At 18.7% G+C, this 118,080-nt stretch overlaps 14 protein-coding genes and 8 pseudogenes across 22 annotated transcripts; 4 read left to right on the top strand and 18 right to left on the bottom strand.

The window, feature by feature from the left end:
• Positions 1-8,691: 8,691 nt before the first annotated feature.
• PmUG01_00022100 (fam-l protein) lies at positions 8,692-9,727 on the bottom strand (the record flags this gene model as incomplete). The annotated part of the gene is made up of 2 exons (XM_029006911.1): positions 8,692-9,513; positions 9,641-9,727. The coding sequence occupies 2 exons, from the start codon at positions 9,725-9,727 to the stop codon at positions 8,692-8,694; spliced, it is 909 nt and encodes a 302-aa protein (XP_028859290.1).
• Positions 9,728-12,261: 2,534 nt separating this feature from the next.
• PmUG01_00022000 (fam-m protein) lies at positions 12,262-13,158 on the bottom strand (the record flags this gene model as incomplete). Its single annotated transcript, XM_029006899.1, has 2 exons — positions 12,262-12,948; positions 13,069-13,158. 2 exons carry the CDS (start codon positions 13,156-13,158, stop codon positions 12,262-12,264), a joined length of 777 nt encoding a protein of 258 aa, XP_028859289.1.
• A 6,347-nt stretch (positions 13,159-19,505) lies between these two features.
• On the top strand, positions 19,506-21,859 carry PmUG01_00021900 (STP1 protein; the record flags this gene model as incomplete). Its single annotated transcript, XM_029006888.1, has 3 exons — positions 19,506-20,490; positions 20,569-20,651; positions 20,744-21,859. The coding sequence occupies 3 exons, from the start codon at positions 19,506-19,508 to the stop codon at positions 21,857-21,859; spliced, it is 2,184 nt and encodes a 727-aa protein (XP_028859288.1).
• Positions 21,860-27,183: 5,324 nt separating this feature from the next.
• On the bottom strand, positions 27,184-28,071 carry PmUG01_00021800 (fam-m protein; the record flags this gene model as incomplete). The annotated part of the gene is made up of 2 exons (XM_029006877.1): positions 27,184-27,858; positions 27,985-28,071. 2 exons carry the CDS (start codon positions 28,069-28,071, stop codon positions 27,184-27,186), a joined length of 762 nt encoding a protein of 253 aa, XP_028859287.1.
• A 2,688-nt stretch (positions 28,072-30,759) lies between these two features.
• PmUG01_00021700 (fam-l protein) lies at positions 30,760-31,720 on the bottom strand (the record flags this gene model as incomplete). The annotated part of the gene is made up of 2 exons (XM_029006866.1): positions 30,760-31,509; positions 31,634-31,720. The coding sequence occupies 2 exons, from the start codon at positions 31,718-31,720 to the stop codon at positions 30,760-30,762; spliced, it is 837 nt and encodes a 278-aa protein (XP_028859286.1).
• Positions 31,721-41,186: 9,466 nt separating this feature from the next.
• PmUG01_00021600 (fam-l protein) lies at positions 41,187-42,219 on the bottom strand (the record flags this gene model as incomplete). The annotated part of the gene is made up of 2 exons (XM_029006855.1): positions 41,187-41,963; positions 42,091-42,219. 2 exons carry the CDS (start codon positions 42,217-42,219, stop codon positions 41,187-41,189), a joined length of 906 nt encoding a protein of 301 aa, XP_028859285.1.
• A 4,333-nt stretch (positions 42,220-46,552) lies between these two features.
• PmUG01_00021500 (fam-m protein) lies at positions 46,553-47,448 on the bottom strand (the record flags this gene model as incomplete). The annotated part of the gene is made up of 2 exons (XM_029006844.1): positions 46,553-47,230; positions 47,359-47,448. 2 exons carry the CDS (start codon positions 47,446-47,448, stop codon positions 46,553-46,555), a joined length of 768 nt encoding a protein of 255 aa, XP_028859284.1.
• A 1,870-nt stretch (positions 47,449-49,318) lies between these two features.
• On the bottom strand, positions 49,319-50,138 carry PmUG01_00021400 (annotated as a pseudogene). Its single transcript is given in 4 exon segments — positions 49,319-49,657; positions 49,672-49,715; positions 49,730-49,967; positions 50,094-50,138. Coding segments are annotated over 4 exon segments (666 nt in total).
• Positions 50,139-56,451: 6,313 nt separating this feature from the next.
• Positions 56,452-59,020, top strand: PmUG01_00021300 (annotated as a pseudogene). Its single transcript has 4 exons — positions 56,452-56,472; positions 56,581-57,607; positions 57,727-57,806; positions 57,896-59,020. Coding segments are annotated over exons 1-4 (2,253 nt in total).
• A 4,217-nt stretch (positions 59,021-63,237) lies between these two features.
• PmUG01_00021200 lies at positions 63,238-64,119 on the top strand (annotated as a pseudogene). The gene is given in 3 exon segments: positions 63,238-63,390; positions 63,404-63,745; positions 63,760-64,119. Coding segments are annotated over 3 exon segments (855 nt in total).
• Positions 64,120-66,810: 2,691 nt separating this feature from the next.
• On the bottom strand, positions 66,811-67,766 carry PmUG01_00021100 (fam-l protein; the record flags this gene model as incomplete). Its single annotated transcript, XM_029006833.1, has 2 exons — positions 66,811-67,551; positions 67,680-67,766. The coding sequence occupies 2 exons, from the start codon at positions 67,764-67,766 to the stop codon at positions 66,811-66,813; spliced, it is 828 nt and encodes a 275-aa protein (XP_028859283.1).
• A 1,758-nt stretch (positions 67,767-69,524) lies between these two features.
• PmUG01_00021000 lies at positions 69,525-70,481 on the top strand (annotated as a pseudogene). Its single transcript is given in 6 exon segments — positions 69,525-69,557; positions 69,572-69,595; positions 69,610-69,669; positions 69,684-69,773; positions 69,787-69,876; positions 69,891-70,481. Coding segments are annotated over 6 exon segments (888 nt in total).
• A 2,785-nt stretch (positions 70,482-73,266) lies between these two features.
• On the bottom strand, positions 73,267-74,150 carry PmUG01_00020900 (Plasmodium exported protein, unknown function; the record flags this gene model as incomplete). Its single annotated transcript, XM_029006822.1, has 2 exons — positions 73,267-73,941; positions 74,064-74,150. The coding sequence occupies 2 exons, from the start codon at positions 74,148-74,150 to the stop codon at positions 73,267-73,269; spliced, it is 762 nt and encodes a 253-aa protein (XP_028859282.1).
• A 3,566-nt stretch (positions 74,151-77,716) lies between these two features.
• Positions 77,717-79,583, bottom strand: PmUG01_00020800 (PIR protein; the record flags this gene model as incomplete). Its single annotated transcript, XM_029006811.1, has 3 exons — positions 77,717-77,881; positions 78,012-79,415; positions 79,554-79,583. The coding sequence occupies 3 exons, from the start codon at positions 79,581-79,583 to the stop codon at positions 77,717-77,719; spliced, it is 1,599 nt and encodes a 532-aa protein (XP_028859281.1).
• A 5,124-nt stretch (positions 79,584-84,707) lies between these two features.
• Positions 84,708-85,435, bottom strand: PmUG01_00020700 (annotated as a pseudogene). The gene is given in 2 exon segments: positions 84,708-85,250; positions 85,265-85,435. Coding segments are annotated over 2 exon segments (714 nt in total).
• Positions 85,436-87,671: 2,236 nt separating this feature from the next.
• On the bottom strand, positions 87,672-88,475 carry PmUG01_00020600 (annotated as a pseudogene). The gene is given in 4 exon segments: positions 87,672-88,262; positions 88,277-88,321; positions 88,336-88,377; positions 88,392-88,475. Coding segments are annotated over 4 exon segments (762 nt in total).
• Positions 88,476-92,306: 3,831 nt separating this feature from the next.
• Positions 92,307-93,547, bottom strand: PmUG01_00020500 (PIR protein; the record flags this gene model as incomplete). The annotated part of the gene is made up of 3 exons (XM_029006800.1): positions 92,307-92,471; positions 92,607-93,383; positions 93,530-93,547. 3 exons carry the CDS (start codon positions 93,545-93,547, stop codon positions 92,307-92,309), a joined length of 960 nt encoding a protein of 319 aa, XP_028859280.1.
• Positions 93,548-97,315: 3,768 nt separating this feature from the next.
• Positions 97,316-98,436, bottom strand: PmUG01_00020450 (annotated as a pseudogene). The gene is given in 7 exon segments: positions 97,316-97,405; positions 97,535-97,624; positions 97,639-98,079; positions 98,093-98,140; positions 98,155-98,223; positions 98,238-98,246; positions 98,260-98,436. Coding segments are annotated over 7 exon segments (924 nt in total).
• Positions 98,437-103,195: 4,759 nt separating this feature from the next.
• On the bottom strand, positions 103,196-104,146 carry PmUG01_00020400 (fam-l protein; the record flags this gene model as incomplete). Its single annotated transcript, XM_029006788.1, has 2 exons — positions 103,196-103,933; positions 104,060-104,146. The coding sequence occupies 2 exons, from the start codon at positions 104,144-104,146 to the stop codon at positions 103,196-103,198; spliced, it is 825 nt and encodes a 274-aa protein (XP_028859279.1).
• A 3,304-nt stretch (positions 104,147-107,450) lies between these two features.
• On the bottom strand, positions 107,451-108,331 carry PmUG01_00020300 (Plasmodium exported protein, unknown function; the record flags this gene model as incomplete). Its single annotated transcript, XM_029006777.1, has 2 exons — positions 107,451-108,119; positions 108,245-108,331. 2 exons carry the CDS (start codon positions 108,329-108,331, stop codon positions 107,451-107,453), a joined length of 756 nt encoding a protein of 251 aa, XP_028859278.1.
• A 2,901-nt stretch (positions 108,332-111,232) lies between these two features.
• PmUG01_00020200 (fam-m protein) lies at positions 111,233-112,128 on the bottom strand (the record flags this gene model as incomplete). Its single annotated transcript, XM_029006766.1, has 2 exons — positions 111,233-111,910; positions 112,042-112,128. 2 exons carry the CDS (start codon positions 112,126-112,128, stop codon positions 111,233-111,235), a joined length of 765 nt encoding a protein of 254 aa, XP_028859277.1.
• A 2,700-nt stretch (positions 112,129-114,828) lies between these two features.
• Positions 114,829-115,782, bottom strand: PmUG01_00020100 (annotated as a pseudogene). Its single transcript is given in 3 exon segments — positions 114,829-115,245; positions 115,259-115,567; positions 115,696-115,782. Coding segments are annotated over 3 exon segments (813 nt in total).
• Positions 115,783-118,080: the final 2,298 nt, after the last annotated feature.

Here is a 118,080-nt window from a genome sequence, read left to right as displayed (position 1 = left end):
AACATATCTTTGTATAATACATATTCTGTATAAGGAAAATATTTAATGAAGAACAATATTTTTTAAGCATAGCTTCATTAAGTATATTGAAAATGTTTCTTAAATAAATGAAAAAATTGTATATGATTACGAAATATTAATTATAACTGGATTTTGATATTATTTTCTTCTATTTCTTTAGCTTATTTTGAGATATTTATCACTATATAAGTAATAAATAAAATACATAATTAAATAACTTACCATAATGAAGTTGCATTTCCCACTTCAGAATTTAACAATAGTCTTAGTATTCATTACATATATTATAGTAAATTTCGTATTGTAATAAGAAGTAAAAAGAGTAATGTAAATACTCTTAAAGGAAGTACTCCTACGGACTAATTGCTGAAGTAGCACTCGTAAATATGTAATACGTTAGAATTTTTTTAGGAAGTATCAGTACATTAATTTTACGCATCCACATAATTGAGATTCATATAGAACAGTTTTTTTAAAAAAAACTAAATATATTTATCACATAAAATGGTTTATATATCACAAATGTCCATTTCCTAATCAATTTTTTGATTACAGTTTTTGAATTATATTTATCTTTAGACTTAAAATTTCCATCGTATATTCAATATTGTAATCCTCACTGTCTTATGTATCATGTCCATTTTCAAATAATATATCACTAATCCTATATTATATGTTTCCTTATTATTTCTGACAACAATATAACGAATCTTGCATCTAATATCCCATGCGCACAATGTTAACTAACTATAGATTCATTAAAAGTCCATTACAATGAAAAAAAAATGTTTTTATTATTTAAATATATATTAAGTGTACTTACTCATAAGTAATTTCCACATAACTACCTTCACATATTTATATAGCATGAAGCAGTAAAAAATATAAGGCAAATTTTCTACTATTTTATTTCAACGTATCAGTGAATTAAGCGCATATCTATATAAAAGGACAAATATAAATGCTTTAACTAAAATAAAAGAATTAATTTTTTCATTTGTACTAGAATTAATGAATTTTATATTACATATAAAAGTAACTAAAAAAGTTATTGTTTATTCATAAGGTAGTAACATAAGGGTATTATTATTTGCAGTGCTATTTTATTCTTCAAAAAAGTATTAATTAGTATAAATAAAATAAAAATATAAATTATAAAAAATAAAAGATACTTTTAATAGTAATTTAGTAAATACTTTTAATAAAGTTATATATCAAAAACGCAAAATCAAAAGAATTTATTTTAATACAAATTATTTCAATAAACCCTCAACATATATATATATATATAGTAGTATATAACAGAACAATTCTAAATTTTAGTTATGAATGCTTTTAAGAAAAATAATAAAACAAGTACATTTTTCTTTTTTATAAAAATATTATTTGACAATCAGAACAAAAACAATATATATGTGAAGAGAACAGGTACATAAACATATATGACTAATATAGTTAATGATTTTTTTGTCAGTTTCCTAATAATAAGCTTAGTTATTTGTACATGCTAAACTTTTAAATACTATTTTATAATAGAAAAACATAAATAATTGTATAGCATATTATATTATTCACATGATGAAAAAAAAAGAAAAACTAAAAAAGACATTTTTTTTTATAACACAAAATATAAATGTTACATATGCCGCACACCTACGACATGTATAACTTCTATTTAAGAATAATTTGAAAAATACATTCCAGGAATTATTTTATGTACATAATATTTATATTTTAAAATGTACTATAGAATTTAACTCTCTCATATATTTCCATTACATTTTTTAGTATGCAATACTTCATATAAGTTAATATAATTCATTACGTGTAATATGAATAAAAAAAAATAATTTTAATTTAAGAATTGAATAATTTATATCTTATATATTTTTTTTCTTTTGATTGTTAAAAAAAATATATATTTGCAAGATTTATAAAAATTATGATATTAAAAAAAAGAAAAAAATCTAAAAGTATATGAAATGGTAAAAATACTTTTAATAATTATTCAACTAAAAATAAAATTACAGCAAAAACATAATATCTTTAGGAAATACAGTATGATTATATATAACGTAACAAGCAAAAAAAATTAGAAAATTCATTAATGTATTATTTTTCTTATTAACGTTTCTATTTAGGATATAACTGTTTATATTTGTTATTGATTTATAAGTAAATAATACCAAAATCATGTTTTAATTTACAGCTTATATACAACTTAATCAAATGATTATATATATTATTAATATACCAAAAAAAAAAATAGAAATATTTATATTACAAATTTCTATTAAACAGAGTGAATAAAAATGAATAAGAAAATATAATATATTAACACTTTAATAAAGAATTGATACTAATACATGTAAAAAAAATACTTATCTAAAAAATAATTAATTAAAAAAAAATTTATATAGCCTTTAAAATTTTAAAGTGTTATATGATGCATATTACCTTACAGCTTACTACAAAAATAAGATAATCACTTTTTTATATTATTTTTTCATGTGTATATATATTTATATAATTATATATATATATATATATAAACGCATTTAAAATATTCTTTGTTCTGGATACTTAAATTATTCTTTCATTTGGATATACTTAATTCTTCTAAAAATTATAAATTCTTTCTTATATAAAAAAGAAAAATATAGTATCTTAATTAACATTTCTATCTGTTTTGAATATTATATAATGATAATTACATAAATTTATAAACATCATTTTTGTAGTTATTTCCTAAATATTCATGTAACTAATACAGTTGATAATTTTTAAGACTATTGTTTTTTCCTAAAATCTTTTATGCATGTTTGAACTATTAATAATATTCACGTCAATTTAAATTAAATAGTTATTCATATTTATCAAAATGAATAAACATTAAATATATAATTGTCATTTCTTTTGAAATATATTAATTCCTAAGTGAACTTATACGACATGGAGGATAATTAATAAATAAATATTTTTATTTCCTATATGTATATTTATTAATTCATACATATTTATATTAATACGTTAATATTGTTTAAATTATTGTACATAATGTGTCAGTTTTAATAGTCATGTATCAAATATATAGTGTTTGATATAATAGATTAGATTTATCTTAATTTATCTTGTTATTAATATTATAATAATGAGACATATGGCATTTTATTTTAATATTTTGTTTAAAAATTAATTTATGTGAGCTATACATAATTTCAGTTAAATTATAATTTTCAAATAATTTCATTAGGTAATATACTTGCCATAACATACATAATATAACTATTATATCTTATCAACAATACTAATTCACTATGATTTATATTGAAGCAAGTCCACACAAACATATATGTATTAAAATTATCAATAAATAAAAACCATTATGAGTTTCATTTATATGTGTTTTATATTACTCTATAATTTTACAGATATTTATTTTTTCTAATAAATTTATTTTTTTCAAAACATATTTAATACTTTCTTACTACAAATTTGTTTCCATGTATATATCTAATGTAATTCTTACCAAAATAAAAAAATTAATGTAAAATTTATTCCTTTTTCCCTCTTCCATATGATTTAATTCATTACATTCAAATTTACATACGTAATTTACTTGTGCATATTTTTTACTATTACATGTGTAAACTTCGTTAGATACTTGTTTATCTATAGTGAAAATTATTAACATATACATCAGCATGTAATTACAGTTCATGTATATGTACACTTATTTACTTATATTATGTTTTCTAACTTCCTACGAAGAACTAATAACATTCGGTTTTTTCTTATACCTTTACTCCTTATGTTTTTGTAATTTCTATATTATTATTTTTTGTTTTTTCCATGCTTACGTTGAACCCGTTAATTAATCTCCTTATAAATATATTTAATAGAAATAATCAAATGAACGTTAACAGTTTTGACGCAATAAAAAATGGTCTACAGTTAAACTAATTTCTTTTTCAAATTATTAATTTGTACATATCTCTGTTCAAATGACTTATAATTTATATATATATATTTTTTTTTCCTTTTTCTTTATTAACATCCATAAGAGAAATTAGTGTTTCAACGAACTTTATATATTGTTGTTATTCTTATTTGTCATTTATTTGAATTTTATCATCCGTTACATTCTCTCTTATGTACATTAACTTATTCTATATTTTTCACAACTACAACGGATTAACATATCTTGGTAATGTTAGTAATTTCATTTATATAAATTTCCAATATTCAAAGTTTGCATACATATGCATGTGCGCATGTTTTTCTCTTTATGCATTTTCAATATAAATGATTTAACACATACAAAGAAAGAGAATATAACAAAATATATATATGCGTGAGAGTCGTACACATAGATAAGCATATAACCGTGAATAATGCTGTCCTATTAATGAACATAGTTATTAACTCATTTGTGTCCTCAAATTGTTTAAGTTATTGACATAACATTGTATTCCTGAGATAAATTACTTATTCTATTTATTTTACTTTAAACGGATTAAATTAGTATTAGTGTCTGTATAAATGCACACTTCCTATGAGTTTCTTTATTGATGTCTTGAATGATGGGTGCAATAACATAAAAAAAAATTTTCATATATATGTATGAAGCTAAGCCATGATAAGTCAATGTTGTAATAATCTCATAAGATGAAATGGATAAACCAGTCTGTAAATATATATTGTATGTCTTTTATTTGTTACTATTATATTTATGTTCACTCCGTTTAGTTAGTAAAACATGATTACATCATCCCTGTTACTATTATAGTCAAATAATTATACGTATTTTCTCAAGTTTAAAAATAAAGATACGTTTTTTGAAATATAGGTAGGTACATGCATTGAAATATGTAAATGGATATATTACATTAAGAATACATATGTACACTCTCCTATAATTATTTACATATATACATACACGCATGTATGCACGTTCATGTGCAAATGTACACACACACATATGTATGCACATATAAATGCACACGTATAGCAACATTATTGACACATATAAATATGTTGATAACAATTGTTTTTAAGTCTTATATCCCCATTTCTAAAGAAACTACATAGTTAAAGGCTTATTTTTTTACTTCTTCATTCATACAAAGTAAAGAAAAAATAAATTAGAGAAATATTCTAAACAGATATATAACTATATTTTTCTGTATCTTTTACGTAAAACAATTACATATATATCCATCTTCCTATTCAGAAAAACTTCTTTTTAATTGCTATAAGATCCTAAAACAGAAAAAAAAAATTATCTTAAAATTTCCAATTATATAGATACATTTTGTATCAATATTAATCACTTTTTATGTTATTTAATTTTTTTTTATTTTCTTGAAGTCACTTTTGCATAATCTTGTTGGATAATATATTACTTCTTCTGCATTTACTCCTTTTTCAGCGCAACTCACTTTCTGGATAAATAAGTCATCTGCATACAGATACAAGTAACAAATAAAAAGAAAGCCTTTTGTTTATGTCCATAATATTGATAAATGTCACATGTATACAATGTTAATTTACGAAATTCTAATGTTTTTTATTTATTGAAATGTGTGCATTTACACTCTATAAATACTTATAGGTACAATAAAAATTGATACCCTAAGTAGATAAAATAAATTAGTTTTTATAATTTTAACTATAAATATTACAAGAATTATTGTATTAATTCAATATTATGTGTTAAATTCATTTATTTTGCTACCACTGTAAATTTCAAATATTACTTTTACTTATTCTTAAAAACTAGTATACGATGTATTTCTATTGGAATTTAATATTGTCTTAATTTTCGATTTTAATATTTCAAATATTAATTACAAAAATAGAAAACTAAAAAACTAAGATAAAAGAGAGAATAAACGAAGTCAGATAAGAGGGACATGTAAATATGTGAACTAAGGATCTCTCATGGAATATACATACCCACGTAATGTATGTTCGTTACATATATATATATTAATAATTAAAAACAATGAAAAAAAAGGATAAAACAAATTATATATATTAAAGTTCAATATTATCATAGAAAAATTAAAATCTTAATATTCAGAAAATTCCCAAAAAGTATTTTTATTTTTTTTGAATTAAGTATCTAACTTTTTTACGGTTTTAATGTTATACATGCTCAAAATATTTAACTTTTTCTTAAGTGGCTTCTAGTAAAGAAGAATTTTGTTGTCATGTATTTTACTTTAGTAATACAATAAATATACAAATAAATGAAAAGCTAATAGTATTAAAGAAAAAGAATAAATACACGAAAACAAGTTTTTATAATTCTATACAAATTTTATTATCATCATTACTTTTTTATTCATATAGATATTTTTATAAATATTGTTTTTATGCCTTATACAAAAGAGCATTTTCGTAATATTTTTTTCTTTTTAACTATAGGAACGTTCTTACTTACATTTGATTATATTTTGTAATTCTATATAATATATGCATTTTTCTTATTAATATTATTGAATAATTTCCTACAAATAAAAAATATAGGACTACATAATTTTAATATAATTTTTTTCAATAATATGATATGATTAATTATTTATAAATTCTTATAAAAAAAAAAAAAAAATTAAAATATGATAACCTTTTAAATATTTAGAGTACCCATTGTTTAATACGGTTTAATATAAATCTAATGATATGAAGTATTCAATAATATGCTTTTAAGTATAACAAAAATATTACTTAATTTAGTTTTCTTATATATCTTAATATGTAATAATAGGACCTAATTAAATTTACTATTTTTCTATTTTTATTATTCATTTCTTTCCAATACGCTAGAAATATAACTAAATAGAAATACAATTTTAGTGTCCCATTATTCACCAAAAAAAAAAAAAAAATTTTCGTTATACAATAATTTTATATATATATATATATATTATATACATCGAAGAAAATATTTTAGTAAAATACAGTAATAGTTAATATTAACAATAATACAAATATTTACATTTTATAAAAATTTTCATTATCATTTCTTCCATTCTCCCAATTTGGAAAAGTTCATATGTAATATATTCATTTTCTTTAGTTTCTAAGTATACTCTTACAAGTAATAATATATACACGCGTTTTGGGACTAACGAATAACTTTTTAAACTTATTTAAGAGAAATAATTAAAAATATTATTAATATTATATTATAAATTTAATATAAATATATAAAAAATAAAATTTAATAAAAAGATATTATTTTCAACAGCTTATATGGTAAACTTAACTATTAAACTTATTTAATAACACACAGTAAAAAAATTAAATAAAGTAACTTTTTCAATATATAATATTTTAAATTATATGATAAAAATAATAATACGTAATTACAAACTCTCTATAAAATTTTTTTTTTTTTCAGCTTTATTTTATATGAAAAATTATCATTATTAATATGAAGAAATTATTAATAGTTGATATAAACTACATATATTATTATAAACCATTAAAATAATATTAGCTCATTCCTTAATGTATATACAAATATATATAATACGAAATACATGTAAAACAATGTATATACGGTATTATTTAAATGTATGATTTATTTATTTTGTTTTATGCCTACTGTTAATTTTACATTTTAGAGATATAATCATATTTTTAAAAATTACAATATTAAGAAAAAGAAAAAAAAAGAAATTATATATATAATTCATTCATATATGATTACATTTAATTCATTAGTTCAATTTCTTAGTAATACAAAAAATGAAATAAATTTTCAGTATGTTTATTTATAAATTGTTTCTATAATATATATATATATATATATATACAATTCTGTTACTGCAAAATTAATTAAATACCTCAAATAAACACAATAATAAAATAATTAATGTTTTTAACTCTTCATTAAGTTGTAAATATATAAAAATTATATAAGTTTTTAAACTACAACAGATAATAAAAATTTTAAAAAAATATATTTTAAATATATTTTTATATCTTCAAAGATATATCATGCAAAGTAAAATAAATATATATTAAAAAACTTTTTACAACAATTACGTTCTACAAAATAATTTTCATACACCTATTTTATAAAAGAAATATTAGCTCTTTCCAAGGTTAAAAAAGTATATATATATATAAAAGAAACGACATATATTCACTTTTATTATATACAAAACAAAATAAATTAATTGCTAATACAAAAGTAATTATAATTTTTCTTAATAACATAAAAAAATAACACTTTTAGATTATAACAAAATAAAAAACATAAAAGGAGTACTTTTAAATAAAATAGAAATTAAAATATTTCAGTAAAATTATATAAATTCGGTTATTATATATTAAATTTGACTCACATATGTAGTATATATAATCATTTTTAATGACAATCTATATAAATGCATACTTGGATATAGGAAATCATGTAAATTAATCATTCTCATACATTAACTTATAATCGAATTGAAGGATGTTAGAAATTCAAATTTAAAAAAAAATAAAATCTTTTGTTATATATTTGTAAAAAAAAAAGGCGACTTGTGTGTATATACATTTATAAAATATAATTATATGGAAGTTCAATAAACACTTGTGTAAAGGCATTAGAGTTAGTAAATCATATTAAAGGCTTCTTTGTAGAATGAAACATTTTTCGTATTATTAGTTTTATCTTTTCCTTAATTTAATATTTTGATATTTTTTAACTTTTTTATGGTAATAAATAATCCATGATATAAATGTGACACCTAATATAATGAACGGTACGAAATAGAATATATATCCAAATAACTGTCCTAATATGCATGTTTCACTGATCTTAATACTACCTGATACAGTTTTACACAAATTACATGCAGTAAACTGCTCCCCCATACCATAATGGCGCCAAAATCCTGATGTATTTTTTTCCAACCATTTTAATACAGTCATTAACCATCCATCCTCACCACTAGTCAACTCTTTTAAATGAGGCCATAGTCCTAAAAAACTTCTTTCCCATGAAACGTTAGTTTTAGAAAAACCTAGTGAGAAATCTACTATGAATACTATCAAGAAAAACAAGAACAATAATACAGGTATAGCTAGTTTTAAACCATATTTTTTATGGATTATTTTTTTGTAAGTCTTGTCGCTAATTGTCCTGTTGTTTTGAAGAAAATTTACATAATCAAGTTCTTTGAATATTTTTTTTTCCATATTGGAATATTTTTTTGTTTCAAATGTACAATATTTATTTCTCATAGCTTTTACATCTACACCTCCATTCCTGGATGTATATTTACATGATAATTTCTTTTGTCCTGTTTTCTCCTTTTCCTTATAAGTTAGATCTTTACTTTCATGAACTTCATTATTTAATATCTCCTCCTTTAACCCCGTAATAATTGAGTCTTTATTTTTTTTATAATTTGCTAGTAATCGATCATTTCTTGTATCTATTTTTCTATGAAATTTGTATATCTTATCTAGAGATTTGTTAAACTTCATCTGAAAACATAAATTAAATATTTATGATTTAAAAAAATTAAAAATAAAACACTAAAAACAGTATAAATAAGAATAAAATACAGAAAAATATAAATAATAAAAATATCCTTAAATAATTTGAGCATACGATATCATCGTTAAGATCGGATATCCAAGTTACAAGAACAAACACAGAAATTTTAATAAATAAGATTGACTTAAGATATTGTTTCATGATATACGTTTTTAGATCTCTAATGTATAAAATGACAAATAAATTTACATTAATATTGTATACTTCTAATCATATATGATGCTACATTTATATTTCTAATTTTTTTTTTTATATATTTTCATAAAAACCTAATAACATATATGTAACTACAAAGTATTTTTATACAGACATATAAAATGAAAACTCTAAATATATATTAAAAAATTATTAATTATATTTTTAAATAAATAATTATAATAAAAATAACAAAATTTGAATTTATTCAAGAATATTTAAAATATATAATTTATTTATTATATGTGGGAGTTTAATCAAATTGTTTTTTTACTAATAATTAAAGTATAAGTTTAATTAATATTTCTAAATACTGAATATATCTAGTTTATGGAATCTATAGAATATAGTATGTATAGAATATAGGAAATATGTTGTCCTCTATTTGGAGATGATAATATGTAATTATGACAATATTTTTCTATTAATAATTCTAATTTTATTAACATCGTATTTTGGAAAGACGTTTTATTAGTGTTAAGTAATATTATTATTATTTAATAAAAAATAGAAAAAATGATAAACAAAAAAAACCATATTATGTACCACATTTTATGACGTGTTAAATGTAAAGCTTTCGTTTTTCAAAGGAATACAATTCAATTAAAATATAGACGTAAAAATTACAATCAAATCTATGAAATAATATATACATATAAGGTAAATAAATTAAATTTTTTATTTTTGTATTATAATTTCTGAATATTATAATTTTTACTTAACTTTAATTCTTACCATTTTCGTTAAAAATTTACTTTTAAGTTCATTTACCAGAATTTTTTTTCTTTTTTTTTTTTTTTTTTATTTAAATTAACATATTTAGAAGAAATATAATGAAAAAAAAAAAAAAAAAATTAAATTATGACATTATTCTTTCAGGAAATTATTTAGTTCCAGAGTATCCTTACTTAAATAATATATTCATTTTATTCTGCCAGTAATAGTAATTTATAACATTTTTCGTTATCACGTATTTATATTAAAACCATCGAAGTAATATTTTTAAAAATAGATATGAATTAAAATTATTTATATGGATTAATAAAATATTAAATATATGTATCCTCTTATTAATAGAAATATCGTAGGAACACACAAAATATTTAATTCCTTAAATAGAGTTTATACTAAAACAAAAGTTAAATAATAAAATTTGAATATATGTTAGTAATAATCTGTACATTAAACATCTATTTATAAATTAATCGTAAAAAAATAAAATGTTTTTTTTTACTGTTATTTTATTTAAAAAATTATCGTTATAAAAATGAAAAAATTAGTAATGATAAATATAAACGATTTATATAATTTGATGCACTTAAATAATATTAAACATTTACTTAATATATGTATAGATACCATACGAAGTAAGACAAATATATAAATAAATAATTACACATAATAAAAAATAGTAAGAATATATATTTTTCCTAATTACATATAAATATATATTTATAGGCATATAAAGCATTATTAGATATTTAAAATTTTAAGGAGTAAATAAGGTATATTTGAATATTTTACCCATTAACTGTTGATTCAATTTAATATATTAAAAATTTAACGAGATGAAAAATAAGAATCATACTTAATATAATTTTCTATAATTTTCAATAATTTTTCAAAACAACTTGTATGTAAATAATTTATTCGGAATCGAAATAACTGCGCCAATAAGAAATATAATAATGATATTATAAATGGATTTAACTCCTTTTAATTGTAATTATTTCGAATTTCCAAATTAGTATTGAATTATAAATAATTAATAATTAACAAGAATATAATACTATTATATATTTATAATTACATAAATATAAAATGAAAAAAATATAAACGACTATTAAAAAGGTCTTTTAAAATTAATATATTTTATTACATATATCACGTAAAACAGTATTTATAGAAATAAAATTAAATATTTTTCCATGTATAAATAATATACATATACATATTAATTTAACAAATATATATTCACTTACTTTCATTAAATATAAAACAAAATATACTTATTGTAAATTTAAAGATAATAATACTTTTATTTAATAACTTTAAAACATAATCATTTTTCATTAGAACAAGATAAAAAAGATAACAAAACAATTTTCATATCAAATATAAATTATAGCACACTAATAAGAATATATGAGTTTTGCTGCTTTATATTCATTTATAAGAAAAAGCATATATTTTTCATAAAATTCCATTTAGATACACAAATATATATATTAAGAAAATAATTGAGTTGAAATAATTATTTTGATAGACAAATTTGAAATCATCAAATATTCAAATTTACAAAAAAACGAAGAACATTATATTCCATTGATCTGCATCGAAAAGACAAAGCATATACTAGAGAATCTATAAAATATAATTAATTATGAGTAAGTTTAATAAGAACATAATTAAAGATATTACAAATATTAGTTCTTACTAAATGATTTTTCACATAATATTGTAAATTTTTTATATTTATTTTAATTAGTCATCAGTTTAGTCTTATTATATTTTTCATTATTTCTTAAAATCCTAGTTAAGACTATTATAACTACAATAGCTAATAAAACGAAAAATATAGACAATGATACTAAATATATATTATATTTGTTTAAACCAATTCCATTGATGCATCCTTCTATAAATTCCCAAATCTGATGCATTAATGAGTCTTTGTACATTCCAATTTCTATAATATTTAAAAAACTTAATATATTTAGTGTAGGTAATCCTAATCCGAATAAGAAAAAAATAAAAAGTATAGCAACTACAAATCCGTAATTTTTAAATTTTATTTTTTTTAAAGTTATATCACGAATTCTTCTTTTTTTCTCAAGAAAATCATCATAATATTTTTTTTTTATCCATTTTTTTTGAAAATGGAAATGTTTTCCATCAAACATTCCATTATTATAATCTATAATCTCTGTGTAGTACTGTGCCTTATTTAGTAAACTTCCATTTGGTAGTTTGTTTCTAACTTTAGATTCTTCTTCATTATTAAATATTTCTTTATTTTCGAATTCTTTGTATATTGATTTTCTTTCTTTTACTCTTGCAATATTTGACTTTTTTTCCAGCTTATTTTTTGTCAGTGATCGATAATTTCTTGTATCTAACATTTTATTATTATTGCAGAATTTATCCAAATAATAATTAGGTACATTCTAAAAAAACAAGGTACATATTTAAAAAAAAATAATAATTTCATAATAAAGTATATAATTAAAAAAAATAAAACATTATGAATATAAACAAACAATTTCACTTAAATAATACAATCGCACCAGATCACTGATAAAAGGGTATATCCAAGTTAAAATGAGAAACTCCCAGATTTTTATAATTATATGTAAGTTCATTCTTTGTTTCATCATGTACATATTTAACATATGCAAAGAGGAAAAAAATAATAGTAATTTATTTTTAAAGATACAGTAAGCTAAATTTTTTTTTAAAAACTTTTTTTATTTTTTCTTCAAAAATACTTAATAATATATATACAAATATAATATGCTTTACTATATATATAGTAAAATAACTTTAAAAATAATATAATTGTTACCATATAATATAGAATAAATGAAATAAACTTAAAAAAAATAAAATAATTGGAAATAATTCATAAATATTAGAAAGATATAATTATTTATTTAATGTAACGAACTAACTGAATATTTTCCTTACTAATATTGTCATTAATAAAATACGAAAAAAATACTCTATTTCTTGTTATGGGGAAATGTTAAATTTATCCATTATACGGAATGTAGAGAATATATATATAGAATATCCCTCTATATATTAAGAAAAAAATTACTAATTTTACGGATGATATACTGTTAATATTTCTAATTTTATAAAAATTTACTTTTGAAAAACAATTTTTAATAATATAGTAAATATTATAATAATATAGTAATACTAATAATAAATGGAGAAGTCAATATTCTGTGTTATTTATGATACATTTTTATGGTTATTCCTTGAGTACATACAATCCACAATATTCTATCATATCTTTAAAAAATCAAATTAATATATTATTACGTTAAATGATCTAACAATAAATATATATTTAAAAGTAAATGAAAATTAATTTTATGTTTTCTTATTATAATTTTTGATAATTATAATTTTTTATTAAGTTTAACTTACACCATTATTTCTGAGTGAACGTCTCTACATTCATCTATAAAATTTTTTTTTTTTTTTTTAACTAAATATATGTAATTACCATAAATAATAATATAATAAAACATTAGATTAAATGTAAGATAGTTTTAGAAATATTTCACACAATTTCATTAATTTAATAATATATCAATTTAATATACATACAATAAATTATAGGATATCGTAATTACATAAAACATAAGAACGGTTAACGCTTTGATCGTCAAAAACATATATGATTAAACAATTATTTACTTTATAATGAATATATTTATTTTTATTTATTCTTTTAAAAATACATAATTCTAGAAACGTGATTTACAGGTTAACCTAATAAGTTGAAATAAATATATGAATAATTAATATTTTGTTAAAAATACTTTTAGAAACATAAACGTATTGTACCTACGTATTTCCATAACGTTTGAAAAGCAATACGGATGAATGTAATTATACAAATATTATATATACAAACAATTATTGTAATCATCGGATATTCAACTTAATATAATAATTCATAAGAAATATTATTCTTATCAAAAATTAATTAAAAAAAAGTTTATAGATATTAGCATTATCATATTTTTAATGTTTTAATATATATATACTATTTCCGTTATAAGATTTATAAGCAATCTTATATATTATTTACTATTTTTTCAAAGTACTGGATTATTTCAATTTCTTACTCTCAGATAAGGATTCCATATATAATGCACTATAAACCATTTAAAAATTTTGATAATAATTTATATACATAAACTGTAAAATAAATTATTAGAAGTACGTTATATAATGAAATCCTTCTAAATATTTACTTATATATAAAACGTTGCAGGAATAGAAACATTCATAAGTTCTAATCGTTTTCTTTTTGAAATGTTTTTTTAAAAAATAAATTAATATTTTTCTCAATTATTTAATTTTGTAAATAAATTAAAAAATAATATACACATGTTTTAACTTTTTTATTAAATGCTTTATATATCTATATTAAATATATTATATTCTTACATATGCACAAATATATCAATAAATTGAATATTTTTTCATATTATATCATTTTTATACCAAATATACATTATATACAAATAAGACAAAATAAATGTAAATTATTATTAAATTTTAATGTCCAATATATGATTTTATAATTTAAATAACTATATATTTCAAAATCCACACAAAATAATAGATTTATTTAAATGTTCAGTTTTTATTGAATTTATTGCATTATATATATGGTTTCAAGTATTATTATTTTAAATAAACTTTTCTTCCATTTTTTATAAAGATAAATTGTTTGAAACTTTCCCATTTTTTACATGTTTGATACCAATTGTTTGCTTTCTACTTCTATAAAATTCCTAAGTTTCAGTTAATTCATATAGTATTATTATCTATTTAAAAGTCATAACTTAATATGTCACCATATAAAGAGATGTATTTTATAAAATTGTAATATATTTTGTATTCAGAGTAAAACACTAAGAAAAATATGACTCAGTTTTAAAGTGTAACTACCTTAAAACATGTTAATGAACCGAATAAAACCACTAAATGTCAATGATATTCGTTTTCGTTAAAAATACTCATTTGAGGGTCTCCAGTTACCAGTAAAAGAACCTTCTGATTCTAGTACATATTAATATGCATCATTATTTTCAGTAATTATATTAACATTTATTTCAATATATTTCATGCAGTTTTTCTCTAAAGCTATCAATTATTCTACTTAAAAATTTGAATATTCTACTTTGAAACCTATTATATATTAAGACAATGCATTGCTGTCATAATAAATTTTAATTTACAATTAAGTATTATTTTTTAATACTATTACATATTTTTTAACTTTTCCGCTATATTCAAAAAATATTATATATAATTTGAAATGTATATTTGAGAACAATGACCAAGTAACAGTCATGGCTCTGGAAATGCTTACCTTATTTACGTGACAGTAGATATTATACAATATATACTGTAAATAATTTGAATGTATAGATGTTCTATAATAATAATTTTGTTGAATATAAAAAAATTTCGTGAACAAGATAATTCAAGTGTACTGTTAAAAATACAAAAAAAAAAAGGATTAGAATAATTTTTTTTAATATTTAAATTCCATATATAATAATACATAACAGATGGTAATTCTAAAAGTATAATAAAAACAAAGTGAGAACTAATTTCCTAATGTAAATGAAAAACAAGAAATTAAAATACAAATATTTTAAGCAAAATTATATATCATAATCATTAACATATAAGATTTGAAAAAGCTATAATTTTAATTATATTCCTATTATCGATATAATTGTTCATCATGAGTATTGTTAGTATAAAGGGTTTTTTGTAAAAACAATAAATATATATAAAATATACAAATTGATATGTAAATAGAAGGGCATATTAATAATTATATAATAATATCGAGAAAAGTAACTGCAACGGATAGACATAATTATCATTAAATTAACTAAAAATTTGTAATAATAAGAATATTTTTTGTTATAGTGCATGATTAAACATACGTAATAACACACATACAGTTATAATTAAATAATGTGAGCGTAATAGATTATAGATCGTTATATATGAAATATTGGTGCTATAATCTCAAAATTTGAAATAGAACAAATTATATATATAATAATAATATTTTATCCCTAAGGGTTAAACAACACAAAAACCTAATAACATTATTTCATATTTAATTTTATGATAATGTGTATAAATGCAACTTATCCCATTTTTAGTAAAAGCACATAAAATATAAAATTCCTTTTATGGCATATTGTGAGTCTGCCTCTATATACATAAATAAAAGAATATACATAATATTGCATTATATTTATCTTAATATAAATTTTTATATTATTGTTTAAAAAGCAATTCGGTATTGTAATACGTCGATAATTATAAATTCCACAATAAAATAATATGAACTATAATTTTAAATTCGTTATGACATTTTATAATAATATACATTACAGCTACTTCATTGTATATATATATATATTAAATAAGAAAAAATGATAATATATTATTTAAAGTTACTAAAATATATTAACTAGCTTTACTTTTACGTTTATTTTCATCTATATTCTTTGCTATCTATATATATATAACGTTCTATTTCATTAGAGTTATTGATTTGAAATATTTACATATATAAAATAATTATTTCAATGATAAATATTATTTTTTTAAATATATTAATAAAATAATTATAGTTATATAAAAAAATATTCAAGAATTTTTACGAATAATTATTAATTTTTTATTATATTAAATTAAATGTCATGATATAAATGCATTGATCTGCTATAAATTTGATCGAATGTTCAAACAAAATAATAAGATATATAGTAACAAAAAAAAAATATTTTTGTAAATATATAAATAAGAAAGGGAGAAAAAAAAAAAATATTGCATATATATATTTGAAAACAATTATTAAAAAGTTCTTCCAAAATTCTTTTAGATATTTCAGAAAATCATATATTCTTTTATTTTTCCACAAAATAATCCTCCGTTACAAATTAATTTTGTATTATTTCTATCACATACTCAATATATTCAAATACAAAAATAAATATATAATATATTAAATAAAAGAAAAATTGTTTTTATATTATATCCTCATATCTTTTAATTAATCAAAATAATTTAAAAAGAAATATTATAGATTGTAAGAGATTAAGATAAAAAAAACAAACATAGAACAAAAATTTTGTATAACTCCAAAATAAAAATTTAAATAAATATGGAAAATTTTTTTTTTTATTTATTTTGATTTTATCAAGTTAACTACAATAAACTAAATGTTTATGTGAACTAACAATACACAAAAAATTATTATCAATTATATATGCATATATTTTTTTTAATTTTCTTACCATTCTACATCCATTATGGAGTTGTTTCAAATAAAGAATTAAATTTATAAAAAATATATTCACATAATAGTAGAATAACCTATGTTATTTCGAATAATTTTGTATTGTTGCATAATGTAATTTGCAAACTCAAATCATAAAAAAAATAATAAAATAATATATGAGCTTTTTTATTTTGCATACTAAATAAATATATATCAGTAGTGTTAAAATGATATTTACATACCGTTATTAAATTCACTAAAAAACAAAAAACAAATTAAATATTTACAATATATTTATTATAACATATATATTACTATTTACAGAAATATTATTATGATATTTCAATGCTCATATTATTATTTAACGTAATATATTATTCAATTTACATGTAATTGTAATATTATATTTTTATAGCGTAAGACTTCAGTTTAATTCACATAATTTTAAGTATATTGTAATATTTTTTTACTATAACTCTATCTAAAAATTTCTTATATTTAGAGTAAGTAGACAAACTTATTTTCATTAATTAATATGACTAATTATATAATTCATTAAATGAATTTTTGTATAGATGGAATCGTTCATATCCAAAAGTCATAATAGTCATATATATAAGAAAATAAATATATAATATATTATAATTTTTTGAAACTATAAAATAGCTTAATGTAAACCATAAATAAAAAAACTTTTATGTACTTGATATATATATATATATATAATAATAAGTTTCATAATTGCAGCTCAATGGTATACACCCTCTACAGATATAACGAAAAATTAGAATAATATGTATATTATTAATTCTCATATATAGGCTCAATATAGTAAATTAAAAGCAATTTTAACCTTATAATTATAGTATTATAATGTTTAACATAAAAAATAAATAACAAAATAAAACAAAAAAAAGGAAAACTACTATAAATACTAGTAATAATTTGGTTTATAGATTATTTATTTTCGGAATAACAGAATAAAAGTAACCGTTTACATTAATACAGGTTATAATATTTATATATATGTATGTATTTATTAATAAAAAAAAGTAAAAAACAGTCATACATAAATTAACTGTATATTTACACAGTAATTTTTATATTACATTTTAATGCAACTTATATGTAATTGTTTATGTTTATATTGCTTTTACTTTATAATGGAAATGAGAATATAATATACGAATAATTACATGACTGTGATTTTATATCAAAATAAAATTACAACATATTCTCCGTTGTGATATATTTAAGATAAAAGAAGATAAGGAACTCATAAAATAAATAATAATGTATTCGAGTAATTTTTAGTTTATACATAAATTCTCGTGTGAACGATAATTTCATAATTCATTTTTATTGATATATATTAATTTTAACTTATGCAGTTCATACATAAAAATATGTAAATTTGTATTTTCCTTCAAGAGTTTTATATACAACAAACTAGATTATTCATATAAAGTCATCATGGATAATTGTTTTTCGTCGGTAATATTTATAGCTTCTTAGTGTTCATATGTTTACACATAAACTATTTATTTATTATAAAAAAAATTATCATGCAACTAACGTAGAAATTAAACCTTAATTAATATTTAATGGTTATTTTGGAACTAGGAATGGAGAATTCTAGGTAGTCATGTTTGGAGTTACTATATGAAACCAGAGTTTAAGGATATTGGAATATATATACAAGAGAATACTCGTTTATTAAACAATGAGGATAATAAAGAAAAATTTAGAAATAAATGCAAAGAAATGGCTCATTATCTAATTCAGAATAAGAAAGCACCACAATTTGTAGAACAAAGTAAGTGGGAGGAAACACTAATATATAGATATCAACAGCACTATAAAGAACTAAATAAAAAATTTGGAGGTTGTTTTATGATTTTAGATAATAATAAAAAAAAACTTTTAGAATTAAAATATGAAGCAGAAGATTTTTGCGAACAAAATAAAAATTATAATGAATATCTAACAAAATTTAAAGTAGCAGGTAATACATATAATTGTAAGGGTGATGCACAATGTATGAAAATATGTAATATATATAATGAATGGATTACAGAAAGGCAGAAACATTTTAAGGATGAAAAAAGTTTTATTGAACAGAATTGTAAAACGTCAAAAAAAAATTTAACATTTCCAACAAAAAAATGCAACCTAATGAGATCTCAAACATTTGGAGGAATTTCTAAGTGCTTAAACATTGATAAAAAAACAGATGTAGAAAGTGTATCTAAAGAAACAAGCAAAGGAACACAAGAAAAAGAAGGTGAAAGTATAACTCAGGTTTTATCTGTTCCTAAAATGCAAGCGTCACCTCAAGAAGAGATTTCTCCCAGAGAAGATCCTTTACATTCAGAATTACTTCCATCTCAAAGGGTGATAGAGAATCCAGGTGATTCCGAAAAAAATAAAGAAACTGAAACCAAAAAACTTCCAGAGTCTGAAACATTTAAACATCCTTTAATTCCTGAATCTCAACTTATGGAAATAAAAGAAACATCTGTACCATTAACTCCAGTTACTGAAAACTCCAAAGCTCCATTTAATCCTGCAACTGAATCATCTTCCTTCGAAAAACCAATTATTGCGTCTCATCGTCGTCCTTCTACTAAACTCCCTGAAATTTCAGGTACCATGAATACGATATATTTTTCTATATTAGAAATAAATACCCTAAAAAACGTATATATTTAAAAATTTATTACAGATCCAGCAGAAAATTCACGTAATACATATTTAACATATATTTTAATAAGCTTTATAGTTATTTTGTTTTCCTTTTTTATTAAAGTAAAATAAAACTTAAGTAATCAGTATGTTATAAAAATTTGATTATTGTAATAATTCATTCTATAAATTTGTTTTTCTTTTTTGTATTGTAGTATTCATTATTAGGGATGTTTAAAAAGAAAGAGGAGGTAAAAAGAAAACATATGAAATTTCTGAGAATAATAATACCTTCATTTTCTAACATAAAGAGTATGCTAAGTTATGATCGTTTGGAACAACCAATATATAATGAGGATGAAATTATAAAAAAAATAGAAATACATGAACATAACATGAGAAAAGATATAAATATGTCAAAACAAAAAAAAGACATATCAAAAACTATAATTGAAGTACATATGGAAGTACTACAAGAATTCATGAATATAGAATGGGAAAACAAAAAGGTAAAATTTTTAGAAATATGCTTAGAAGATTTAACAGAAGAAGAATATAAGGCCTATCAAAAATTAACAAATGATGAATTAATAATAGATAACTTTAAAAGCACAAATGATATGAAAAAAAAAATTATTCTATGCAATGAATGGCTAGAAAGACATAGAAATATTTATGAGAAATTAAAAAGAGTAGAATGGTTTAATAATTTGAAAAATGAATGGAAGATAGAAAAAGATTATATAAAAGAAATGGAGGAATTGAATGAGACAAATTCAAATGAATATAACAAAGTTCCATTTCCAGAAAGAGAAAAAGAAACATGGAGACAGTGGATATCAAAAAAGAGTAAGGTCGTAAAACAATATTTGGAACAAGAATGGACTAAAGGATTTTCACAGGAATTAGAGAATATTTCATATAAATATGAAAATAAAGGAACTAAGGAAGATGCACCATTAATAAATGTAGGAGAATTGGAGAACAAAGATGATTATGAAGAATTATATAAATATATAAAAAATAAATCACTGGCAAAACTGTGTATACTAGTACTTATGATGATATTAGAAGAGTGCGAAAAAGAGAATTTTATAGGAAATAGGGAATCATATTTTGATGGTTTAATAAATGAATTGAAGACAGATGTAAATTTAGGGATAAAAACAGAAATTTCAGAAAACATAACTGGAATTAACGGAAATGTTTTGGAAAATAAGGAAAATATTGTTTATATGGAGGAAAACAATTATAGAAGGGACATGAATGAATGGGTAACAGAAGATACTAAGTACTTGAATTTTATAGATAGTGATAATAATCTAGACTAATAAGAATGAATTATAGAAACATGCATTATATAAATATATATTATACATCCAAAATATATTCGGACGTTAATTAAGTGTAATCATGGGACTCCTATGAAACATACGCTATAAATTTTTTTATAATACAAATTAAAAAGAAATAGAAAAATGTAAAATAGTGAATAATATATATGAGAAAAGAACATATGAAATATAAAAAATCAAATTCAGGTACGTAAAATATATTTTAATTATATATTATTTTTTTATTTGCGTAAAAATATCTGTAATAATCTTATATTAATTTTTAATATAAGAAAAGTAGAAAAATAGTAATACATATATATATAAAAATAAAAAATTAATATTTTACGAAAATATAAAAATTGTAAGAACAAATAAATATTTTGAAAAATTGAAAAAGAAAAAACAATAATTTTGAAATACTATTTTTGAAATAATATAATATTATTTCATAAATTTATATATTTTTATTTTATTCCATTTCTGCTTAGTATATAGTTTTTTCTACATTTAGAAAGCTACTTATTTGCATCTTTCATAATCCCCATTATTATAACGTTTAAAGTTATAATTAATATAAAAAATATGTTAAAAAGAGAAATTAAAATACATTAAAACATATGAAAATACATAAATAACTTATATAATCACATATATTATGAAAAAAATATAATATACAATTAATGAATTTCTTCTAGCCTATTATATTTTAATAGATATTTGCAGATTAATAGAGTACATCTAATACAATTTTGTAATCATTTATCTGTTATATATAACAGTATTTTTTTTTTGAATTATAAATATATTCGAAAAATAAAAAAACCGTATTTATAAATTCTATCTCTTAATAAAGCATTTAATTTTTTTTTAATAAAAAATATTTTATCTTATATGGAACAGCTTCACATATAATTATATATTTTAATAAGATTAAAGAATTTTTTTTTTTTGACTTATATAACTTTTATTAAAATACAAATAAAAAATCAATGAAATTAGTAAAAATAATAAAATATGATAACAATGATGTTATGTTAAATGTATATATTTTTACGTTAGCGCTTATATAATACTGGATTTTGTAAGAGGATATATACAAACAAATATAAAAATAATACTGCCATTTTTTAAAATTTTTTTTATAGTACATTATATTTTATTAATATTTTTATGAAATTAAAGACATATATATTGTTATATATGAAAATGTATATATTCTAAATAATACTAAATTTATTCCCTTCCAAATTTTTATAAAAATAAATGAGAAACAAAAATGAATATAATTATATTATTGAAATTTTAAAATATATCATATATGTTTATTTGATTTCTCTAAATAAAATCTTTAAAATCATTGTTATTATGTAATATTAATAAAAAAATTTTTAGCGACTTTCTCTTTACATTTTCACGAGAATTTACAAATTTTAATTTTCAGCTTTTTCTTTATTCTTTTTCTCTCTTGTAATTACAAAAAAATATTTTCCTCTTTTCTACTTCGTTAATAAGATTATTATTTATTAGTTGTTCTTTACTATTTTTTAAATCATCCGTATATATATTTATAAAGTAAATTAATACTTGACCTATGTGTTAAACTATAAAATTCCTCTTAATATGTAATAATTTTCCATTTGCATCTTATCGACAAAAATATATATGTTATAGATTTTTATTTATTTACATGAATTAAAAACTATATTAACAACATTATGCTTGATTTTTAAAAAATATCAATAATTTAGTAATATTATTAGTAACAAATATTAAATATATATTTTTCTGATATAACTATAAGTATTGCAAGGAAAAAATCAATACTGACCGAAATATAAATTCATTTTTGTATTATAACTTATAATACATAAAATATGTATATTATTATTTATTAAAAATATTTTATTAAGAAAATAATTATTTTTTCTAATGATCATTATTTACATTATTCATGTTTCAACAATTCTTAATAAATTCAATTAAATGATATTCTTATATTATAGAACAAATAATAGATATTTAGTTCATTTAAAGTGTATTAGTTTAATATAAATAAGGATCTTTTCAAAAAATACTTTTATGTTTTATTATAAAAAAATATATATAACCAATATATTTAATTAATATGGAGTATACATTAAAGGAACATTAACATATATGTTGTCTTTTATTTTTTATATTTGATATGTGAACATGATAAATTTTTTAATCTATCTATAATCATATAAACACATTGAACGTAATTGAAATTATATTAAATATTAAATATTATAAAAGAATAATTACATAAGTTATCCAATGAATGTAGTTATGATTTAATATAACAGTCACTGTAGTAAGTCATAATATTTTGAAATGTATAACACCCGTTGATAACAATTCTACTTTATTAAGTGAAACAATTATGTAAATATTAAAAAACGATACATTAATATTATAAATAAAAAAATGAAATAAAATCTATAGAATATCCACAGTAAAATAACTTTAATCAATATATTTTTTAACAATTATAATAATTATAATAATTATTCTACTATTTTAAGTTGTACATGTTTCATGAAAAAAAAAAGACAACTAATTCCATATATAAGCTAATAATAAAAACGATTTTTTTTTTATTTCTCCTTAGTTTTTTAAAAATATACTTAATTATATGTTAAATATATAAATAATTTAAGTTATAACATATAATTTATATATTATACTAAATATATATAATCGTAAGGTATTTTAGAACAATAAGAAATATATTAAAAAAAAAAAAAACGAAATAACTTAATATTATTTTTTATGTATATTGAATTAAATGTTATCAGAATTTTGAAATCATCTGACATATATCATTGATAAATAAAATAGCAGTAATATATACCATATTGGAAAATATTATCATATTAACCTTCGCAACTATTTTTTTATATATTGAAATAGAAAAAAATATCTTAAGGAATATAAAACAACATTAAAAACGACATCAATAATATTTTTATATAAATCAAAAATTTAAAACCTTGAAACGAAAACATTAATCAAAATATTGAAATATATATATTATTTCTTTATAACTTTATTTAAAATTTTTATTATTTTTTCTATTTCAGTTTATAAAATTGAAAATTTAACCAATTATATAACAATTTTAACATTTTTTTCTTGTATTGACCTATCTTATGTGTGACATTGTTTAAAGCTCATTTACGATTTACGCTAACAAGGATGCATTATAATTTTGCTTAAATTTAGATGGGAAAACTTCTTACCATTAGTAAATAATTCATAAATATATTCTTCTCAAGTATTATTATTATTATTATTTTACTACCTTAATACCCTATTTTATACTAACATGCACGAAATTAAAAAAAATCGATAAATGATAAATAATATACATATTTAACACTATATTATAATTATTAAATTTTCTATAAATTAAATTATAATGGTAACAAGTGGTATTTATGTTTCTATATTTCGTTTTTCTTTACTTTATATAAATGGAAAAATACGAAACATATTCCTAATAATATAATAGGAAGTAACATGATAATATTTATAAGATCTGATAAGTAGAAAGATAATTCTTATATTCTTGCATTTTCAGATAGAATTTATTTTTGTAGTATCCATGCATCTTATTACTTATATATTCATATAACAATGATATTTTAAAAAAGGGGTATTACATTTCTCATTGCATAAAATTTTCAGTTATAATTGTAATTTGTTAACTGGAAACGTCACAATACTCACGCATTTTTTATCATTCTACATAACTATGTATATCTTTGGATTTTACTATAAATATGAATTTTAGCTATTAAGTAGATATGATACATTTTGCATTATATTTAATATGACCCATAAAATAATAGTACAAAATATATATAATATTGAAACTATAAAAAATTATTGAAACATTGACATATTTATATAAAAAGAATAAATACAATAGTACTAATGGTGATCAAACTGTTAGTTATATTTTTCACGAACATTTCTTTATAGTAATCGTATATTTAGTAAAACAAAAGTTTTAACACATGATGCATACATCTAATAAATATAAAAACAAATTTATTCTGTTATATTTTTTAATCGTTGTTTTTATTTCTACATTAATAATTTATTAAAATATATATTATATATATGGTGAACTGCATTATAAGACACATAACAAAAATAAGTTATAAAAATAATATAGTAATATGTTACTAATTTATTTATGTAACACAAACTTAAAATATTTTAAGCAGAATTAATCTGTAAACATTATTTACTCAGTTCTACAAATTCAATGTATACATAATTTAATTTTCATAAAGATATAATTTCCGTGCTAAACAAATTCCTTTCATTTATATATTAAAAATATATAATGTAAATAAAAAAAACACTACAGTTTAAAAATTTTCTCTTTAAAATTCAAAATATATTAATTTAATATTTTTTTCTATATATATGAGGAAAATAATATATTTTTTTTAAAATACTTGAAGAATATTTTTTTCTTCCTAAAAAATAATTGATTCTATATTTAATAATATTTGTAAACTAATAAAATAAAATAATAGTAGTAGTAAAATTAAAATATTATCGATAAATCCTAAATTCAGTATCCTAATCAAAGGGATATTACTTTATAATATATCTATAATTTTACTTTTATACGATGAAAGAAAGTCTAAAAGATTATTACAATAATTGTTACAAACAGTATATTTTATAATATATTTTACTTATAGCATATTATTTATAATATATATTAAGTTCTTTATTAACTAAAACAATACACATATATATATCAATGCAACGAAATATCATCACTATCTTTTAGTAAAATATAGGAGACTTTTCTTGCTAATTTTAAAATAATACATTTTCTTATTTACCTTAATAAATAATAATTTTAGTATACAATTTATAATATAGAAAGAAAAACATTTTATAGCAAATATAAATTTCTAGAATTATAAATAATTATCTGTTTTGTACTATATTAATTTTCAAGCACAATCACATATTTTTCATATAAATATATTTAATTATATAAATAAATACATTATTCCATAATATTTATTAAGATAAAATCATATTCTGTGTTTAGATACAAAATTATTAAAATATTTAAATCCAAAAAAAAACGAAGAAAATATATTTTTCATGTTGTGTTTCTAAAACACCATATATACTCGCTTGCATTTATAATATTTCAGAAATTATATGTATTCTATTTAAGAACATCACCAAAAATATTACACTTATTATTCATATTGAAAATTTCATTACATAAACATATATATTCCTTATTATTCATTTTACTCATTTATTAACTTAATTTTATTATATTTTTCATTATTTCTTAAGATCTTGTAAGTACTTATTATAATCATAATAGATAACATAATCATAAGCACGCTAAATAATGCTATAAAAATATAGTATTCATTTCCCTGTATCAATGAATCTATAAATGTATTAAAAGGCTCCCATACTGAATCACTCTTAATACTGTCCCATGCATTTTTCAAAGACTCCAGTCTTGGTAATACGGGTATTCCTATTCCCAGCAAGAGAAAAATAAGAAACATAGAAATCCCAATTCCATATTTTCTAAATTTTATTTTTTTTAAAGATATATCACAAATTCTCCTGTTTCTTTCAAGATAATGATCATAATCTTTTTTTTTAACCCATTTTTTTTCAAAATGGAAATGTTTTCCATCAAACATTCCTTTATTATAATCTGTAACTTCTGTATAATATTGTGCCTTATTTAATAAACTTCTATTTAATTGTTTGTTTTTTTTTTTGTCCAGTTTCTCATTTTTAGATATATCTTTTTTTTTGTATTCTGTAGTTTTTGGCATATTCTTTTTTATCCCTAAAGTATATGAATCGCTGTTATGTATACATTTTGCTAGTATTCTATAATTTTTTGTATCTAATCTATCAGGTTCGTAACTTTCATCCATAGATCTATTAAATACTCTCTAAAAAACAATAGCAAAAAATAATTATTTAAAGGAATAAATCATTTCTCTCAAAAAATTAATATTTATAAAAATTAAACTTGGAAATTATTAATAAGCATATATGCTTAAATAGTATTATCATACCTCATCCATGTTAAAATGATATATCAAATTTAAGATGATTAATACAGAAATTTTAATGAACATGGTTGACTTAATTTTACGTTCCATCATATAGATACTTAATATTTTAATATATTAAATGAAAACAATGTTAATAACAATAGAATATACTGTGAGTGATATAAGATTTTGTATTTATTTTAAAATTCACTTTTATTATTCTTTCATAAATATTTAGTAAATTACGTGTAACAATATTAGATTATACTGTATATACGAAGCAAAATAACATTAAAAATATATATTTAATTTTTATTATAATATTACCTAAAATAAAAACTAATCCTCTTTATTATAAAATAATTTCAATTTATTCATAAGCATTAAAAATATATAATCTAATTTTTTATATTGGTACACTAATTAAATAATGTTTTAATTATTTCATACCAAAAAAAAAATATAAAAAAAAATACACCATTTTATTATATTTCGAAATATTACGTTTATATAGAATAGAGAACTTAGAGAATATAGATAATATATTCTTATATGCTAAGTTAATAATAACTAATTGTTATGACTTTTTCCTATTAAATTTAGAATTGTTAACATTATATTTTGGAAATAATCGTTATTCCTAATATAATATATATTTTTATAACTATTTAATAGTAATAATATATTAAATAAATAACATTTTACGTTATGTTAATCATAACAGATACTTCATTTATTCCATAGTAATATATAATATTTTATGTTCTATAAAATATCTAAAAAATTAAAAATATATTCTACTAAGTAATCAATGAAGGAATATATATTCTATATGAAAATAAATTATTTTTTATATTTGTATCATAATTTATAAATTTTACAACTTTTAATTGTTTTATATATAATATTTTTTTAAATGAAAAATATCTGTATGCATCTACCTAATTATTTTTATTGTTTTTTTAATTAATTATATATTTATATATAGGAGATGGTAATATGAGAAAAAAAAACTTTTTCTAAATAAAATTATTCCATATATTATAAAGAATATATATAATTTTAATGCACAAAATAATTTTTACATACTATAATAATATATAATATTAAAAAAGAATTTATACATATATTTTTTATTAATATTTTGATAATCAATATTTTCAATTTCAACATACCGTAATATCTTAAACTCTAGTTTCATTTTCAGCAAGTTCTAAGGACACTTTAAAAAAAAATAAATATTCGTAGGTTATTTCATATAATACATAGTATTTTTTTAATTGACTGTGATAGAACTAAAACAGTATTGATATTATATTATGATTTTCATTTGAATCTATAAAAAATTAAATGTTATAAAAGAAAATTACTTAAAAAATGATTTTATAGGTTATGATGTACAACATATATGTTTAGATAAACATTAGGAAAAGAAAGAAAACGGAGTATCTCTTTCAGTATACATTATTCATAGTTATCAAACAAAAAAAAAAAAGAAAAGGATACGTAGTTATCATCTATAAAAATAATAGTTCTTTCTTTTATTTTTAATTTTTTTTTGTTAAATGATTATTATTAATTTGAAAAAGTTACTAATACATACTATATACAAAATATAATTTTATGAATGTTAAAAATAACATTAAACATTTACTTAGTATTTTTATAGATAATCATACAAAATAGAACATATATATATATATATGTGAACATAGAAAAAATTATATTACTTCAAAAATAAATATATATACGTTCATTACATTTAGTGAATAATTTTATTTTTATAAATATAAAACACATTTTTAGTAGACTATAATTATGAAAAACCCATGGCAAGAAATTAAAATGATCAACATATTATTTATTAATATATAATTATAATTAATTCATTAAGTGAATTCTGTAATTATATTAAATATTTCAGTAAATATATATTTAAAAAAAAATTCCAGAATTTCACTGATTCACAAATAACTACAACTATAAAATAGTTATTGTTTTATTTTTTGTTGAGTTCTATATAATTAACATACCAAAGTTAGTAAATAATTATAAATAGTATATATTAAGAAAACAATTATCATTTTATTATACGTTTCTAAGTAAAAATTTGTAGAATGCATAACAAAAGGGCGTTTACTAAATTGATATGTACCGTAAATGTTCTAAAAAACATTTGACACAATTTATTTTATATAGCAATTACTATTTTTTTTTAAGAAAAAAAAAAAAAAAATATAAATATATATATATATATATATTAAGACATCATAGAACATTCCCTTCTTTTTATTATTTCATAACAAGACACTTTTGCTTATGATTTAAAATTAATAAGACTTTTTTTTAATTGCTTCAACAAAAAATAATTTATACTGGAGAAAGATAAAAAATATAAAGCACCATTTCTTATAAAATATATATAATTTAACATACAATTTTAATAAAATTATATAAATTGTTTTTTTATGTATTAATTTTAACACACAAACGTATACTTTTCATAATAATTTATTAAAATATGTATACACATATATATACGAAGTCATAATATTTATCATGATGAAAATATATCTTAATGTACAAAATGAAAAACACGAAAAATTAAAATCCATAATAAAACTAAGAAATATTTTTTTACAGTGATTTATTAAAATGTCCTTCTGTATGCACATTTATGTATATAATTTTTGCAATTATATATATGTTTATTTTACATATTATTAAATATACTACATATATTAGTTCTTATTGAATATTTATTTACGGAAAAAATCATTATCTCTTTGGTATATTTTACCTTTTCTTGAACTTAATTCTTTCATATTTTTTAACTTTTTTATGGTAATATACAATTCGTAATACAATTGTAACTCCCAAAATAAAAAGAGGTAGAAAATAAATTATACTTGTAAAAAAAGGAATAACAATGAAAGACTGTTCCTTTTTAGTTTTAGCTTCTTTTAGTATACTACCTAACCAACAGAAAGGGGATTCCCATAACAATTTTTTTAAAGGATTTATCAAACTATCTCCAAAATTCGTTTTCAATACATTGTAAAACGTATCTACAAGTGCAAAATGCCCAGATAAATCTAATATGATGGGTATTAATAATAATAAAAAGAATAATACAGGTAAAATAAGCCGTAATCCGTACTTTTTAAGTATTATTTTTTTGTAAACTTTATTGCTAATTGTTCTGTTATTTCTGAGAAAATCTTCATAATCAAGTTCTTTGAATATTTTTTTTTCTAAATGGGAATATTTTTTTGTTTCAAATATACAGGTTTTATTTTTCATAGATTGTTTATGGCCTTTAACATTATATAATGGATTTCCATTTGATTGTTTCATGGTTTCTGTGTTCCTTTTTTCATTACTAAATATATCTTTTTTATCGTTATCTCCATTTGGTATATCTTCTTTTAAGCATACTATACTTGAATCCTTAACCTGCTTATATTTTGCCAATAAACGAAAATATCTTGTATATAATTTTTTACGATTATTGTAGCATTCATTCAAAGATTTCTCGTGCGTACTCTGAAATAACAAAAATAAAATTATTATATGATCAAATAAATAATATCATACTAAACAAAAATTATTAATATAAAACTCTAAAAATATAAATAATACATTTATATCTATATAAAATTATTATAACCACATAAGTGTGAAAATGAAATATCCAACTTAAAAGGACAAACGTAACAAATTTAATAAATGACAGTGTTTTATTTTTTTGCTCCATTATATAGATCATTAATATTTAAATATACCAAACAATGATTCATTTGACTACAATAAAATATTCTTTTAATAATAAAGAACACTATTATTTTTTATTTAATTCTTTTTTATTTTATTTTCCCGTAAAAAAAAAAAATTTTATAACTACAATTACTTATACAACAGAAACAAAAAATAATGACTTCGAAAATGAACTATAAATTTTTTATAAAAATGTAATTTTTAAAATAATAACTTTCATTAATATAATACAAATTTATTTCATTATTTGATATTCAAAATATATGAATTTTTTATTTAATACAGTGAAGTAATTAAATAATTTCTTTATCAGCTTTTATCAAAAACCTTATATATATTATTTCACAATATTTATATGTATTGAGTATATAGAAATTATAGAATGTAGAGAATATAGATGATTATTACTTCTAGATATTAGGAGAAGTATCTCTTATTTAAATGACGTTTTCCTTATAATAATTATAACATATTGAAAATCATATTTTGTACCAATTTTTTTCTTATTTGTGGCAGTGGCACCATTTACTTCATAAACATATGCTTTTATTTATGGTATACAACATATTTAAAATATTAAATATATGACGTATCTCTTAATATAGTAAAAAACAATAAATTGAAAAGGTAAATAAATACCGATCTTTTATTTTTGTAATATCCATTTTGAAGGGTATAGTATTTAATTAGTTATATTTTGTAATATTATTTATAAATGTAAAATTGTTAAATTCGTCGATTGAATAATAGATATATTTTTTTATCTAATATATACATTCAGAAGAAATATATTAAATAAAAATTGAGTAATAGTTGTATAAAGAATGTTCACATAAGCAAAATGCTTATAGAATAATACACTTGTTTAATTATGTCAAATGTATTCATGAACATAATATTTTCTTATTAATATATTATATCATAGTTATTTAAGCAATTCTTATACAAAAGTATTATATCCCTTATTTATATAGGATAAAAAGTAAATCACAATTTTTAATATAAGTCCTAATTTAATTATAAAGCTTCATATATTCTCAAATTCATAATGTTCTATTAATAGTTAATTTTTAAATAAGAATTATATCATTATTTATTTATAATTTAATACTTGAACTATAAAAAAATTTAGATATTTATTAATACATTCTTATTTCATATAACTTATTAAATATATAATTTTCAAAATAAGCTTTTTATGAAGATTTTTTGTTATGTTTGCATTTAAATAAAAAGTACAACTTAACACAAAAAATAAAATAATTCTGATTTTACTAAATAAAAAAGTAATCATATATTAAAATTAAAAGAAATATAACATATATTTATTAATAGGATCAAAAATGAAAACATACAACCTTTAAAAAAATAAGAAGAACAGAAATGGTTAAATATATAAATTACTTTATTTGATGAGTTAAAATACATTGATTACGATATAATATAATAGCTTAGATGTCACATATATATTATAATAAAAACCTCAATGAAACAATTATATATGTAATTTTTGCAAGTTAGGAGGTATATATCTTATTCTGATAATTGAACAATTTGAATTTCACATTTTAATGAATCAAGAAAGAATTATTATATATATATATATATATATATATGTAAAGAATAATTAATTGTAATACAAAAAAATATATAGAAACATGAAGACCCTTAATATTATTTAACATATATCTTATTAATTTTTTGTGTAAACATGTACCTGTACAATATCAACGTTTCATAAAAAATATTTTATATGTATACTACAGTTAATTTTTGTTAACATATTTTCATTAACCATAAAGGAAAAATCTATTAGATACAGGCAAAAAGGTATTTCTTAAAACTATCTATCAATTGTAAATATGCTTTAATTTTATCTTTTTCTACTTCAGCGATACATTTTAGAATATTAATAGTATATAAAGAATTAAAATACATAAAAAATAACTAACAACCATACAATTGTAACACTTTATTGAGAATTAAATAATCTCGTTAGTGCATGTCACCCTAATATATATTACAAATTTACTAATGAAATAATAAATAAAAATATAATAAAAATACGATAGAAAATATATTCAATATAGTAAATTCTAAAATATTACTCATATATTCTGAACGTTTTAAACTATTTTTCTTGGTAATACAGACATATTTTGTGTTATAATATATATGAATAAATGCTCTGTATAGTTTTTTTTTAAAGATATATCTTTCACTATATATTCCTTGAATAAAATAGATATGCATTTCGTGAATAATTTTTTTGATGCAATTCTCGAAATATCATTATATTTACATTAATACTTTCCATGATCTTTTAATTCAACATTACTTCTTTGTATTAACAATTATCATATACATTATATTGTAACATAACTTTAATTATATATTATCTCTTCCTTTTTAATTTTCTGAAAATATTATAACAGTTATTGAAACTAATAATCCATTTCCACTGTTCTAATTATGTAAAAGAATATAAAAGATTTATTACAAAGTAAGGAATATATTTTTATTATTTATAAGGTGATAAAGTTCTTTACTCATAATACTAATTATCTTACAGGTGTATATTTGAGCATACAATATGCAGAAGCAAAAATATAAAGCAAAATTTATGCTAAATTATTATAACTAACTAGTTAAATATGGAAACATCAAATTAAAAAAGATAAATCTGAGTAATTTTACTAATATAAAATATTAATTTTTTCCATTAAATATGGATTTATTTATTTTTAAAATATATCAATTTTGTTAAAAATACTACATTATATTCACAAGTTAGTAACATAAGCGTATAGTAATTTCCATAGTTATTTTATTTTTTAAAAAATTAGAAAATTCCATGAATAGTGTACAAGATATAAAAAACTAAGATAATTTAAAAAATATTTTTTTATACATTCCCAATAAATTTATTATTAATAAAAGAAGCAATAAAATGATATTTCAGAAAACTAATTTTCTTAATGAATGATCAAAAAACATACATATTTTAATAACGTGACAGAATAGATCTAAATTTTTGTTATTAATACTTTTCAGAAAAATTATAAAATGTACTTTCTGATACACAAAAATTTTATTTTATAATTATCATACAAAAATTACATATTCGTTGAGAATGAGAATATTAGCATATATTAGAAATATAGTTAATATATTTTTAAAGGAATTCCATATAATGAGCTTAATTATTTATGCATATCGTACTTTTTAAACACTATTTTACAAAAGAAAAATACAAATTATTGTATAAGATAAAGGAGTATCCATAAGATGGAAAGGAAATATAAAAAATGTTTTTTTTTATAGCTAAAATTATAACCTAATATGTACCATATATATACGACATGTAAAATATTTGTAGAAGAATAATTTTAAAAGTATATTCTAGAATTTAATTCAAATAAAAAATTATAATATTTTAAAGAGCTTTATTCAATTTAGCACTTTTATACAATTGTATATTATTATTTTAAATAGAATATAATAATTTCTATATAATTAAAAAACAAGTATTTTATTTATTATAACTAAAATAAAATTTATTTAATTTATTAATTAATATTATTTTTTTTTTTTTTGGTTAAAATATATGTTATTTTATAATATATAGAGAAATAGTAATATTAAAAAAACATAAGAATGATGCACAATTATATGTAATAAGAAATATTTTTTAGTAATTATGATTAATAAAGGGAAAATTATTATAAACAAATTATATCAAATAATATAATTTACAACGGAAAATAATATAATTAAGAAATAGAAAAAGATAATATATAGTATAACATATTATAAAATTTAGAAAAACTTTTGACGCATTATATATCCTTTTAACACTTTTATGGTCGATATTGTAATGTACATAATTTTTGTTGGCATATAAATAAATATTACTTAAAATATCATATTATATTAAAACTACTATGTGACATACTAAAATAAATTAAATTGGGCTTTTAATGAAATATATCTATAAAAGCAGAACTATTTATATTTCTTCCTGTTTGTTTAATATAATAAACGTAGAAATTATAAAAATGTAATATCAAAAATATATTATGTTTATTATATAATAATAGATGCTAATTTGTATATGTAAACAAGTTAAACATAATTAATTAAAAATAAATATAAAATATCCTTGAATTTACATATGCTACATAATATACATTACCCTTGACCATTATAGAAAAATAACATAATTATTATTTTATTTTGTGTTTTTGTAAATATATGCACTATATAAATTTATATATTTAAATATATATATATTTGTCAAAATACTTGGTTAAAGACATTTATATGATACTTTCATTTGGATAACAATGTGTCAAAATTTACAAATTTATATTGATGTAAAAAAGTATAACACAACTTAATAATTAAAACTTCCTATTATGAAAATTATATAATTATAAAAATTACATGAATATAATAAGCATTTGTTTAGTTATTATTTTCTAAGCTTTCATGCAACTAATTCAGTTGATATTTTTTAGCAGCTTTCGTATTTTGTTTTTTAATTACTTTATGCATGTTATTTTAATTAATTATATTAACGTCCATTTAAATTTAATAATTATGTGCATTCATAAAAATGAAAGAATTATCAATAAATAATTACCTTTTTATTTGAAATAACTAATTAGTTACTTAGTAATTGTATACAACATTAATCAATGGTATTATTAAATAAAAATATTCATTTTATAAATGTACATATATGAGTTCTAATATATATGTATTAATATTAATATTAGTCCCTTAATTCTTATTGACTTTTTGTAGATTTAGTGTAATTTGTAATAATAATTTTTCACAAATATTTCTTTTATATAAATAATTTATGTTTCTTCTAATTAGAAATATTACTAACGATCTAATAATAATGACAAATATGACTTTTTTAATTTCAATATTTTATTTATATATAAATTAATGTAATTTATGTATATTTTTAGTGAAATTATTAATCTCTTATTGTTTCATTCAGCAATAATTTTTATTGTAGAACATACCTCTTCTACAATACTATTACAACTATAAATTCTCTGAGATATGTTCGAGCAAACATATATTTGATAATGTAATCACTGAAATAAGGATAATTCTAATTTATATCTATATGTATTTCATTCTTCTCAAGAGCGTTCTGACATCAATTTATTCTAATTAATTTTTTTGTTTCAAAACATACTTAATCTTTTATTATTACCAATAAATTTATTTATATTAAACTAATGAGATGTTTAAAAAAAAAAAAAAAAAAAACAATAACTATAGTTAAAATTTTTTTTTTTTAGTATCAAATGAATAAATTCATTATATGCATACATGTATAAGTAATTTGCTTGTACAATATTTTTTATTATTAATTATGTGTGCATCCTTATATACGTATTTATATGTGATGCATATTATAAGCCCGTGTATCCACTCGTAAGACCACCCTATGCATTTGTGTATACGTAAATTGTTTACATAGAACTCTAACAAACTAATAATTTGTACCTTTCCTATTTTTACTTTTTTATTCGTTCTTTCTGAATGCTTGTAACAATTATGCTAATTAAAAACCTTTATTAGAATCTTTAATAAAAGTAATCATATGTAAATTTACAAATGTGACGTAATGTATAATGGAACTATTGTTAAACGAATTATCTATACAACTAATTAATTTAATCAACAAGTTTAGTTTGCCTTAATATCTATATACTTTATTCTTTCTTTTGTTAACTACATTAAGAGAAATATACTTTTTAATGAATATCATACAGTGGTGATATTACTTTGTCATATATTAGAGTTCTATCATTCGTCTCATTCTATCTTATATTCATGAACACTTACATGGGTCCATGTACATCAGGAGAGCATAAGGGGTAATGTGAAAAAAAACACCTAAATAAATTTCCAACATACAAATATTTATATGTACATATATATGTATATGCATACGTTTACAACTTAAAAATGTAAACAAGCTAAAACATCCAAAGAAAGACAGTACAAAAAAAAATATACATATTCATAAGTGCTATATGTATAAATAAGCATTCAATCATGAATAATGCAATCTTATGCACCCACACAATTATGCACACAATTGTATACACAAACCATTTCATTTATTTATGTACACAATATTACCTTTCGATGAATAATGTAATATTAGTTATATTTTTTTTTAAAAGTTTAAGTACACATTAGAGTCTCTATAAATATATTTTACAGATGGAGTCAACATATAAAGAATGTATGTATATATAGGAAAAACAATGTCACAAAAAGAAATTCCTCAAAAAATATCATAAGGCTAAATATATAAAACGTGCAATATAAAATGCATTTTATTTTTTCTATTTTAATTTTTTCATGTGCACTTTGTGGAAGAGAAAGTGATTAAATGTATTTTTGTAATTATGCGGAAGAATAATTCAAAGTACTCTACTACGTATAAAAGTATATTTGCATTTATGTAAGATAGGAATGTACATATAATGAAATATGTAAAATAATATATCAAATTATGGGATGTGTGTATGGACATACACATATACATATGTAAGCACATATATATGTAATCGCTATAGCACAATGTTATATAAATACAAATTCTTGAAAAACAAATTTTTCAATACTTATATCCCCAAATTCCAAGTACATATTTAGAAGCTTGTTTTCTCAGTCTTTATCCTTTTCATGCAAACAAAGGAAAGAAAAATAAATTAGAAAAACCTTGTATACAACTGCACTTCCTTTTTTTTCTGTCTCCTTTTCATTAAACATTTATGTGTGTATTCATCTTCGTTTTTAGAAAAATCTTATTGTAAATTCTATCTTAACATATAAAAAGGAAGAAACAAAAAGTGATATAAAAATTAGCAATTATATATTCATATATTGTTTCGTAATTAATTCCATTTTATATGATTTTACTTTTATTTATTTCTCTTATATTCGTTCTCTCGGAAACACCTTTGCATATCCCTGTTATATATGGTTTCTCTTCTTCTGCAGTCTTACCTTTTTCTAAGTTACTTTCTCGAAGAATAAGTGATCTTCATAGACATATATGTAAACTAAAAAAAAAATTGTATTATTCATTTCCATCATATTGTTAATGTTTACAATTACACAATATTAATTCACGCAATCCCCATTTATTATTTTTATTAAAATTTATATATACACACTCCATTAATATTTGTGACTACAATAAAATGAAGCACACTACGTGTAGAAAATAAAAAAAAATAAACAATTAAAATTACATATATCACAACAGTTATTATATCAGTTATATATTTTATTAACATTTCAGTGACTTTGTCACAATATGGGAAAGTAAGTTCTACCTTTTCTTAAATTTACAAATCTTTACACTAGGTAACTCTATTAAAATTAATAATATTTTGTTTTTTAATTTTAACTTTTCAAATATTAAATACAAACAAATTTTAAACTAAAAAAGCGGGTAACTGGGAGAAGTACAAAACTGAGATAAAAACGGGGAATAAAGAATATACAGAACATTTTACTAATATATGTGCATATGTAATTTATATTTGATATACAAATGCACATATAAATATTTGAGAATTATTTATAAATATTTAAAAACTGAAATATATATATATACATATATAGATTATCGAAATACAATTATTTTACATGCATATATATACAGAAAAAAATATTTCAATAACATATAGAAATACTAGATATTGTAAAAAGAAAAATACAAATAAATATTTTATATTAAAATTATTATTAAGAATCCCTTGAATATCATCACTCAAAATTGTTAATATATATACACTTCAAATTTACTATCACTTCAGTATATTTTTTCAAAGAAAAACTTATGCACATGCTATATCAATAACTGAATAAATCTTTTTAATTTCTGTAAATATTATAACTAGAACACATATTAACATTACATTATAATTTTTATTAGAAATATAAGAAAGTAAATTTAATATATTAAATTAGCTATGCAAATTACAAGTAAAACCTTGTTATTCTAAAATAATATACATTCCACTTCATTAAATATAATATGAAAAACGCATGGTTATTTTTAAATAGAACTAATTAAAACTTCTGTAATTAAAAAAACTATGTTATATGCCATGAAATTATCTAAAGATGAAATAAAAATTTTTTTTAATTATATTTTATTTTTAAAAAGAGACTTATAAATATAAATGAAGTGTTAATTGTCAACAAAAATTATGTATTTTTAAATACATCCCTAAAAGAAGAATAACCCATTACTTAATATATTTGTATTCATCAGACATAGGTAATACATATGAAAAATTATCTATACATTATTATATGATTGCAAAAAAAAAAAATTTTTTTTTTCTATATAATTAGTGACAACATAGCTTTTTACATATATATATTTATTTATATAAAATTTTACAATTATTAAAAAAAAAACAGAATTTATAAATTCTATCTATTAATATATTTATATATTTAATTTATTTAGATAATATTTTAATAATGTAAAAAATAAAAAACGTATAACTTTTATTTATTTATAAATATTTAACATAATATTTACTTAATTCGTTTTAACAAAATTTAATTAACACCAAATTTAAATTTAACAATGAATGATACTAAATCTTCATTTTAATTGTAAAGTTACACAATCTATTAGCTCGTTAACAAATATAAATAATCGACATTTAATAAGGATATTTTTTTTAACTATATATTTATATCATCAAATTTATGTCATGTAACAAGTACTAAAATTGCATTAAAATGGTTTTTACAATAATTATGTCATATGACATATTTTTCATAAAATATATTTTAAATAATGAATATTACATTTTATATTTAGTAATAAAAATGTATATATACATATCAACACAACAAAATTTGTTCACAATCATTCGTTTAAAAAAAAAAAAATACACATTTTTTTCTAATTTAAAATTTAAAATAAAGATTCTTAATAACATAAAAAATTAATCATTTTTAACTATAATAGCTTATAAATCAGAAAGCAACACGTTTTATATGATATGTAAATTATTACAAGAATTCAATAAAATTATATGAACTGTTCTATTAATATTAATTTTAATCCACATATATATTATTTTTATAAAAATCTATATAAATAAATTATTTATATATATAAATTTTAACAAATACATTTTATTAATCTAAAAAAATTCTCTCTAATACGAATTCAAAAATAATAAAAATTTCAAATAAACAAATAAACAAAGAAGTTATTTTAGTCATGTACAAATGAAACCACACATATGTATTTTCATAAAATTTAAGCAATTTCTTGTATTTTTATTAGGAAATCACTAAATATATTACAAATAATATTTATTATTAAAGACTTGTTTTCAAAAGAAGCATATTGCTTACTACTTATTTTACCTTTTCCTAAACTTAATTTTTTCATATTTTTTAACACTTTTATGATAATAAATAATCCGTGATATAATTGTGACACCCATTATAATAAAAGGTATGAAATATATTATATAACCAAATAAACCAAATGCTCCATAGACCTTGTCTTTAAGTTCTCCACCTTCTAATTTTTTAACAGTAAAAAACGGTTTTATTGTTTTCGCCCAATTCTCATTTAAAATAGTATTTAATTTTGTGTTTAACGAATTCCATAAACAATCAGTATTAATTGTGTGTAGTAACATGCGCAAACAATTTATAATACCACAACCTACAAATAAATCTAATAAAAGTGATGTTAATAATAACGAAAACAATAATAATGGTAGACAGAGCCGTAATCCGTATTTTTTAAACATTATTTTTTTGTAGAGCTTATCACTAATAGTCTTATTATTTTTAAGAAAATTCTCGTAATCAAGTTCTTTGAATATTTTTTTTTCCATATTAGAATATTTTTTGGTTTCAAATATACAAGATTTATTTTTCATAGCATTTTTATTAACAGCCTCATTTTTTGATGAACATCTACTTAATAAATTTTTTTGTTCTGTTTTCTCATTTTCATTATAAGATATATCTTTTCTTTTATGAACTTCATTATCTGATGTATCTACTTTTAACCCTGTAATAATTAAATTATTATCCTGTTTATGTTTTGCTAGTAATCGATAATATATCGTATCTATTTTTCTGCGAAATTGGTATTTCTCATTCGTACGTCCGCTAAACATCCCCTAAAAACACAGAATAAATATTTATTATATAAACAAATAATAAATATCACAGCAAAAAACAGCGTAAATGAAAATAAAACACAAAAAATATAAATAATAAAAATATGCTTAAATAATATCATCATACGATATCATTGTTAAGAAGGCATATCCACGTTAAAAGAATGAACGCAAAATTTTGAATAAATAAGATTGACTTAAAGTTTTGTTTCATGATATACATTTTTTGAATTATATTATATACTGTTACTAACATATTTACAATAATATGGTATACTTCCTTTTATAAATGATGCCACTTTCGTTTTTCTAATTTTTAAAAAATATATTTTCGTAAAAATATAATAAAGCACGTATAACTCGAATGTATTTTAAAACAAACACAAAAAATAAGAAATCTAAAGACATATTAAAAGAATTATTATCTTTATTATATTTTCAAATAAGTAATTTAAAAAAAAAAAAAAAAATTTAATTTAATCAAGAATATTTAAACTATATAGTTTAATTATATAATATAATACAGTAATTAAATTGCTTTTTTGCTAAACATTTATATAATAAAATAAAATATATATATTTTTTTTTTATTATATTTAAACATTGAGTTTATGTAGTATATGGAATATATAGTATTTAGAAGTGTATTCTATATAGTAATCTAGTATTCTATATGTTAAAAGAATTAAAATTATTCTAACGATATTTTTATATTAATAATTCTAATTTAATGAACATTAGGTTTATTAAAAACAACTTACTATGGATAAAAAATATCAATCCTTTTAAGAATATAATAATATTTATGATAAACAAAAAAAGCAATATGCTATTCAATTCTTTATGACATATTAAATATAAGAATGTTATTTCATAAAGGACCACATTTCAATTTAAATATCGAATTTATAACGCACAACGAAAATCTATTAAAAAATCCATTTTTCATAGTTAAATAAATTATAATTTTATATATAATAATTTTTGAAAGTTATTATTTTTTATTAAGTATATTTTATATGTCAACTTGTAAAGGAAATGTTTTCAAATTCTTCTATATAATTTTTTCTTTATTTTTTTTTAATTAAATATATATATTTAGAAAAAGTATTCATATAATATAATAAGAACAAAAGTGCAAAAACTGTGATTCTAGAATTAAACGAATTTTTATCAAAATAATCTTGGTTAATTACATTATTTGTTTATATTTCCTTTAATAAAATTGTATCTCCTTTTTAACATTTTAATATTTCATAGATATTTATGTAATTTATAAAAAATATAATTCAATTAATAGTTACCACAGTAGGATAATAATATAGCAAATGCACTTATCTATTCCGTTATTATTATAACATTATAATTCCCAGTATTTATAATTAGCAACATACAATAAATCAATAAAATACAACTGTATGTTAGCAATTATCCATAAACTGAATACTATTCCTTAATATACAGCCATAATTTTTGTTACCTATAATATGTTAACTTAATTTTCATTGTTATTAGATATTTTATATAAAAAATTTCTAAATATGTATATGGCTTTATAATAGTTATAAAATAAATTATTAAATATAAAAAAAAAAAAAAATTATAAATTGCACAGAAAATAACCAATTATATCAAAAAGTTTATTATAAACATACCAAATAATATAATCAAAAAAAAAAAAACAAAAATAAATTCTTAGAGCTATATATATTATGATTATTTTTTTTATATATAATGACTGCTATTTACAAAAAAATGTATCCGTTAGTAAACATATTTATTAACATGGATTATTACTTTTTTTAATTATTATTTTTTTTTTAAATATATTTCTATATCCATATATATATATCTATCCCCTTATTTTTTTTTTCATTTGTTCCTCAATAAGACGATATTCTTATACATTTAGATTTCTTTAAAAACTTATTCATTAGCTATTATTAGTATAACTCTAAATTCCTTTTTTCATTTTTTTAATTCTTTTTATATACTCTCCTAATTACATAAAAATTCATTATCATAAAAAGTTAAACGTTAAAAAAATATAATATACCAACTATTAAATAGTGCTTATTTACATAAAAATTAATAAATTTTGTTTTATGCTTAAAATACGTTGAATAATTTATATATGAATTATGTGTTATACTTTTTAATTAGTGTAAAAAACATCCAGAATATTAAAATATATGAAGAATAATAATGTATAAAAACTAAATATATATGTACTAATTGAATCTCTTTATATATACTCGTATGTATGACGTTTATTTGGATAAATGCATCATGGTATATTTTATTTTTGTTTTTAATGATGAAATGAATATTATTATAACAGTGTAAAAAAAAAGTTTTCTTTTAATTAAATAATTATAAGTATAATTAATATGCTTTCAAATGACTGTAATAAGGTTTCTACTTCGAGGGACACTTTATATAAAATAATAAATGAACAATGACATTATATAAAAAATAGAATTTTTTAATATATGTTTTTTTACCCATGTATTAATATTGTAAATATTTTATGAAAATATTTATCATTTAAAATTTTCTAATTACATATTCAAAAAGACAAGCATAAAACTCTAAGAAATAATATATATTTTAATTTTCATATAAACGCTAGGAATAACATAATTTGTATCTAATGAAATATTAATGTATATTTTATTTAGAACAATTAAAATAGTATAATGTAATTTATTTATGATGAGTTATATTTTCTTTTTTATATATCCCGAAATATATGTTAATCCTTAAACTTGTGAATTTTACATATCTGAATCTATATATAAGTAGAATTTTCTTCAATGTACATAAAAAATAAAAACTTATGCTAGATAAAATGTCGTAAAAATATCTTTTTTAGCCTAATTATATTTATACTTAATGTACCAGAAGTTAAGTAAGCTATTCTGAGCCTTGTACAACTATATCCTGATAAAGGAACAAAATGCGAATAACAAAACTTCAGAATTAATTTCAAAACTTACAAATAATTCCAAAAAAATGAGATAGGAATTATAAAAAATATATAAAATAAAATATATATAAGTAAAATAAAAGATAAATGGAACACATAATATCGTAAAATTAATTATTAAAAACAGAAGCAAGAACTATACACATTTATAGTTTACTAAAATCACTGTATTTACTTAAACAAAAAGCTCCAATAATCACGCTAAAAAAAGGGGAAAATGAATTGACATAAAATATAAAAAAATAATTTAATTTTTATAAAGTCACAAAATATGAGTTTGGTATTTTGTGCGAGGATTTACTAATACTTTTCATAATTACAAATAAGGTTTTTATAGTTATAAAATTATTTCAACACTGTAATTGAGGATGTGTCATGTTCAATATACCCATTTTTGTTAAAAATAAAAATTTTGTTTTATGCAAGAAAAAAGTACTCCCATTTTTTTATGCATTCACAATATTTTGACTCAATGGCTATAAATTTTTTTCTAGATATATTGAATGACATTCATGAGTAACTCAGAATTTGTTCCAATTACTAAAGTAAAAATATTTTAAATTATACTATAGAAATATTATACTATAGATAAGTAAATAATATTAAAAAAAAAAAAAAATAGAAAAAAAAGAATTTCAACAAATTATCTATTAATATATGAATAAATTTTATTCATTAATCTTATTCGTCTGATGATAAAAAAAGTAATTAAAAAATATATACCATATTTATATAGTAATTTCCAATATAATATATATTCAATTAGTTTATACAAGCCTGAATTAATTGTATTATGAAGAAAAATAATAAAATTATAAATTGTTTAAATTATTTATATTTATTTAATTATTTAGTATTCTCAGTTTAATAAGCACTTGTAAATAATTCATAATGAAAAAAATATGTTCTTTTATTATATATTTATAGTTTAACATTTACATCATGCAAAAAAAATTAAAGGACTCATAAAAAATATTTACAATCAATATTCTGTATATTTCTCTTAAAACCTATTCCACATAATAAATATTAAGTTTTTATTTTAGTAAACATATACATACGCACATAAATGTATCCAAATTCATTGAATTCCTTTCATAGAATAGAAAACAAGACACGTTTATTTTTAGTTTAAGATAAATCATACATTTTCCTAAAAACATAAATAAATAATAATTTTATACTAGAAAACGTAAAATAAAAATAATACTGTTTATTACAAATATAAATTATAATATTCCTAAAAAACTGTTTAAATTCTACTATTATTTATAAAATATATAGTAACAATATTTATATTTATATTTATAGAAATGTATTTAAATACAAAAATATATATATTATGCCATAATATTAAAATAAGTTACAGAACTAATTCAAAATAAAAACTTGAAAATGTTAAAAAATTCGAATTCAAAAAAAATTAAGAACATAATATAATAATGTACTTTATCAAAGAGGCCAGGTTTATACAAGCTCACTTATGATACTATAGCAATTAAATACATATTTTATATATATATCAATAATAATGTTACATTTACAATATTATATTAAACAATATTTTACATATATACATATGTATACCTTATTATTCATTTTACTCGGTCATTAACTTAATTTTTTTATATTTTTCATTATTTCTTAAGATCTTATACATAGTTACTATAAAAATTATTGATAATATAATTATAAGCAAACTATATAATATTATATAGAAATAATGTTGTACATATTCTGGTATATTTCCTAGATAATAATAAAAATAATATCCAAATGGATCTTCTTTAATCGCATCCCATTTAACATCCAAAAATGAAATTCCAGATGATAAGGGTACACCTATTCCAAACAATAAAAAAATAACAAATATTGCAACTCCATATCTGTATTTTCTAAATTTTATTTTTTTTAAAGTTATATCACGAATTCTTCTTTTTTTTTCAAGAAAATCATCATAATCTTTTTTTTTTATCCATTTTTTTTCAAAATGAAAATGTTTTCCATCAAACATTCCATTATTATAATCTATAAATTCTGTGTAGTATTGTGCCTTATTTAATAAACTTCTATTAGACTGTTTGTTCTTTCCCTTTACCCATTTATTATTATTATATATATTTTTTTCTTCGTGCTCCCATTTATTTTGTATATTATCTTTTAAACCTACATCGTTGTAATTCTTACACTGTTTATATTTTGCCAGTAATCTATAATTTTTTTTATCTATTTTGCTACGATTATTATAGTTCTTATCTAAATATTTGATAAACGTACTCTAAAAAAAAGAACATAAATATATATTATTTAATATATGATATAAAGTAATTCTGAAAAGCAGTAGTAATAAAAATAGCACGTAAAAATTATGAAAAGTGAAAATATATCTATATAATATTATCATACAGCTTCATTATTAAAATGACTTATCCAAGATAAAAAAAAAATAAAACCAGAAATTTTAAAAAATAGGAGAAACATAATTTTTTGTTTCATCATATAGAAATATAATTTTGTAATATGCTCAGTAAGAAAAATATGAACAATAATATAATATTTGTTTTATGTTAAAGATACCATAATTATTCATTTAATTTGTTTTTTATTTTTTTCTAAATACATAGTAAAGTTTATATAACTATAATATTTTTCGCTATATATACAAAGTAGCATTAAAACTACATTATATAATTATTATTTTAATGGTATTTTTATAAATGTTACATTAATTAGTATAATATAATTTGCATTCATTTATATATATTAGAAATATATAAATTACTATTTAATATTGCAAAGTAATAAAATAATTTTTTTATTATATATTTTTAAAATACAAAAAAATTATATGATTTCTTATTATTAAGATAAATTTGGTATTTACACAATATAGAATATAGAGAAGATAGATAATTCTTTCTTTTATAGAAAAAGTGAATGATTATCTATTTTAATAATTTTTTTCAATTAATTATACTAATTTTATAAGCATAATATTTTTGGAAAAATGGTTATGCATAAAACATATTAATAATTTTAATAATAGTAAAAATAAATAAAGAAAACTGCATTACTTACAAATTTTATTATATAAAATTTATTCCACATTCATTAGTTAATACATAAACGTATTTAAAATTTTATTGTCCATATTATAATTTAAAAATAAAATATGTATAATGTAGAAACTTAAAAAAAAATATATTTCAAAGATAAATAGTCACTGTTCCTTTATTTTTATAATATAATTTTTCAATTTAAAAATTTTTAATTATACGTAATTTATACTAAATAACTAGTTAAGCTTCTTTATTTTTAAGGAAATAATTTTTTTTTATTTAAATATACATATATATATATATATATATTCTTTTAGTAATATAAAAAGAAGAAAAAAAAAAAAAAGAATTTTAACATATGCAACAATAATTAATAAAAATTAACAATTTATTTCCGTTCTTTATTATCATAAGTTATAAAAACAATTTATAGTATGTTTATTTTTAAATATTTTTTATAATACATATTTAAGTAATTTTGCAAAAATGAAATAAAAACACACATAGACACAACAATAGGTTAAAAAATGTTTTTAACTTTTCATTTAATTGTGATGATTTAGAAGTATGAAATTATTAAAGTTACATAAAACCAGTATTTAATAAAGATATTGTTTTATGATATATTTATATTTTATCTTTTAAAACATATAGAACTAATCATTTATTAAAAATATATTTACAAAAAATATTATAATTTTGTGTTTGTTAAAAAACGTATTTTATAGAATAAATTTTATGCTTATTTATAAGTAAGAAATAAATATATATATACACATTAATGCAACAATATATTTTCACTTCATTCTATTAAATAAAGAACTATACACTTTTATCCTTATTTCAAAACTAACAATGATCTTATTAAAGTTATTTAAAAAAATAATATATTTGTACTAGAGCAACAAGGAAAATTGAAACGAACAAGTTTTATTTCAAGCACAAATTATCATACACCAATAAAATTCCATGATTATTCCATAATGTATTAATTTTATCTCATATACATATACCATTCATCAGTATCTATTTTAATACATAAATATAAATATCACACTGTAATACTTAATATAACAGAAGAAAGACTCTAAAAACATATTGTGTAGCACCAATACATTCAAAATAACAAATATACTAATAAAGCATCTATTTACTTTTGAGTACCAAACGTTCTAGCTAGCATATGTACATTCATATAATTTAGACAATTATGCATATCTTTATTGAACATATAAGTAATTATAATGCACTTTTGTATTCAGATTACCAGGTACACTACGTAAATAATAACATTTTTTTTATCCATTCTAACATTTAGTTTTCAAAATTCTTTTATATTTTCTAAACTTCATATAAGTAAAAGCAGATCATATCAACAATATAACAATTAATATACCCAAAAATACAAGAAATGTTATATCGCATTCATCTTTTAAAATTATATTAACGTAGTCATAACTAACAGTAGTATTAAAATTTTTACTTTGACCAAAAAAACTACATATTGAACCTCCTAATGATGCTAATAATGCCAAAAAGAATACTAAAGTAGGTAATAACATTTTATGCCCAAACTTTTTACATATTAATTTTGGGTATGTCTTATTACTAATTGAAGATTTTTTTTTTATAATAAAATCTATGTAATCATGTTACTTGAATGTTTTTTTTCAAAATGAGATAATTGTTTTTTTCCATATATTAATTTTTTTGTACCTTATATTTTTTATTGAATTCTTCATATAAAGAACTTCTCCTTGATTGTGTGCTTGTTTGTTTGTTCCTCTTTCCATTTCTAAATACAAATGTTTCGTCATTCTTTTAATAATTAGGTATCTGTTGTGAATATATAATATGTGAAATGATTTTATGTTCAAGTTCTGCTAGTAATCGAAAATTTCTTAAATCTAATTTTATATCATATGTATGGTCTCCCATAAATATATTAAACATATTCTAATAAAAAAAAATATATATTTATTATTTAAAATAATAGTTAATCTCAATCTCAAAATCATAGGTGATAAAAATAAGAACCGGATAAATAAAAAATACAAATTTCCTTAAATAAAATTATCATACCTCTTCATTGTAAAAACTATATATTCTAGATGAAAGTATAAACATACCAATTTTAATAAAAAACTTTGACCTAATTTTTTTTCCTGTGATATATAATTTTAAAATTGTACTACATTCAGTAAGAAAACAACAAACAATACTAAAATATTGTCTTAATTATAAAGGATAATGTATTTATTTTATTAATTTTGTATTTATTTATAAGAATATAATTATATGTAGATAATATAAATGTATTTTACAACTGATACCAATAATAGAAACTTTATAAATTTATTATATAATTTTTATCTTAATGATATTAATAAAAAATTATCTTTAATAAAAATAATATAATTCGTATTCATTCATAAATATACAAAAAATATAAAATTTAATATAGTACAGTAATTAAATACTTTTTATATAATTCTTTTTTAAAATATATATATATATATATATATTATATATAATTTTTTTAATATTTCAAACTATTAAATATATGTAAAATGTAAAATATATGAAATATGGAATATAGGTTATATATTATACTATATATTAAGAGATTAATATATAAATATAATAATAGTTTTTTATTAATAATGCCAATTTTGCAAACGCTACATTTTGGAACAAATGTTTATTATAGTTGAAAATCTGTTATTATCATAACAATATAATAGTAGTAATATTAATTATAAAAAAAAGCATTTTGCCTAAGTTATGTATTATATTAATTATGAAAAATCATTTCCTTATTATATATTACATATTAAAAAAAATTATACTAATAGGATACCCACTAATATATTAAAAATATCTATTTTTTAAAGATAATTAAAATAAACAGAAAAAAAGAAGTTATAAATTGTTGTATCATAATTTTGAAAATAATATATTTTAAATAATTTTAATATATATCATTATTTCTATATGAAATTTGTTTATACTCATAGAATTAATTTCTTTTTCGTGTTCTTTGATTAAAATTATATATTTAAAAAAAAATTAAATTAAATAAAATAAAATATAATGAGGGAAAAATAGATATAATAAAGTAAAATTTTCTCAAAAATATATTATATATTTTCGTCGGTTCGAAGATATATAAAGTTAAATATATTTAAATATTAAGATCATTTGTGGAATATAATATGTAGATAATAAATAAGAATAAGTATATTTTAATAAAATATATTTTCTAGTAATATTTTTCTTATAGTTTTCGGCAGAATATATTATACTATTATTTATTTTTTTACAAGTCAATAATATCAGGAACAAATTCTGAAAATAAAAATTAAAAAATAAACATAAGTAATATATTTTTAAAAATAATTTTAGCAAAAAAATATATAATTCCTCAATATTTATATACCTTATGCATTATAATCTTGGGTATGACAATTATGAATATACCATACGCAAAGAAATATATTGGAGTAATACGATATAAAACTATATATTATTTTTCACTTTAGGAAATATTATTCTTTAGATTAAACAAGTGAAAGAATTAAAAAAAAATAAAAAATATATAAATTTAAAACACTATACTTAAAATACAAAACAAAAGAAAACAATATAAATTGACACTAATATATTTTTTGTTTTAATATATATATATGTTATTTTCGTTAAAGCTTACACGGAGACTCTTATCTAGTTTCTTGGGATTTTTTTTTCGAATTTGGTAATATCACATTTTTAAGTACAGTTAATATTTACATATAAATTATGAGAAAAAGCATTTTAAATATTCATAAATATACACATATAACTTATAAAATATATCACAATATTGAACACTTTGTATAATAATATGCTCCGAGACATTTACATATAAATAGGATTTATCAATTTTAACAATATTCATTATTTCTAAATATATTTTTGAGACCATTTTTTAAAAAATAAATAAATATTAGTAAAAATTATATATATTTTTCCCAATTTGAGAAGTCATATACAATAAGTTTAATTTCCTATTAAAATATTTTATTTTTTCATTATTACGTAAATATAACATAAGTATATTTTTATTTTACTCCCATATCTCAACAATCTTTACCTACTTTTGCAACATATCATTTTTATATTTAATAATTAATATTATTAATACATAACAATAACTCTTATTAGTAAGGACAAGTTATTAAATTTCCATTTCCACAATATAATTTTTATGTTTATATTAGCTATATAATACTGTGTCTACAAAAAGTAAATTGTTCTTATATATATTTAATTTTTATCAAAAATAATATATTCTCTATATGGTTTTATATATAATTTACCAAAGAAATCAATATTTTTCTTTTTTACAAGGATATGTTTTATTTTTTACTCCTTTTTATAATTTAACATATAAATTATATGTTTTACTATTTCTAAAAAGTTTTAATAATAATGTTATATATATAGTTTTCGGGCCTATGTTGAAAAATATAAATGATTATATAATGGATATATAAATACATATGTTACACTAAATGCAATAAATTTTGCACAAAAATTGAAAATGTTAAAAATGAATATCCCCCTCGTAAATATCATATAATGAAGCACAAAAGGCACTACTCTTAAATGATATTAATGTACTACATGAAAGTACTGAATCCCAAAGTTATACAGTTATAATAAAAATCTCATTTTCGGGTTTACTAGAACAAGAAAAACTAAGTTATATAGCTAAGTTGTATGAATTTATATCTTTATTTTAAACTATTACATTAACACTTATTGCAATATTTTTAATGTTTCCTTTTGTTTAGCACTAAAAATTAATTTACTTAAAAATGAGAATGTTCTACACAATCTTTGTAATATGATACTACAACAAATTACTGTTTTAATAGTGTTGCATACATAAATATTCAATTTATTTAATAATAATTTAAATCACTTGTACTTTTCCTTGAACTTTAATGACAAAAAATAAAAATATGTACATGAATGAAATACATTAATACAGATAAATAGTTTTGCAAATTATAAGATATATAAGACTTACATCAGGTATTAAATAACATATAGTATACAAAATTGTAATTCATAAATGCTCAATAATATATCTCATAGTATATATAATTTATAATCCTCAACAATTTAATTGAAATATATATTAAAAAAAATTGAAAAAAAAAATGATCAGAGCAATTTTTTTTAATAACACTGCAAATGTAATAAAATATGAGTATGCTTTTAATAGTGCTATAAAAAGTTCATACATAAAAACTCATGTAAAAAATTGAACAATATACGAATATATACATATTAATGTAATCCAAAGACAAATTTTTTAAGTAAAAGTATGATTAATAGAGGCACAGAAATATAAAAACGAAATAATTTTTATTGGATAACCAATTTCCAAATTATTGTTTTACCTTAAGTTTCTTAGGATATGTAATATTTCTTATATGAAATTCGTTCAGATAATATATATAAATGGAAATGTATCAAAAAGTACAAATTAATAATTCAATAAGCGTAACAATATCAGTAGATCTAGTAGATGAAAAGAATTATAATGAAAATTAAATAAAAATTCGTAATATTAAGAATATATCATATATGAATTTAGGATAAATACATATATATTAATTTTCATACTATAATTATTAAATTATCAAAAATGCGGTATATATGAATGTCACGTTTTATATTATAAATATTAAAATAATAGAATTCTATAACGAATAAATTATACATATAATGTTTTTATTTAACTAAATAATATGAAATGATACTAATTAAAACATAAAAATAATATCACATATTTTACATAACAATAATCTTATAAAATGTAATTTATTGATTTATTCGTGAAAATACTTATGAAAATAAGTACTTTTTATAACTTGATACAATTATATATGTATATGTTTAACTAATAGAACATTGGTAAAAATAAGACATACTTATCATCAAAATATATTTTTTTATTTTATATTTTAGGTATATTATTATTTATGACTGTTTTAACTATGATAATATGTTTTTAATTATAAGCTCTAGTTTGAGTAACATTAAATAGAAATTAAAATACCTTAGTTCCTCTTTAAAATTTTATATACTACAGTTTTTACATGGTGTTCGTGTACTTAATGAATAAGAAACCATTATAATTTGTTATTTAAATAACTGCACTATCCAAATGTCATTTACTTTTACATATTTTTTCTGTTTCACTCTGTAATACTTTTTATGCATATAGCATTTGTTTTAACTTATATTATGTTAATGTTTTACATAAAAATATATTTATTTTTGTATTAAATATTATTTTTTAAGCAAAATGATTTATGACATATTCTCAATAAAATTAAGGAAATTTCATTATTTCATATAAATTTTTATTAATTTTGTATTATTGATAAATAAACCTAATCCATAAATTTCAGTATTGTACAAAACCTCTTATCATATATTAAAAAATATAATAAAAAAGAAAAAAAATATATTTTTTTTTTTATAAATATTTTATAAATAAATTTACGTAGCTTTTTTAATATTCTTTCAAATGTTTGATAATATCGTAGTATATTGTTATTTTTTGCCATATATTAATCCACAATGTTATGTTCACTATATATATTAAATTTACATAAATTTATATAATATATTCAAATACAGAAATATATATAAATAATACTTTAAAATATGATAACTTATTTTTATTTATAATCCGATATTTATTGTTATTAATATATTTAAAAAAAAAAAATTAAATAAAATGTAAGAGCTTAAAATAAAAGGAATAGAAAAACGAACAAATAATTTTAATATAAATAAATTAAAGCATAAAAGAAAATTAAGATAAAACTTTTTAGAAAACCATATTTATTTTGCTTAACAATAATAACTTAATTTTATACGTGAAATAATTAATTACAAGCATTTGTTATTACATTCTTTTTTAATTTGCTCACTATTCAATATTTCATATGTACATGTTTCAAATGTAATATTAAAATAGTAAATAATTTATATAATTTATACTATAATAACCTATTCTGTTGTTTGTGAATTTAAATTGTTCTGCGTTTTCAATTAATTATTCACAACTTAAAAAGTATTATAAACTATACATAATCTTTTTCTTTATGTAGGCTAAATAAATATTTATTATTATAAAAATGTTATTTTCTTTAATTAAAAGTATAAACGAACAAAAAAATATATAATATATTTTTAATTTACTTATAAGAATATAACTATCAATTAATGAATAAAAAAAATTACAAAGGTTCAATATATTTTGTTTTGTCTAACGTAATATATTATTTCTTTTGCGTCAAGTTATTATTTTATGATTCCTTATTTGAGTATTATAATTTATTTTATATTTTTTTCAACTATATTGCATAAATAATTTTAGTATAATTATTTCTTAATATTTTTTTATATATTTTTAATATGTATCCAAATTTTATTTCATTATTAAAACTAAATATACTTTTAATATATTGTTTTTTCAAATCAAAGGATTCATATATAAAAGTTGTAACAGGTATGTACAAGAGAAAATATATGTAAAATAAATTATACTATATTAAAATTATTCAATGAAATAATATATACTGTAAATAAGGAATGTTAGGTAATAGATATAAATAAAATGTTAACTGTCACGCGTACATTTTAATAAGAACATTCCACAAGTATAGCAACACTTTAGTATAATTTATATAATATTAGTTCTCGTTCTTTTATACATTATAGTAAATATAAAAGATATTTAAAAAAATTGTATAACACTAGAACAACCTATATCAATAATAAATAAAAAAGATAATACAAAAAAAACAAAAATAAAAACAAATTATCATTACTAATAATGTTTTGGCTTATAGATAATTTATTCTATGAAAAACGTAAGAATAAAAGGAATTATATATATTATTATAGGTAATAACATCTATATATACATGTGTTTCTACTAAGAAAAAATAGAAAATGCCAATATATAGATTAAAGTTATTTTTACCGAATAAATTTTATATTACATGTTGATATAATTTATATGTATTGTTTTGCGGATAATATTTTGGCTTTTTCTTTATATAGCGAAAATTATTTTATATAATAATATATACATAATTGTGAATTAATATTAAAAAATGATTAGGATATATCTCCAGTTGTTGTATATTTACTTAACGTAAAACCAGATAAGCAGCACATAAAATAAATACTGATCTATTAAATTATATTATAGTATATATATAAATTCTTATGTAAATGATGATTTTATATTTATTTTTATTACCATGTATAAACTTAAAATTACAATATTGATAATTAAATATATAAATTCATATTTTTCCTTCAGACTGTTATTTACAATAAACTAAAATATTAACGTAAATCCACCATGGATAATTGTTTTTCTTCGGTAATAATTGCTTATTTTTTGATGTGTATGAATTATTTATTTATTCTAGAACAACTGATAATATAAATAAGGTAAAAAATAATTCTTAAATAATTCTTTTGAATCTAGAATTTGAATGTTCGAAGTTCTGGATTTCTGATGTACGTTGTCGATCCAAATTTTAAAAAAATTAGACAATATATAACCTCTAAGTCTGCTACCTTAAGTAATAAGAGTAACAAACAAACATTTAGGAAAGTATGTAGAGATTTGAGTAAATATCTAATTGAAAACAAGTCTCCCCCATCATATTATAGGTCTTCTAAAGATACATGGGAAGGGGCAATAAAAAATTGGGTAAAATCTCACTATGAAAATGTTGATATACATGGGAAATGTCCTGTTGTTATGGATGAAAGTGATATGCAACTTTTAGAATTAAAATATGAAGAAGAAGATTTTTGTGAAAAAAGAAGTACATATATGAATAAAATAAAACGATTAGAAAGAGGAATCTCAAAAACATGTGATGAAGAGTATTTAAAGATATGCAATGAATACAACGATTGGATTGATGTGATGAAAATTCATTTTGATACAAAGACAAATCCCTTTCAATATTGCTACATAAAAAAACCAAATAAAGGAAAAAGAAGACAAAGTCAAGAAATATTTTGCGACGTGTTCCAAAAGGAAACTTTTACAAGAACTCATTGCCTACCCATCAATAAAATTCCGTCTTGTAGAACTTTACTTGAAAAAAAAACTGTTAGTTCACAAGAATCGGTTCAAGAAACAGATGAAATTCATCCAAAATCTGATGTTTCAGTGGAAATAAGCTCTCGAACTCCACTACATATGGAAATTCTAGAGGTACAGAAAGCTAAAACTGAAGAACAATTTTCAAACGAAGTGAAAAGTCAACTCGATGCTCATCCGTTAACTGAAACACCAAATTCTCAAGATAAAAGTACAAGTGTTCCAGCTATTCAAACTAAACCAGATGTAAAATTAGAAGGATCTATACAGGTTAATCTTGAAAATACAGTATCGCCAGGATCCGATACTTTAGCAAAGTCAAATTCTGAAGGATCAGAAGTATTCCACACTAATGAAACTAATACACTAAGTTCTCAATCATTAATTCTTAGGCCAGGTTCTGCCAATTCTACTGAAATTCGTAAAATTCCAGGAATCACCAATTCTACTTACATATTTTTGATATAAAAAAACTAATTAATATATATATATATATACATATATATAATTACACAGGTTCAACAGTTCATTCACTTAAAGCATACTCATCTATTTTAATAACCTTCATAGTTATTGTATTTTCTTTTTTTATTAAAGTAAAATAAAACTTGTCTTATAAAAATATGATAATTATTTTTTTATTTTAATTATTTGTTTTATAAATCTTCTTTTTTTTATATTTCAGTACTATTTAATAGAGATATTTAAAAAAAAAAAAAAGATAAAAAGAAGACAAGTGAAATTTCTAAAAATACTAACACCTTCACATTCTTTCACAAAACGCAAATTTGTAAAACATGATAATATGGAATATCCATTATATGATGATGAAGAGATCACAAAAAAAATAAAAATACTTGAACATAACAAGAATAATAACATAAACGCATCAAAGCAAAACAAACATAGATACAAAACTATCATAGAAGTACATATGCAAATACTTGAAGAATACAGAAATAAAGAATGGGAGTATACAAAAGGAGAATTTTTAGATATATGCTTAGAATTGTTAACAAAAGGCGAACACAATACATACCCTTTTTTAACTAATGACGAACTAATAAATGGAAATACAAAAAGTATTAATCAAAAAGAAAAACAAAAAATATTATGGAATAAATGGATAGAAAAACATCAAAATCTTGCTGACAAATTGAAAAAAGAACATTGGTTTAATAATTTAAAAATTGATTGGAAAAGAGAACTAGCTAACTTAAAAAAAAGAGAAGAATTAAAAAATGATCCTGATGAAATTCAAAATATTCCATTTTCACAAAAAGAAAAAGATATATGGAGACAGTGGATATTGGAGAAGTGTATAATTATTAATCAATATATTGAACAGGACTTATTTAACTATTTAACTGCTGAACTCCAGATTATACCAGATGATTATGATAATGAAAAAATTAAAGATTCTTTGCCATTAATTAATATAGGAGAATTATCGAACAAATAAAACTGCCAAGAATTATATAAATATATAAAAAAAAAATTATTAACAAAACTATGTATACTCGTTCTTATGTCAGTATTAGAAGAATGCAAAAAAGAGCAGGACATTGAAAATAATGAATCACATTTGGATAATTACATAATTGAAACTAAGGAAAAAGAAAATTTAGACAGTAAAAAAGAATTTATAGAAAACATAAGTAAATTTAACCGTTATTTTTTGGAAAATACGGAAAATCATGATTATAAAACGGACGATATCTTTAAAAAAGAGTTAGAACGTTGGATAAGAGAAGATAATACATATGAATATTCTATGGAAAAAGAGAATACTGCAGACAAATACTACTGAATTATAAAAAAATACATTTTTAAAATTTATAATATACATTCTGAATATATAAGGATAATATATTTGCGTAAGCATGTAATTTATATGATACTTATTTCATAAATTTTATTATTCACTAAGGGAGCAATGAAAAAAATAATTTGAAAAAATACTTAATAAAAGAAAGAAAAGTGAACATGAAATATGAAGATTGAAATAAAGATGCATAAAATATATTTCAATTATATATACTATTTTTTATTTAAGATTATAAATATGAATGTTATATTAATATTTGATTAAATATAAGTAACAAGGTATATATATATATATATGTAAAAATTAAAATTATATTAATGTATTCCAAAAATAATAAACTTGTAGGAAAAAAAAAAAAAATCAAAAACATTAATATTGCAATACTTTTTTTTTAATTTATATATCAGAATTACTTAAATTTTAGAATTCTATGCTATTTCATTATTTCTTTATATATAGTTATTTCCATATTCAGAAATATACCCATTTGTATCATTTAAATATTCTTATCAATTAATCGTTCGAGAATTTAATTAATATAAAAAAAACTTTAATATAAAAAACAAAAATACGTTAAAACTCACGAAAGCATGATGAAAATATATACATAGTTCATGTAATTTAATATATTATAAAAAAACCATATTTATATACATAATGAAATACTTCTAGGCCGTTATGATTTAACAGATAATCGCATAATAAACGTTTTCATTTATGGTAAGTTTGTAACCCTTTATTTGTTATATATCAATATATTTTTTTTTAATTATATATATCTTCTCACAAAGAAAAAACCGTATTTAAATGTACTGTCCCTTCATTAAGAATTCAATTTTTTAATACAACAAATAGTGTAACTTAAATGAAAAAACTTTATACATATTTATAGATATTTATGATATTCAAGTATCTTTTTTGATTGTATAACTTTTATAATTATAAATTTAAAAAATTATTGAACTAATTAAAATGCCTAAAACATAATAATAATGAAATTATTCTGAATACATAGTTTTTTATATTAACATGTAATTTATATGCGCTTTTAAAGAAAATGTAAACAATTAAATAAAAAATATTCTTATATTTTTTTTACTTTAATATCTACATTATTATTTATTAATATTTTTATAAAATAAAAGATATAAAAGTTAAATATAAAAAAATGTATAAATTAAACAGTACTATATGAATATCAGCGCTTTTCTAAAACCAGAAGGATATTAAAGAAAATATAAATATTTTATAGTAAATTTAAAAAATATGATATATTTTTACATTTTTAAAATAATTTGTTAATTTTGACTTTTATCTTTATGTTTTTTTTTGATTTTTTGTAATTACTTAATTATATTTTTCTTTTTTCTACTTAGCTAATAAGATTAATGGTTATTATTTTTTAAATCATCTCTCTATATATTAATATTTATAAAAATAACTACTACTAGATTTATCTATGAAAATATAAAATCCATTTTATATATGTAACAATTTTTAACTGCTATCATATACCAAAAAAATAGGCAGATTACAAATTATTATTTACTGTTTTATATTATGTAAATCCCATAATAATATCACTTAATTTATGAATTTTACAATATCAATAATTCATAAATAATATTAATAAATAAAATGGAAAAAAATATATTAATCTGAATTAATTATAATTATTACCATAGGTTAATACAATTCTAAATAAAATATATATACGTCATTGTAATGTAATAACCTTATAATACATAAAACAAATATATTATTACATATTAATATCATATCATTAGGAAAATAATTATTTTTAGATAATTATGTTAGCATTGTCTTTGTTCCAACACTTTTGAATAAATTCAATAGAATTTATATTTTTTCTTTTTGTTTTACAAGAAGTAAATATATAGTTCTTTTAAAGTATATTCTTTTAATTTATATAAGATTCTTTCCATTAGATATTTTTATACTTTATCATAAAATATTAATATTACATGCATAATTTATTCATACAAATTATACATTACCAGAAAATAAATATTTATGTTTTCTTTTATATTTTATTTTTTATATATGATATTGTACTTAATAAATTTTTTAATATAACTTTAGTCTATTAAATCTATAGTGATTATACTAGAAATATATTGAATATTAATAATAATAATAATAATAATAATAATAATAGAATATTGGCACACATAAACCTACAAATGTAGTTATTAATTAATATTAATCTCATAACAGCACAACTGTAATTCTTTGGAATCTATTGGGAATTTTGACAACAGTACTTTATTAAATGAAACGCATATATGAGAATTGAAAAAAGATATATTATTGGTATAAATATAAAAATAAAATAACAGAGGATATCTTACATAAAACAAATATAAAAAAAAAATATTTATTTTAACCGTTATAATAATAACTCTTCTATATTAATTACTACTTTGTTCATAAAGTAAAACAGAAATCATTCTACGTATGTACTAATAATAAAAACAATTTTTGTTTTTATGTAATTTTATATTTTTTTTTAAATATATTTAATTATATCATAAATATATTAGTACAATTAAAATATAATAATATACAAGTTATATATTTTACGAAATATATAATTTTAAGATATTTTACAATAATATGATATATAAGAAAAAAAAAAAATAATTTATTATTATTCTCTGAGATCTTTGATACATACGTTTATATATAGTACAACATATAAGACACATAATAGGGATAAATAAAATAGCAGTGAAATAAGCGAAATTGAAAAATTTTATGATATTTTTTTTATCAATTATTTTACAATATTGGGAAAGTAGAACAAAAGCCATAAATTTATTTTTTAATTGGGCTTGTTATATTTTGTCTGTAAATATAAATTTTAGTTAATATATTAATTTATATTTTTTATTAGTCACATGTATAAATAAAATTCACTAATATATTTTACTAAAAGCTTTAGGCATAAAATTTTTTTTTTTTTTTTTAATTTATAATTTTAAATAATCTACCTTGTAATAATATTTAATTGTTGTTTATATAATTGTTATATTTGAAATATAATCATATATATTATACTAAATCAAATGTTATAAAGATTAAACTGAAACTTTAGCTTCTTGTGTAATAGGATGAAAACAAATAAGAGATTGTTTTAAATTATATGACAATGTCTATTTCTAAAATAATACATTCATATATAAAATATTAGTTTTAAGCGAGATATTTTTAATTTAACGGAATAGTACTTATTTTCATGTATTATAATCGTATTTAATTTAAATTTATTTTTCATTTATTTAAAACATAATTTCATAAGAGTTCATGAAATTGAGATTCCTAATGGGCCCATATATTATTATAACATATTTTTAATATTAACTGAAATAATTTGAAAGGTGCCATTCTAACACTAAAATAAAAATAAAAGGGAAAATTCTATACCTATAAAATAAATAATATTTATCTATTTATAGTATTTTAAAAGGTAAAAAAAAGATTTTCAATTAGATACTCGAATATAATTGGCAATTTTTATGAGAATACTCTAAAGTTAATTTATTTTTTTCTATAGCATATAAGTACATTTATATAATTTTCACACGAACAAAAATTAAAGGGAAGAATATTCATTACTATAATTGTATTCTAGATATAATAAAGAAATTATGTTTTTCAAATTATAATGTTTTTAAATAAAAGCTTTTATATTGTACTGTACAAACTATACAACCTTATATTAATTTTAATTAAAAATTAAAGTGGTGATTTTATTAAGAATGGTTTTTTTAAATTCTATATATGACAAAAAAAAATGCATCACATATAAACATAAAGCGTAACATTTTTTCACTTAGATAAATATCAATATGTCTTTAATTTAACTTTTTCTGTTTCATTCACGTATATTTATATGCAATGGTGCAAACATTTTAGGGGGAAGCTTAAGATTTATTTGTTTTTTATAATATTTATATATATCATAATATTTCATTAATTTGTTGTTACATAAATGAAATATATATTTTTATTCATTAAAATATAATTTTACGAATATATATTATTATTAGTAGTAGTATTTTTTATTTAATTTTATTATTTTTTTAAAATAATTCGTGTAATTACATCTTCAATATAAAACGGAATAAGGGGGGGTTAGTTAAAATGTTAAGATTGACAATATAAGTCCTGTATAATATTGTTCTAATACTAAATATAATTCTTTAGATATTCATAATACTAATTTTATTACATTATATCAACATATTGGTATATATTTAATTGAAATTAAGGATAAGTATTATTCTGATAATCTCAAACGTCGTAAATACTTGAATTACCTGATAAATTCAGAAAAAAAAAAAGAAAAAGAATAATAGTTACATTTGGTTTAACTCCTTCAGAGATGTTTCGTCCTAATTAGATAATATATGCATATATGAAATAAAAGAAATTGATACTGAATCTTTAACAAAGATTTAATAAATATACGTTTATTATGATAATTTTTGCAAATTTAATGGTAAAAAACAGGATTATGGTGATATTATTTGTGGTAATATTAAAAAATGTTATAACCTTTACAAGAATAATTGTGAAAAATATCAAAAAAGTAGTTAAAATTCCTTTTGCTAGGAGTTAATCAATTGTAAAGAAGCGTTTGATAATAAAATTCATATGGTAACTCCTTGTACTGGTTTACCACATATTTATCACCTATACAAGTAAAATATATATTTACTGTCAGTTTATCCAGTGCTGTCGTATTATTAGCAGCATTCTCTTTATTTTTTTTATATAAAGTTAAAAAAAAATTATAGTTAATAACGTGAATATTCTAACACAACGAATATGCCAATTTTTACAAAAATTTACAAGCACAAAACATTAATATATTTAGGTATAGATACATGTTTTGTTTCATATAGTTTACTTTATTGATATCATGCTTATGTAATAGCTTATTTACGAAAAAAATAGTTGAACTTAAAGAAAAAAGAGAATCCTTACAAAATATATATAAATAAGTATATGGAAAATTTAAAGGAAGTTCTCATAGTATAGGGTATCAATCACAATGAGCACCTTGATACAAAAATTACAATTTATATTATTTACTCAGCGGCGCAAATGTTACATATATGAGGATATTTCTTAATAAATAAGATAAAAAAAATTAGAAATGTATACATGCGCATTAAAATTAAAAAAAAAATTACACAACAATTATTCAAACAAAGGGTTAACATAAATACAGTACTACTGTTTGAGTCAGTAACAAAAGGTCCACTTAAATATTAATTTTTCTTTAGAATTAAAACCACATAATTTTAAGGTATAAATATTTAGCACAAGATTATGAAATAAATAATGATTTTAATACACATTAATATATAGAACTGTTTCTTAAATTTGTATTAAAATAAGAAGAGAAGAAAAAGAAGCTTTAAAAAAAACACCAGTAATATTTTTATCCAAATAAAAAAATAAAATTCATAAAATAAAAACATTATTCAAAAATTTAAAAGAATATATATATATTATTTATATCTTTAAAGTTTCCTTATCATTTATCTACTTGCCGATAAACAGAATTAAACATTTAAAATAATATGCATTAAGTTCAGTACTGTTGTTTTTGTATGGTATATATTCTATGTAACACTGTAAAAAGGTTATTTATGTATGTAATTAAGAGTTATTTATTCGGCTCAATCTCTAATTTATATAGGAAAACTCTTAATATTTAGTTTATAATTCATATATATGTTCTTCCTAAGCATTATACTTAATTTTCCTTTTCTCCTCTAATATATTTTATGCATATAACATCCAAAGTAATAAGTAAATCTATATATGATAAATAAAAAACATATATAAATTTATTATACAATTATAAAAATTACACTAAGGTAAATTATAAAAGTAACAAATCGCATATATATTACTATAATTCATTTTTATTTACTTTATAGTAAGGAAAAAATACGACAATTGCTTCCTTAAATGTAATATCATGTATCATTATAGTACCTTAAGAATAAATAAAATTGAACAGAAATCTACTTTTGTTCATGTTTCTAACAGAATTCCACTATTATGATCTCCGAGGAACACATTATTATACATATTATATTTTAAAAATTCAGTCTCTTTTTTTATTACATGTAAAAATTTCAGATTCTGTTTTAATAATCATATTAGTAATTTCAGAACGAGTATTAATTTTAATGATTTTGCATAGCCATGTATTATCTTAAGTTTTTCCATAAATCTGCATTTTTATTATTAATTTAAATATGGAATTTATCAGATTATGTGTAATGTTAAATTCAAAATAATTAAACAAACAATATTTATCGTTGAAATTATTTCACGTTATAGAAACATTAAAGTTTTCATATTAAAAAAAAACATAGTAATATTTTTACAATAAGGAGACACTCAATTTTATTTTTCATAAAATTTTTTTTATAGTAATTATAAATTTAATGAGGAAAAGAGATCTCAGCATATTGTTGAAGTTTGTTACAAATACAGAAACACTATTTTGTTTATTATACTTTTTTAAACGTTGTTTTTATTTTTACTATGTAATATATATTTAAACATTTTGTGCTTCAAAATGTTCATGATAAAAAAAAAATAAAAATATTAATATAACATTTCTTTCCTAATCAATATATATAATATCATTTGGAAATATTTTTAACACAACATATATAAACTATTTAGTTAATCAACAAATTCAACATATTATTAATAATTTATTTTTTATAGAAGAGTAATTTCAAAAAAAAAAATATGCTTTATTTTATACATTTAAATTATAATATATAAACTAAAAACTTTTATTATAGATTAAAAAAGTATTTTAAAAATTCATAATTTATTCCTATTACCTTTTTTTTTATGCATATAAATAAAAAAATATATATCTCAATTTTGTAAATGTCTAACGTTTATTTATTTTTTTTTTTTAAACATAAGTAATTGTATATTTGATAATATATATAAATTAATAAATTAAAATAGTTATAGTAGCAAAATTAAGATATTAACCATACATCCTAATCTCAGAACCCTATATAAAAATCAAATTATTTTATTATGCATTTACAATTTCATATTTTTACCATGAAAAAAGTATAAGATATATTAAAATGTATCTTAGGTAAATATATTTTTGGTAATGTGTTCTTAAAAAAAACTAATTTTGTAAAATACATATAAAGTCCAATTTTACGTTTATAAAAAACACATATATATACGGAATAAAATAAACTTTGCTTCATTGTAAACTGAAAAGACATTTTTCTAATTAGGCAATCAAATAATCATTTTAATCTACAAAAAGATAAAAAAATATAAAGCAGTATTTTCTTTGTAACTTAAATATAAATTAACATGGTAAATTACTGAAATTATATAAGTTGTCGTATTATATATTAATTAATACCTACAAATATGTATTTTACAAAAAGCCAGATGAAATTCACAAATATATATACCAGGGAATAATTTTTAGTTATAAGGGAACAATAGTTCATAATACAAATTGAGAAACTTTAAAACATTTAAATTTATAGTAACACTAAAAACAATATACATTACATCTGTATATAAAACTTACTATGTATACGTTGGTCAACATGTAAAAAGTATGCTATTGTGGGTATATTTATTAAGTCTATTACTGAGGAAAATATATATTTCTTTTCACGGCGAAAATTTTTTTATAAAAAGAAACATAATTACTCTTATTCATTTTACCTTTTACGGTACTTAATTTTTTCATATTTTTTAACTTTTTTGTGGTAATAAACAATTCTTGATATAATTATGATACAATATATAATGAAGGGTATGACGTAAAATAGATTGAAAAGAAGTGGCAAGGTATAATATGGTCCCTTACTTCCATTTGAAATTTTATACTCTAATAACGAATTTAAGAATGATCCCCCCAAATAACTGTTTATATTTTGGGACCAACCACGTGAAAAGCTATTCAATATATCAACTAACCCCCATACAAGGCCATAACTACCACAGTAATCTAATACAAATGACAACGATAACAATATGAAAAATATTAAAGTTGGAGCAAGTTGCGATGCCAGTTTTTTACGTATAATTTTTTTATAAATCTTATTACTAATTGTTCTGTTATTTTTAAGAAAATCTTCATAATCAAGTTCTTTGAATATTTTTTTTTCTAAACGAGAATATTTTTTTGTTTCAAATATATAACATTTATTTTTATTAGCATGCTTATTCCATCCAACTTTATTCAGTGAACTTCCATTCGGTTGCATTGTTGTTCCTGTGGCCCCTTTTTTATTATTAGATATATATTTTTTTTCGTTTAATTCATTATTTGGTGTCTCATTTTTTAACTCTACAATGCATAAATTCTTATCGCGTTTACATTTTGCCATCAATCGAAAAGTTCCATTTAATTTACTATCTAGTTTGTAGTTCTCATCCAAGTATTTGCTAAAGATATTCTATAAACGTAAAGTAAATATTTATCATACATAAGATTAAATAATCTCATGTTACAAAAAAGCATTGATATAAAGTAAACTCAAAAAATATGAATAAAAAATAAAATTTTCTAATAACAATTTTATACCACATCTTTGTAAAAATAGCATATCAAAGATAAAAGTACAAAAGTAGAAATTTCAATCAAAAAAAATAGCTTCATTTTTTGTTTCATTATATATATATTTAATATTTCAATATATTAAGGAAACAATTAACAATAATATAATATTCATTTCATGAAAAAAGACATTATAATTATTTATTTAGTTTGTTTTTGTTATTATTATTATTTTTTCGTAAAAAGTGAATAGCATATATGTATTCTGTTATTTTTTACAAAAGACGCAAAGAAAATTAACATTAAAAATATATTATAATGTTTTTATTTTAATCCTGGCTTTAAAAAGGTAATTTGAATTAGAATAATATCATTCGAATTCAATAACAAATATTCAAAATATATAAATTATGTATTTAATACATTAAGTAAAGTAATTATTTAGTAATTATTTTAAATATAAAATAAAGAATATAATATTTAATTTCTTAATATATTGAATATATACCTAATATAGAGAATATAGAGAATACTTTGCGCTATATTTTTATAAAAATATTACTGTTTTAATTGATATACATATATTATAAATTTTAACATTAAAATTATATTTTTGGAATAATTTTTATATAAAAAATATTAAATTCTAATGAAGCTGGTTTACCATTGTATCTGCATAATTACATTAAGAATAAATAAACATTACTATATTGTTTACCAATTTATTTTGTAATATATATTTAAATAATTCTCATATAATATTATTAAATAAACTATTATTCAATTGCAATAATAATATAATAAATGTATCTTTTTCTCTATTTATAAAATTCCTAAATACGCAAATTAGTTATCCCACATATAACTAACCACTACAAATTAAATTTGAACTATAAGTTCTTAAATATATATTAATAATAACCTGAATCTGAACAAACAAGTGGTACATACGTATGAATATCATATATAGAAAAGAATATTATTTCATAAAATATTATATCTTTTAACATTAATTAAGATAAAATAAAAATAATTAAAAAACATTAGAATATTTATTTACAAGATTTCCAATTTTATTTATATGTATAAATTAAATATGTTGATATTAAGATATCTCTCTTCAGATATATCTTTTAAAAATTTTGAATAACTTATGTTTTTTCATTTTATAAGTTACATGTTTTCAAAAATATTTACCATGTTATTAATAAATCAAATATTTATCTAAAGGGGGGTTTCAGTATAAGCATAATGTAGAGCAGTTTTAACAAAATTAGCGTTTAATAATGTTAAAATTCCATAAATAAATTTCATGCAAAACCATGTAATTTATCTTTATTGACAAAATAAATATTAACATTTAAATTATAATATGTTAGATGTTCAAACATTGATAAAAACACTATAATCATTTTATGATCTATCTATACGTATAACAAGCATATTCTTTAAAATTTATATCATTTTAAAGAACATTAAATTTTGTAAAAATTCCAAGACATTAATAGAATATATTTATAATTATTCACGTATTAATATTTCTACTGTTTGTTAGGTTAATACATGAGTAAAACAAATCATAATATAAACAATTTAGTAATAAGCCTCTATATATAATAATGTTATGCAAGAAATGTATTTATTCATAATATTTACTTACCTTTTATTTTGAAACTAATTAATTTTCATTATAAATATATTATTAATTTTTAATGAAGTAGTTATTAATTTATAAAGAATAAAATAAGTAACTGTTGCAATATATAAGTTAATATCAAACGAGTTTTATTTTAAAAAATGAATTCTGTTAGTAGACTCAAAAACATACAATTATATTATAAACTTATTATCATTTTTTTTTATATTTAGTAAAATTCTGTGACATTATATCTTAAACATTAAAAGGAAATTTAGATGCTATTTCAGATGTTCAAAATGACACGAGTAAAGTGCTAAAAATCCAGGAGAGAAATGTTGCAGTAGTTGAAATAACGAATTTATAATATCAGTCTAGATACTGTTAGATATTTAATTGTACTAAATGAACAATATAAATCTTTTAGCATCAAACATTTTAAAGATTTGAATTACCTGTTAAACACTTAAAAAATATATAGTAATAATAATACTTAGTTTTGAAAAATATAATAAATTTTCGTCCTAATTAAATAATATATTCGTACAAGAGTTTAAAAATATTGATACAGAAATTTTAGAAAACTTTAAGGACTATACAGTTATTATAATGATTTTAACAATTTTAATGGGCAATGTTGTTATTTTAATGATAGCGGTTGTATATATATTAATAACTGCTCTGACTTTTTTATTCAACATTACGATAAATATCAGAAAAATATTAAAAACTTTTTTTGTAAAGAATTAAACAATTTTAAAAAAGCATATAATAATTAAATGAGTAATGTAACATCTTTTCCTGGTGTACCACAAATTTTACCACCTCCAAGAATAAATTATGTATTTGTTGCCAGTTTAACAAAAGCTGCAGTATTACTAACAACTTTCACCTTATTTTTTTTATATAAGGTTAATTAAAATTTTAATTAATAATGTGAATAATGTATAACAATACGTATAATTCATTTTCGCACGAAGTTATCAAAAAAGAAAATAAAGCTTTTAAGTACATATATATGTTTTTTTTTCATATATATTTGTCCAATGAAATCATATCTACGTATTCGTTTAAAAAAAATAAAATAAAATAAACTTAAAAAAGTTGAAATATAAACAACAGAATTCCTACAAAACATCCATAATGGACAAAATATAAATTATGAAAGAAGTTTACATAATATATGCTATCAGTACCGATGTAACACTTGATACAAAATTACAGTTTATATTGTTTTCATGAAAAAATAGAACCCTCATTTATATAAAATTTACATATAATGGAAAATTTAATAATATATAAGACAAAATAAATATAAAGAATGTATAAATTTGTGTAAAAACTACAAAAATAATAATATAAAAAATTTTTAAAGAAATGATTGACATAAATACAGCACTATCGTATACATCAGAAATAGAAAAATTCATATATGAATGAGACTTTTTTTAGGATGAAAAACAAATAATTTTAAAACATAAACACGCAACGCAAGATTAAGAAGAAAATGTTGATTTTCATACATAATAATATGAACTAATTTTTATTACCTAAGTATTAAAAAAAGGCGGGAAAAGGAGAAAAGAAGAAAAAAGCAACAAAACGGAAGAATTAAAAATGACACCAATAATTTATACATAAATCAAAAAATAAAAAATTTAAAAAAAAACATTAATTAAAAGAGAAAAATAATATATATACTTTAAATATAACTAACATTATTTTAAGTTTTTATTATTATTAATTTTGTTACAATTAAAAAGAATTAAAATTTCACCCCATTATACAACAATATATTGATGTCTATATCTCGTACATATTCTATGTGAAATTGTAGTGAGGTCATTGTTCAAGATGATACGCTATGTGAAATTTAGTATTTCTTGAATTTAAATGAGAATATTTTTATCCATTATTTAATAATTGATAAATATATTCATCTTAAGCACAACAATTAATTTTTTTTCTTATTTAATACCCTTTTATATATGTAACATCCAAGAGGTATACACAAAAGGATACGTCATAAATAGGAAATATATATATATATATATACTATATAATTATACATTTCTCAGTAAGTCATATTATAGTTACAACGAATAGTATTTATATTCCTATAAATTATTTTTATTTACTTTATACAAAAGGAAAAATACGACAAATATTCCTATCAATGTAATAGCAAATAACATTAAATATGAAACAAATCAGGAAAATTGAAAGGTATTTCTACCAGTGGTTCCCCGTAGAATTCGATTTATAGTTTCCATGGAACTCATTACATACATATTACTAACATGAGGTATGTGAGAAAATGGAAAACCTGTTTTTTATTATGTAAATTTTTCAAATACCCTTCTAATTTGTACAATAGAAATATCAGAATAATCACTTTATTTTTATTTTTTCACATAACAATGTATTTTCTCCAATATAACTATACATCTGAATATAATTTATTAAGGTAGATAAGATATTTTTTGAATTATAATGAATATCACATCCAAAATAATAAAACAAAAAATGTGCATTAACGAAATTATACCACGCCATTGAAATACTGGAATAATTTAGTATAAAGTATAAATCGAAATGTTTCTATAATAAGGAAACGGTCAATTATATTTTTCATGATCATTTATTTATAGTAATACATTCCGTAAAAACAATAGTGCTCAACATGTGCTTCATACTCTTCATACACATAAAGGCATTATTTAATTTGTTAAAATTGTCAATTATTGTTTTTAATAATTTAATGACATATTATACTATATTTAGATGTATATGCATTTCAAACTGCATAATAATTTATATAACAAAGAAAATTATAAAAATAATAAAATATAATTTGTTCACAAATATATTTATATAATATTAACTTGAAATATTTCTAACATAATTAATCTATAGGAATTATTTTTATAATTCACATACAAATTCAACATATGATAAATAATTTATTGTTTTTAAATAAATTATTTCAGCAATAAAAAAATTCCTTTTGTTTATATTTTAAAGTATAATATTAAAAGAAAAAGAACAAATTTTAAAGATTAAAAAAATATTTTTTAAATTTAAATTGTTTTTCCTTCAAATTTTCTTTTTCTTTTTACGTTAATAAAAAAAAAAATATTTCAGTTTCTTAAAATTTTGAAGTTTATGCTTTTCATTTTAAAAAAGAATTGTATATTTAATTATGTACCTAAGCTCATAAATAAAGTAGAAGGGGTAAAATTAAAATATTAACCATATTTCCTAAATTATGGATTCTGCTTATAAGGATATTTCTTTACTATATATTTTTAACTCCACAGTTATACCATTTAAAAGCATAATATGTGTATTAAAAATATTTTTTAAAATAAATATATATCATAATGTATATATGATAATGCTTATTTCCTAAAATAAACTGTAAATTCTTTTTTGAGTTAAATATATATATATATATATAACGTGGTACAATCAATTAAATTCATAATGTACTAAAAAAGAAGTATTTTGTTTATAATTTTAAAGGAATAATGGCGTTTTTTACTTATACAACATAATTATTTAAGACTAGAAAAGAACAAAAAAAAATAATTAATAGATTTTTTAATAGTAATAAATATAATATGGTATAAACATAAGTATTATTATACAATTGCACTTTTACACATTAGTATTAAATAATATACAATGTTTGTTTAAAAAATCTAGTTAATACAGATATATATATATATATATATATATATATATATATATATATATATATATATATAAACCGAAATGCTCTGTTTAGCTAAGAAAATATATTGAAACAAAAAATGAAAAACTTATTACATTAAAATTAACTAAAAAACAGTTATTATATGTATGTCATCATTGCTGTGCATCAAAAAGATCAGGTACACTGAAGTAAATTTATGAAATTTCAGTAATTATAGGTATATTTGTTATCAATATATATCAACTAGGAAATTGTAGATGTTATTTGTTAAATATTACTCTCTTATGTAAAGAAGGATACGTTGTGTTATTCAAACGACTTTTTTTATGTGTTACCTTTATTTGTTTTACAGTTATTTTGTACAGATAAAAAACTACAATTATAACTATAAACGAGAGTACAAAGAATCCTCCATAACTCGAATATAGTTTTTTATCAAATAAAGTTACATCAAAAACAATTTCTTTCAAATATGGTATTTTGTTTAAAAAATATAGCAGTATTCCATTTACTACATAAAAAATAATTAAAGTAAAAATCCAAAATTGTTTTTTTTTTATACCTTTTTTTAAAGAGTTAAAATCAGCAATCGTTGCATTCCTAAGTATATTTTTATAATATATTTTGTCAAATGTTCTTTTTCCACCATATGAATTTCTTCCGATGCACGTAGAAGATTTGCTTCTTCTAGGTACTTTATAATCTCCTCCATTGTTTAGTGAATATTTATTTGTCCGTATATTTTTTCCTTTAACTATTTTTTCATTATAATATGTATCTTTTTTTTCGCATGTTCCATTGTTGGGTATCATTTCATTTATCCGTACAGTACTTGAACAGTTCTCTTTTTTATATTTTGCTAGTAAACGATAAGTTGTTCGACCTAATTTTCTACCAACATCACATTTCTCATCTAAATATATATTATATTTACCCTAAAAAAACAAAGAAAGCATTCTTAATTTAGTAAAATAAATAATATAATACCAACAAAATTATAAATAAATATAAAACCTTAATAATACTAATAATACATGTATCCATATTATTATTATACCACTTCATTCTTAAGATGATATCCCCATGTTAAAAGGAAAAACGTAGAAATTTTAATAAAAAAGAGTAACTTAAATTTTTCTTTCATGATACAATATTTTAATTATATAATATATTCATTAAGAAAAAAATTAACATTAATATAATGTTCTTTTAATTTCAAAGGACATTATTTTTATTTTCTTAATATTTTACCATAAAAAATTAATAATACGTACATAATATAATGCAATTTACAATGAATGCAAAGGAAAATAACTTTAAAATTATGCTGTAAAATTATTATCCCAATGTTATTTATAAAAAACTACATTTCATTAGTATAATCTAATATAAATAAATGTCCAATATATATAAATTAATTATTTAATGTATTGCTGTACGTAAATAATTTTATTTTTTATTCCAATGAAAAAAAAAAAAAAAAAGATACATGAATACTTCTAAATATTAAGTTTATATGAAATATAAAATGTACAGAATATATATAATTTATTGTTAAATTTATAGAGAGAAACGTAAGTAATCTTAATAATATTTTCCAAATAATAATTATAATTTAATAAACATTATATTATAGAAAAATTTCTTATTCATAATAAAATACTAATTATTTTAACAATATAATAATAATAAAAATATTGAAAAAAGGCAAAAATCCGTTGTATTATTGTGCTATACTATTTATTTTACTGAATCATTTACTATGTAAATTTACAAATTCGTTATTTGTTTATAATATATTAAAAAAATAAATTTTATAACGAAGAAAATTAAAAATAAAAATTTAAAAGTTAAATAAAGAATAATTTTATATTTTTCCAATATACGTTATGGAATTAATAATTTTTAATTATACATAATTTATGCAATTAATTCTAAATGAAAATTTTTAAATATACTTAAATTTTTTATTTTTTTTAAATAATTATATATGTATAAGAAATATTTATATAATAAATAAGAAAAAAAAAGTAATATATTATTTGACTACTGATTTAAAATGTTTTATTCTAGTAAAATAAAAATTGGAATTCTTTATTTTTATTTTTAAAGTAGTAAATATTATCATATTTTGTGTAACATAATTACTGTTATATAAAAAATAAATATACTATTTTTCTTTTTTAACTAAACATTTTAGTAACTTCATACATATAGATGCTTATAAATATACAATATTAAATAAATAAATAAATAATTAAATGATTATTTTACTAAAACAATGTTGTACTTTTTATGAGAAGAACAATATTAATAATTTAATAATTAAAATAAATACACAATAAAGTAAATTATGTTCATAAATAATAATAAGATCTCAGATGTATATAAAAATTTTAATTAACAGACACTTATTCGAAGAGCATAAATAATTTATCTACAAATAATTTATATATGTTACATATGCCAATTAATAGATATATATATTAATGATTTACCTTTTTTATAATTATAATAAGAATTATATATAATTATAAAAGTAAGAATTATTATATGAGAATTCCTTGTGTTATAAAAGATATTACAAGTAAATTATAATATTTTAGTTATCTTATATTTACTAAAGTCCACATGTTTATTAAATGCAAAAGCAAATATGTTTTTACTAGTTATAGTACTTTTAGGTTAATTTTAATATAAAATACTAAAATTAATACAAAAAACTTCAAATTAGTAATACATTATAATATATATACATATATATATAATAGTCTTACAAATAAATTATAATTCTCTTTTAACTTTCAACAGCATTACTGCAGTGCTATATTTATCTCGCATAATTTCATTCCCGATAGATTGAGGTTTAGATTTTAAATAATATACATAATTTATTTTATGAAACCATAATTCTAAAACAAGGACACTGGTATAAAAACTAATTAAAATATTTCGTTTCTTCTATTACTAAAAGTTTTCTTAATGCTAATAAGATTATTTAATAATATATTTACTAGTATTGTTGGAAGCATAAAATATATAGTTTTTATTATTAGTAAATTTTAATTTAATTAAAAAAAATAATTCATATTAATATTATAATTAACTATACTTAAATAATATTTTTCAAAATGTTTAATTAATTTTATAAAGTAACAATGTAACATTGGAATAATTAATATAAAACTCCTTATTATAAATATAATAAATAAATAAATTATAGATTAAAAAAAAAAAAAAAAAAATATAATATAAAAAATGAGAAAATAAATTAAAGTAATAGTTTTTAGTTAATGTTTTTAAAATACTAAAAATTGAATGTACAACATATAAGTTAAACAAAATTATATTTTTATTTATTAGATTATAAGATCTGTTAAAATATTTATATATATCAATGACACAAAAAATTTTATTTTCCAATTGTTATAGATACATATTTATTTGTATAATATATCTTCTAAAGGTTCACATTCAATTTTTTCTTGAACTTTTTTTTTTTTTTACTTTATATATATTAATTCTATAACATATAATTAAATTTTTTTTTTAATATTGAATTATTGAATAATAAATATATTTTTACGTGAAAATTGTTCGTTGAACAGCAGCTAAAATACTATCTATAATTATATTAACTAACAATAGTAATATATAATCGTTTAAGGATGCTTAATATAAGTTTCACATATAATACTTGTTATTTTTTAATGAGTTTTTATTAACGCAAATAACTAAATTAATTTGTTTAGTAATAAATCTTTTTTAATAATTTTTTTCATATATATTTATAATATATTCTTCTAACAAAAATATATATCGTACTAGTGAAACATCTCCTTAACATAATTAATATTAAACTTCAATTAACTAAATGTTTAATATATGTTTTATCAGTTACAGCGTACAAAATATTCATTAACTTCATTTTATATTTATAAATGTAGTGTTTTCCGGATGCATTATCATTTTACCCAAAAACTAATATAAGAATATATATATATTGTTAGAAATTAAAAACTTTGTTATACAGATTATAACTTAATCCTTAATGTTAACTTTTTATATATTTTTTTTTTTTAAAATGAATATAAGTAATATTATTTTTTGAGTTACATCATGATTATATTTTGAGACGTTAATAGAGCTACAATTTTATTTGCTAATTTAATTGTTCTAAGTTTATTAATTATATCTATGAATTTAAATTTATTTGTATATTAAATATAACTATAATGTGTTTCTTATATTTGATGCTTCAACTAATCATAAAATGAATTAATTAGACTACATTTTGCGTAAGATTAAAATGAATAAAAATAATCTGCCAATATATTATTAAAACACACGGTGTACTCAAGCCTTAAATTATTACTTAATATCACAATCAAATATATTTTTTTATATCAAACCAATATTAATAGTGTATTCCAAAATTATAGTAATTTATATAAAATAGTTATATGAAAAAAAAGTATTATAATAAAAATTAAACTAATAATAATATTAAAAAATATATAAAAAAATACATTCAAATAAATAAAAAAAGTTAAAAAAAAAAATGATTATATTTTAATTGTACCTATTTATTTCTTGCTTTTTGTAATTATGGATAATTAATAAAAATGTATATTTATCTCAATTTTGTATGTTTTTAATATCTTTAAACTTAATCATTTAATAGTATATATAACACCAAGGAAATGATGTTCATTCTTGTATATTTACTACACTAAATCTCCTCCTTTCAGAATTCCTATATGTACGTTTTATGAATCTCCTTGGGAATCTTTGAGTACTTAATTCAGAGAAATTATTCCTATATCTTTTTTTCCTTTTTCTAGCTTTACATATACATGATCCAAAGGGAGTAAACTAATGAACAAATTAAAGATGTAAAACATATAAAATATGATTAAAATACAATTGCAAAATTTTAAAATAAATATATTATTAATAGAAACTTATAATGTACTAATAATATAAAACGAAATTTTGTATTTACTTTAACATAAAAAAATAAAACAAAAATTATTCCCATTACTAAAGCAGTTACAATGGAAATACGAACAAAAGTATTTTGTAATATATTAGATTCTGTATATTTTCCAATATTTTCTTGATCAAATGAATTTTTATCATCAGAAAATGTTATTTGATTAGAGTTTAAAACTTGTATACGTCCTGAATAACGTTCCGCTGATTCATTTTCACCAATTCTTTTAACAAATATATTTAATGCTTGCGTTGGCCATGTTTTTCCCTCCTTTAATCGATAAACTCTAGAATTTTCTTCTTTCATAAGAATATCTTGCTTAACCAGTTCTTCTACATACCTGCAAAGTTCTAACGTATCTCCCTTCGATTTCTTAGTAGGACAATGCAGTTTTCCCTCTGCGTCTAATTTCCATCTAAGATCTATCTGTTTTCCTTTTTGGGGGGAAATCATGTTATTTTTTTTTTCTAAACTAATAAGTCCTGCTTTTTTCCTAATTTCTTTATGTTGCTCAACCACTTCTTGATTTACACTGTATTCTGCCTTTTTACCTCCTGAATATCTTTCATTATTCCGTTGTTCTTCACTGTTTTCAACGACATTCATATTTCGTGTCAAGTAAGATGCTGAAACTAAACCACATGATAAATTTCTGCTTTCTTTATTAATATTACAAGTAGTAAAAAGAATTGAGTCCAAAAATTCTTCTTCGAAAAATTTAGAATGCAATTCATTTTCAACTGTTTTAGTTTTTCTAAGACTTTCTAGTCCATCACAATTTTCCACACCTGTAGATCCTAATGCAGATAGGAGATTATTAGGATTATACTCATCATCGCATTTCAAGAAATAACGTGGGCACAACGATGAATTATTCCAACAACAACTTTTTTTTTTATCTTCGTATAATTTACTGATAGCATTAATGTAACTTTTATATTTATTTATACTAACATCCGTACAAGTATTTTTATTTTTAATAAAACTATAATTTGTAAAATAATCATATAAATATTTCTCTTTTTTTCTATTATTCAGTTTTTCTAAGCTTTCATGAACAAAGTAATTACAATTATTTATCCTATAATCGGTACTAAGAAAAGATCCTAACCTAACAAATTCTTTAACAACATCTCCTATATTATTACTTGAACTTGATTTAAACAAATTCCTTATTTCTTCATTTACCCAATATGTGTGATTTAAACAATGGCTATTATAATCCTTTGATTTACTTATTTCTGATAAATATTTAAAATTTCTTTCAATTTTTTTACAAAGGTTTGTACAAGCAACTTTGTCAACGCATTTTGTATAATTTTCTTCCTTACAAATACTGTTTTCAGTCAGATTTTCATCTGAATTAAATTTACTATATGCCTCATAAGAAGGTAGCCTTTTTAAAATTTCATCCTGAAAATCGAATAAATAAAATGTATTAAATAAAAACTGTTGTTCTTATAAAAAATATATTTGCTAATAATTTATGTTAAAAATAATATTACAATAAAGTTGCACAAACTGTTATTTCTATGAAACACGAAAATATACAAAAACCCTTTCATCTCCTTCCATTTCCATAGTTTCCCTTCAATTTTAAGATGTATGTACTAGAATAAAAAATAAAAACTATAAATATACGAATATATATTTATTTAAATATCGGGCTTTCTAAGAATTTTTTTTTTTAATAATTAATTATGTCCGTTTATATGTTCCATATTGTAAAATAACTAAAATATTTTATAAAAAAAATTATAATGTTATTTTTTTTTTTTGGATTTAATAATATTAAATAAAAACTAAATACCTTAAACACTGATACTATATAATATTAAACAGTAAATAAGGAATAATATAATATATCACAACTTTATGATTTATATAAATACATAATGAAAAATTATTATAATGTTTTTTTATAATAGTAAATATCATTTTTAGTATACATAAATAAAAATTTACCGTTTAATGATATTTTTTTGAATGATATTTTGTACTTTTAAATATTTACATTGTCCTAATTACGGATACCAAGTTATATTAAAAATTTACCTCCTATGCAATACTTATTTCATTATTATACATATTATCATTCTATTAAAATTATATATTTTATCCTAATTTAGGAAATACAATCACAGGTGCTCTCATTATCTTCCTTAACTATGTTCAAGTTACAAAAATAAAAAATAAGTAAATGATGTAGAGATATTTCTATAAAGTACATATGAAATGTAACAAACAAGGGTTTTTTAATATGATAAAAAATATTTCTTATAATTTATACATTTTAATTAAATTCTATTATTTTTTATATAGACTATATAAAAAGAATATAGAATTTTCTACTTTATTAATGTCAATTTAAGTCATTGGTCAACATTTTATTATTTAAAATATATTAGACTATCCTTAATAAAAATTTTGTTATGCATTAATTAATTTATAAATAAAATAATCAGATTATTTTTTTTTATAAAACCCTTTTATGAAAAAATTAAAAATGTTAATTTACTTAATAATAAGGAGAGAAATATTTTTATTTATCCAGAATAATAAAAATATTGTTACAAATTTAACTGTAAATTAATTTATGTAATCTATTTATGTTAAGCTTGGGAAATATAATTAAAATATCTACTTTATTTTTCGTATATACTAAAATAATATGGAAAGATAATATTACTATTTAATAAAATTTATAGATGCTAGTTAACGATTATTATGCCTTTTTATATTAATAATGATAAATGAACTAAAATATAATTAATTATATAAATAAATTAAGAAAATGTTAACGATTATTTTCCTACCTTCCTAGATATTTGTCTTTGCTGTAAACAATTTTAAAATAGTTATCATATAAAATTTTATAATTTCGCCAGAAGAAAACCATCATTTATAATAAAACTATTGTACATAAAAAAATTATTACAAATTATATATATTAATTTTTCATTGCAATTTTTTTTATGAATAACAGATAAGGTATATTTTATTTTATTTTCTTACAGCTAATATTATTTATTAATATGGATTTTTATTTTAATATACAAATGTAATTCTTAATTTTTTTATTTTTTTGTATTTTTTGGTTACAAACAAGTTATAATTACGTATAAATGAAAGTTTTCTGAATAAACTTCCAATTGCAACGAAGAAATAAATAAATATTTATCACTTAATTTTTCCGTGAATAAAAAACAAATAATATATAGTTTTATAAAAGATTTTATACCATAATTTTCATTTATAATATATATTTTTTATGTTATATATTTTGTTCAAACGGAAGCATTAAAAATTTTACTACTTAAGGGGAGTATTTTTGTCATTCGTCAGATTATGCAAAATTAAATAATGCTACTTTACGGAAATTACATAACTTTAATAAAATATTTTAATTATTTTGATAGTTATGTAATTTCCTTAAATTATTAAAAAAAAATGTTCTTCTCATGTAAGAATATTTAGTTAATTTTACAGGAATACTCGTGCTTTGAATTTTTTAAATTATACCTTAATATATAATCATTGTTATCATATAATAATTATTTAATATATAATTATTTTTATAATATTTTACTATTTTAATTTATTACATTAATTATGTTGTACTGTAATAAATGATAATCACCAAATTAATTAATATTTAAGTTAAAAAAAATTTTTTAATGGAATGAAGTTCCGGAGAAGAATAGTAAGAATATTTTCTTTTTATAATGATTATTATAATATTGTTGATTTATTTTTAAACATAAATTGTTTATTATTAGTAATATAAACATAAATTTCACAGATTAAAGAATAATATATTATATTGATAGACTAATATGTTTAGAAAATCCTCCATTTTTATATATTTAAGAAAATTTTGACATATCTTGTTTATATGGCACATTATTGATAATGATTGATCTTGTTGTAAAATGATATATTAAAACAAAAAACAGTTTATTTTTATCACCTACATTTTATGTTTATGTTTATATTTAGTTTAAGTACATATATTCAGATATAATTGAGATGGAAAATATTATAATATGTTTTTATGTAACTGTTAAAAAAACCACTATATTTGGAGATCATTATATATAATATTATTCATAAGGTATAAAATGTGTTATTATTTAAAATTAATATTAATAAATATAAAAGATATGCATATACTTTTTATATGTAATGAACTATTTTAAAAGATACGGAAATTATACGTTAATGAAATTTTATTGTATACTACATTTTTATGTATTATTAAAATGTAAATAAAATTCTTATCATACGAAGCTATTTTTATAATTTTATATATCACGTAATAATGCTCTATTTTTTATGATCATACTTTTATATATTATGTGTACAAAGATTTATAATCATCTAATTGCCTCATTAGTTACATATCACAGGTATAAAAGAATAAATTGATATACAGTAGAAGTGGTTTAAGTAAGTGTACGCTTTTATTATAAAAATAAATAAATAATAAATAACGAAAAAAACGTCTTATTTTAATATAAAAAAATGTTCCATTAAAAAAATATATTAATAAAATAAAGCTAATTTATTAAAAAAACTAATTTACCCCCTAATTCAATTCCTTTACCAATTTTAAATATATTATATTTTGTATAAAACTCTTTTGTGTATGTATGGATATATTTTAAATAAATATATACAATATTTATTGTTAATTTTCTACGAGATAATTCAACAAAAGTGTACATAAAATTATGTTCACATCTTTTGTTGAGCTTAAGAAATATACTAATAAAATACCATCGAACTTAACGATATAACTTCTTTTAATAAATATATTATATTGACATTTATTCTAATCTTATATAAAAAAATAATTTTTTAATTTCATATTGTTACTTATTATGCAATTCTTTTTTCCTCAATAGATGTGTTATATATATTTTTACACAATTTAATAAAAATAACATAGCTTCCATATTATAATTATTAGATATCCTGACATAAAATCATTTGTATAGATATATATTATATATAAAAATAAAACATAAAATTTATTATCAATAAAAAAAATTTATTAATTTTTCGGTTTCTAGTATATCTTTAATATAGCATATATTTCTTTTCAATACTAAATGAGGAATATGTAACCCATGATATACATTCATAAATATTTCATTAAATATTTATCCATATACCAGTACTACATTAAAAGTATATAAATATACCATTATATCAAGTTTCCTATTCAATACTTTATAAAATAAAAAATATTAAAAGTAATATAAGAGAAATATCTCAAAATAGTTATTATTTAGATAATTTATTGAATAAATATATTGAAAAATGAAAAAACTTAGGATATTTATAAATATTAATAAAAAATTAAAATAACCTAAAAATAATTTAATTCATAATGACATTTTAATAATTCTTGTAATTTATATCAGATAATGTACTTGTTTAGTAGATAATAAAATAAGTGCAAAATCACTATTTTAATATTGCTATAGGGTAATACAATCCAAAAACCTATTAAAAAAGAAATAAAAAAAAAATATTAAAAAACAAAACAAGTAATATATATAATTAATAATATAATTATTTTACTTTTTTTAAAATCGATATTTGTGTCAAATATCATGAATTATAATATGCATAATATCTAAAGTAACTATTATTACAATATGAAAATAAAATCACGTAGCATATTAAGAAATGATATATAAACTTTCCATTGTTTAATCCTAAATAAAACTTATTTAGAAAGAAATACAGCAGATTATACTTTAATATGTTCTTAATTATTGTCCTTTAATTTAATATTTAAATGGTATAAAAAATAAACAAAATATATAGATTATTTAAATACAAATTCTCAATATAACACAAATACATATAATTTGTTAATCATTTAGTAAAAACTACAATTAGGCACAAAAATAGTATAACTGTTGGTTTAAACATTTCCCTTAATTGTAATGATTTAAAATGTTAACTTCTGTAAGTAATTATATCTAAATAATAAATAAAAAAGCACAATATTTCACGATATATTTACATTTTCACATTTATACTATGTAAAAAATCAAGTCTTTTAAAAAGATTTTTACAACCAATAAATTTTATAAAATATTTCGCATAATACAAATTTTAAAGAATAAATATTGATATTCTCCTTTTGGTGAAAAAAATATATATATACGTTTCCATGTAACGAGAATTATTCATATATATACACTGAATGCAAAAAAAGGTATATTTATGGTTAACAACAATAATGCATTTTCTAAAATAACCTAGAAATATCATCATATTAGACTTTATCGAAAAAAAAGAAAATTATTAGCAAATATAAAATGACACACTCCAATAAAATTATATGAATTTTTCCATTATATATTAGTTTTAATATATATATATATATATATATATTATTTGTGAAATCTACTTTAACATGAATACGTATATATAGAAACAAAAATTTTAGTTAAGCTGAAGTAATTCCTTAAATTCCAAATTTAAAATTATTCAAACAATAAAAAATTCAAATTAACAAAAGAACTAAAGACATACTTTTTTTTTGTCTCCTTATAAAAACACTGATATATTTAGGTGTATTCATAACATATAAATAGTTATTGTTATAGTTCTTAATTATATCACTAAAGATATATGTACATATGTTAAATTTATCTTTACAGAAATATATATATTACTTTTTATTTAATTATTTCTGAACTTAATATTTTCATATTTTATAACTTTTTTATAATAATAAACAATCACGATTATAAATATGACAACAAATATAAGAAAAGTTACGCTATAAAAGAAAATAAATGATTTATGTATTTTTTCTTAATTACATCCACTTATGTTTATCAATATCATCAGAAGCCCCTCTACCCCACACACAAATATATGTTCACCAGATGAAGTTGAATATAATAAGTTTAATAGACCCAAAAACTCACCCTCTGCAATTTTCTCTAATGAAAGATCTAACATGGGTGGTATCAGTACAAAGGAAAATAACAAAAGTAAAGCAATTTTTATTCTATGTTTTCTACGTACTACTTTTTTATATTTTTTATCATCAATTATGTTCACGTTTTTAACGTAATCCTCATAATCAAGTTCTTTAAATATTTTTTTTTCATAATCGTAACATTTTTTTGTTTTAGTTATAACACATAGTTTTTTCAATAATCTTACCGTATTCCTCAATATATAATGAATTTGTAGATGAAGGTTTGTATTTTTTTTTTGGATCATTTTTTATTGTTAGATATATATTTTTATTTTTTCACTTTATTGTTTGGCATTACTTCTTTAAAATTTTCAATAATTCAATCTTTATCCTGTTTACATTTTGCTAATAATCGATTATTTCTTGTATTTAATATTTTACAAAGATTGTATTCTTCATTTAAATTATTATTTAACGAGCTCTAAAAAGAAGAAGAAATGAAAATATTTCTTACTTAAATACAAAAATATTCTCAAACTAAAAGAATCATTAATGAAAATAAATAATTACAATATTAATAATACAAATGTCTTTGGATAATATTATAATACCCATGTTATTGTAATGTGACATATCCAATATAACAAGATAAATGTAGTAATTTTAATAAATAAGAATATAATTTTTTGTTCCATCATAAAGTTTTCCAAAATTTTTTATATATTCAGAAAGAATTACATCTATAATAAGTATAATATATTCAACGTAAAATAGTATTACATATATATTTTCAATTTTTGTATATTATTTCTTCATAAAAAGATAATAATATATATGTTTATATATGAAATTCATTTGACAGTTCGAATCAAAATTAAATTCCTTTAATAAAATATTATAAATTATTAATATTTACATTATGTATAAGAAAATAACTTTAAATAAAGCACTATAATTTTAATACATTCATAAATATTCAAAATATATAAGTTATTTATTTAATATAGTCCAGTGATTACATGTTTTTTCATAGAAACATTTCAATATAATGAAAAAATATACAAAATATATTAATATTAAGAAATATTCATTTAACTAACAGCCTAAAACATATAAAATATAGATCTATTTCTATATTTTATATATTAGGATAATAATTTCTAGTGTGACTAATGTTTTACCACTATTAATTGTAATATCTGAGATATTATACTTTCGAAAAACATGTTATTTACTTTAAAAAATATTAATTATTACAACTGTACAATAATTGTAATAATTAACGAAATGTCCAATACAATTTACAACTTTTTTAGTTTTGTAAAATATAACACACTTTTCAGTAATCATATAAAAAGTAACATTACCATATGGTTTATAATATATCTAGAATGTTCAATTTATAACGTACCATTCAATGTACGGAAAATTATATATATTTAAAAAGTAAATAAAAACTTATTCTTTACCTTTGTGTCATATTTTTAAAAAATATAATTCTTAATTAAATTTAATTTGTACCATTATTTCTAAATGGAAATTTTTTAAATTATTCACTTTAATTTTTTCATTTTTTATCTACATATATATATTAGAAGCGTTATTAATATATTACAAAAATAAAAAATAAGAGAACAGTAAAATTAGTATATGAATATTTCATCCTATTGTATAATTCAAAAATATTGCAAATACTATAAATTTACTTATAATAATAATATACTGGTTATTATAGGTAAATTATAAAAAAGAAAGTGTAACCATATTATTTACCATGATATATTATTTAGGAAACTTTTGCATTGACAATTCTAAAGCTAATATATTAGTTGTTGTTTGGTCTCTTACAAAAATGTATTTGCAGTTAAATAATTTTACAGCTACACATAAAACAATGAATACAATAAATAAAAATTCTATTATTAATAATATATGCGTTAATAAAAGTTTTCTTCTCAATTATTTCTGCTAAATATGTGGGGTAAACCAAATAATGACGATTATAATATTATAACATTCACAAAAAATTCATGTAAAAATCCTAAATTTTATTTTATCATATTCTATTTTTTTTTTTTTTAAATATTATTTTTTCGGTGAATATATTGAGAAATTAACAAAGAAAAAAACGTTTAAGATGTTATATTATAATTAAAAAAAAAAAAAAATATTAATACATTAAATATAATCATTTTCTTTCGTTATGTACAAAATAAGACGCGTTATTTGTTAATTTAAAAGTAATAATTCTTTTTCATAATAACCTTAAAAAATATTAATTTTATACTATATAATGATAAAAAATATAAAACACTAATATATATAGTAAAAATATAAATTAACAAATGTTTTCAAATAAAATAATATTAATTGTGATTTTACGTATTTAGCTTAGCGTACAAATATTTATTTTTCGTTGAAATTTTTATATAAACAGAAAAATATATATATATATATATATATATTTATATTAAGCCAAAATAATTAATTCACAAGAAAGAACACATTAAATTAAAAATTAAAACACTTTCAAAAATTCACATCAACAAAAAAATATAAACATATCCTTTTTACACTTAAATTATAAATATAATAACACATATGTAGATTCATATATAAAATTTAAAAAATTATTATTATATATAATATGTTATTAAAGATTTTGCATGTAGTGCATAACATTAAAAAATTATTTACATAAATGAACATATTCCTTACCACTCATGGTACTCTTCTAAGAATCTAATTTTTTTACGTTTTATAACATTTTTATAATAGAAAAAAATTATTTGAATTAGTGTAATACCCAATATTAAGATAGGTTAACAATACATTATCATACCAAACACCTTGATTCCTATAAAATTCTTCAATTGACATGTAGATGAAAAAAAAGCATGCAAACCTTCCGGAGAAGATGTACTAGTTTCGGATGGTATTCCATTATTATATCCTAATAAAACTCATAATTCATTTAAAAAATTACCAGTCCTTTTAAATTCCCCTAATGATAAATCTACTTTAGATAAAATTAATACTACTATGAACAATATTGAAAGTAAGCAAAGTCGTAATCTGTATTTTTTACGTTTTAATTTTTTATAATACTTATTATTAATTTACATCATTTATATAAAAAAAGTTCTATCATTTACTTCATTCATTATTTTTTTTTCATAATAGTTATATGATTTATTTAACATGGAACATTTATTTTTCATAAGACTCTTTATTAATTTTTCCTTATATAATAAGCTTCTATATAATTTTTCCTTTTTTTCCTTGTCCCATTTTTCATTATCTATTGTAAGTAATTTTTCGTTCCTTTTTTTTTATTACGTGGTATCTTTAATTCTAAATCTCCAGCATTTGCAAAATACAATTTTCACTTAATACTAATAATCGATAAATTCGTTTATCTAATTTTTTAAAAAACCATACTTCTCAACCAAGAACTTGTTATGCCTACTCTAAAAAATAAAATGTAAATATTTTATATATAAATTGATAAAAAATTGCATTCTAGAAAAAAATAATTAATAATAATAAATAATAAAGATATGAATAATACAAATTCTTCCAAAAATGATTAAATTACCATGTCACTGTAAAAATGATATATCCAATTTAAAAGAATAAGCATTGAAATTTTAATAAAAAAGATAAACTTAATACTTTGTTCCATGTTATAAATCTCTACAATTCTAATATGTACGATAAAGAAAAAATTAACATTAAGTTATACACTTCCAACAATATAAAAATACCTCTTTTATTTTTATTAATATGTTTCTTATAAAATTAATATACATATACATATATTAAAACCTAATCCAAAAAAAAAAATATATATGAAAAAGGATTCTATAAAATTATATAATTATCATTATCTATAAAAAATTAACTTCAAGTAAAATTACACAGTTTCAATCAATTCATGTATATTCACAATGTATAATTCAATTGCATATTAAAGTAATTTACCAAGCTTTTTTTTTTTGTTGAAAGTTTTGAATTTATTTACAACATACCATGTATAAAATATAGATATATATTATTATTCTAGGTATTTCTAGTATTATTAGTATTTTTAAGTTTTCCTAGTAATTATTCTAATTATATAAATAATGTATTTATGAAAAAGAACACATTATTGATAAAAAATATATTAGTATATATAACAATAAAAAAAAAATATTAATAAATTCAAATTATATATATTTTCCGAAATTTTCCCTGTTTTACTAAATATAACACATGCTTTTTCTTATGGTTTTTAGTATATTTGAAGAGAAAATCTGTTAAACAATACATAATTTATAAAGATATATAGTTTTAAAAAATATAATATTAAATTATTTTTTATATTTTTATAATAATCACTGAAATTTATAATTTTTCATTAGATTTAGTTTACGTGGCTATTTGTAAACAACATGTTTTTACACACACAAATTACTTTTTTTTTTTATAATTAAACAAATATATTTAGATAAAATGTAATAAACAAAAAAACATGGTATAATACATGCATAAAATGTGTTGAAACCATAATAATCTTGGTTAAGTAATGCATTTTATTAATCTTTTCACGCATAAAAATAAATATCTTTTTTGTTGTCTATTTATTCATAGAAATTCAAATAATTTCTTTAAAACTAAATTAAATCAAAAATTCTTTAACTTCACTGATATTATCATTAATGTAGTCATCGCTTAATTTATTCGTGATATATTTTATTAGTAAAAATTAATGATCTTTTACATATATTATTACTGCATATTATGTTTATACTAATATTTCTGAAATTTCTTACGAGTATATGAAAACATAAACTAAATTATTTTATACGCACATATATACCTTTTACAGAAAAGAATATAATTAAATAAATTGTTATAACGTTTATTAATAACAAAAAAAAAGAAAAAGTATTAAGAAATATACTAAAATTTTTCTTTGCAATGTAGTGGACTTTTTTACTTTCATTTATCCATATATTTATCTTACTTTTTCTAGCTTGAATTATATTTTTGCAAAAAAAAGTTGAATATATAAGCTTATTTAAATTCTAGGAAACACATTTTTATATATACAAATCGCATTATTACAATAAAAATATTATCCATAAACGTTTAGGTTAATTTGTGTTTAGAAAATAGCATTTATAAGAAAATTAAATATCACGTAAAAATATCGTATCTAAATTTAATCAAAAATCATATATATAATTCATATATTATTAATACTTTCACTTAAAATATAGTTTAATATTTTAATTAAAACATAATGGAATATATAATATTTATAATAGCATAATATCATATAGAATAATTTGCACTATAATTTAATGTAAATTAAAAATACGAAATTTTAAATATAAAAAATATTGTAAAACTTGGGAAATTATTTTATGTATGGACATTTTTATTTAAAATGTTAAGGACATTAATATATGGCATTCGGGATTTAAACATAAATGCTCCCGAAATAATATATTAAATTGTAACTTTTATGCAACCAATATAAATGAAAAAAGTTTGATATTTTATAAAATATAACTTTGAAAGAAGAAATTCTTGTATTCATAAGTTTTAATTCCTTTCCCCTTGTTACATTTAGTTTCAGGGATAATTATAAAAATATTATATATTAAATATATGATTTTAACCATCTAAATATAATGTATAGGATCTTTCCTAAAAAAATTACTTTTATAATAAATAAATTATTAAAAAAAATTAAAACAAATTGTAGGCCTAAGATGTATATATTTATTGAACATTCTTTTATTATTTCTCTATTTTTATTTCTCTTGTTACTTTTACGTACTATTTTTACTACAGAATTTATGTTAAATTTAATATATTTTATTTATATATATTATTAGATTTATGTATAATATAATTTTTTCATTTGTTATTTTTATGTATCATTAATATTTTAATGTTACATTATATATTTCCTATGATAGTATATATTTTAAACTTCAACAATTTTGTATATAATTGTAAAATAATTATACTATCATTTTATTTCTCTCATCCATAGATAGTTAAATAACTCATCGCTTTGTTTAAATTATACTATTTTTTTATTATAGCTCTTATACATATTATTCTTTATAATATTATGTTTTTCGTTTTAATATTTTTTCAACGAATTTAATAATACATTATATAAATATACAAAATATGTTTCGTTGTGTATTTATATTTTGACTATATACTATATATTTTTAAGAAATAATATATATATAATATAAAATTACAAAAATAACACAATATTCTTAATAATTTTTATATAATATACTATTTTATGTAGGATATCTTTTATACATCACACAAAAAAAAACTTCATTAATTACTGGTAACTCTATGCATTAGCTTTATCTACGGTGTTGTATTTAGGAATAATATTTTTATCAATGAAATTCTCAAATCTCATTTTTCTAAGGTGTTTTATAAAATATTTTTAATTATCACAATTTCTTCTATTGTTGTATAGCAATTTTTCTTATTATAAAAATTTTAAATATATATTGTAGATGAACTACTTATTTATAGAAGTATTTATAATAAAAAAGACTAAAATTATATTTATCTTTTTTCCCATTTGACTTCTTTCATTATTATTAAGAGCTAAATAAAAACATATATTTACATATTTATATAAAAAGATGTTTAAAGTAATTCATCCACGGAAATTATTTCTATTTTCAATATTAATATTATTTATAGAAGAATTTACAATATATATAATCCCTCATTTTATTGTTTACTATTTATACTTCTATTGGTATATAATATATAATATGTTTCGCATGATACATTTTTCTCATGTATTAATAACAATTATTTACAATGTACTTTTTCATATAATGAACTATCCCTATATGCTTTGTGCTACTTTAAATTATGAGTTTCAACTAAATTTCTATATGTAAAAAATATTTAATTTGTATAAACTCCAAAAATTCCAATATTATAATTCAGTTTTAGCTCCAATTTGACTAATGATATATAAATTAGAAAAACAAAACATTCGGAAATTTCTAATTTAATATACCATATTTTTGGTTATTTGTAGTTCTCTATATATTTTAATTAATAATCTTTTTTACAATGATAATATATCAATGAGGTATTCTTATTAAGTTAAATTGCAATATCAGTTGTATATCATAATTTAATGTCTATCGGTATATACTTTCTATTTTATGTATTTGTTTTCTTTTTTTTTTTTTTTTTTTTTGCTTTTTAAATAGAAGATTATGTGGACATGTATTCTTGCTAAAATTATTATTCTTAATATAAATTCAATATATTCTTTTCTTTTCGTAAAAGATTACTCATGTAGCATAATATCCTACATTTAATTGTCTTCTACTTACATTTGATTTTCTTTTTTCATATGTATATTCTGTTAATTCTAGTTTATCCATATCATTAAAATTACGTCTAATTGATTTTTTCTTTAATACTCGAGCTTGTATCCATGACCAAACTGGAGTAAACTATTATTTAAATGATATATATAAGATGATTATATAATAATTATTTCATAGTTATTTCCATTTATATATCTATTAAAAAAATACAAATAGTAGAAAATTAGAATATTTAAATTTATATTTTATATTAATAATTACTTTATATAGAAGGAAACCAATTAACAAAATACCAATAAAGGGTAGAACGAAGTACAGGAAAATTTGAGATGAACTAAAAATAGATGCATATCTTACATATTCTGGGTCAATATAATCAGTATTATATTGGCTTGAAGCTTTGTCTTCTGTGGAAACTTCCTTTATTTCACACTTCAAAGAAGATAGCTTTTTATTAAGGCAATTAGTAACATGATTTTTAAGTTCATAACAATATGGTTCAGAATTATTTTCTGTACAATTATATATTTCATTATAAGCACTATTAGCTTTAACAAGATAATCATTAAATTTACTATCACATGTTTTCTTATACAGTTCCAAGGTTTTTTCAATCTTCTCGTGATCTTTACAGTAATCAAAAACAATCTTCATTTTTTCAAACTTCTCCTTATTAATATTTTTAAAAAATTTACACTTGCATCTACCACCCCCAGAGAAAACATTTGAAACATCCTCAAGTATTCCAATAACTTTTGAAAATGAATCTTCCTCTAATTTATTAAATAATTCATTTCCTAACCAATAGTACAAATTATGATATTGCTTATTACATTCATCTCCTTCATTAGTAAAAGCCACATAACACAAAGGACTCATAAGCTTATCTGCAATACTTTTAATTTTTCCATTATTATATATCTCATTTCTTTTTTTTAGAAATTTTTCTTCATCTTCATACGATAAGCAATAATTGACTTTTGTCTCAAAATTTTGTCTATAATAAATTTTGGATGGTAGCGATTGTATAAAATTTTCCTTAGAGTAAATAAAAAAAAAAAAAAAAAAAAAATTTTACATAATTAGAAAAGCCTTATTTATTAGATTTATTTTATTAACGTAGTTCATGAGATAAAAAATATTCCACTGAATATGCATAATTCTCAATTTAAAAAGTTATAAACCTGTAGTACACTGGACATTTTAATACACGTCTTCAGTCTTAGAATATTCAAAATGGGGGAATAAAAAACATTATAAAAGCATATTTATTTATATATTATATATAAAAATACATAATATATTCATAATTTTCATAAGATTTATTAAAGATTCTAAAATGTAAAAATTTATTATTTACTAGGAATCATTTTTACAATTTTATAAAGTACAATTTATTATAACATAATTATACTTATGTAAAGGAAACACTTATATATGTTACGTAATCAGCACAATAGATAATTTTATATAATAATAAAAAAGTAATTATAATATTTTTAAATTTGTTCTTATATTAAAATGATACAAATTATAATTACATATCATAAATTTAATATTTTCCCTAAAATACATATGGCAAGATATTACATGTAAGAACGAATACAATTTCATCATTTAACATTCTTAAAAATATATTATTTATTAAATGGTTTCTTCATAATTAATGTAAGGAATTTTTACCTAACATATTCAACTAGATATGTTCATATATATATATAGTTGCATTTTCCTAGTAAATTACTCTCTTAGTTAAGTTACTTATAATATCACTGTAAATGTAAAAATCAGGAAAATATGTATTGAACTTAAAATTCATATCATGTTTTTGAGAAAAATTTATTTATTTAAATATTATTTTAATATTTAATAGTATAAATTTCTGTAACTTAGAATTACAAAAATTAAAATAAATATATCTTATATACATTTATCTCGATATATAAAGAATTATTTCTTTAATATATACTATTTACGTCGAATATCTCTCTATACCACCTTATTGGAATATTATGTTTTTATAATTAGTAAAATATGATTGTTAAATTTATTTTCAAAAGTTTTTAATTAAAAATATTAGTATATATACCATCATATTATTACTTATATTAAAGATTATTCATTAATATTTTTATAAATTTACAATAAATAATAGATATTGTATTATTATGATTATATTAATAAAATGATGGAAATAATATGATGTTACATATAATTTATTATTTAAAGATATATTTATTTATATTTTTCTTAACTTTTCATTATTATGTGATATTTAGAAATATTGATATAAATCTATTTACCATAAAATTAGGATAAAATCAGCTTTGCATAGTTTGTACTCATCAAAAGAAAGCTTATAATGAAAAAAATTCCTTAAATATATTAGTATTAAGAAAATATAATTTACTTAATACCTCCTTTCATTGTGAAATGTTTATAACTATTTTTTACATTAAATTTAAGGAGTAATTAATATATTCAATAAATATTCCTTTGTATTTTTTATCATAATACAAAAAAAGGAAATCTGCACTAACTTTAACTATCACAAATATTACATTGAATAAAATAAGTTTTGAATATATTAATAACTTCTTTTTTATTAGTTTAAAATTATATAATTTTATTTTTTATGTATATATTGCAATATGAAGACATTATTTTTACATTATCATTAATGTTATTACATAACCCTAATTTTAACATTTTTAAATATATCATTAGTAATATATATTATTATTATATATCTTTATGATACCTCTCTAACATATATAATTAAATTTTATTCATTTCTTCAAACAGTTCTATATACACATACTGATTACTCTTAGCTATTAGAATTACATATTTTTTTATTATTATTTTCAGCCTTTAATTACAAAATACTTTATATTATTGTTACATAAATATAAGTATTCTTAAGAATGTTCAATTGTAAAAAAATTATGATCTTTAAAAAAATGAATATTGAGTCGCTAATAATATTATGGACAAAATTATATTAATAAGAATAAAAATATCCTCACATATAGTGTCATATATTCAGAAAAATTCATTCATTAATCATTTATTTAATGGGAGCTTTATTTTATTAAATGCTCATATTTTTATATTTTTTTTTTATTATGTTAAATGTCTCTTACTTTTTGATTTATTCATTAGTAAACATAAGATTATATTTATGTGTAAATTTTTTTTGTTTCTATTTTATTTTGTACATAATATATGATATAATTTATTAATTTATCAAAAAGTTATTCAAATTTACATATACACAATAAAAACATTCTAGCACTTTGTTACATTTATTTTCTCTAGAAAAAAATGTTTCATATAATAATATATGTAATAAATAGTCTATAAAATGAATTTGTAATATTATAATTATGCATAGTTTTCTGCTAAAATACGTAAAAAAAATTAAAAAATAAATTTTATATTATCATTTTCTAAAACAAATATTTTGTATTTTAACAATAATAAAAAATTTTCATTATTACACTCATTCACTATCATTAGACATTCCTTGACAAATATTTTCTTTTTGAGTTTATAATTTAAATATAATACAAAATGCATTCCACTATATACATATAGATATATATACTTTATTTTTGTAAATTATTTATAAAAATTCATTCCTTAAAATCTTCAGAATAAAAAAATATCTTTTAAAAATATGCCGCTCACAGAGAAACATCTACATCTTTCAATTTATATTTTTATTTATGACGTAGTCATAATTATATTTATATTATAATTTATTTAATATTTTAAGAAGTAATATAAAATCATATATTAAATATTATATGAATTCAATTACTAATTTTCATGTGTTATTTATTTTTAATTTTGTTACAAATTTTATTCTTATTTAACTTGCCATAATAATTTCGAATACTACATAAAAATAAAAAAATTTCATGTATTATTAATATATTTCTTATGTTAATATAAATTTTATCAGAATATTTTTGTGAATTATTATATACTAAAGTAATTAAAAAAAATTATATATAATCATAAAGTCCATTTTATTTTATTATAAATTTTTTATATTAGTTTATATAAAAATACATCTAAATATAGTAATTTGTTAAGTAAAAGGAACCTTACAACAAAAAGTAAAGAATAATATCAAAAAACATAAACACTAATTATTATTTTATATATACAAAAAAAGGAAATGTATAAATTATATATATAGATATTTTCATGATATTATTCTTATTATTTAACTTCATTTATAATTATTCTATAACGGAATTTTGTAAAACAAATTTATCATTGTACATAATATTTGATTATTCAATTTTCTCTTTACGATATCAATCAATGATTTTTTTTATCACATTTTATAATAAGTACATTATTTATAATTACTTATAATATAAATTATAAATCACTATTTATACTTTTTTATAGTTTTAGAAATATATTTATAATAAAATTTGTTAAATCTTCAAATTTTTTTACTTTATATCTAATATTTATCAATATATTCTAATCTATTTATTGATAAACATTTATTGTTAATTTTATCATATGTAAAATATGTGTCATTTTGTATTATTAATTTAAGGAAAACTTATTTAATTTACGTTTACGTTATATAGTTTATAATATCATACAAAATTTTTATGTTTATTTATTTTCTTGTTTATTTATTTTTTTATTTCTTTATAACATTACTATTTGAATACTTTATAACTTTCACACATTAGTTCTATGATATTTATAAATATGTTTTTTTCCTTTTAATTTGAATTTTTTCTTTTTCCTTCTTTTATTTTGTTCTTATAAAATAACATTACTTATAAATTATAATTTATTATTTTTTAAATACTCATATTCTAATTCACTTCGTTATATGGGTTATACTAACACAAGGTAACTTAAATAAGAGAACAAGTCCTAATTACTAGATATCTTTTAATATATCTACCAAAACTGCTTGATGTACAAGCTTATGATGATTTGCTTATATTTTTACATGAATAATTCTTTATTTTCCTCTTTTTTGTCCGTTTATGTAACTATGAATATATTGTAGTAAACTAATATAAAAATGCATAATATGAAAAAAATATAATATAGTTTTACTTTATAATTATAAATTTTTAAGCAAATTTAATTATATACAGCATTATAAAATATTTATATATTAATATGTAATTTGTTTATACTCTGTAAAAAAGGAGAAAAACGACAGTTACTGCTAGAATATGAGCAACTGATATACCTAGAGAGAATCAAATAGATATAGACATATTAAACTTACTTAAGTATTAATGTTATCATCAACAATGTGCAAACGTTTTTTAACTTTTTATAAATCTTCTGTATGATTCAACTTTAATTTATTGGATTCTCTTTTGTGGGCCTCTGCTACTGTTAATATTGGGCTTCGTACCGGAGACGGGGAATTTTGTAAAACTTCTAATGCAAGAAATTTTGAAAAACTATAACAATCTTTCTATCTAATAAAAAAAAAGAAACACTTAACTACTCCTTTTCTTTCAGATTTTCAAACACTACTTTCCTTATCCGAGATATTACTTCCAGCATTTACTTTTTCTTATATATCACTGAACACTAGCACTTTATGCGCAAATTCAGTAACACATAATTCAGGCTTCACTTTAATATTTTCTCATTTAATCATTTTTTTTAGAAACTTCTGGTGTTATTGGTATGCTCTTACATGACTATACTTACTTACCATAAGGATTACCCCCTCTGATTGTATCCAATTGAGTTAAAAGTAATGATTTCTTCTGGTTGAAAATTCTCGCTTTCACTCTTTACACCCCGTAGTTATGTGTAACATAATTTTTTGAGAATTTGAAATCTTGCTTTTCTCAAAATAAAATTTATTTATTAAATAATTGTGATTATAGTCTTCTTCACAATTAAAATAACCTTTGCAAATATCCTTCCAAAATTAATTACAACAATTCATTCTGTGCATGTTATACAGTGATTTAATTGAATTAAGGTATTTACAATATCCCCAATACATAAAACCATCAGAACTACTAGAATAAGTATCAGTAGTACTGTGGTTTGTGATATAATCATACAAATCCGTTTATTCCTTCCAATCTTTCAAATGTACACTTGAATTGCACTGAATTTGACATTAACTCTTCCTTTCATTACTAATATTTTCATATGTTTTAAATGACGTTAACTCTCTTTTAAGGCCATTACGAAAATTAAGAAAAAAATACGAAATGTATAAATACTTAAATAATTTCAATAAATAAAAAGTCATTGTTCTTCTAAAGAAACGAATCATTAAAATAAAAATATTTTAATATTTTCGTTTATTATAAACCCAATACGTGCCCATATGAACTCCCTTATAGATTCTATTTTATTATAGAATATCTGTGTTCAATAATATAACGTTTTTAATTAATATATCTTTCTAAATATAAAAAACAAGGGCCCATGATCTTTTATTATGTTATGTATAATTTTATATTTATCTTAAAAATTAAATTGATATTAATTAGTAGGAACATGTTTTTAAATATACGTGATTATTATATTTGAAATTACCATTTATGTCATAAAAAACTCAAGCATTTAGTTTTGAAAAAAATATAAAAATAATTAGGTTAGTAATGCTTTAGTAAATTATAATAAATTATTATATTGTAAAATATTCATATATATCAATATTATATGATCTTGCGGTAATATATAATAAAGCAGTTAATATCAAGGTTATATAAACATAAATACTAATTTTTATTACATTATATTCATAAGAATTTTAACTTACATATCAAAGAAATTATTATCCACTTGTATATTTTTTTTCAAAATAATAATATTTTTTATGAACGTAGATCATATTTCAGGATGAAAATTATGATATACTAACGTATTTATCCAACTTTGAGAGTTATTCTAATACATAATATCCATTTAATGTTAAAATAGTTTCTTTTACTGATATAAAAATTTTAATTAATGAAAAAAATATTATGCTTTAATAAATGTATTCTTAATAAATAAATTATATTATATATAAAGTGCTTCTTAAGAATATTTTTATTAATTATATCTAAAATACCTGAAAGGATTGTTATACACTAAAATTATAAAATTACACACATCGTTTTACTTCTTTTAAATATTGGAAACTTAAAATATTACGTTATTTTATATTTCAATTGTATTTATATAATATTATTTATTTCCACAATTTATATCAATATATATACGATTGTACCATGATATTATGAATTATTCTGAATAAAAAATTACATAAATAAAAGCTAAATAAGTTCATTTTAAAAACAAAATACAATAATTAATATATATTTTCAAAATAAAAAAATATAATTTCAGATGTAAATAAGTGCATAATCTTGATAATATATATTATATAATATAAATCTATATGTAACAGTTATTTCAAATTTACCTAAATTCTTAATAATTATTAAAATATATATTAAATGATATTTCAAATATATATAATTATATTCTTAATTTTCCTGAATTCATTATTATATTTAAAGGAGAATAAGTATATTTACGATCTTTATTATTCGCATTATGTATTTCCTTAAAATTTTTGTAATCTTTTTATATAGTTTATTAAAGCATCATTCATTCCAAAAACAACAATCTTAATAAGTTATCAAAATCGTTAACATTATTCTCTATATGGTTTTCGCTATATGTTTATATGAATTAAAATAATTTAAAATACTTTTCTAAGAGTGATGACAATATAAATTGATGCCTAATTTTTTATATTAAGTAATAATATAATACACCTTCATAAGAATAAAATTTTTATAAAGCTCTATTAATAACAATTATCATAATAAAATGATATATAAACATTCATATTTATATTATTTACCCATTAAGATTTAATATATATTTATTAAATAAAATAAAAAAAAATTGAATATAAATATATAAAAATTAAAAATATATAGTAACATATATTATATTTGTTTTGTAAACTCTGAAATAAATTTTTAAATTTACATAAATGTATATTAGTAATAGTTGTTCTTCTTTTAGCTTCGGAGCTTAGAATATATTAAAGCTATTAATTGAGAACACAATAAACATTCATAATTATAAAAAAAACGAAATATATTTTTATATTATAATATTAAATAAAAATATAATATTATTGAGTGAAATGTTAAATAAAAAAATATACATTTGCATTTATACCATATATATATATATATTATGTTTTTATTATTTTTTTTTGTTTGTACAATAATATATATTTTTGATTTCCAAAAATAAAAATTGTAAATACATTTCCCCGTGTTTTTTAATTTTTTATTTGTTTCTTAAATTATCCTTTTATTTTTTAGATTTCCAAGTATAATTTTCCTTTAAAATATAGTATTATTCTAGATTAAAAATAGCCTTAAATTAATACATAATTTTTGTGGATTATTTTTATGCATCATAGAAAATAAAAAATAAGTGCATTATGTATATTAATTATATTTACTGCTTTGTAATATAATAAATAAAAAGCATATTATATTCTGTGATACTAAATAATAATACGTGCAAATAAAAATAATCATATAATATTATAAATAAATCTAGCCATGTTAAATACAAATTTAAGTTATATAAAAGTTTTTTAAAAGAAAATTTTAGATTATGAATAATATACTATTTTTCATATTGAGAAAGTTATAAAAGAATTCATAATATACTATTCTGTTTAAATAAATACTATTGAAAACATATTCTTAAGGAGAAACATAAACAATTAATATTTTTACATAACATAAAAATTTCTTATGACAAGAAAATTATTTTGTAACATGTTATTGTTACACTTTCTACATTTTTACACAATTAAAAATTAAAAATCCATTATAAGCAAAAAATTATAATTACTTAAAAAAAAAAAACAAAAAGTAAATTATTACAGTTAAAATGGTTTTTTTGAATTGCTAAATCAAGTCTCGTAAAATGAAATAAATATATTTTTATTCCACTAATGTATATGTTCATATGTTTACATTCTTAATGACAACCTCTTGTATTCCTTACAAACATTTATCATTTCAACAGCAAAAATGTTACCTAATTAAAAAGAATTTTTTACGTATAAATAAGTTAAAGCATAAAAACTGATAAAGTAAACAGTAGAAAAATTGTACTATCAAATAAATTATAATAAAATGTAAGTTCCATTTAATACAATTAAGAGAATACTTTAATTTTTTTTACATCCTCAAAAATTCATTGGAATATTTATTTATCATGATTTTTTTTATTTTTTCCTTTTACGTGTTTAACAATGATAAAAATAATGTGCAAATTTATTATATCAAAATTTTTTATGTAATATATTTAAAACATAACTAAATCAACAATTACTTAATTGTAATAATTAAATAATAAATGCTGAAATACTCTGATTTCCTGGAACATCATAATTCGCATAAATCTAATAATCCCTTATATGCGGTTTCTACTAAAACTAAAATTCCATTAATAAATCTAGACTATTTTTTATATATAGCCTGAATTCCAAATCTATATTAAAGAATTATATGAAAAAAAATATAATTCGATAATGTTACTCTTACCTTATTAAAAAAATAATAGTTATAAATATTAGTAAATTAGTTATAGTAAAAGTAAACTATACATATGCATAGAACCTTAAATAATATTAGTATTTACATAATTTATTTGTGTAATTCCATAAAAGATAGGACAAATATAAAAATAAATTCTTAAAGTTAATGAAATGGTTGTATAAAATACATATTTAATTTAATTAATGAAATGATAATTTATATCTTTGTAGACATATAAAACATTTATAGAATATTACATATATTTGGGGGAAGAATAAAAAGGATTTGTACATATTACCTATTATTATGTGATTAAATTTAATTTGTTAATTAAATATTTGAATGATACAAAAAATACGAATTATATGTATTATATTTATCTATATATATTCAATAAAATTTACTATTAGTTCATTTTTTCAAAATAGAAATAATACTACAATTATGAAGAATAATAAAATTATAAATATTCATAACTTTTCATTAAACTGTAAGGATTTGGAGTTCCGAAATTAGTTAACTCTTATAAATAATCCATGCATAAAATGAACCTCACTTTATTATATATTAATAATTCCCCTTTTATGTCTTTCAAAAAAAATAAAATTAAACATGTTTTATTAAATTTTTAGGGAAAATAGGAATAGCATATATCTCAAAGACATATATTACAAAATAAATATTAAGTTTTTTTTTAGTAAATATATATATATAACAGTGGAACTATATATACTCACTTTATTTTATTAAATACAATAAAAGACATATTTATTGTTAAATTAAATCTAATCTTATATTTTTTAATTATATTAAAAGATAGTAATTTTCGGCTATGACAAGATAAAAAAGAGTAAGCAAAATTTTTATTATTTTGAATATAACTAAAAAAAACATTCTAATAATATTATATAAATTATACTGTTATGTTTTCATTTTATGGTACAAGAATATATTCTTCATAGAAATCTATTTAAATAAACAAATATATATTATAAGTAGTAATATATTATTAAGTTAATATAATAATTCAATATACAAATTTAAAAATGTTAAAACATTCAAATTCATAAAAAAATTGAGAACACATTTTAATTTATGGGAATTAGAAAAGGCGTTAATATGTAATTGCTTGTATAAAGTTTCTAAAATTAACTATATATTTATTATACATATAACAAACTATATTATAGATATTAAATCATATTGAAAGATATGTGACGTAGAAAAACATTTTTTTTATTATTCATTTCACTTTTTACTGAACTTAATTTTGTCATATTTTTTAGCTTTTCTATGGTAATATAAAATGTACGATATAAGTGTGACACCTAATATTAAAAAGGGTATAACAAATAATATAACACTAAATAATGGTCCTAGTACACTAATGGAAGCGCTATCTGCTGAAGTCAATAGGGGTTTTGATAACCATTCAAGATAAGGCTTCAATTTGTCCTCATATTCTTTTAAAATCGTTCCCAATCCTGATAGATTCCAAAATCCATTTCCCTCAGATGATAAACGCAGAGATATATCTACTATAAGTATAGTTGATAACAACAAAAACAATAATAAAGGTGATCCTAATCGTAATGAGAATTTTTTACGCATTATTTTTTTGTAAGTCTTATCACTAATATTCTTGTTGCTTTTAAGAAAATCTACAAAATCCAGCTCTTTGAATATTTTTTTTTCAAGATAACTGTATTTTTTTGTCACAAATTTAGAATATTTATTGTTCATATCTTGTTTGTGTCTACCATAATTATTTAATGAACCTCTATATAATTCTTTCTTTTTTTCTGTGCACTCCTTTTCAGTATTAGATATGTCCTTTTTTTGGTCCATTCCATTATTTGATATATCGTCTCTTAACAATACTTTTGAATCCTTATCCTTTTTATATTTTGCTAGTAATCGATATATTCTGTCGTCTAATTTTATAGCAAGCATGTACTTTTTGCCTAGGTATTTGTTAAACGTAATCTAAAAATACAAAACAAAATAATACTTATTTAATGAATAAATAATATAATAATGAAATCAGTATTCATAAAAATATAAAATAAAAAATATAAATAACAAAAATATTCTTAAATAATTTTATCATACAACATGATCACTTAAATGAGGTATCCACGTTAAAAAGATAAGTAGAACAATTTTAATAAATGAGAAAATCATAATGCTTTTTTTCATGTTCTGTTCTTTAAATATTTTAAAATATTTATTAAAAAACACATAAAAAGTTATACTATAACCTCTTAAAGGCAAAGGATATTATAGTAGTTATTTAATTCTATTTTTTTTTTTTTTTTTTGTATCTACTTAATAAAATTTATATAAATGTAAAGTATTTTATAACATCGATATACAAAAATAATATTAAAATGGTATTATATAATTTTTAACTTTATAGTGTTTATTAAAAATAAATAACTTTCATCTAAATAAAATAATTTTAATTTATATAAAAATATTCAAAATATATATTTTAATTATTTAGCAGAGTAGTTTAACTAAATGATTTTTATTATTAATTTCATTCAGAATATATTATGAAAAAAATAATATTTCCATATTATAAGGAAATACGGAATTTATATACCATATAGATCGTATAGTATACATATAAAATACATTATTTCATACTCCAAAGCTATAAGTAATGTTATGAATATCTTGTCATTAAAAATTATAATTTTATTAACATGATATTTTAAAAGAAATTATTTGTAAAAAAATATTAATTATAACAATACAAAAACAGTAATAATAAATGAGGATAACTATATTTTACATAATATTTTGTAATATGTTAATATAACAGCATAATATATTTATGCATAAAGGAAATACGATCTTTTATATTCTAGACCATGCTTAAAGAATCGAGTATATATGAAAATACCTAATTTCTGAAAAAATATATAAAGTTAAATAAGTTCTAATTTTCCTGTTTTTTCGAAAAATTTTGAAAGTTATAGATTTAATTAAAATAAATATATATCATTATTTCTAAGTGAAAACTATTTATATCTTACTACTTAATTATTTTTAATTAATTGTAAACATTTAGAAGGAATATTAATATAATCAAAAAAAAAAAAAAAAAAAAAGAAAATTAGAAATATATATATTAATTACGACGCACAATATTATTATATATATATATAAAAAAAATAGAAATTAAAATAAAAACCTTATTCTATAAATAATAAATAAATATATTTTATATATAAATAACACTTTTTTGAGATTTTATTATTACTTCTTTCTTTGAAATTATATTGAATTAAATATTTAGCGAATTATACAAAATTTTTGTCGTTTTTATCTTCTAAATATTCTGTAAGGCGCTGTACTAAAGATATTTATCAATGACTATAAGGTATAGTGATTCAGCTATTGGTTAAAATTTAAATGGGAACAATTCTATCCATTATTTAATAATTTATATATGTGTTCTTTTATAGAGCCACTTTTTAATTTTTTGTTCCCTTAATATTTTTTTATTTATACAACATCTATGTTAAGTAAACAATTACACATATAAAAAAATAAAAAACATATGAAACCATATTGGAATTATAAAATTTTCACTAAAGTATATTACAGTAGAATAAAAAGTATTTATACTTTTACGTTTAACTTTCATTTATTTTTTACAAAATGAAAAACATGTGAAATACTTCCATAACTAGTAGCAATTAACATAACAATATATAAGGGATAAAAGAAATTGAAAGGTAATTCTTTTTTGCTTTGATATTTCATGTAGAATTCCACTTCTATAGTTCTCTTGGAAGTTATAGACATAATTCAACATATGATCTTTTGGATGTGGATAAACCAATTTTACATCATTTCAAATTTTCATATGCTTCACTAGTTCGTAAAGTAAAAAATACACATTATGTTCTCTTTTTAATTACTGCACATAATTACTTATGTCTTGGGGTTTTACCATATATGTGAACATATGTTATTAATTTAAATAAGAGATTTTTTGTATTATACGTAATACAATATTCAAAATAATAAAACAGAAAATATGTACTACTGTAATTATAATACATTAACTCGATATTTAGATACGTATATTAAAAAAATAAATGCAAATCGTTCTTTAATTAGGGGCATTTTATATTATTTTTTATAGGAATTTCTTTATGATAATTATAAACTTAGTAGAGATAAGAGATGTCAGAATATCGTTCATACTTCCAATAAATATAAAGACATTAGTTATGTCTTTTCTAACTTCACTCAAACGATTTGTTATACTATATATATATATATATATATATATATATATATATATATATATATGTACGTACATTTTCAACAGCATAATAAGGTATATAACAAAAAATATTATAAAACAATCAACTAATATCCCCTTCCTAATTTATTTATACCTTACCAAAATGAAATATTTTTAATAGAATTAATCTATAAATATTATAAATTTAGTTCTACAAATTCAAAATATTGTTAATATTATATTTTTTATAAAAAGGCAATTAATGTAATAAAACAATTACTTTTATTTATATCTTAATAATATAGGATTTAAATAAAAAGAAGTTTTTTCACAAATCAAAAATATATTTTAGAAATATATATTTCATTATATTTACCATTTTGTTATATATATATATATATATATATATATATATATAAAACATATTTTAATTTCTTAAATTATCGAAGCTTATTTCCTTTTTTTAAGGCAGAATTAATTGAATATATAATAATATACATAAGCAATGAACTTAAAGAAAAAATGTAACAGGAGAAAAATTAAAATATCTACTATAAAACGTAGACTTCGAATACTAATTAAAAATTATATTATTTACATTATATCTATAACTTCATATTTTTAACGTATAAGTAAAATAAAATATCTTTTAAAATTATTTTTTAAATAAATATGATTGATATTTTTATTATAAAATATATTATGCCGAATAAAAATGAACTTTATTTTTATTGTTAAAAAAAATATATCGAAGCGAGATATACAATAAGTTCGTTTCATTATTTACTAACTAATACATGCTCATTTATAATTTTAAAAGTACATTACACATTTTTTATTCACTTAACACCATATTATTTAAAACTAAAAAATATTAAAAATAATTAAGACACTTTTTTATGATAATAAATACAAATCAACTCACAATAACAATAACATTATATAAATCCGTTTTTACTTATTAATTTTAAGGACTATACAAATATTTTTTTAAAAAGATCTTTTTGAATGCAGAAACATATATGTGAAACATGATATGATATTAGATGTAGAAAATATTCTAAATCCACTGGAAAATGTCAAAATAGTCAAATTAAAAAAACAATAAAAAGTGTTTATTTTTAATGTTCATCATAAAAAAGGATAAGTAGATATGAGGAATTTTATAAAATTTAAGCAATTACAGGTATATTCGCTATTTTTGTATAACATTCAGGAAATTATATGTATGTATTGTTACAAAAAAAGTGCTTTACGGAAAGAAGGATATGCCGTATTATTTATTTCACATTTTTTATATTTTAACTTTACATTTCTTATGAGTTTTCTGCCTATATAAATCATAACTGGTATAACTATAATCGCTATTACCAACAACGCTATACTTGTTTCATGCAAATCAAACTTATCAAATGGTATTTCAAACGTACTACTACTCTTTAAAGAGAAATATCTATAAAGAATGACTGCTAATGCATATAGTACAACGAAGCTAAATAATACAGTAATAACATCTAATTTTAATAATATGTCCTTTCTTAAAAACTCAAAATCTGAATTTATAGCGGCCCTAACCTTATTTTTATAGTATATTTTGTCTAACATTCTTTTTCCAAAATAATAATTTTCTATGTTACCCCCAGAAGACTTACACTTTTTATATTTTCCATAATCTCTTGCATTATTTAATGAACATTCATTTCGAAGTTTATTCTTTCCTTTAGATACTTTTTCATTATTACAGATAGGTTTTTTTTCGTATTCCCTATTATTTGGAATTTCTTCTTTTTTCCACATTATATCTGAACGCCTTCCCTGTTTATGCTTTGCTAATAAACGATAATTTCCGGTAACTATTTTTATATTAGCATGGTTCTTTTCATTCAAAAATTTATTATAGATACTCTATAAAAACAAATATCCATTGTTTACAAGTATAAATAGCTTTATGATAACAAAAATTATTAATAAATAAATACTACAAAAAAATAGGAATTATTCATATATCCTTATAAATAATAATATCATACCATGTCTATATAAAATTTACATATCCAAGTTAAGAAGAGCAAAGTACGTATTTTAAAAAAAACGTGTAATTTATTTTTTTCTTCCATGACATAGAACTTTAATATTAAAATATATTTAATAATGAATAAAGTAACTATTATAAAACATACATTTAATTGTAAATATTTGAATATTTATTTTTTAAATTTTATTTCATTATCATTTTATTTTTTATATAATATATAATTAAAATATTTATAACTACAATATACTTTACATCATAAACAAAGAAAACGAATTTCAAAGAATTATTAAATATTTTTTAATACTATTTTTAATATACAAACATTCGTTTATATAACATAATTCACATACATTCATAATTATTCAAAATATTTAATACAATTATTTAATATAGTTTAGTTGTTAAATAATTTTTCCATTAGTTTCTTCAAAAAAAATTTTTTTAAATATATATTATTCCTTATTATTATAAACAAAATGAGTTTGTTCATTTTATAAATTATAGAGAATACTTTTTTTATATATTGAAAGAGAATAATTATATATATAAATTCTTATTTCAAATTAATAATTCTTATATTATAAGCATTATATATTGAAAAAATAGTAATTACTCTTAAATAAATTTAATTATCATAATAATATAACAATAGTAATAATATTAAATAAAAAAGTAAATTTTTGTATATCATATTATATAAATTATGATACTTGTAATCTATATTATCATACATTTAAAAAGTAAAATTTATACAGTACTACTATATAATATTTTAAAAAATATATAATTTAACGCTTATATAGAAAAATATTTATTATATCATCATACTTAAAATTTTTAATTTTTTAAGAAAACTTAATTTATATCATATTTTCTGAATGAAGAGTTTTAAATTCAATACACTTAACTTTTTTCTTTATCAATAAAATATATATATTTAAAAGCGTATTAATAAATTAAAAAAATGTTTAAAAATAATATTCTTACAAGAATCTTACTTATAATTATATTAAATAAAAATCTATTAAAAATTAAAATTTTTTACAAATACGAATAATATATATTGCGTATAATATGTACATAACTTTTTAGAGTGTGAATAACCTTAAATTTACTAGAATACATAATTAATTAATTTTATTTTGTTATTTAAAGAAAGTGTATATCATTTTTTATTAGTCCCTTTGCATAAGCAAAATACCAGGATATTTTTTAAAGGTTAATCATAACCAATCTACATAATTATATAAATACGTAAAATATTATTAAAAGAATTTTTAATAGAAAAAATATATTATACCCAAGTATTTATGTATTTTATATAAAATTTTTTTTTTAACCCTAAATATGATAATAATAAATATATGATATGCGTAAAATTATATTAATCAAACAAAATAAAAATTTATACATTTGTTTTCTTTAAAATATATTATATTCTTCGAGAAATAATTAAAAAATTATAAAAAAAAAAAATAGATAAATTTAAAATACTACTCAATTTCCCAAATAACTAAATTTTCAGAAATTAATATTATACTTCTTTCACTGGTTTAAATTATTTATACATTTTTTATCATATTTTAAATTATTCTTATTTAATATCTTTTAATTTATATCATTACATTATCTTATCATTTATTAATTCACATTTAATATTTTTTATATGAAATATATCTTTAGTCAATTAAGAATTCATATTAATTCATATATAAATTATAAAATAAATTATGAAAAATGAAAGCCAAATATAATTAAATCCTAATAAAAATTTACATATATAGTAATTCATGAGCATTGTAAATATATAATATTTTCATATATATATTGTTTTTACTGACTATATTTATAGACAATAATGAAAAATAAAAAATATATACAACTATGTATTTATATATAATCAAACTATTTTGCAATATATATATTTATTTTAATTGCCCTAATATTAATTTAAATTTTTACAGATTTATAACACATTTCTAAAACTATACATTTATAAAAAAAAAAAAAAAAGAGGATTTGTCGATATTATCTGATTATATATGATTAAAATTAAGTTTTTTATATAATACTCCAACGACATAAAAAAATATATCAAATAAACAATATTAGTTAATTCAACATCAATTCCATATATTTTTAAATAATATTTGAAAAAATAGATTTTTTCAACAATCATGTACACTAAGAATATAATAATCCTTTTTAACTGTTAAGTGCAAAGATTTAAATAACCCTAGTTTGTAAACAATTATAAATAATTATTATTAAGGTGCATATAATTTTATTATACATTTATAATTTTACTTTAATAAAATTCAAAAAAGCTACATGTTCCTTATAATGACTTCTACAATAGATATGTTTTGTTGTATATTTTTCGTAAAGCTTATTTTAAATAATAAGCAATAACTGTGTTTTTAAGCGAAGAAAAAAAAATAAACATATATATAAATATCAATACATCATTATACTTTAGCTTCTTATAATTAGGTTCAACATAAGGACAGTTTTATTTCTAGTTTCATGTTAATAATATAGTTTCGTAATAAACTGAAATGTAATTTTAGACATAATATGATACAATATAAAGAATAGTACAATTTAGTAGAAATAAATATTACCAGAGGTCTATAAAATTATATAAGTTTTGATATTATATATTCATTTTAAAGCAAAGACGTAGATTTTTCACAAATATTTATTTAAATATACATATATATGTATTATTCTAGATATAATTAAGCTGAAATAATACATTAAAATTCAAAATGTATCTTTAAAAATATTTAAATTCAAAAAAAAATTAACGAAATATATACTTAATTTTGTGTATTAATATATCAAATTATACACACATGAAATTATGGAATTATTCCAATTATAGGAATTCATATTAGGAATATACCACCAAAGACTTTAAATATATTACTTCATATAAATAACTACCTTTGAGAAAAATTCACATATATTATAACTTATTTTACTCCATCATCAACTTCAATTTATTATATTTTTCATTATTTCTTAAAATATTGGGAAGCGTTATTAAAAGTATTACAAATAATATGAAAATAATTGTTCCATATGATATTATAAAAAAATGATATTTTGCATTATCTAACCATGATTCAACAATATCCCAAAAGGATTTTACCCATGAAAATGCTTTAATACTATCTCCTGCACTTTGTAGCAATTTAAATCCTTGTAATATTGGTAATCCTATACCCAACAAGAAAAAAAGTAATAATATAATACCTACAAATCGGTAATTTCTAAGCTTAATCTTTTTTAAAGCTATATTTTGAATTCTTCTCTGCTTTTCAAGAAAATGATCATAATCCTTTTTTTTGATTAATCTTTTTTCAAAATGGAAATGTTTTCCATCAAATATTCCATTATTGTAATCCACAACTTCTGTATAGTACTGAGCCTTATTTAACATATTTTTATTGCATTTTTTGTTTTTGTCTATATACCACAATATATTATTATAAATATCTTTATTTTCATTTGCACCATTAATTGGAAATCTTTCGTTTAAATATATATTATTTGAATCTTTATCCTGATTATATTTTGTTAGTAATCGATAATTTCTTGTATATAAACTTTTACTCATAATGCAATTTCCATATAAAAAATCTTTAAACGTAATCTGATAAAAAAACAAAAAACAAATATTTATTATTAAAATGTATAAATAATTTAATTGTAAAAAACTGTATTAATAAAAAAAAAAATACGAAAATTAGAAATTATACAATAATATATACAATATTATCATACCCCATCATTTTTAAAAAAGAAAATTCCCGATAGAAAGCTAAAAGCAGATATTATATTAAATAATATTTTATTAATTCTTAGTTCCATATAATATATCTTTAATATTGTAATATTTAAAATAATGAATAAATTAATAATAATATAATATTCGTCTAATGATAAAGGACACTATAAATATTTATTTAATTTTTTTTTATTATTTTTTATATTTTTGAGGTAAAGTGTTGATGAAATATACATAACTAGAATGCACTTTGAAAAAACTACATAGAAATATAAATGAAAAATATATTATATTATTTTATGATTAAGTATATTTTAATAAAAATCAAGAGCCTTCAAAATAAAATAATTTGAATTGAACTATAAATATTCAAAAAAAAAATATTATTTAATTATTTATTTAGTTAAATATTATATAATTTTTTTTTATTTATTTCAGAATAACTTAGATATATGACATTTCTAATTATATGTAAATATTCAGTTTATGCCTAATAGAGAAGATAGAGGATATATATATATAATACATTACCCTATATATTAAAACTATTATTAATAAATTTGTGTAATTTATGCTATTAGAAATTATAATTTTGCAAATTTTATATTTTAGATAAACCACTTATTATTCTTAATGAATATTAATTATTAAAACATATATTAATTAAAGAAAATATTTTGTGTCATCTAAATTAAAATTTATGATTTAGTTGGTCCTTATTCATATAAAGATTTTTACATTCCAAATATAATTAAAAAAATTTATTTTATAATGTACCAACTAATCAACAAAGAAATATATGTTTAAAGAAAGTACGAACTAATTTTTTATAATTGCAGCTTATTTTTTAAAAATTATATTTTTTAATGTTATGGAATTGTGTTATTTATAAATAAAATATTTTTAAATTCATCAATTTATTTTCTTTTTTGTTTTATTAATATTTATTTTAAATATAATATTTCAATTAAAAAAAAACATAAAAGAATTTGTATATTAACGGTAGAATATTTACATACATCTATGCTCATACATGTTATTTGTAGAGAATAACATATTTTAACTAATTATAGTATTACTTTATATTAAAAATAAACACAAGGTTAAATAAAAAAAGTAATTGCTTCTTTTAGCAAAATTCTTTTTAGTCATGTTTTCATTTTTCCATAAAGAATATTCTATATATATCCGTCTCATTCTCTGTAGCTCAGATATATATTTTAAAAAAAAAATTAAAATTAATGTACATGGATTATTTTAATGAATAATTAATAGTGTAAGTATATATATTTATCAAACTCAAACATATATTAGTACTATATTAAAACGTTTATTTGTAAGGAATAAAAATATAATTTATTGAAAAAAAATACTCGAAAAATATTTTCATATTTATGCTTATGTATTACACTTATCTACTTATTCCACGTAAAATAAATAATGTATACTATAAAACAAACCTTATTAAAACTTAGTTGATAAAGAAAATCTATATTACTCATTAATTTTTGCTTACAAAAAAGTAGTTCTTCTTTTTTTTTTATTTTTATATTATTTTAAAAATGACATTATGAATATAAATGAATTATTAATTTACAATATAAACTATATGTATATATACACACCTCCAAAATGGTAATAACTAGTATTATAAATATTCACGTAAAAAATAGGAAATATACATATAAAGAATTACCTACACATTATTATATGATCATGTAAAAAATATATATTTATTTATCTCCCTTAACAATAATTCACCTTCTTATAGACATAAGCATATATTTAAATTGCTAAAAATATGAAAAACGAAAGAAAAAGGGAATTTATATGTATTATATATTAATATATTTTCAACTTCAATGAATTAATTTTTTAAGTATGTGAAATTTAAAAAAAATATATAGTTAATTTATTCATAAATTTTCTATATAATATATATTTAAGTCTCCAAAATAGAATTAACACAATAATAAAGAAAAATATAAAGTAATAAAATTAACTATCTATTTAAATGGAAAGATAAAAAACGTATAAATTCTTAAAGAATTATAAACAGTGGATATTTAATAAATAAATGATATTTATTATATACTAATGTCCTAATAAGGATATCATTAAGAAAAAAAATAGCATATATTAAAATTTTTTTTTTTTTTTATTTTGTTTCATAGTTTATTTCCCTAAGAATTACTTCTATACAATAAATTTTAATTTTTTTTAAGTATATAAATATATATATATGTATCATTCTAAGAAAATATATTGTCTTCTAATCATTATATAATAAAGAAGACCTATTCAGTTCGAATACAATATTAATAATACATTTTCTTAATGGAAAGAAATTATAATCATTATAGATTAGAAAAAAATAATGAACAAAAAACGAATGTTTTATATCAATTATAACTTATCACAATCAATATCATTATATGAATCTTGAATTACATTATTCATTTTAATACACATAAATATATATTATATTTTCATAGAAAAAATTATAAAACGAAAAAATATATACAAAACTATTATATTTATTCAAAGTAGTACAATATATTATAATGTAAATTAAAAAATATTAAAACATTCAAATTCCGAAAAATCTTAGAAAATATATTTTTACACATATATATCAAAAATACTATATATATATATGAGTTCAGCTCCAAAATATAATCAGTTATGAGTATTTCTAATAAGCATATAGTTAATGATATTATAGAAGCTATTTTATATTAAGGAATTTATTACAAAAAGAAATACATTTATTAATATTCACTTTATCTTTTCCTGAATTTAATTTTTTCAAATTTTTTAACTTTTTTATGGTAATAAATAATTCCTAATATAAGAGTTATACCAAATATAAAGAAGAGTACGCAGTATATTATAAAATGAAAAAACGGTGTTATATAAAAATCTTTACTACTATTATCATTGGTATACTTGAAAAACGAGCCAACAGTGGATTTCAAATAACAGTGAAACTTCTTCATTATTGACGGACCTAATGAAAAACTCAATAACTTATATAACCCCCTACTAAGGCCACAATTATAAGAAAAATCTAATATTAATCCTAATGAAAACAACAAAAACAATAATAAAGGCAAAGCAAACCGTAATCTGTTTTTTTTAATTATTATTTTTTTGTACAACTTATCACTAATTGTTCTGTTGTTTTTAAGAAAATCCTGATAATCAAGTTCCTTGAATATTTTTTTCTATACGAGAATATTTTTTTGTTTCAAATGTACAAGTTTTATTTTTCATATATTTTTTATGACCTCTTGTATTTCCTGGTGAACTTCCATTTGACTGCTTCATTTGTGTTTTCACACTTTCTTCATTATTACATATATCGTTTCTATTATTTAATCCAATATTTAGTATTTCTTCATTTGTACATATAAAATTTAAATCCATATTATGTGTACACTTTCCTAGTAATCTATAATTCCTTGTTTTTTGTATTTTCTTAAGCTCGCAGTACTTATCCAATGATATATTGAACATGCTCTAAAAAAATAATACGTAAATATTTGTTATTTAATAGTATAAATAAGCTAGAAGGAAAAAAAAAGTATTAACAAAAAAAAACAGAAAAATATTAGTATTTCAAATATCCTTAAATAATATTATCATACAACATCAATGTAAAAAGGACATATCCAAGATAAAAGGATAAACCCAAAAAAATTAATAAATATGATTGTCTTTTGTTTTTTTCCCATTATATAGATAATATTACAATGTAATCAATATAAAGAAGTTAATAATATTATACTATACATCTAATAATAAAAAGCAAAATTCTTTTTAAAATTTTTTTTTTATCATTGCTTCTTAAGTAAGTAAAAAATATACATAGCTATAATATACTTCAAAACATCTATGATACAAAAATAAATTTAAAATGTATTGCATAATATTTATCATAGTCATAATTAAGAAAAACCAACTTTTCTTAAAAAGAAATAATTTGAATTAACTAATAAATATTTATAATATCTAATCTAATTATTATATATAGGAAACTAATTATATAATAATTTATTTGTTGTTTTATCAATAAATTCTGAAATAAATACGTAAATACTTTTTATATTTGAATATTTATTTTATATAGTATATAGAATGTAGAGAATACATATATTATATATTCCTGTATATATTAAAATAATTGCTTATGTTAAGAATGCTATACCATATTAAATTCAAATTTTATAAATATTTATTTTGGAAAAAGTTCAAATTTTGAATGAAATATAGATTATTATAATAATACAATAATAGAAATAATAAAAAAAATAAATATTTTTGTTAATTTAATTATAAAAAATGCATTAATTCATCGCCAAGTAGACACAATTTTTTTTTAGTGTATAATTTTTTTTTAAAGGAAATATCTAGCGATCTACCTAATATATGAAAAAATATATATTCTAAAAACAAATAAGGAGTAATTTTTTATTGTTTTACTATAATTCATTAATATTTCTACTTTAATTAAGTTTAATTTATATCACTGTTTCTGAATTATAAATCCCTACATTAATTTACATAATTTTATAATTCTCTATTAATTAATTATATATATTTAGAAAAAATATTAAATAAGAAAAAAAAAAAAAAAGAAACTAAAATCAAAAATGGCATCAATATTACATATAATTTCATTAATTTAGAAATATATAAAATGAAATAAATTTACAAATAAGAATAGTATATGCAAGATGTAACATATACATAAGAAATCAAAAAGAATAACAATATATTCTACTAATATATATGGTTTAGTAATTTATCTGCTTATACATTTAGAAGGAATATATATTTTTTTTTATTTATTCTTTTAAAGATACATAATATAAGGAACATATATTGTTGACGATGATCAATGAATCGACGTAAATATATAAATGAATAATATTTTATGAAAAATACTATTAAAATCATCAAATATAATTCCTACAATATTTTGTTCTTTTTATGATTTTTTGAAGAGAACGATAATTTTTAAATTATTGTATATATACCAAAAACTATATTAATCCTGTAAAATATAATTATAATATCCTCATTAACAAGTATTTTTTTCGAATTATAATTAAAATTTAAAAAAGTAAATAAATAGCTAAATTTATAACACAATTTTTAAATTACATAAATTACATAATTATATTTGTATTATTTTAATGTATATGTAATCTAGTTTTTACAATAATGAAAAAGAATCTTATTTAGTTTCATTTAGTTTTTTGCACAATTTTCTTGCCTTAGTTTTTTACTAGTAATGTTACTACATAAAAAATATAATAACCTATTTTTAATATTTACAAAAATATAAATATAAATTATAAAATCAAAATAAAAAATAAATAAACTATATAATTTAATTCCTATAAAAATTCAGCTATAAATAGGCCTTTTTAATTTTAGAAGAACTGCTTATTTCTAAATATTTTTTTGTTCTATTTTTTTAAACAGTATATATAATTTTTCCTATATTAATTTTTTTTTTTAAATAGGAATTCATATGCAAATAGTTTAATTTGTTGTAAATATTAAATATACTTCTTTTTAAGTATATATACAATATGTGAATTGTGCTATTATATAAATATATATATATTAATAAAGATTACATGCTTTCCATAAAATGATTTTTTATATTTAATACATACTAATAAAACTTGTCAAATAAAAGATAATATTAAATTTCAAAATATAATTATCATATTTACCCTAAATATACAGTTAAAAACTTACAAAAATATACATTTTGCATTTAAATGTTCAATTTGTATAGAATGTAATATAACGTTTACATTGTTAGAACTATAATTTATTTATGTATATCTATATTTTTTTTTTGTTTTGAAGAAGAAAAATTGCTTACAGATTTCCTCTTTTTTATATTTTTAATATAAATTATTTTGTTTAATGTTTCTAAAAAATGTAAATACTTAAATCAATACATACACTCTATAAATACATGCTAAACAACAAGACTAATTATATAATAATTT

The sequence above is a fragment of the Plasmodium malariae genome (assembly GCF_900090045.1).
Source record: "Plasmodium malariae genome assembly, contig: PmUG01_00_8, whole genome shotgun sequence".
Lineage (NCBI taxonomy): Eukaryota > Apicomplexa > Aconoidasida > Haemosporida > Plasmodiidae > Plasmodium > Plasmodium malariae.
The sequence above is the reverse complement of the archived record's forward strand: the minus strand, read 5'-3'. Positions and strand labels throughout refer to the sequence as shown.